This window comes from Carcharodon carcharias, chromosome 20 (genome assembly GCF_017639515.1).
Source record: "Carcharodon carcharias isolate sCarCar2 chromosome 20, sCarCar2.pri, whole genome shotgun sequence".
NCBI classification, from domain to species: Eukaryota; Metazoa; Chordata; class Chondrichthyes; order Lamniformes; family Lamnidae; genus Carcharodon; species Carcharodon carcharias.
The window spans coordinates 87,992,965-88,120,368 of NC_054486.1; the positions used below are offsets into that span (position 1 = coordinate 87,992,965).

Sequence of the window (127,404 nt, forward strand, 5' to 3'; positions counted from 1 at the left end):
TGCATGAACAAGTAGTTTTAAAAACTACACTCAAAATCTTGTCTACTTTCCTGACAGACATTCAAATCAGATTCTATTCCAGTCTGACAGGGTGCAGTGGAATTTTATAATTCCCTACCAACTCAAAAAAGATAACAGCTTAGAAACAACTTTGTCCGGTCCATAGTTTTTCAAGCCTCAAGCAATGCACCTCACAAAAATATCCAGCTTTGCTTATTTAATGGATCTGTAGCAAACCTGGATTGCCAGCTGTCAAGAGTAAATCCTGGCAGATTTAACAGTTGACATGAATATTCATTCATCTTTTCTTGAGGTTAAAGGGCCCCCTGCTGAAAGGTTTCCCAGGACCTGGTAAGCTCTTGCTCGAAACGTCAAACTGTATTAGCTTGCCTCTATCATCATAAGGACTTTTGTCCATGTTTCACGTCCTGCTCGAACTTAGGCTATAACAAATTTAGTTATCATTTATAGTATGGTTTAAATATCATAGCGTTCATCATGGCAAAAAAACACAGGCACTCTTAACATCACCCAGAACTTCGAGATCTCTCCCATATTTATGTTACTGTGTATCAAAATATCCTGACTAGCATACACTGTTCTTCAAACTAGGTTCTATGGATTGAAACTTTTTTGTCCCCACAGCCCTCCACTATTCTCAAAAATCTCACTAGCTGGCATTCATTTAATCAGTGCCAGGTATTGAACTTCCTTACGTATCCAATAAACTAATACGATCTTCGAAAAAAAGAGCAAAACTACATGATGACTTCAGGTATAACAGCTGCACCATCATGTATCATGCTGGAAGCAAATAAAACAATAGCCACACATCCTAATGATCAGCCTAAAAAATAGACTGAGTGACAGATACCCTAATATCTACATGAAAGTGCTCAATAAAATGAACTGCAAAGATTAGAACATTTTATGGAATTGAAAATGCTCCCAAAAAAAAAAAAAACAGCGAGGCATTTTACAGTAAAGGTGCTGTACTAATACAAGTTGCTAGTGGTTGATTGGACCCAGGTTTACAGTAGCTTTATTTAAACTTAAGCAACACTGATGAAGTTCAAGAGTTATTTATGATTTCATGGATTCTTACGCCAAGTGTACAGCTCCGGTAGGATAAAGCAGGATACGCACATCGATAAAACAACCCATCATCAGGCTGAGCAGTATACAGAAGATCTGCCTCAGAGTATGTCTGCTGACCCCATCTAGGATGAGATCAGTACAATAATGAGAAATGATCAAAATGTAGAATCAGTTTTGGTGGAGATAAATAGCAAAAGAAAGAAGCCACTGGTGAGAGCCGTTTATTGGCCTATCAACAGTAGCTACAGTATACATCATGAAACAGTGGGGGCTTGTAAGAAAAGTACTGCAATACTCATGGGAGATTAAAATCTTCATATAGATTGGATGAATCAAATTGGCAAAAGTAGCTTAGAGGATGTGCTCATAGAATGTATTCAGGACAGTTTCTTAAGAACAAAACATTCTGAAACCAAGCAGGGAACAGGCTATTTTAGAACTGGTAATGTGTAATGAGACAAGATTAATTAATGACCTCATAGTAAAGGATTCTCTGGTCAAGAGTGATCATAACATGATAGAATTTCACATTCAGTTTTAGAGCGAGAAACGTGGGTCCATGACTAATGTTCTAAACTTAACTAAAATGTTAATGGTATATGAAGATGGAGTTGACTAAAGTGGAATGGGAAAATAGATTAAAAGGAACAACACTACAGCACAGAAAACAGGCCATTCAGCCCTTCTAGTCTGTGCCGAAATATTATTCCACTAGTCCCATTGACTTACACCTAGTCCATAACCCTCCAGACTGCTCCCATCCATGTATCTATGCAATTTATTCTTAAAACTTAACAGTGAGTCCGCATTTACCACGTCAGATGGTAGCTCATTCCACACTCTCACCATTCTGAGTGAAGAAGTTCCCCCTAATGTCCCCCCTAAACCTTTCCCCTTTCACCCTAAAGCCATGTCCTCTCATGTTTATCTCTCCTAATCTAAGTGGAAAGAGCCTACTCGCATTTACTCTGTCTATACCCCTCAATTTTGTAAACTTCTATCAAATCTCCCCTCATTCTTCTACACTCCAAGGAATAAAGTCCTAACCTATTTAATCTTTCCCTGTAACTCAACTCTTTTAGACCCAGCAACATGCTAGTAAATCTTCTCTGCACTCAATCTTACCGATATCCTTCCTGTAGTTAGGCGACCAGAACTGCACACAATACTCCAAAGTTGGCCTCACCAATGTCCTACACAACCTCACCATAACATTCCGACTCCTATATTCAATACTTTGGAACTACTAGGAAGACAGTGGAGAAAGTGGCAGATGTTTAAAGGAGATATCTCATAATGCACAAAGATATATTCCATTGAGAAAGAAAGATGCTATGAAAAGAATGCACCATCCATACCTAAAGAAAGTTAAAGATGGTATCAAATTGAAAAAAAATGTACAATGCTACAAAGATTGGTATAGCCCAGAAAATAAGGACAATTTTAGAAACCAGCAAAGGATGGCAAAAAATAAAAAGAGAGAGATAGTACGAGAGAAAATTAGCAAATATACTTTTTTTAAACTCAAACAGTAAAAGCTTCTACTAGTATATAAAAAGGAAGAGGGTAGCTAAAGTAGGTGTTAGTCCCTTTGAGAGGGTGATACTGGGGAATTAATAATGGCAGAGATTTTGAACAAGTGTTTTGAATGTCTTTACAGTAGAAGACACAGAAAGCATCCCAAAAATAGTAGAAAATCAACAATCAAAAGGTAGGGAGGAACTTAAAGAATCATTATCACTAGAGAAAGAGTACTAGGAAAACTGACAAGCCCCCTGGTCTTGATAGTCTGCATTATAGGGTCTTAAAATAAGTTGCTGCAGAGATAGTGGATGCATTGGTTGTAATCTCTCAATCTAGATGAAGGAACTGAGGGCATCCTGGCTAAGTTTGCAGATGATACAAAGATAGGTGGAGGGACAGGTAGTATTGAGGAGGCGGGGAGGCTGCAGAAGGATTTGGACAGGTTAGGAGAATGGGCAAAGAAGTGGCAGATGGAATACGACGTGGGGAAGTGTGAGGTCATGCACTCTGGTAGGAAGAATAGAGGCATAGACTATTTTCTAAATGGGGAGAGAATTCAGAAATGTGGAGTGCAAAGGGACTTGGGAGTCCTAGTCCAGGGTTCCCTTAAGGTTAACTTGCAGGTTGAGTCGGTAGTTAGGAAGGCAAATGCAATGTTGGCATTTATTTCTAGAGGACTAGAATATAAAAGCAGGGATGTGCTGCTGAGGCTTTATAAGGCTCTGGTCAGACCACATTTAGAATAATGAGAGCAATTTTGAGCCCCTTATCTCAGGAAGGATGTGCTGGCCCTGGAGAGGGTCCAGAGGAGGTTCACGAGAATGATCCCAGGAATGAAAGGTTTAACATATGGAGGAACGTTTGAGGACTCTGGGTCTATACTCAATGGAGTTTAGAAGGATGAGGGGGGATCTGATTGAAACTTGCAGAATACTGAAAGGCCTGGATAGAGAGTGGACATGGGGAAGATGTTTCCATTAGTAGGAGAGACTAGGACCCAAGGGCACAGCTTCAGAGTAAAGGGAAGACCTTTTAGAACAGAGATGAGGAGAAACTTCTTTAGCCAGAGAGTGGCGAATCTATGGAGTTCATTGCCACAGAAGGCTGTGGAGGCCAGGTCATTGAGTGTATTTAAAACCGAGATAGATAGGTTCTTGATTAGTAAGGAGATCAAAGGTTACGGGGAGAAGGAGGGAGAATGGGGTTGAGAAACTTATCAACCATGATTGAATGACAGAGCAGACTCGATGGGCCGAATTACCCAATTTCTGCTCCTATGTCTTATGGTCTAAAATGCCCCAGATTCTGTAAAGATACCATTGGACTGGAAAATGTAACACCATTCAAGTAAGGAGGGAGACCGAAAGCAGGAAACTATAGGCCAGGTAATCTAACATGATTTTGGGAAAACGACAGAATCCATTATTAAGGAAGTAACAGCAGGACACTTAGAAAATCAGAGTACAATCAGGCTGAGTCAACATGGATTTGTGAAAGGGAAACCATCTTTGACAAATTTATTGGTGTTCTTGGAGAATGTAACAGGCGTGGTGTATTTGGATTTCCAAAAGGCATTCGATAAAGTGCCACGTAAAAAGGTTACCACACAAGATTTGACTCTTGGTGTTGGGGGTGATATTTCAGAATGGATAGAGGATTGGCTAACAAACAGGAAACAGCTGTCAAAATAAATTGGTCATTTTCAGATTGGTGAACTATAACTTGTGGATTACCATAAGGTGCTGGGTGTCAATGTCTTATCAATTACATTGTTAAGGTTTGTTACTGACAATTACATTGTTAAAGGAAACAGGTGATGGGTATTTGAACACAAATAGGGAATAGCTAGGACACTGGGTCAGGGTGAGGAATGTTAATATTGAACAAAGTCAATAAGCTCTCAGCAAGCAAAGGCTCCGAATCTTAGTTTTGACCACCAACCAGTGTGGATCCTGTTAACACTGAAGCCTCAACTTTTAATGATTTATATTAATGACTTTGATGAAGTGACACTGTATTGTAGCCAAATTTGCTGACAACACGAAGATAGGAAGTTGTGAGAAAGACATCTGCAGAGGAATATGGATAGGTTAAGTATATTAGCAAAGCTTTGGCAGATGGAGTATAATGTGGGAAAATGTAAGGTTGTCCATTTTTGCAGGAAGAACAGAAAAGCAACAAATTATTTAAATGGAGAGGTAATGATGCAGTGCAGAGGGATCTGGGGATCCTTATACATGAATCACAAAAGATTAGCATACATGTACAACAAGTAATTAGAAAGGCAAATGGAATGTTGTCCTTTATTACAAGGGGAATGGAATATAAAAGGAGAGTCTTGCTGCAACTGCACATGCCATTGGCGAGACCACACCTAGAAGTGCTGTGTATAGTTTTAGTCACATTACTTAAGGAGGGACATACTTACATCAGAAATAGTTCAGAGGCAAATTCCTGGGATGAAAGGGTTGTCTTATAAAAAGAAAAGTTGAGCCTATACTCATTGGAGTTTAGAAGAGGTGATCTTATTAAAACACAAGATTCCGAGAGGTCTTCACAGGATAGATGCTGGGACAATGTTTCTTCTTGTGGGTGAATCTAGAACTAGGTTAACCCCTTAACCAAAATAAGGGGTCTCCCATTTAAGAAGTGGGTGAGGAGGAAATTCTTCTCTCAGAGTTAGTCTTTGGAATTCTCTTCCACAGAGCAGTAGAGGCTGGGTCATTGAATATAATCACGACTGAGTCAGACAGCTTTTGATTTACAAGAGAGTCAAGGATTGGGGGGGGGGGGGGCGGCGGACGGGGGTTGCAGGAAAGAAGTTAGGCCACAGCCATATCAGTAATAAATCTCATCAAATAGCTGAAGAGGCTTCAGGGGCCAAATAACCTACTCCTATTTATGATCTCCAAATGGATGAATGAAAACGTAGCGTTAACCACAATAGGTTAAACAAGAAGCCATTTCGAGGAGATCGCTTTGTCGCAGTACAGCCCCTCAAAAAAAATTAACCAAATTCACAGCAAAACAATAAACAGTAACTTAAAGAGTCGGCGTCCAAGACAGCAATACTACATGCTTTAACCGACATGGAGACCCCTGCGCCTCTAGCCAACAGCATCTCCAAGGCTCCCTGCCTGCAGTAACTTTAAGAGTCTATTTAAAAAAAAAGTACTCGACTATCGTCTCTGAAGGCTGCTCCAAGCAATCGACTCTCAGCTCCGCAACCTCGTGCAGTCCGAGATGCAGAACCACTTTCTCCATTCTTAAACTTTCCTCAAAGCCACCTTCCTCTTTCACCACCGTGCATTAGCAGCACTTTGCAAAAGACCAGACTGAAGAGGGAGAAGAGGGGGGGGGGGAAAGGAGGAATAATGCACTTAAAGTATCTGCAAATTAAAAAGAAAGTAGCAAAGCCTACAGATCTAATCATCAAATATCTTGTTCTTTAATATAATTCCATGAATAACCCCTCTCTTTAAACCGCTAAAATGAGTGATGGTGATTGTGCTGCACAGATCAATGCTTATTTCTGTCTCTCTCCCTCCCCCCTTTAGCTGGTGTACTGCTCGCTGTGAAGCGGGCTTGCACATGGATTGCTGTCTTAGATCAGCGCTATTTCCTGCTGCCAGTCCCTCAGCCCAACCACAATCGATTCATTCCTAAAAAGAGAGGGCGGGGGGGAAGGAAGAGGAGGAGGGTGGGTATTCTCAGTTTTACCTGCAAAGGTCCGCGAAGGCCTGGAAATTCAGCTTCTTGATCTTTTTCTCGCTCAGCCAGTATCCGACACGTTTGCCTTTTAGCCAAGTCTGCATCTTGAAGACGGAACAAGTGCGGAAGTGAAGTCTACACCGTGTGTCTCCCGTAGGTTAGCAAACCTGGAAATCAATGGTTAACCTTTTAAACCAGCCTAGCTGCACTTTATCTAACGCTTTGTATTTACATTTTCTTTACCATGCACAGGAACGAATACCGAAGAGATTACAAAAAAATATACACTAAAAGGGGGGGGGGGGGGAGAAAGAGGACACACATGAAAAGTGCATAAGACCTCTATCAATGCTGAGTGCCCGGCTCATCACAAATCCCTCTCTGCCCTGGTATTCGCGCCCGGGCTTTTGATCAGACGCCGCTGCTTTGAGGTCTCCCTCACCGCTAATCGTCTCTCAATGCAGCAAGTCCAGCTCCAAGTCCAGCCGACGCACCCCCAGGCTACTTTCAGCTGAGTCCGGCCACATAGACAGAGGGAGAGGCAGAGACCGAAAGCCGGCGGCCGCCTGCAGCCCGAATCCCCTCCTCCAAAAAAAAACCTCTCAGCTCATTGAAATCACACGGTCCCCGGCTCGCATTATAAATAAATAGCGGCAGCTGCGGATCGGGGACAACAGGGGGCGCTACCGAGCCGTTTCCCAACACAGTCATCTCCCCACCCCCGCGTCCCTTAAAGGTGTCCTGCCTTTTCCCAGAAAATAAAACATTCCAAACCCATTATTGATCTATTCTCCTGCACTCTTTACACCACCTCTGCAGTGCTATTTTTCAAAAGTCTCACGTATTGAATTGCGCACTATTTATAATGCTCCTGCATTAGGTTGTGCAACCTAAATTCATTATAAACTCGTGTGGGGTGGCGTTCATGCAGCTAACGTCCATCCGATATATGTCATCCCTATCGTATTCACCGTCTTTTGAAAACAAGAATTATTCTTCTAGAAATTAGTGTCGGTTCCCCTCAGTGGGCCATTAGTTTTAATCGCTTTATGACACTTGGTTAGTGAATATTTGTCTTTTCTATCTCTAAACTTGTTTGGAGTGTCTCTCCGTAGATAGCATGATTTTTTTAAAAATATGTTTATTATAGGACCTTCAGTGTCCTCAGGGCGTCCAAAACGCATCTTAACCAATGAATTACTTTGAAGGTAATCATTGTATTAAAAAGTTTCCGTTGTCACGCTTATTCACGTGGGCGTCATTGTATTCGACAATTATAAGTTACATCGGAACAAACATACCTCATGTCTCAAAGTGCGTGACATGAGAAAAGTTATTTTGATGTACAATTGTCGTGTCAAGCGAAAGAAAAATGCTGAAAATGCAGAGCAGGTCGAGCGATATTTTGTAAAGAGAACAACCAGCCTAACGTTTCATTTGTCAGAAGAGTTTCGACAACGGGCTACACCCAAAACATTAACTTCTGTGCTGGAGGCACGGACTCGGTCCTGGGCCACTTACAGCACGAATTGTGGGAGAGTCTGAGGCTGGTTAAGGTGCGAGAACAGCGCTCTTCAAGTCAAGTTGCAGGAGGAGCACCAGGGAGTCAGTGGAGTTTTCACAGAGAGGTGGCGCTTCCTGTAGGTGAATCGTTGATTTTCGAATGAGTTGCAATGCGGTGTGGAGGTTGAAGAGAGCGATAGGGAAGTTGAGGTTTAAGGTGAGGAAGGCCTGGAAGAGGGATTTGAGTGGCAGGTTGGAACGGGGAAATGTTATTGTGGTGGAGGAAAGTTGACAACATGAGATGCGTCAGCTTGGGGTGAAGCATTGTGCCATGTTTCTTCACCTCCTGACACTTGATATGTTTAAAACAATCCTCCTACTGTTATCTGTTATGAGGTTACTTAGATCTTTATACTTTAGATCAACCTCAGGAACATGTACCTTGTACGGTAGATCTTTGCTTTTTACCTCAGATTTCTGACATTGCTACAATATTAACTTCATAATTAATTGACGGCAGTCCTGTTAGTACATAAATTGTATCCCCAATGCATGTTTCAATATCTTTGTAACAGATTCGATAACAAAATGTCAAAAGGCTGGTGCTCTCATTCTTACTCGTGGGTGACGGAAAATAATTTAGTTAAGGGTTGTAGGTAAGATTACAGAGACATCCTCCCTTATTTCACATGAACTATTGGGCTCATCAAAGGACGTCAGTGTTATTTTTCTAGTTTTGTGCATCCAAGGTGGACACAACCACTCCCAGTTTAGATGTGGTACAAACTTAATGGAGAGAAAAGGGAAGTCATGGACAAGCTAATAATACGTAGAGACAATGTACTGAAAAGATTAGCATTACCGAAAGTTGGTAAATCACCTGGCTCTGATAGAATGCAGCCTAGGTTGCTCAGAAGCAAAGTTAGAAATAGCAGAGGCTTTGGTCACAATCCTCATTGGATATAGGAGTAGTGATGTGCTCTTTCTAAGACCTTTACATTTTTCATAAAGTGCAGTGCCCAGAATTGTCCACAATACCCTGACCAAGGCCTAAAGAGTGATTTTAAAATCCCTTTGTTTTTATATTATTTTCCTTCATTCATTCACAGGATATGGGCAGCACTGGCTAGGCCAGCATTTATTGGCTATCCTTAATTGCCCATGAGAAGGTGCTGGTGATAAAAACAAAATACTGCAGATGCTAGAAATTTGAAATAAAAACAGGAAATGCTGGAAAAACTCAGCAGGTCTGGCAGCATCTGTAGAGAGAGAAACGGAGTTAACGTTTCGAGTCCATATGACTTCTTCAGAGCTCTGAAGGTGGGGGCAGTGAGCTGCCTTCTTGAACCGCTGCACAGGGCTGTTAGGGAGGGAGTTCCAGGATTTTGACCCAGCAACAGTGAAGGAACGGTGCAATAGTTCCAGGTCAGAATGGTGTATGGTTTGCGGGGAAACTTTCAGGTGGTGGTGTTCCCATGCATTTGCTGTTCTTGTCCTCCTAGGTGATAGAGGTCATGGATTTGGAAGATGCTATGGAAGGAGCCTTGGCTAGTGCATCTTGTAAGTAATACACATTATGAGTTGGTGTGGAGGAAGTGAATGTTTGTGGAAGGGATGCCAATTGGGCATGCTGCTTTGTCTTGAATGATGTCGAGCTTCTTGAGTGTTGTTGGAGCTGTACTCATCCAAGCAAGTGGAGAGTATTCCATCAATCGCCTGACTTGTGCCTTGTAGATGGTGGATAGACTTTGGGGAACCACAGCATTTAAATGTCTGGTCCGGTTTAGCTTCTGATCAGTGGGAGCCCCCAGAATATCCTGCACCACTCCAGCATACCCTGCACCACATTAATCAACCTTCTCTGGTACCCCATCAAAGCATTCAATCAAGTTAGTCAGATAAGCTGATGCTGACTAGCCTTAATTAACTCATGCTTTTCCAAGTAAGAGTTTATTTTGTCCTTGATAATGGTTTCCAATAACTTCCCACCACTGATATTAGGATGACTGGTCATTGGTTTCCTGGTTTCTCCCTCTCTTTTCTTGAGTTATGGTACTAGCAACTATCTGCTTCTTCGGCACTTCGGTTTAGCAGGATGTTACCAGAGATTAGGGACTTCAGTTATGAGGAGAAGTTTGAAAACTTAGTACCGTCCTCCTTGGAATAGAAAAGGCTAAGAAGGAATGACCTAATAGAGATTTTCAAGATGATGATCAATTTTGATAAAACAAATAGAGAAAAAGTATTCCCTCTGGTGAGTGGACCAATAATCAGAGGTCATGGGTGAGGGAAGTTGCAGTGAATTTTTTTCACCCGTAGAGTTGGCAGGATTGAGAATGCTATAGCTGAAAATTTGGTATGAAACTGGTTTCTTAAGTAATTTTAATAGAGCTACTTGAGTATAAGGAACTTACAGGTTATAGACAAAAAACAGGGAAGTCAGGCTAAACACAGCTGCTCTTTCAAAGAGCCAGTCCAGGCATGACAGGTCGAATGGCCTCCTTCTGTGCTGTAAGTATCTTTATTCTATGGTCCTAAAAGATGTTGAATATTTGGAATGCATTACTCTGGGAAATGATCAAGGCCGACTAACATCAGCTGATGTGGTGTATATAGATTTTCAAAAGGCATTTGATGCAATGACACACATTAGACTTGTCAGCAAAATTCTAGGTCGTGGAATAAAAGGGAAAGTAGGCATTTGGATAAGAAATTGGCTGAGTGACAGGAAACAGAGAGTGATAGATGGTTGTTTTTCAGATTGGAGGAGGGTTTGTAGTAGAGTTCCCCAGGGGTCAGTGTTGAGACCCTTACTTTTCCTGATGTATATTAATGACCTAGATTGTGGTGTGCAGGGAATGATTTCAAAAATTGCAGATGATGCAAAGATTGGAAATGTTGTCAGCTGTGATGAGGATAGTCTTGAACTTCAAAAGGACATAGACATGTTGGTAGATTGGATATTTGAGTGGCAGATGAAGTTCAATGCAGAGAAGTGTGAGATGATCCATTTTGGAAGCAAGAATATGGTGAGACGGTATAAAACAAAGGGAGAGACTCTAAAGGAGGTGCAGAAACAGAGGGACTTTGGTGCATATGTACCTAGTTCATTGAAGATGGCAGGGCATGTTGTGAGAGCAGTTAATAAAGCATATAGTATCTTAGGCTTTATTAATAGGGGCATTGAGTACAAGAGTAAAGAGGTCATGTTGAACTTGTACAAAACACTACTTCAGCCTCATCTGGAATATTGCATCCAGTTTTGGGCACTGAGGAAACTTTTTTTCACCCAAATGGCGGGGGGTATCTAGAACTCACTTGCTGAAAGGGCAGTAGAAGCAGGAATGTTCACAATATTTAAGAAGTATTTAGATGAACACTTGCCATAGCATACAAGGTTACAGGCCAAGTGCTAGAAAATGGGATTAGAGTAGATAGGGGCTTGATGACCGGCACAGATGCAATGGGCCAAAGGGCCTCTTTCCGCGTTGTAAAACTCTATGACTCTATAACTTTATGACACTGATCCCTGTGGCACACCACTCATTATATCCCGCCAAACAGAAAAAGGCCCATTTATGGCTACCCTCTGTTTCCTGTTAGCTAACCAATCTTCTATCCATACCAATATGTTACCCCCTGCAGCATAAGTTTTTATTTTCTACAATAACCTTTGATGTGGCACTTTATCAAATGCCTTCTGGAAATCTATATACAGTACATCCACTGGTTCCCCTTTATCCACAGCACATGTGACTCCTTCAACAAACTCCAATAAATTGGTTAAACATGATTTCCCTTTCACAAAATCATGCTGACTCTGCCTAATTGCTTTAAACCTTTCTAAGCACTCTGCTATAACATTTTTAATAATAGTTTCCAACATTTTCCCTATGACAAATGTGAAGCTAACCGGCCTGTAGTTTCCTGTTTTCTGTTTCCCTCCCTTTTGACAAAGGAGTTACATTTATTATTTTCCAATCTAATCTTCTGACTCACAGGCACAAGTGCTACAAACTGTAAATTCCTATGTTTCCCTCTCAGGTAGAAAAGAGAGAACAGCCTTTATATGTACCCGTCCACTGTGTCTCCTGACAATGCAAGATGGCCACACAAGATGGCCACCAATACCAATCTGTACATGCACACTTGTTCACACATGTGCAGAAAACCAATGACAGCATTTTCTGGAGACACAGTGCCAGCAAAAACCCAACTGTGATCCCTACCCCTGCAATCTTTAAAATGTCAACTTGCCTCTTTTATTTCACACACCAGGCGCTTGTAATGTTCAAGCAATTTTGTTAAATTATTCATTTATTTCAAAGTAATCATTGGCTCTGTACTCTTCTGGGACTTGAGGTTAACGGACGCAAGTTTAAGAGCTGTATTTTTCTTCCCTGTACTATTAATGCCAGGGAATTATATGGGCTACTTGTATCAGTAAATGACACTGAGTACTGAGCTTTCAGATTGGTAAAGCACATACGTGTTCAGTTGGTGTTGTGTTAACATGCAAGGCCTAAGATGAGGATTCAGTGTTCTCTGGTGATTCCAAGTCAGTGTGACATTGTAGTCAGCCATACTACACATTCGCCCTGGTGCTGAATGGATGGAAGGAAACCATTGAGGAAAAGGTAAGGCTTTAATAACTGTTTGATAAGCGTCTCTGCTCTTGGCCGCTGCCTACTCTGTCACTCGCAATGGCATCTTGGAGTAAAACAGTAAACTGCGCATGCATGGCGTTGGCAGCAAACGCAGCCTTATACCTCAGCCACCATCACTGAAACATGTCACCTGGGCATTATCACATTGCTCTTTGTGGGATCTTGGGCAAATTGGTTGCTGTGTTTCCTACATTAAAACAGTGACCATACATCAAAAGCGCTTAACTGGCTGCAAAAGCTTTAGGACATCCTGAGGCCGTGAAAGGTGCTTTATACATTAAAATCTTTCTGTTCTACCAGCTTGGGCTGGATTTAAACGCAGAACCTAGAGGTAAAACTTCTCCCACAGTATCTGCGTAGGAGGTCGCCTTGAAGGCATGGAGAGGTCAACTCAATAGTCCTCAACTACTATAGTCGACATTGTACAATATACATTCAAGTACAGCGTTAACTTCCTATATTTGTTTGATGTTAGCAAATATTGCAATTTTGCGCTCCAAAATATTAACTAAATCAACATGACCCATACACAACAGTGATTAAAGTATTAGTTAATAAATATCAATATTACCTGCCGATTAGAGTTCCTAAAATCAGAATGCGAACAAGTTGACTTATCAATACTTAATACCATGTAAATTAAATGTATCATTTTTTTATCACAGCCTACGCGCGAAGCACTCACACTGGGACATCTCGTCACTGCAATAGTACCATCGCGAAAAGGACAGTGCCTTCAATATTGTATTAGCCGCGGAATACAGGCTGGGTTTAACGAGTGAACATAAAGTCAAGCAGTGCAGTCAAACCAATTGCTTTTGGTAATGGACTCTGGTTCTCATTCCGCACCCCAGCCACAATCCCGGAGAGTGTTTCTTTCTCACCAAATGGGCGGCTGAATGCTCGCAAAACCCCCAACCGATCATCGGATTCAGAGTGTGCCTATGGAGATGCCCCGACATCACAACAGCGACTGCACTTCAAAAAAGGGGTACCTCGCCGACTCTAAAACGCTTTGGGACGTCCCGAGGCCGTGAAAGGCGCTATATAAATGCAAGTCTTTTGTTGGATCAGGCTTCAGCTTGACCACAGTTCCCATGAAGTCTGAAGTCCCAAATCTTTTTTTTTGAAAGTTACAAATGTTTTTTTTTAACCGCTAGGTTAATAATTCTCTAATGCCACGTTTCATGTTAGATTTCTTTTTACCAGCCTGGACAGCCACCTTATTTTTGTTGTTGTTGACATGCGTGAATCGACCTGACATGTAGGGCTAGGGGGCCAGCGCTCTAGTTCCACGTTGATCAAATTGGTTGTTATGGAAGACAACTTATTATTACAAGAATTTCGGGCAAGGGTCACTCAGTCTGAGTTGTTTTTTTTTTAATGAAAATGTGGAGAGTTTGTCAATAAAAACTAGCCTACGCCCGGTTTATATAAAATGGGTTGCATAGGTACATGTGGCCAAACAAACCGCGTAAAGCTGCAAAAATAATTTTCTAAAGCTTGTGATTTGCCGTCTATTCCCAGACAGCCCCGCTTTAAATTTAAGGGAGTGTTGGATTCGCGTTCCTCAAATGATAATTACGCACCGCAAATTATATACTTATTATTTTAAATATCTGTGAAAAAAATTGGTTTGCATTTTAACTCAGTGGTTGAGAACCTTGCAATTAAAGGCATTGGGAAAATGTGGTTTTGGTGATAGCTGTGAACTACAGTTATGTGCCACAGATAGAAATGCTTCCAGAAAAAAAATGCTAATTTCTAGCTCCCGACGTAAAATAGTTGGGTAATATTCCAAACTTCCATCCTCTGAGGAATAGCTGCTAAGAGCAATTGTGATCTTTGAATAAATGTCATTCAAATTACCTCCAAAAGTGAGCGTCACCTTCAGTTTTTTTAATAAACAGATCATTTATAAAGATTAGTTATTAAATTAAATCCTTTTACTGGCTATTCCTATTGATCTTGTGGAGTTCAGAAGTGTTACCATCCCATCACCAAAATTGTTTACTCATTCCTACATCTCAGTCGCCCATGTCGGCGATTCCCTAATTCCCCATGTTGGTGAAACTATTGATTACATGTTTGTCACCTCCTGACCCGACTTTTCAAAATGCTCCTTGTCAATTGCCTTAGCTTCACTCCAGACAAACTGCAATTTATTCAAAGCTCCCCACGGTGCTGATATTCAGCCGCCCTCTTTTTTTTTTATCTTCATTGCCCATCCCGAGTCGCCCTAAGCGGACACAAATGCATGGCTCACCTAGTTACTTCACAAGGCAATTAAGGGTGAACCACATCAGAATGGGACTAGAGTCACCTATAGGCCAGACCGGGTAAGGACAGCAGACTGCTTTCTCTGGGGTTTTAATGACAATCCAAAAACCTGTTTGACAGATAAATTGAATTCAGATTCTTAAATCGCCAAAGTGGGATGTGAACCCACATTCTCTGGATTATTAATCCAGTCTAGTAACCTAACTAGCCCAATACCATGTGTGTGATATTCCATTACCCTGCTGAATTCAATTGGTCCTTGATTACAAATCCCTCCAATGCCTTGCTTCATCTGCCCTCTTAACCATCTTCAACCCTATTTCCCAGCTCATGCACTTTGATTCTTTTTCAGTGCACCCTCTCTATGTATGCTTACCCTTTGTCAGCAGACATTATATTCCAGCCATCACAACCCTATTCTCCCAAAGTCCTACTTGCTCCATCCTCACCTTTAATAGTCTCCTGGAAACCTATCTTTCTCATGGTATTTGTGGTCATCTGTCCTACTACTGCTGAGTCTCTGTCCTCTGTGAAGCATCTTGGAACACTAAGTAGGAGTTTTATGTATGCAAGTTGTTGTTAGTACGAAGTAGCACCAAGCACATTTGAAATGACACAATGCCCAAAGTACACTGAGTTTCTAACAATGTTTGCTCAAATTATTCAGTCCAGGTTCCTCATACTGTAAGGCTCAGCTGACTCCTCTCCTGAAAGCACTGGCTCCTGCTGGAGTGTGACTTCACATATGCACACACAGCCATTACCCATCCATTATGTATGACCTAAAGTGCCAGCAAGTTATACGGATGGGGGAACAAAGTGGAACAAAACCAACTGTGTTCTCATCTAACATCAGCATGCACACACTTACCAACAGGCTTCATTATTTTTCTCCCTTACTGGCCCAAAGTCACTGACCACAATGTTTGCACCTCATCTGTTGTCCCAGATGAGAACTCATTCTTAGCATACCCTGAAGAACTCTTTACATTTCTGTGGTTTTTATGCCATGGTCTGTATTTACCTGCTAAGCCACTGGGAAAGAAACTGTTTATACATTTCAATTGATAGTTAACCAGTGTTGTACCAACCAAGTAGAAAGAAGTAAGCTCTGTAGAAGAGTCATACGGACTCAAAACATTAACTCTGTTTCTCTCTCCACAGTGCTGCCAGACCTGATGAGTTTTTCCAGCATTTTCTATTTTTATATTAGAAAGAAGTAATGTGTCTATCTGCAAGAAGGAGACAAAGTCAACTCCTTATTGGATTACAATGAGTATATCTCCTGTTAATTGCATTAAAGTTCACAGAAATATCTGTCGAAAAGTAACTCTCAGTCAAAACGTTTCAGAATGTACATTAGCATTAAAATAAACTGACTGATTTGCAACTTTTAGTCATATGGTTTTTCTTTCAATATTCAACATCAAGTTAAAACTGTAGCTAACATTTTCCTTTTTGGACAATTTTCTGCCCACCCTTTCTAAAGACAGGTATTCCAGGTATCCCTAAACAGGAAAATGAGGTTATCATTCCACTGGAGCCCTTCAGTCTCAGGTATAAGACTCACATTCTCGACACAAAATACTTGACAATGAATACCGTTCATCAGGGGGAGCTCCACAGCCCAGATCACACAGGCCCTCCCCCAATATTCATGCATACACACTACCAGAAGTTGTCACTGAATAGTTATCAAGAGTGGGATTCCTGGATGATTTTTTCCTCAAATATACCAAAATCTTTTGATTTCTTGACTGAGATCAGATAACTCAGCACAAACTGGGGCTGAAACCTGGGACTTTCCTACTGTACTTGGCCCACTAGATAGAAATCGCAATAGATTATGGTATTCTGACCTCATTTATAAAGCCAACCTGTGTTGAAAAGTAACCCCATTAGTGTACTGAAGCATCATGTTACAATAAATAAATAGACTTTCATCTTCCTACTGGAACTGCATTGTTTCTTGTCTTCAACAAAGATCTGGTGGATATTATTTTTAAAAAGACATTGGGAGAAAAATTAGCATCAAGTACAAAGTTATGTCAAGTAGCATTGTATCCATGCAGGGAAGTATATTGTCCTTTCATCTCTGACACCTAAATTCAAAAAAGTGATTTGACAGTGACTGCATTTGACATCAAGGCAGCATTTGACTGAGTGTGGCATCAAGGAGCCCTAGCAAAACTGGAGTCAATGAGAATCAGGGGGGGAAACTCTCTGCTGGTTAGTGTCATACCTAGCACAAAGGAAGATGGTTGTGGTTGTTGGAGGTCAATCATCTCAGTTCCAGGACATCCCTGCAGGAGTTCCTCAGAGTAGTGTTCCAAGCCCAAGCTCAGCTCCTTCATCAATGAATTCCTTCCATAATAAGATCAAAGGTGGGGATGTTCACTGATGATTGCATAATGTTCAGCACCATTCGCGACTCCTCAGATATTGAAGCAGTCCATGTTCGAATGCAGCGAGACCTGGACAATATCCAGGCTTGGGCTGACAAGTGGCAAGTAACAGTCATGCCACACAAGTGCCAGGCAATGACCATCTCCAACAAGAGAGAATCTCACAAGGGCAGCAGATACACAGCAAGCTTCCACAAACAGCAATTAGACAATGAATAACCAGGTAATTTATTTTTGTGATATTAATTGAGGGATAAATGTTAGCCGGGCCACCAAGGATAACTCTCCTGCTCTTTTTCAAAATAATGGCATGGAATCTTTTCCATCCACCTGAAATGGCAGATGGAGCTTTGGGTTAACATCTCACCTGAATGATAGACCCTCTGACACTGCAGCACTCCTTCAGTACTACAAGAACAAGAGAATTAGGAGCAGGAGTAGGTCATTTGGCTCCTCGCACCTTCATCGCCATAAGATAACGGCTGATCTGCACTGGAGTGTCGGCTTTGTTTTTTTGTACTCAGGTCCTGGAATGGTACTTACATCCAAAACCTTATGATCCAGAGGTAAGAGTGCTACCAACTGAGTCATGCTGACATCAACACAGGTGTTTATTTCTCATGGGTGAGACATATTATGAAGGCAGAGTAAATTGAATAATGCTTTATCTGAGGGATAAATAGGTTATTCTCTTTCCTGATTTTACCACAGAATAATCAGTCCCCTCAACTGAAAAGAAACAAGCAGTGATATTACATGCAGCTGCTATAGATAGGATGGAAAGTAAATGGGATGAACAGCACTTTAGTGTGACCCAGACCTCCCTGTCACTTGCCATTTTAACACTCCACCCTGCTCTCGTGCCTACATGTCCGTCCTTGGCCTGCAGCATTGTTCCAGTGAAACTCATTGCAAACTGGAGGAACAGCATCTCATCTTCCAACTAGGCACTTTACAGCCTTCCGGACTGAATATTGAGTTCAACAATTTTAGATCATGAACTCTCTCCTCCATCCCCACCCCCTTTCCGACCTCCCCCCCTTTTTTCCCAATAATTTATTTAGATTTTTCTTTTCCCACTTATTTCCATTATTTTTAAATGAATTTCCATCCATTGTTTTATCTCTACCTTTTAGCCTATTTCGATCCCTTCCCTTCACCCCACCTCCACTAGGGCTATCTGTACCTTGCTTGTCCTGCTTTCTACCCTTAATGTCACCTATTAGCACATTCCTGAGATAATATTAGCACATTCCTCAGATATCACCACCTTCAACACCTCTTTTTCCTTTTGTCTGTGACATCTTTTGGTTATCTCCAACTATCACTGGCCCTCTATCCAGCTCTACTTGTCCCAACCCCCAACCCCCCCCCCCCCTTAAACCAGCTTATATTTCACCTCTTCTATTTTTCTTTAGTTCTGTTGAAGAGTCATACGGACTCGAAACGTTAACTGTATTCCTCTCCGCAGATGCTGTCAGACCTGCTGAGTTTTTCCAGGTATTTTTGTTTTGGATTTCCAGCATCCGCAGTTTTTTGCTTTTAGCACTTTAATGTAAATAAGATTGGAGCTTTGTGGACAAAGACAAACATTCCTCTAAAAAAAATGTTAATACGAAGGTAAGAAACGAAGAACAAGGATCGTAAGTCTGATACCGAAAGGCAGACGATTTATAAAAGAGTGGCTGAAACTTGGTGGTGGAAATGCACTGCACCGGTGGGCAGATGTGAGGAGAAGCGAGGTCCTCCCGACGCTAGAGGCGCCAGAGAATGACACAGCCCAGCGGCGGCGATATGAGTTCCCTCTTGTCTCCCTCTAGTGCTCGACGCCCCCCTTGCCCCACCTCCCCCCCCCCCCCGCCCCCAGCAACAGCCCGGATACAGTTGGTGAGAATACGGAAGCGGATCCGTTTGTGACTCGTCAGCCGGCGGAGGCCGCGGTGTGGAGCAGAAGCCCAGAGAAAAGGCGATGGATTAAATCGGGGGAAGCGCTGGTCCGGCTTCGTCCCTCCCTTCCCCTCCCTCCCTTCCTTCCTTCCCCGGCCACAACTGCCTTTCCTTTTCTTGCATGGTGAGTATTGTGAGCGCGAGCCGGGCCGCCCGGGGGGGCCCCGGCGTTGACAGGGTGAAGCTATACCCGGGAAGGGCCGGCTCACCCAGCGGCCTTTCTGCCTCTGAACGAGCCTCGCCTCGCCTCGCCTCGCCTCACCTTTGAGTCAGAGGCGGCTCCGGGGCTCACGTCCCGCTCCAGTGCCATCATCTGAGCTGACACTGCCCAGGGCAGTACTGAGCGGCTGCTGCACTGTCAGAGGTGCCGTCTTTCGGACGAGACCTTAAACTGTTCCCTCTCGGGTGGTCGTAAAAGGTCCCATGGCACTGTTTTGAAAGAGAGCAGCGAAGCTCCGCGGGGTGTTGTGACCGATATTTATCCCTCAACCAACATTCTTGAAAAAATGTATTATCTGGACGTTGTCACATTGCTGTATGTGGGGACTTTGTGCAGCTTTCCTGCCACATTTCACTGCGTTTTAAGTCAACTTCCAAAGCACCGGAGATAAAAGCAAAGTACTGGGGATGCTGGAAATCTGAAATTAAAACAAAATGCTTGAAAAACTCAGCAGTTCTGACAGCATCTGTGGAGAGAGAGAGTTAATGTTTCAAGTCCATATGACTTCTTCATAGCTCTGAACAAGTCATACAGACTCGAATTGTTAACTGTTTCTCTCTGCACAGATGCTGTCAGACCTGCTGAGTTTTTCCAGCATTTTTGGTATTCATTCCAAAGTGCCTAATTGACTGCAAAGGCATATCAAATCCCCAGGTCATGACATGTGCTCTATAAATGCAAATCTGTTTTTGTTATAGGCTTTGGTCAGGGCTCACCTTGATTACCATTTTGTCACTGAGTGAGAAGATCTTGAGCAGATAATCTTGGTTCACACTGCAGTGCAGAACTGGGGGAGCGCTGCCCTGTCGGAAGTGCATCCTTCTGATAGCTCTTCTGCTTGCTTACATGCATGAAAGATCTTGTGGAGTTCATAAGAGAATAGGAAGTTTACCAGGATTACTTACATCTGTCTCTGAACTACACCAAAAGACTAATATGAGACCATACATGTTTATCCATGTAACAACAGTAACTGCACAATATCTATTCTATGAGAAGCAATTTGGAATGTTTCTGTAAGATACACAGGAATATAGGATTTAAGAACATTCAGCCTTTCAAACCAGCTCTGCCATTCAATAAGATCATGGCTGATCTGGTTGCGTCTCAGCTCCACTTTCCTGTCTGCCCTCAAGAACACACCACCACTTTCTCGAGGGCAATTATGGATGGGATGGGAAATTAGGGATGGTCTAGCTAGTGACGCCCATATCCTGTGAAAGAATTTTTAAAATTCTCCTAAACCCCAGGGAATACATGAGTGAGACTCCCTTGTCTATCAAAAATCTCTCTGCCTTGAATAAATTCAATGACTCAGCTCCTCTGCCTTCTGTGGAAGAGAATTCCACATACTCACGATGCTCAGAGTAAAAAATTCTCCTCCTCTACCTTAAAAGGGAGACCTCATTATTATACTATGTACCCCTCATTCTAGACTCCCCCACAAGTGGAAATATCCTCCCATTATCTACCCTATCAAGTCCCCTCAAGACCTTCTATGTTTCAATAAGATCATCTCTCAATTCTTCTAAACTCCAATGGATACAGGCCCAACCTGTTCAATCTTTATTCATAGGCTAAGTCCCTCATCCCAAGAATGAGTTGAGTGAGCCTTCTTTCAATTGCTTCAAACACAATTATATCTTTTTTCAAATAAGGAGACCAAAACTGTACACTCTGCTCTAGATGTGATCTCACCATTGCCCTGTACAGCTGCAGTAAAACATCCCTACTTTCACTGTTTAAGATGTGAGGAGGTGTTCCATAAGTACATTATTTATTAACTATTGGCTCGATTTAATTCTGAATACCATTACTGGATTTCATATCCCTTGAGAATGATTTTGGCTTTGCATTCTAAGACCTTTCACAAAGGAAATGCAATTGTGATCTGTAACTCATTTAATATAATTGTGTTGCCGACTTATATCAGTGACGATATTTATTTTTAAGTTGGTGCTAGAGCAGAGTGTCGTTTTGTTGCAATGCCAGTTTTGTTGGGACCCATTGGTAAAGGAAATGCCTGATTGTACATGGAACTGAGCCTGTTTGAATGCTTCTCAATTTTCCTGTAGATTTTTCTTTGTTGAGGGCCTGTGCCTATTCCTTTCCCTTTGACTGTAGATGCACAGGTCTTGCATTGCTGTGTTCCCTGGAGTTTAGGGGAATTATTTTTATTCTTTCACAGGATGTGGGCATCACTGGCTAGGCCATCCCTAATTGCCCATCCATAATTGCTCTTGAGAAGTTGGTGGTGAGCCACCTTCTTGAATTGCTCTTGTCCATGTGGTTAGGTACACCCATGGTGCTGTTTGGGGGTGGGGAGGTGAGTTCCAGGATTTTGACCCAGCACCAATGAAGGAACAGCAATATTGTTCCAAGTCAGGATGGTGTGTGGCTTGGACAGGAGTTTGCAGGTGCTGGTGTTTGCATGCATCTCTTGTCCTTGTCCTACTAGTTGAGAGGTCGTGGGTTTGGAAAGTGCTGAAAAAAAGGAATGTGATCTAGTTGAAACATATTTGACAGGTTCGATGCTAAGAAAATCTTTTTCTGGCTGGGAAATCTAGAACACGGGGTTACAGACTCAAAATAAGGAATTGACTATTTGGGACTGAAATGTGGAACAATTTCTTCACTGATCTGTGAATCTTTCAAATTCTCTGCTCCAGAGGACTGCGGATGCTCCTTTCTTGTGCATATTCAAGACACAGGCTGATAGATTTTTGGGTGATAAAGGAATTACAGGATGTGGGGATAGTGCAGGAAGGTAAAGTTGAGGGCAAAGATCAGCCATGATCTTATTGATTGGTGGAGCAGGCGTGAAAGGCCAAATGGCCTACTCCACCCAGCTCTTATTTCTTACGTACTGACCAAATTCTCTTCCACAAACAAATTAATTTCCAAATAGTTCACTGTAGAAGAAACCCTCAGTTTTTGTGGCTGTCTCAATGCACCATTGAATTGGTGACATTTTTCTGTGGCCTACTTTTCATGGCATATTTTGATGATTGTAAGTTTATTAGTTTTGTGGACAGGTACATGAATTGATAGCACTACAACATCTAGACTAATTCATCCTACAGCAGTTATCATGTCTGCTCTGAAGTCAACACCTTGGTCAGCAAAATTAACCACAGTGGTTCTCAAGTAACATTTCAGGCCAGTTTGTACCAGTTTTTCTATTGGGTTAAAGCTGTTTTTTTAATCATGTGCTTTGCAAGCTGCAGGAAAGACTAATCATTAGGAGTAATCTAACAAAAAAAGCCTATGCATTGGTCTCAGGAGTAACAAGACTGGATGTGCATCAACAGATCATATGTGTATCACACGTACTGTGATTAATGCAGATACTGCTGTCACATGTCTGAAATTATCAAGCATTTAAATGATTTACAAAGGCCTTATTTGGGTTACTGAAAGAGAAAAATGGTGAGTTGGGAAAAGTATGATAGGTGACCAACATCAATAGAGTCATACCTCACTTCGGAGCCAGCATCTTCAGGAGGAGAAGGGGAGAAAGGGAACAATGTATGTACTCTCACATATGAATGGAAATAGTATATAATGTTGTCCTCTCTCCCAGCACCTGTTCATTTGAGGGCATAGTAAAGGATTATTCTTAGCCGTGCTTCTATTTTGCACTATGGAGCACATCTTTACCTTCCCTTTAAAAAATACTGGAAAAACAAGGACTGTGTCTCTTTGACAGTTTTAGTCAAACCTCACACTTGAATTATTTTAGATAGAATGCATCTTTATCCTTGGGGGAACGTAACTGATCTGTTTGGTACTCTGAAGAATGCTTTTCATTGATGGACCAATATGGTCCATAAGGGAGTAACATGTTGTTTGGTCGGGGAAATTGTTCTGAAGCCATGGAGAAAGCTGATTTTGAATAAGCCCTTGGAATGGTTTTTTTTTCAAGCGTGTTTACAGCAAGCCCTTGAACATTCCAGGCACTAATGCTTGAAATGAGTACAGAGTAATTCACTACCATGTTTCAGTCTTTTCAAATCAAAGTATACATATTCTTCCCTTTTTATCTAAAAATGCTGTGTACAAATGGAAAACAATGGAAAGGCACAGAGACAAGAAGTTGTTGTCCTGAAGCATTTCTCACAAAGAAATGTCTCCAAATACTTCATAAGACAGCAGAAGATGATGCCAAGCAGGAAAGAGAAAGGGAGGATTGAGGACAAAAGCATGCTTGCCTTTTGAAGGCAGGGAGGTGGTAGAGGTGCAGGATGGGACAAGAGAGAGAGATCCAGTGAGTGGGGGTATGTTAGCTGAAGGCGTGCACCATCCCCTCACAGTTGTAGAATAGAGTTCAAAGTCCAGGTCAGTATCAGAGCAGAGGCTGTAATGATCAGCATCTGAAAAAGAAAAGATAGGTAGCTCTTCAACTGAAACATTAACCCAGCTTCTCCTTTCAGTTGCTGACTGTGTGTATTTACAAGTTCCTTCTTGGCTTAACCTCCATTATCCTGTGATATTCAGAAGGAGAACTGTTTCCAGTTTCTGGGTGACAGGGCAAATCATGTGCCAACAATTCCCTTCTAGATGAGTAAGAGCTTTTCATTTATTTTAACCCATCTTTTCTCCTTTTATATTGCAGAAAAAGTAGATTATGGAGAATGATGAACTTTCGCCAGCGAATGGGTTGGATTGGTGTAGGATTATATCTGCTAGCAAGTGCTGCAGCCTTTTATTATGTATTTGAAATAAATGAAACTTACAATAAACTGGCTTTGGAGCATATTCAGCGGAACTCTGAGGACCTGGGGAGTGGAGTCTCTTGGACACAGACAGTAACGGCACGCTTGTTTTCACTCCCATTCTGGCTGTGGGGTCTCCTGTTTTTGATTCCATATCTGCAAATCTTCTTATTCCTATACTCATGTACAAGAGCTAATCCCAAGACAGTTGGCTACTGTATTTTCCCAATCTATCTGGCCGTCGTCTGCAATCGCCACCAAGCTTTTGTCAAAGCCTCCAATCAGATCAACAGATTGAAAATAATTGACACATGAATGGACCTATCACTTTGGGTTACAATAGGGTAACCCCAAATCAAGATTCGAAGCATGGATGCCTAATTTGATGTAATCTGTAATGAAATGTCTGGCTGTATCTGAAATTTCATTACTGGGTTTTTTTTAAATAAAACTTTATTTGGGACCATACAGATCCAGCAGACAACTGTGTAAAATGACATTGTTCGGATTCTGTTGACGTTTCACTATCAATCACCATGAGTCACTCCATTAACTCTTCCCTACACGCATTTCAGGAATTTTCATTATTTTTCAATGGGAATTCCTAGCTCTTTTAGACCACTTTGGTGGGAAAGGGTTTCATTCTTCTTCCTTCCAGATGCTTAAACCTATATTTTTAGTTTTTGCACTTCAGTTTTAATCTCTAACTGAAAATAAGGTGCAGTAAATGTTTTCTATTTCTGGCAAAATGTCTATTTCGGTATATGCAAACAATGCAGATTACATTCACATCAACCACTTTTGGGAATGATGTGTTTTCAAAATGGCCTTGTGAATAAAGATTATTTGACCATCTACTAATGTCATTTACTGGCTTATTTTTTTTAAAAAGGCAAACCTTAACCTGTGTTCACAACCGTTTTCTTGCCATAGTGTAGCAAAGCAGGGTAATATGCTGTGATTCATGTATTCTTCAGTTAGTAAAGGGCTGTACCTATAACTAAAGGCATTTTTGATATGCTGAAAGAGCTGGTGATTGTGTTCAAGGTGTATGTGAATCTTTTTATTAAGTATTTGGAAATCACCAGTTTATGAATGTAATTCTTGACCTAGCTCACCAGCTACTACATGACTGTTATTTAGCTGACCAGTGTATCACTGTGACTCTTGGTTGGTAGTTCTATACCGAAGGATGGCTCAGTGATTCAGGATCAATTATTTTCATAATGATGGTACATGTTCTGTATAGACCATTTTTTAATACAAAATATAAACAGCATATCTCAGCTAAGCATTCACACCGGGCTGTGCATTGTTAGGGTCAAATAAGTATTAATCTGTACTATAGCTAGTAGCCATTTATCATGTGTTATAATAACCTGATCAAAAGTATACGTTGAAGGACAAATTTGGGTTTTAAATTATCATCACAAGTCCTTTGCAAAAGCAGTGATGGGGAAAGTAAGCTCTTCATGTGACCCAGCAGATGGTAGTGAAAGATGTACCTGCCATTAACATTGTACAGAAAGACACTGCGCACTCTAACGCTTTTATACAAATTCTAATGCAAATAGTTTTTATTTTTTTAAGTGAAGGGTACTTCAGTGATCATGACAAAATGAGAGATCTGACGTTTTAAAAGAAAGTAATTTTATATCAATCCTGATTTGAAAATTATTAATTTATTCCTGGAAATTTCAGTTTCTTTTAGGATAAATTTAATTCCTTGCAGTTTTCATCTCTCTTCTTGATGTAACTTGATTATTGGAATCAGAAGGGAAAATATATCTGTTACAAATTTAACACCACACAATTGTATAAAATGTATGGTAGGAGTCTGACGTTCAACAAGTGCTGAATAACCAACATAGGATTAGCATGAGTCTACAAGAAGGGCACTTCTGTTCCCTCTTTGCTCTCTGGAAATGTTAAAAACGAAATTTTGGGAAACCATTTGTTGTACAATGAGGCCAAATAGGGATTTGTTTGCAGTCCCTACATTCAAAAGTTGTTACAGAAATATTTCAAGGTGCTCCATATACAATGTCATCAAGCACTGCACGGATATGAGTCCTTTTGGTATTTGTTTGGTATGGTAGAAATAACTGATGCTGATCTGATCATGTCGAATGAATATCTGAGGAACAAGGGGTTGTTGAAGTGAGTTGAGGCAGTTGATGCTTCCTTCTCTCACACCTGGGGTATGAATTTGGATCAATCGGCTGAAAGGAAACAGCAGGGGATGCTGTTTGTTTACTTGTATGTGGCCAGTTGCTGCACATGAAATGAATTTAATGGTGTTGCCATAAACATAATATTGTAATAAGGTGCCAATAAGACAGCTGTGAATATTTCTCGTTTTTTTAAAAAAGCATATGTTAAAGCCATTTAGGCATTCAAGATCTGTGCTAGTGTTTGAAACCCTAGCTATCGTGCAGAATGCATATGCTTTTTAACTCTCGTATAGCCAATTGTAAGAAATACGGTGCAGAATTTGCTGCTGCTTCTACCATTTCAAAACTGTCTGCTAATAAAGTCTGGTCTTGTACTGTATATGACCGTTTTGGTTTAAACCAGTTTAAAAATATCCAGGATTATACAGATGGACTAGTGTCTTGCTATTCTCAATACCTGAGTGAAAAGAATTTATAGGCCTGGGGCTTTGTATGCATTAATGCTCATGGAACTAACTAAGCTGCCTTGCTCTACAGTAGTTTAACCAGAAAACTTATGATTGACTATTGTTCTGCTTTTTAAAATTTTCAATATTAAATTCTGGTTCTATACCTTTCATCTGCATTCTAAATTTAGTTTCTACATCTGCTGTGTCCTTCGTTACTGCTGCCAGGAATGTCATTTCACTGTCAGCAGAAAGAATCCACAAACTGCTATTGAACACAACTCTTCAGCACAAGTCCAAAGAAGCAAGTTTGTCAGGTTATTATGGTTCCCTGATTTTGGAGGTGAGATTTCTGAATGTGGTGGAATTGGAGTTGAACCATACTGTCAATAACCCTGTTTTCTTACAGGAAGAGCCATAAACAGCTGGCAGAAACTTTAAGGGCTTCTTTTAGGAAATAACTATAATGAACACAGTAAAAATGCTGTACTAGTTTGATATTGTATAGGATTACAAGCTTAGTTACTTGACTTTTGATTTAGCACTGGAAGGGTCAAGATAGGCATCTTTTTTTTAAAAAAAAACCTCATTGCCAGGTCACACAGCCTGTGTATGGGTGTGTGTGTGTGTGTGTAGTGCCAAAGTTTGGGTGGTCTGTCTCAGCTTACATTTTCCCAATTGTAAAACTTCTGTAATCTGGGAGTTTGGTTTCTAAATGTTTATTTAGGTCCTTGTATAAATGGTTTTGAGCAAAGAAAATACAAAACCATCCCTCACTCAATGGTAACTTGTCAATTGGGTTTGTTTTTTAACCATCAGTTTCCAATTTGTATTTTATATCACTCAATTCAAATGACTGGATAATTCATGTTATATTTAGCACAAAAGCTACTTTGAATTATCAGGAGTAGACCATGTGGAGGGCAGGGTATGGTTTGCATCTGTTTTCCTGCTTAGATAGTTCCTGATCTAAGTATCTCAGGGTAGAACCAACAGACTATCAACTAAAGCACTTGCTGTATTACAGGAGTTAGGTCATCTATCTCCTTGAGCTTTTGCTTAGAGAACTGTGTAGGGAATAAACAAGTACTGTATTTAAAATGAATTCCTAACAATTTGCAGCATTAATTGCCTCTGTGTGTACCTTATGCATACACCAGCCAAAAAAATAAATATAGTTTGTAAACAAGTTTGATGAAAGTACTCAAAACTAGCTTGTTTTTATGGCAATTAATTCCCTTGTGTGCCTTTTATCTATGTATACATGTTTTACTGAAACTGCTATGCAGCCTGGAGATTGTTCATTCAATCATTGTTCACCTGATACACTCCTTTTAAAAATCAATAGTCTACCCATTTTTTTCTCCCCCAATACTCTATCTTCTATTCAGCAATTTGTCTACATACCAGTTTTGGATCTGTGACCCTCAGCCATAGTAAATCAACAAGAGGAGTGGGGGTTGTGATATTTGAAAAGTTAGATATTCTTGATCTTCTGAATTCTTAATTTGCACAAGAGAGAAACCTAAAGTTAAGGAAATGTTTTCAACATACAAAATTCTGAAAGATACACAGTCTGTATCTTGAATGAACCAAACCCTTAACTAGTCCAGTAAACCCCCCCAAGCATTTACTTTAAAAAATACTTTATGATCTGAGGTATAGCTACTGGGTAGCACCTGGTGTATTTTGGACCAGAAGGTTAAATTCATGGTGTATATGGCATTTGCTGATGTCAGGCAGAGCAACAGTTGGAGCATTTACAATTGACTCCAGCATCCCATCACATTTCATAGTGTAGCAAAGTGACTGTATGTAGGTATTGAACAAAGAATCACATTTGTGATTACCTCAATGAACATCAAGAATGGCTACATTGGCTTGCCAGGGGGAAGGTGATTCAGGTCATTGTGTAAATATAACAAATTATATTTAATTGCAAGATTCTTGTGGTACTGTACAATGGTCTGGTGTTAGTAGGGAAGGCAAGGTGACATTGAGAGATAGCCAAAAGGTGATAATTTCATGGCTGACTACTAAATCTTCTTTTGTACGCCCATTACATCCAATGAATTGTTTACTGGTTTTCCCCAGAACAGGTATATTAACTACTGTAGAAGTATCTGCCAAACTTTCTGGTACAATAACTCTCTCTGGGTCACTATAAACTGAATCTTGAAGCTAATGTAACAGGATGTTTCTCAGCAAAAATACTTAATTTTGATGTGTGATGTCAAATAGATCTGTCCGCCTTCTAAGCACTATAAAGTCTGTTTCTATCATTGGTTGAGAATTACATAAAGACAAATAATGTTGTATACCATTATTTCAATGAATGTCCGTAGGGTCTTTTTGCTTTTTAAATATAATAAATGTTGCTTTTAGTACAGAATTGTTTTAAGTGATTTTTAACATTAATTAAAAAGAAACTGAACTGAAGTTATATCAATGATCCTGGGAGAAGTTAACTTGTGAGCGCTTACTCAATATTGCAAACAGACAAAAAAGAAAACTCAAACAGCCAACAATGCATGTACACAGATTATATGCAGCTTCAATCTGAGCTATCTACTGAAAAAGGGTAGGGAAAAGGTTTCGTTACAATACGGAGTTTGTACCATCTGCATAATATTTTAAAGGAACAGTAATGCTTCAGACTTCAAACTAATTTTACATGTGCTAAATCAGATATTGAAGAAGATCCAAGCCTATTCCAATTATAACAGGCAATCGAGATCCATGCTGCCACCTGTTCACTGACATTGCAGTCCAGAAATTCATTTTAAAACAATTTCATTAGCTTTTAAGTAATGGCAGCTTTCCCACTCCTTGCTAAGGAAGGATAAGCTTGTATAAAATACTGGCCCTCAACTGAAATCTAGTGTCCAATTCAAACACTACACTTTAGGAAAGGTGTAAAGGTATTAGCAGGTGCAGAAAAGATTCACAATAATTATTCCAAGGATGAGGAACATACAGTTACATGGATAGGCTGGAAAAGCTGAGGCCATTTTCCTGGAAGAGAGAGAGATTAAGGGGAGATTATCAGAGATATAGATAGGTAGGGAGAGTAGGTGAGGAGAAACTGTTCCTATCTGTGGAAAGATCCAGAACTAGGGGACACCAATTTAAGGTGACTGGCAAAGAAGCAATGGCAACATGAAGAAAATTATTTTTTATGCAGTGAGTGGTTATGATCTGGAATGTACTGCCCAAGAGTGTCATGGAGGCAGGTTCAAAAAGAGAACTGGATAATTATCTGAAGGGGGAAAAAAAAAAAACAGGGCTATGGGGAAAAAATGGAGTGGGACAAGGTGAGTTGTTCTTGCAGAGAGCTGGCACAGACAATGGGTTGAATAGCCTCCTATGCTGTAACCATTCTATAATTATAAGGGATCATTTCGCAACAGAGCATCAACAGTGGTTAGAAATAGTGTGGTTAGCTAATGTTACTGTGGTGTTTCATACATTTACGAGTAAACTTTTCAGACCTGGGCCTCTGCTAAAGTTGGAGTTGAGCCAACAGCTTCACAAAAGCATAAGATGAAAAACATTGGCCTCAAGTGTTGGCAATTAGGCTTAAGTCCCATTACCCTTTCTTCACGGCACAGCCAAATTAACAGCAATCCTCTAGGCCTCGCCTTATATGTTAATGATTCCCGATGGTAGTACATGGGTAAATTGCACGCTTAATCAATGCCTTAATGTCCAAAAAGACTGAAAATCTTTTAAATAATCACTGTCATTCCCATAGATGATTCTAAGGATGTAACTTCCAAAATTGAGAGATCTGTCCTTGTGCAGTAGGAGCTAATCTTAAATGTTTCACTTCCTTCTCCGCTCAGACAAAAATACCAAGAAAATTGTACAATTTCTTAACTTTTTATGGTTTCCATAAGAATTAAACATCAGGCTTTCAAAAACTTGTATGCTTTAAAAATTTCTTTAGGTCGTAGAAAAAATTGAACAGCCTTTTGAATGCATAAAAAAGTCTTAAACTGGCGCATGTGTTTTAGGAAGTCAGTCATTATTGCAGCACCTCAAACACGAGAGCAGGTAGACAGTTTCAGATGGTACATCAACATTGATTCCTCGTCCTTTTTGCTGGAGGGGCATCTCCATCTCCTTTGTTAGCTAGTTCATCTTCACTGTCGCCTTCATCTTCACCTGATTTTAAAAAAATGTAGCAAAGCACATTTTATATATGCACATCTAGCAATCTGGATTCAGCCTCCAACAAATCAGCACAAAAGCAAAATATTGTGGTTTTTGGAAATATGACATAACAGAGAATGCTGAAAATACTCAAGTTCAGTCAGCATCGGTGAAGAGAGAGAAACAGAGCTAATGTTTCAGACTGCTGACATTTTTATCAGAACTGGAAAATGTTTGAGAACAGATTTTAAATAAGTGCAGAGCACAGAAAAGGAGCAAAGGACAAAAAAGGAAAAGTCTGATAGGGCGGAAGGCAGGAGAGAGTGACAAAAAAAGGATGATGCTGTAAGCCAAAAGGGGGCAGTAGTGGGACAAGAAACAAAAGATGGGTCTAGACTAGAGGAGCTGTAAATATAGTTTTTTAAAAGCATAATCTGTAACTCAGTTCTGGTGAAAGATTATCAACCTGAAGTATTAACTCTTCCTCTTTCCATTAATGCTACCGGGCCTGTTTAGTATTTCCAGCATTTTTATTACCAACAAACTTTTTTTTATTCATTCATGGGATGTGGGCTTCGCTGGCTGGGCCAGCATTTATTGCCCATCCCTAGTTGCCCTTGAGAAGGTGGCGGTGAGCTGTCTTCTTGAACCGCTGCACTCCAAGTGGTGTAGACACACCCACAGTGCTGTTAGGGAGGGAGTTCCAGGATTTTGACCGAGCGACAGTGAAGGAACAGCGATATATTTCCAAACTGCAATTGATATCAGTTACAGGTAAAGTAATTATGGTACTAGATTGACAATTTAAGAAGTCCTAAATTGAGAAATTTAAGTCTAGCCATTTGTAGGTCAGCACCAAAAAGAGTGACTGAAAGCTGCAGGAGTGCCACAAATACACAACAAAGTCACCATGTCTTTCAGAAGCTGCAGGACTGACACAATCCATTCATTCGTTGAGCTCAAATTTGACATCTGAACTAAGCTGAAATGAGATTGACAAATAAACCTTGTGATAATCCATTAAACTCTTTATGCAAGCAATCGTCAAGTTTCAGATTGCCATTTATTTCCCCAGTCTGTGAGGAATTAGTAAATCCTAGCTGGGGTAGCAATTTGAGCCCCTTAGTTAAGGAAGTGAAAAATAGGACAGGGTTTTCCTTCCCTAACATCTAGGCTCATTGCAAAGGAGTATGGATTCAAGATGAGGAAAGGATTAAGCTCAATTGTGCTACCTCCCATCCCACCAACTCCCCAAAACTAGCCTGCCAACTACTTACTTTCACTCATCAAGAATGATCATCTGGGTGAGCAAGCTGCAGGTGACCAACCCCCATGGAATCATATGCCTGAAGATCATTAGATAAATATGAATGATGAAATCCATTTGGATCAACATAGTCTTTTTTTCCAGGAAGGCCCTGCATGGCAACCAGTAGTTTCCAAAATTATTTCAGGACTCGACTGCGATTGGTGAGGGTGAACATAGGCCCAGCCCCACAGAAAGAATCAGATTCTTCACCAACAGCAACAACCTCTTTTGTGTGTCTCAGCTAAACTAATTTCTAATAGGAAGAAGCAGGGGCCTATACCATATAGGGGGTAGAATGGAGTAGGGAGGCAATAGGAGCAACAGGCTATTAGGGGGCAAGGCATAGGGAAAGGGGAGCAGGAACATACAGCTGCAAAAGCAGACATCAGGAGCTGGAGCTCCACTCCCCATTTTACATTACTTTTCTGCTGCTGTCCTACAACCCACTCTCATAGCAAGTTTGCAAACCTAGGTGACACCCTAACATGGAAAACTGCTTGTATGGGTCATTCCCCTCAACGTTACCCATACCTCAGATCAAGGCAAGGAGAGGGACAATGGAACAGAGTGTGCCCTTTCAACAAAATAAAAATGGACAGACACAGCAGAGAGATGCTATGCCTCTGAATACATCTTTGGGGTGGGAAGAGGATCGAGTGGGTTATAAACATTGGCGTGAACCGGTTGTGCTAAATGGCCTGTTTCAGTGCTGTAAATGCTTTGGAATAATTTGTATGTTGCAACCTCCCTTGAGCAACACCCTGGTTGACCTACCTTATTTTTAAACAAAGTTGATCCATTGCCATCTATAAATATACTGAAGACAGTTGCCTCTACCTCAATTCCTTTCTTCCCAAAAGATCAATGTCTCCCTTTACCAAATCATCTTCACTTCTGGATTATCTAGTTTCTACTACTGACACTGCTGCTAAACCATGGAAGAAAAAGTCTATTAATCCCAACAGTAGAGCATTATACACTAAATGACACCTTGCATAGAGCTCAACTTTAGTCGGTTAAGAGCTTAATCCTGGATAGACAATGCATTGTCAGTTAAAACTAAGATCCCCACAATAAAATGCATCACTTGGCATTAAAAACATTTTCTTTGTCAATGGTGTTCATGTTACAGACACCGCTACATTTTCCTTAATGTAAAATCATGTTCACATCTGTTCAGTTGCTGCTGCCAGTAAATTGTACATTATTAGTGCAGTGTCCCTGCACAAAGTCACACGAAATGGGATCAAATCCAAATATAAAGTTTAGTGTTCTATTTATGGTGTAGAGGTTAATAAAATAAAAAGAGTTCACAATATTCATTTTCACTGCTCAAAAATGCAATGAAGATCACTCTACAAAGAATGGGAAAGGAATAATTGAATATAGAAAGGTGACAGAATTATGTGTAAACTGACCGGGAAAAAGTTTTGGATACAAAGCCTGAAATTAAAAAAAAACTTGCTGGAAATATTCTTCATTAAGTGAAGTGTTACACACTCAAAACATACAAAAATGCAAAGACTTACTGATCCATCTAGACAGTCCCACGCAGTTGTAGGCATTAAAACATTAACACTCCCCACCCACCCAAAGCCATGTCATCTCCTGGGAAAAGCAAACCAGATTTGAACATCCCAGGCCAATTAGGGGGAAATAAATTGGGACTAAAATAATTTATCCTGTGTCTTGACAAGTGCTGACTGGCCAACTATATATTTCCAGTATTTTCTGTTTATTTTATTCTGTTTGTTTATTTCCAGTATTTGCAACGGTCCTTTTTTACTTGACTGAATGTCTATCTCACAGTTAACAAGGTATAACAGTCAAGAATTTTGTTTTATAGAGGAGGATTTCTTTGAAGATGCAAAAAGTAATTATGTACCCTACTGTCATGAACAAAGGTTTTAACTAATCAAACATCTCAAAATATTAGCCACTAAGGTTTTACAGTACTGGCAAAAGGTTGCTCTGTTCTCTAGCCCCATTGTTTGGGTGTTATTAGACTAAATGAATCATGCTTTGAGTCAGCACCTAACAAAACTAAAACAGCCACTTCTGATATCCTGTAAATCCACTGGTTTCTGCTCAGTGTATTTAATCAGCGATTTTAAAAATGATGCTCAAATAGCAACTTATATTTCATGCTGGAATAGTGCCAACAGTGCACTCTTCTTAGATTCTCCCTTCTCCAGAAAGCCTGACTGTATGAACTTAACAAGCACTTTCTCTAGTGACATCAAAAAGGAAGGGAACTGCATGTTAACAATTAAAACCTCAAAGTGTAAACATCTGTGATATTTTGTAAAATGTACTGCTTCATAAAATACAAAGCATGACTTGTGAGTTGCTTTAAAAAGCTACAAATGATTTTCAGCAATTCATTCGGTTGAAAATGCCAAGAATATGTTTCACTCTTCTAAAACACAATTTTATTCTAGATGCAAAGTAACAAGAATTATTCGACTTTAACATCGTTCTTGCGATGATAGAGGGGCAGCAGCAGATTTGAAATGTACAATAAAGATGAAGCAAGAAGAAATGAGCTGGTTCCCCATGGGGAATGACTCAAGGGAGGCGTAAGAGAATGGAATCACTCCAGGTGTGTTTTGGAACAATTGCAAAGCACTGCTGACAGATTTCTGGGAGGATGGGTTCAAAAAACCTCAAACAGAAGAAAAAAAGAAAACACAACTTCAATCAAGATCAATATCAAAAATCTACTTAAGTAGGAATCCAAACCTAATTGTACAACAGGCTAACTAGAGAATATTTACAATAGGGAGGGAAGGGGAAGGAGGGCTTCCAAACCAAGTATATATCAGACCTGCTGAGCTTTTCCAGCATTTTCTGTTTTTATTTCAGATTTCCAGCATCCACACTATTTTGCTTTTATCCAAACTAATTAGTCTTGTTCTCTTGGTCAATCATTAAAAAGGGCCAATGGAAAATTCAGGATAAGTATTCAACAAACAGCTTCAAAAGGCTTTAACAGCATTCATCACAATAGCCAACATAGCAGTCAGATTATATTTTGTTTAAATCAACTAAAAGGCATTTCAAATACTGTAAATAGGTCAATACTTGCTGGTGGAGCATCTCATGTTCCCCACCTGGGCACCACACAGTCTTTGGATTTTGAAGTACATGTTTAAAAAATATTTTAACATTTAACAAAAATAGAAACTATTGAATATGGCAAAATAGTTAAGGTGAATGCCCAAGAGGATGGTTTAAATAATAAAATGCCTGTTGTTAATGCTACAATGCTATTTTAGTAAGGAACATGTCTAATGACAATGCTAACCTCAACTCCCAACCATTCACCCTAATGCTAACCCCGCCTCCTACTGACAAATTCCAACTTTGGTCCCAAATCACCAATTAACATTGTGCCAGTAGCACAATACAGGACAATAAAAGCAAAAAACTGCGGATGCTGGAAATCCAAAACAAAAACAAAAATATCTGGAAAAACTCAGCAGGTCTGGCAGCATCTGCAGAGAGGAACACAGTTAATGTTCTCATAACTAGTTCTGTTGAAGGGTCATTCGGACTCGAAACGTTAACTGTGTTCCTCTCTGCAGATGCTGCCAGACATGCTGAGTTTTTCCAGGTATTTTTGTTTTTGTTTTGGATTTCCAGCATCCGCAGCTGTGGGGCAAGGTTCTGATGAAGAGTTGTACGGACTTGAAACGTTAACTGTGTTCCTCTCCGCAGATGCTGCCAGACCTGCTGAGTTTTTCCAGGTACTTTTACACAATACAGGACCATCTGCAGTGTCAATAACCACTGTTGATGTAGTTTCTCTACATTGTCATAGCCACATCTCTTTCATTAAAAACACTCTCCTCTGCCTTTCTTCATTGTTACATTACACTTTGCTTCTTTCTCTTCTCTTCTCTTCTCTTTCTTTTTGGTATCTTTTAGTTCACCCCCCTCCCCACAGCGCCTGTGGCCCTCCACTTCATTCCTACCCCAGGCATCAGATGGGTTTAAAAAAAAGTGTCTCCTGCCAAAGCAAGATGGCCATTGATACCAGTCTGCGTACATGCAGAAAACCAATGATGTAGCTTGCAGGAGACAGTGCTGGTTGGGTCTTATTTGGCTCCTGAAGCCATTCACCCAGTGTCTGAGCCCCACCGCAGGCGGGTGGGCAGTCTGGGCACAGTTTCCAGGGATCAGGATGGGGATTGGGGGGAGGGGGGAAGACTTCTGATCCACCCGGTGACGGCCACAATTCCAGATTACCACCTTCATATCTCGAGTTTCCAGCTCTGCGGCTTCTTCCCGGTGACAGGCCTGGGTTAAGGGAAGGGGCAGGAGATTCAGAAACAGTGGGGAGACCACGCTCTGACCACCCACAGGGATCAGAAACCCGGAGAACAGCTTTAGGATCCAACTGGAAGAACCCCTCCCTCCTTACCCCAAACCCTGGCACCATTCTTCCCCTCCACCCCACCGACTCAGAGAAGGTGAGGCTTTTTTAATCATGGTCTTTAATAATTGTTTGATAAGCATCTCTGCTCCTGGCCGCTGCCTACTCTGTCGTTCGCAATGACAACACGGAGTAAAACAGTACAACTGCACTTGCACAGCATTGGAAGCAAATGCAGCCTTGACAAAAATGGCATTTAGTCTACTCATTCTTGATTCTGAATCACTACCTACAATAGACTAAAAGACAATTTGCTTTGAACTTCTATAAAGGTAGAAATATAGTTGAAGGGAGGCAGAGTATAAAAGAAGAGGCAGGTGGAGAGGTCAAATTGAGAGAGATGCCCATGAAATGAAGGGGAGAGCATATATGGGGTTGAGGAAAGGGGAAGAGGAAGAGGAGCCTTGGCTCAGCGGTAACACTCTTTCACCACAGTCAGAAAGTTGAAAGCTGTGGGGTCCAAAGTCAAGTCGAGAATCCTGAAATGCTGACATTTGAGTGTAATCCAAAGAAATGTTGCACTGTCAGAAGGTAACTTTTTGAATGAGACATTAAACTATAGTCAATCTAAAAGATTACATTTAAAAGGACAAGGGCAGTTATCATGGAGTCCTAGCCAATACTAATCACACAAACACCCAAAATGAATCATATGGTCTATGGAGAAGGTGAGGCTTTTTAAATCAGTTTGCGTTACCTTGCTGTACAAAAATTGGTTTCCATATTTTTTCTTTATTCTTTCATGGGATGTGGACATCGTTGGCAGGGCCAGCATTTGTTGCCCATCCCTAATTGCCCTTAAACAGAGTGGTTTGCTAGGCCATTTCAGAGGACAGTTAAGAGTCAACCTGCCAAATCTGTGGATGGCAGATTTCCACCCCTAAAGGACATTAGTGCTTTAACCAAAGGGTTTTTATGACAATGGCAGTAGTCATGGTCCTCATTACTGAGACTAGCTTTATGTTCCAGATTTTATTAATTGAATTTAAATAATCTAAATAGCTGCAAGGGTGGGATTGGAACCCACGTCTTCTGGGTATCATCCTAGGCCTCTGAATTACTAGACCAGTGACATTACCACTATGCCACTGCATCCCCTTGCCTACGTTACAAGAATCACTGCACTTCAGAAAGTACTGCACTGGCAGTGAAGCTATACAGAATGACAGAATAGTTACAGCACAGAAAGGGGCCATTTGCCCCATCATGTTTATGCTGGCTCTCCAAAGGAGCAACTTACCTTGTGCCACTCCTGCACCTTATCCCTGTAGCCCTGCACATTCTTCCTTCGCATCTAATAATCCAATTCTCTCTTGAATGCCTCGATTGAAGCTGCCTCCACCACACTGTCAGACAGCACATTACAGATCCTAATCACTCCCTGTGTGAAAATGTTTCTCCTCATTGCCTTCGCTTCATGGGCATCTCTCTCAATCAATCTCCCTCCACCGGCCTTTTCTTTTATACTCTCCCTTCCTTCAACTACATTTCTACCATATAAAAGTTTAAGGAAAATTGTATTTGTAGTCTATTCCAATTAACCTGAATACAGGCCCTGCTGTTCTCGATCCTTTTATTAAAGGCAACGGTTTTCCCCTATGAAGTCTGTCATACGGATGCATATTTTTTTCCTCGTTAGGGAGGGGAGAATACAGGGGCGGTGGGACAGGAATGGGACCAATTAATAGAGTCATAGAATTATACAGCACAGAAACAGGCCCTTCAGCCCATCATGTCTGTGCTGGCCATCAAGCACCTATCTATTCTAATCCCATTTTCTAACACTTGGCCCATAGCCCTCTATTCTATGGCATTTCAAGTGCTCATCTAAATATTTCTTAAATGTTGTGATGGTTCCTGTCTCTACCACCCCCTTAGGCAGTGCGTTCCAGATTTCAACCACCCTCTGGGTGAAAGAAATTTTCCTCAAATCCCTCTAAACCTCCTGCCCCTCACCTTAAATCTATGCCCCCTAGTTATTGACACCTCCGTTAAGGGGAAAAGTTTATTCCTAACTATGCCCCTCATAATTTTGTACACCTCAATCAGGTCCCCTCTCAGCCTTCTCTGTTCTAAGGAAAACAACCCCAGCCTATCCAGTTTCTCTTTATAGCTGAAACACTCCAGCCCAGGCAACATTCTGGTGAATCTCCTCTGCAATCACATCCTTCCTGTAGCATGGTGACCAGAACTGCACAGACTACTCCAGCTGTGGCCCAACTAGCATTTTATACAGCTCCAACATAACCTCCCTGCTCTTATATTCTTTGCCTTGGCTAATAAAGGCAAGTATCCCATATATGCAAGTATGCCAGACATGCTGAGTTTTTCCAGGTAATTCTGTTTTTGTTTTGAAGTATCCCATATGCCTTTTTAACCACCTTATCTACCTGTGCTGCTGCCTTCAGGGATCTATGGACATGTACACCAAGGGCCCTCTGATTCTCTATAATTCCTGGGGTCCTACGGTATCCCCTTGCTGTGTTAGTCCTCCCAAAATGCATCCCTCACACTTCTCAGGATTAAATTCCATTTGCCACTGCTCTGCCCATCTTACCAGCCCAGCTATAGAATCCTGTAATCTAAGGTGTTCCCCCTCACTACTTTTTTTCATGTCATCGGCAAACTTACTGATCATACCTCCTATATTCACATCTAAATCACAAATGTACACTACAAACAGCAAGGGTCTTCCAATCGCAAAAACAACCTTCAACAATCACCCTTTGCCTCCTGCCACTAAGCCGATTTTGGATGCAATTTGCCAAATTGCCCTGAGTCCCACAGGCTCTTACCTTCTTGACCATTCTCTCATGCGGCACCTTGTCAAAAGCCTTACTGGACTCCATGTAGACTACATCAACTACACTACCCTCATTTACACAACTCGTCACCTCGAAAAATTCAATCAAATTTGTTAGACATGATCTCCCACTGGCAAAGCCTTGCTGAATTCTGAATGGGACTTCTGGCAGGATGGGTTCAAAACATCTCTAGAAAAAAAGGGGGCGGAAAATAAAGAGAGCATAACTTGAATTAAGGGAGCAGGAGGAATGAAAGGAGGGAATGCATGCACAACTGGAGTGGACAGATTCCGTGCGAAGTCACCCAGGTTTCACCTTGAATTCCAGATACCCCAATCCTGGTTAGATCAATCTCTCCCTCAAACCCCAAAGGGGGGGGGGGGAAACTACAACGCCAACTAGGAAAAGGCCTGCAGACCTAAGCGGGGTTCCTTCCACCTTGGGAGAAAATGAGTTTAAAAAAAAAGAGCAGCAACATCAAGAATTAACGATTATAGCCTTGCAGAGAGGGGACATGATGTCTAAGCATTCGCCTTACCGGTACTTCACACGTTTTGCAGTATTTTCCGCCCCCTCCCCCTCCCCCTCCCTCTACGAGAGACTCACCAGCGCTGCTGGAGGCCGGGCTTTCAGCGCTGGGCTGCTGCTGTTGCTGCTTCTCCTGCAGGACGAGTTGGGTGAGGGGGCCGCTCAGCTGCTGCTGCAGGAGGCGGACTCCGCTCAGGAGGCCCTGGATGGTGCAGGGAGAGCGGACAGCGAAGCGCCGGCGCTCGCCGCTCCGGTAGCCCAGCTCCCCGCACAGCTCGGAGCCCGAGTCGGCCATCAGGCAGAGGCGCAAAGCCCCCGCACTCTGACCGCAAGGCAGCCCTCTCTCAGTTCAGCACCAGCAAATCACGCAGATCATGCAAGCTTGTAATGAACGTAACAATAAAAAGCCAGCAGCTTGTTGAGCCCAATGCAAGTCTGAATAACAATACAACATGCAGTTTATTTATTTTAACGGAGGGGAGGGGGGAGGAAGGGAGGGAGGTGGGTATTGCTGCTTCAAATAGCCCCCAACCCGGAAGTCTTTGTGCATTTCGAGATGGCGGCAAACGAAGGGAATCACAAGCGGCCGCTGGAGGAGGATCCCATCGTGTCTTTAGCCGACGTTCTGGAGGAGAATGAAGAGCTGGAGAACGAAGCCTGCGCCGTTTTAGGCGGTAGCGACTCCGATAGATGCTCGTATTCGGACGTGAGTCCGGGGGGGGGGGTGGGGGAGAGAGTATGTGCCCTTTGTCTGTCTCTGTGGATGGGGCTCCTTGGAATTGCGTACATTCCCAAACCAGACCCACAGTGCAAGATGAAGCGGGGGCTCGGTCGGGATCTTCATCGGGGGCAAAAGGGGAAACCGAGCAGAATTCACCACACAAAATAAAGACTTTTTTTTTGTTTGTTTGTGTATGTGTGTGTGTGTGTGTGTGTGTGTGGATCAGTTGGTCCCGATAGACCCCCCACCGTCCCCGTCCCCCCAGAACAAGACAGGAGCCAATTCATCCCACTGATCAGTTTCACATTTTAAAATGTGGATCAGTACATTTATGGAACGGTACATTTTTTTGTTTGTTTTTTTTAGATACGCTCATTGTTTGAGGATTTATTGTTGCTCAAGATTGGTCCCTGTGGGATAAGGGAGGTATTTGCAGGGAAGCAGCTGGTTTAAGAACAGATTTAGCCGCGTTAATTACATGTCAACATCACCCCCTCCCTCTCCCTGGTCACAGGAACCTTCCCCCCACCTCCGTCTGGCGCCTTTTTCATGTTACATATTTCGGCCTTTGTGATTGGCCCGAGCGGAGGCGGTTGGTTACATTTTGGAACGTTGATCATTATCCCGGGTCGGAGCCTGAAGGGGGTGGGGAGTGGGGGGGTCCCCACTGAGTGGGACCCAGGGATGGTTGTGGTGAAAGGGCAAGGGAGGGTCCTTGCACTGTGCCTACAGCAAGTGTTTTTTGAAGTTGTAGGTAAGAAAGAAGCCACTTGCATTTGTACAGCGCCCTACTATTTTCCTTTAGGTAGTTAGTAATTTCAAGGTACGACCTGGTCCTCGAGTGGGTCAATATTTGTAGAGAGCCTCTTGCAGAGTACCATTTTGAAAACCACTACCCTATAGGGATCCTGTTGCAGATAACCCAATGCACCTTCTACAGCTTGGGAAGCTCCTGAGTTTGATACTTTGGCTTGTGTTCAGTTTGATGATTTATAAGCACACTGTCCAAAATCAGCTAATTGGGCACAGACCAGCAATCAAAATTCTAAGATAAAAACAAAAAACTGTGGATGCTGGAAATCCAAAACAAAAATAGAAACACCTGGAAAAACTCAGCAGGTCTGGCAGCTTCGGCGGAGAAGAGCAAAGTTGACGTTTCGAGTCCTCGGGGCATGAGGACTCGAAACGTCAACTTTGCTCTTCTCTGCCGATGCTGCCAGACCTGCTGAGTTTTTCCAGGTATTTCTATTTTTGTATCAAAATTCTAAGGCCTCCCTCCCTCCCTGATCTGTATTGCTCAGTGGCACATCAGCTGGCTTGATACAGTGCATTGTACAGCCTATTTTCAAGTTAAATCCCATACTTGACTGACCTTTCCACTTTGGCCTCCTCTGAAGTTCCTTTAATCTCAAGATTAACCTCTTATGGATTTACTCCAGTAATTGCTGCATTAATGGTTGGAAGATTGTCGCAGCCTCACTTTGTAACCTCGTTCATTCTGAATTTGCTGTCTCCCTTGCAGGGCTATGTGAAGAGACAGGCATTGTATGCTTGCAATACTTGTACACCAAAGGGAGGACAGCCTGCTGGCGTCTGTCTAGCTTGTAGCTACAAGTGTCATGAAGGCCATGAGCTGTTTGAATTGTACACTAAAAGGTACGCTGTTACACTCCATAACCCTCCAAACTGAGCTAAGGTACTAAATTGGACAGTGAAGGTAAACCCCAGAACAACATATAAGGCACCAAGGCAAAGGTGCAAGAGGGCACAGCCTGAGGGTTGTGACAGATAGCACAATGTATTCTTTGCGCAGAGGGTGCTGAACAAATACAAGTTTGGTTAAGGCCAGGATTTTGGGCTCATTACTGATGGTGTTGGAGCCTGGTGGCATGTTCAAACTGCAGCCTGTGCCATGTGCAGTTGCCAAGCCCTGTTAATCTGCCCACAAGCTCACCCAACTTGTGCTTTTGTTTTGTGGCACTGGAAGGTTGTTCTTGGGGCTGACGCCTAATCCGCGGACTGAACTTAAATGGGGATCTGTTGCGACCAGTGACTGGGGATCTATGCAAATGAGATGATCTATGGAAATGGGAAGATTGATTTTAAAGTTTTATATGAGGCCCCTGAAGCTTCATGTGATTCCAGTGTGCATTCCACTGAACCAAAGATCTTGGCTGCCTCAAATGACAGAGGATGTTCTGGAAGGATGAAATCAAATGTATGGAAGGTTTGGGTGATGAAACCCCAATAACATATTGACTAAAACTTGATGAAATCTGTTGCAGATGCTTAAGTGAAAATGTATATTTAAACAGGAATGGTTTTATGACAGTAGGCAATGCTAGATATTTGTAATATTCTGTGAGTTAAATCAGTGGAACTTTGGTTAAAATTCACTAATATTTGATTTACTGAATGATATTAGGCTGTAAAAGAACGCAATGTGACAGAGTGCTGACTTTAACAGAGCATTAATCAAATTGTAAATGCTTGTTTTGGAGAATATTTTCTAATGCTAAAAGATGCCAGCTCATCGCTACCTTCTTGAATTGTTCTAGAAACTTTCGTTGTGATTGTGGGAACAGCAAGTTTAATAATCTGCAGTGCAAGTTTTTCTCGGTAAGTTTCTGTTGCTGTGGCCAATAAACTTTTAAATCCAAGTTAATTTTTAATGTGCTTTTTATTAGTAGTGCAGGAGCTGTTGAAAAGCCTGTCAGCAGGAGCTACGGGCCATGGGTGATTCTAGCATATTAAAGCATATGTTGCACTTCTCAGTGTTGGCTTTTGATGTAGACTGCCTGCTCCATGTACCAATGCTCCAATTGTGTGTCCTCTTCCACACTACTTTTTTTAAGTACTCTTATTCTTTTGCCTCTTCACTCCCTCCACCCCAACAATTTGCAAAAGCAAAATGCTGGCAAATCTGAACTTAAAAACAGAAAATACTGGAAATAATTCCAGGTCAGGCAGCCCCTGTAGAGAGCGAAAGAGAGTTAATGTTTCAGATCTGTGACCTTGCATCAGAACACATTATTACCTTTTTAGTAATTGACTTCATCAGCAAGTGGACCCAGTTTCCAAAATCCTATGATCTCTGTACCCTTTGTAAGATATCCAGTTCCAGAAGGTGCAAATTAAAATTGTATACAGTTAAGTCTGTAATTTAGAATAGGAACGATCATTGAAAACAAGATTTATTTCAACGAGTGTTAGTTAGAGGCCAAATTCCAAATGACAATACTTTCAACCACCAGCTTTCTCTGACAACAGTGAATAAAGGCCATTTGGAAATTGGTTTTACTTTTTATTTAACAATGATAGAATGGTTCTCTGATCAGACACAGTAACATTTGTAGAATAATGGTTAATAAATCCTAAACTGAATGTAAGTGCACCAGCATAATTCAGTACAGGGGGTGAGAGTGATAGAAAAGGCGCTTGCTGGATGCACTCTCTGCCTTAACAATCCTTTGGTATAAAGCTGAACATACAAAACTAACAGGCTGGAAAGACACACTGGTGCATCAAGCCTGCCTCACATCTTTACAACAGCTGGAGTATCATGACTGGACATTTCTTATCCAGCTCCTCTCTCCACAGCCATGTGTTCTTGCTGGGAAAGGCAAATCCCAGCAGATTGGGCTGGGAGAAAGGAAAATTCCTCTCCAACACCCTTATTATCTCGTGCAACAACCAGAAATAAAGTCAGGTGTTGCTTTCTGGAGTGGAGGTACTAGGTCTAGGAGTCAGAGAATCCATGTTGATCAGTATGTGTGGCTGGGAGAGGGAAATAAGGGAGAAAGTAAATAAGGAATGGGAGGGATGTAGAGGGGGAAAAAATGAGGACTGCCAGAATGTTGGGGTGAACTTGGGAAGAGGAAATGAGAAACCAGGCAGAGACATATTAAATGTTGAGGCTTTTTGTCATGTTTATTTTCTTTTTGGGCACCTCAATCTAGAATAGTAACATTGCACTTTGGACATGTACACATCCCAGGTTACACATTGTATTTACAATGTGCTGTTGTGGAGAAGGAATTGGTGATTCATCAATCTTTTTCTATTCTTTTCCAGTTGCATTTTCTGGAAGCTTTTACTTTGAATGGACCATTTCACATGTGTCTTAATTCATTTATTAATTATCACAGAGAGCCTGATGACCATTGTAGAATGTTATTCAACATATAAGTACTTCTGAGTTTCATTTTAATGGAGAGATGCAGTTTAATGTTTGCAGTTATTTTATTAACCAGAAAACAGGTTTTCACTGATTCTTCTGCAGTTTTGTTTTTTTCTTCTTAACAGGAAAAAGAAAAAGCAAATTATGGCAATAAATATAATGACAATTTCTTCGGACTGTACTGTATCTGCAAGAGGCCTTATCCGGATCCTGAGGATGAGGTAAGGTATTCAGAAACTGGTCTTGGTAGTGCTGCAAATTTTGGTTGCAAGGCATGACCACTGCCTCATGGAGCCTGTGTCCCCTTATTTTTCTAGACCCCTGATGAAATGATTCAATGTGTCGTCTGTGAAGACTGGTTCCATGGAAGGGTAAGGCAACTATTCATTCTTGAAGTCTAATGATCTTTCATTTTAGAACCATTGAGATTTATGGAACATAGTTCATCGTTTGTCAGTCCAAAGACAAATCCTCTGACCTCTCCCTGTAGCCTTGTGTTGTCCGTTTCAAATATTTATCCATTTTTTCCCTTCAAAATATGCAATAATCTCTGTCTCAACCGTGCCTTGTGGCAAAACATTCCATGTTCCATCAGCTCTTCATGGAGAAAGTAAAATAGATTGTTGTTACCTGTTTGTTAGACAATAAGACTGATTTGAAGTTTTTTTTAAATGATTGCTCTTCAGTTATTGCTAACAGCAGAAAAAGGAAAATAATTAATTTAAAAGTACGCAATGGATTGAAGTGATTTTTTTTTTCTTTTCTGTTATTACTATCCAAACTCTAAGAAATGTTGTACTAAATCTTCTGTTAAACCTACTTGGTATATGTGAGACTGTAGCCATCAGCTCTGTCTGACCAATAGTAGTATTACTTAAATGCATGTTGCACAGCTCAAAGCATGACACAGCAAGGTCTAGGCTATATGTTTATTGATGGCCAAAGATGATGGATTTAGCCTTCTCAATGTTTAGCTGGAGAAAAGGAAATAGACTTGTAGCTCATAATCTTGATGCTCCAAAGCATCTTATATAGGAACAGGAGTAGGTCGTTGAGTCCTTTTGAGCCTGTTCCATCTTTCAGAAAATCATAATTGATCTGCAACCAAACTCAATATACCTGCTTTTGTCCCATTATCCAAAATAACTTTTGTTAACAAAAATATATCAATCTCAGATGTTTAAAAATTTATTCTTTCATGGAATGTGGGTGTTGCTGGGAAGGTCAGCGTTTGTTGCCCATCCCTAATTGCCCTTGAGCTGAGTGGCTTGCTAGGCCATTGCAGAGGGCAGTTAAGAGTTAAGCACATTGCTGGGGGCCTGAAGTCATATGTAAGCCTGAACACGTAAGGGTGACAGATTTCCCGAAAGGACATTAGTGCTGGGTTTTAATGACAATCGATGATGGTTGTCATGGTCACCATTACTGAGACTAAGTTTTACTATTATTTTGTCACCCTTTGCTGTTCTTTGTGTATCTCCCGTTCTCTAGGATCTGTGTATTTTTGACAACGTTGAATTCTTTTATTTCTTACTGCTTTAGTCGCCCATGGCTGTTTATTTTTTTGACAAGTCGAACTCTTGCCTATTAGGTGTATAAGTTGGTTCTGTATCAAGTTAAATTCTACTTTTGGACACTTTTGAACCAATTTAACAGATTTGACCAATTTACTGTTAACTGTTCCTCATTGCATTGAAGTCATTCTTAGCTAAATCTAGAATCTTTAGTTGTTTTGCATTTCTCCCTTTTAAACACTGCGATTAACATAATCATATTATGATTGCTGTTGGATCACAGTTAACAACGGGGGTGTTAACTGAATCCACTTGTTACCAAGCTAATATGGCATGCCTCCTTGTTTGTTCTAGGACATTGTTACAGAAAACTATCTTGAACGCACACAAGAAGTTCACTACCTTTCTGACATGTGCTAGTCTATTTATCCCAATCTATGAAAGTTAAAATCCCTCATTAAAACAACCCTGCCTTATCTAATCCCTGCATTTGTACATTCGATCATTTTACAATTGCTAGCAGGGGGCCTATACACTACTGCCTCTTCTAGTCTTTAAGTCCTCTATTACTTCATTCTACCCATAAAGTCTCCAATACCTACTCAACTTTCATTATCTTATCATTGATGTGATTTCCATCCTTAATTACTAAGGCTACTCCTGCCTGCTGCCATTTCCCTATCTTTCCTGATATATTTAATTCCCAGCCCTGACCGCTTTGAAACCGTACTTCCATAATAACCACTGTAGCATACCCTCCATGTTGAAGTTGAACCTGCTATTCATTCACTCTGTTTCTTGTACTCCTTTTTGCCTTTGTATAAAATATGCCTTTGTTTGGGCCCTAATTTCTCCTTCTGCTGTAATATTTTACTCGCACGTTTCTTATTTTTTTTTTAATTACTCAACATCTTTTAGTTTCTATTTATCTCTACCTCTTGTGCATCTTGTGTTTGTTTTAAAACTATTATTTATGATTTTTTTCCAATGGGTGATGATTCTCATTGCCATTTACTAGTTTAAAGACCTACTGCCTGCCCTTTTTATCCTTTCTGCAAGGACCCTGGTCCCAGCCTGGTTCAGATGGACTCTATCCCAGTGGTACAGTTCCTTCATATACCAGTACTGGTACTAGTGTTCAGTGAACTGGAATCCCTTTTTCCCACAACACTCCTTCAGCCACATGTTCGCTGCCTCAATGTAGTTATCACTGTGCCAATTTGCACAAGGCTCAGGTGATAATGCAGACATTAACTCTTGAGGTTCTGTCCTTTTAATTTAGCTCCTATGTTCCTGGTACATTCTAAACAGGACCTCTTGCTGGGTCTTGCCTGTGTTGTTGGTCCCAACATGGACTGCAACAACTGAATCTTCTTTTTCCCTTTCAAAGTGGTTTGAGATGTCCTCCACCCTGCAACAAGTAGGCAACATACCATGTGAGACTCTCAATCCTACTTACAAAGGATGCAATCTGTCCCCATTATTGCTGAATCCCCTATAACTACCACATTATTCTCTTCCTCTTCTCCCTTTCAGACAGCTTCTACTCCAAAGCGCAGTGGTCTGCATTCCGGCTGTCCTTCTGACAGTCATTGTTCTCATTGTACCTCTTGGGTGAATCCGTTTCTGCAATCCTTGTTCTCCATCTCACCTGGGTTTTCTTTACTCTGTACACTATCGGTCACATCAACCTTGCCTGACCCTGTACCTCTTGACAAGGTCTGATCAATGTTTGGAGCAAACTGTCCAGATAATGCTCTCCCGCCCTTATAGGTTGGTATGTCTCCAATTTGCAGTCTAACTCAATGACTGTGAATCCAAGAGATTCGGGACAAATACATCAACTTTTTTTTTTCTCTCTCCTACTTTTTCATGGAATGTGGGTGTCATTGGTAAAGCCAGCATTTTTTTGCCCATCCCTAATTGCTCTTGCACTGAGTGACTTGCTAGGTCATTTCAGAGGGCAATTAAGAGTCAACCACATTGCTGTGGGTCTGGAGTCACATGTAGACCAAACCAGGTAAGGATGGCAGATTTCCTTCCCTAGAGTTTAAGGTTGAGGATAGTTTCATGGTCACCGTTACCATTACTGAGACTGGCTTTTAATTGCAGATTTTAAAAAATTATATATTAATTGAATTTAAATTCCACCAGCTTCTGTGGTGGGATTTGAACTCGTATCCCCATATCATTAGCTTGGCCCTCTGGATTACTAGTCCAATGAAATTACCACTACTCCACTGTCTCTTGCAGATGTGTTCATTCAGGACAGTCATTCTGCAGTCCAGCCACACAACTTGCTGTGCCATTTAGCCTAGGTCATTTATATCTGTTTAGATCTCTGAAGGCAAGTCATACAGACTCAAAACGTTAACTTTGTTTCTTTCTCCATAGATGCTGCCAGACCTGCTGAGTTTTTCCAGCATTTTTTGTTTTTCAGATTTCCAGAATCCACAGTATTTTGTTTTTATCCCATCTTTTACACTCTTTATGACTTACTCTGTTTACAATCACTCTCTGCATCAGCAGATACTGTTTACTTGTGTACACCTGTTTAGAGGCACACAAGTTGCAAATAGTTTCCTGCTCACAGTCATTGGCACCTATTTGGATGATGATTACAGCCGATTGGCACTGACGATCAGATTCTGTTCAAGAGTTTACAGTTCCTTTTATAGTTTTTTAAAATTCTAAATTAAATTTAAAACATTCACCACCAAATCCGAGAATTCCAATTCTCACCAAATCCCCAACTTCTAAATTTGGTTTATAATGCATCCATTTGCATCCACAATTTATAGCCAATGAAGTATTTTTTGAAATGTAGTCACTGTTGTAAGAAATACGACAATCCATGCTGTGTGATAAAGACCAACTTGGCTTTTTTTAAGTTATGTTGATGGAGGGTTAAATAGGGGATAACTCCCTGCCCTTGTTCAAAATAATGCTGTGGGATAGTTTGATCCACCTGAGATAGCTTAATGATTCATCTCAAAGGTGGTTACTCAGAACTGCACTGGAGTAGCAATGTAGATTTTTGTACTGCAGTCTCTGGAGCAGGACTTGAACCTTCTGACTCAGTCAAGAGTATTACCAACTAAGCCTTTGTTTACAATGAAATTGCAGCTTGTTGAAGACTCTGCAAGTTGGACAAGCAGTCTAACAACACAGCAGCAGTGGAGAGGTAGCAATTGGGTATCATCAGCATACATGCAGAAGCTAACCCCAGGTCTTCAGATAATGTCACTAAGGGTTGGGGGGATGGGTGGATCTTTGTGTGACTCTGGATGTAATGGCGCAGTGTCAGGAAGGGAAACCCTTGCTTAAAAATAACCTGGTTATGTTGAAATAAATGAGTGAAATTAAGCAAGGACAACATAGTAAAGTGGCATGTTTGCCCATGTCAAACGCTGCAGAAAAGTCAAATGAGACTCGGGAATTATCTCCAATGCCTATTTTCAGAAACTATTGACAAACTGTAGTTAGGATGTGAAACATGGGGTAGTCGAGCTGAATGCTTTCACTACTTTTTTTTAAAAGGAAGCCAGATTGGGGGAGATGGTGGCCTAGTGGTTACGCTGCTGGATGAGTAATCCAGGAGACCAGCAATCTGGGTGATTCTTAATTGCCCTCTGCAACGGCCTAGCAAGTCACTCAATTCAAGGGTAATTGGGGTTGGCAACAAATGCTGGCCTTACCAGTGACACCCACATCCCATGAAAGAGTGGCGTCAAATGAGGGACAACTAACCTAACCTTACCCTATCAGTGTAACTTCTATTTAACTAGAGTGGGAGAAAACTTATGTGGACCATAAACACCAGCACAAACCAGTCAGGCTGAAATACCTGTTTCTGTGCTGTAAATTCCATATAAGTCTGTTTTTTATAAGGATGGCAGATTTCCCTCCCTAAAGGGAACTCATTTTATTGTGCCAAACTGAACAATTCTGTTGGGCTTAACATCATTGAAGTAGATTGCATTAATTAGACTGCTTAAATCAATGGGTTTAAGCTGTCCTTTAGAAGTTTAACTAGTTTTTCTTTGTTCTGTAAGAATTTACCTTGTAAAATATTATCTTCTGGGAAACTTAACCACTTAATTAACCAGCTGTTTCTGTTGGCATTTGGATCAATAATAGCCATTGGCTGTATATGTATGTAATGTATATCAGTTTAGAAGCAATTTTATTATCTTTGCATTCTGTAAAAAAAAAAAAGTAGAAAACTGTATTCTTGATTGAAGAATCATTAAATTTAGGAAAACTTCATTTTTATTCAGAAGTAATGAAGTAGGCAAATGGATTAAATTACTTGAACTCCGATAAAGTGATTACTTGGTATCAATATTTCTAGTAGAGGAAGAGGTCAGCCTGCCAGACTAATATTGAATCGGGGACAAGAACGCACTAAAATTAACATCAGCATAGTAACAATAAAGCAAATAACGACATTAAAGAGTGACAAATCCCCAAGACTAGATGGTTGCCATGCCAAGTTTCAAAGGAAGTGGATGAGAACATTGCTGATGCCCGAACTGAAATCTTCTAAAATGTTCTGGAATCATTCCTTCAGATTGGAAAATTGTGCATGTCAGTCTAAGAAAGATGACAGACGGAAACAAGGCATTGAAAGACTAATTAGCCTAACATCTATTGTTGAAAATTACTGGAGTCAATAATTAAGCATAGGGTCACTGAACACCTCAAACTTTCAGCTAATTGAAAAAAGCCAGCATTGGGATCATAGGGTTCCTAGATCATGCTGACAAACTTGATTGAAATTTTGAAGCGGTGACTAAGGTAATAGATTGGGGAATGTCAATGCATGTTATTTATAGGGGCTTCCAGAAGGCATTTGATAAATCTAGCAAAACTTGAAGGCAAATTATTGATCTGATTTGGAAATTAGATGAGTGGCAGGAGATAGATTTTGGGATAGTGGACAGGTACCCTAACTGGCAGCGTGACCAGTGGTGTCCCGCAAGAATCTCTGTTGGAGCCTCAACTGTTAGGCGTATGTTTTAATGACTCAGTAGATGGGTTAGAAGGCCACATATTCATGTTTACTGATGACACAAAGATGAGCGACATTGTAAGGAGTACAGATGGAATCATAAAATTGCAAAGATATTAATTATGTTAATGGGCAAAACTATGTGACATGCATTTCAGTGTAGGCAAATGTGAGGACAGCCATTTTGGATCAAAAAAGGACAGAACTGGGCATTTCTAAATGGTGGGAACATTGGAGATTCAAAGAGCCCTGGGGTGCCAGGTACATAGATCACTAAAATGTCATGAACAGGTGCAGAAAATAATTAAAAAGAGTAATGTAATGTTTTGTATCTTGAGAATGCAAGAGGGTGAATGAGACAAAGATACACTTGAACTGTATGAAGCCCTTGTTAGATCATGTCTGGGTACTGTCAGCAGTTCTGGGTACCAGGCCTTAGGATAGGATATATTGGCCTCGGAAGGAGTGCAGCTTAGATTTACTATGATACCTGGACTGCAATGTTTAATTTACAAGGAGAAATTACACAAACTAGGGTTGTAATCTTGAGTTTAGGAAGTTAAGGGCTGGTTTGATCAAAGTTTTCAAGGTATTAGAGGAGAATAGATGAGGTAGACAGAGAGAACCTACTGATATTACAGTCTCTCTCTCTCTCTCTCTCTTTTTCCCCCCCCACCCCCAACAGGAGTCTTTGACCAGACTTTGTAGTCTTAAAAACTGGAGATGGCCCTTTCAGGAGTGAAATTAAGAAACACTTATACACAAAAAGGGTGGTACAAGTTTGGCCTACTCCTGTGCCTATTGGAAAAGGTACCAGTGAGGGGGAAAATTGTGATCTGGGTAGTCTGAGGTTCATCCTTCAGCCTGAATTGCTGCATAATAGTAAATCTGATCAGCCTGCTTTGATTTTTGTAGCCTGGATAACTCTTGGTTTAAACTGTTTTATGGAAGCACGTTACAAATTCCCCACAATCATATACGGCTTGACAGTTTTGGAGCAGATTATTAGGAACTGAGAGCACTGCACACTGAAAGTGGAGGTGGAGATGATGCTTGGAGCATTCTATGGGCCCCTCTGAATTTCTTATATCTCTTCCAATGTCAAAACTCTGTGCCATTTTCTTGTCCATTTTCTTCTAACCCTATCGATACTAAAGCATAGCCGGTGTTCTGTGCTACTTGACTGTCACTCCCGTTATTAACTGGAGGGATATTTGGAATCCGCTGTACAAAAGAGCTCTTCATATGGAATCTTTCAGTACAGAAGGAGGCCCATTTGACCCATTGTTCCTGTGGCAGCCATTGGAAAAAGCCATCCAATTAGTTTGAAAAATCTATCCAACTTTTCTCTCCTCATCACCCTGCAAATTGCAAAACCCTTCAATAGTAAAAGAGAGGGAATTGGATATACATGAGTTTTTTTTATTCAGTCAAGGGATGTGGGTGTCGCTGGCTAGGCCAGCATTTATTGCCCATCCCCAATTGCCCTTGAGAAGGTGGCGGTGAGTTGTCTTCTTGAACCGCTGCAGTCCATGTGGTGTAGGCACTGTGGGTGTTTATCCAGTTCCCCCTCTTACTATTGAATCTGCTTCCAATACCCTTTCAAGCAGCAGTATGTTTAGTACATATTACTTTCTGTATACCGTTAAGTTTATGAGCTCTGTTTAAATTGAAGCTGCTATTTACCATGAAGACATTTGACTGCCATTCGTATTCTTGACTGGCATTGGTGGAGGTCTGGCACTTGCATTAGGATCTGTAGTCTTAAGACTAAGGGATTGAATTGGGTTGGAGGATATTGGTAATGATTTCATTCATTGATGGGTGCTGTGTCCAAAGGCAGGTCCTTGGCTCATTGTCTGCTGATACTTCATCCTGAGCTGTTTTCTTGGCAGCTTTTTGTGGTGGTTTGCCATTGCCTTCCACTCTCGGGTAGGGCGAGGAGGCAGGCCCCAGGTCTACCTCAGCCAGAATATGAGAAAATATTCATGTGAAACTACTTTGATTGAGGATCTACTAAAATAACAGACTTGATTAGTAATATTGCACGATTCACCTTGATTCTGGCCGCGATCACAGTTTTAAACAATTAAACAGCGATTAATTTGTGACTGTTGTTTGATTTCTAGCATCTTGGCGCTGCTCTGCCAGATAATGAAGAGTATCAGGAAATGGTATGCCGGAGCTGTATGAAGAGATGTTCATTTCTTTGGGCCTATGCAACACATGTGGCAGGTAGGCAATCTTTGTCCTGCTCCAGTTGAGATTATTAACTGTTTTGTCTGAGAGCTGTTACTTTCAGTAAAATATCTTAATCAGGAGTTGTTTGAATGGAACAGTAAGCACCTTCACTGTCCAGCACTGCAGAGATGTTGCTTGCTACAGATTGCTTAACTGCGACAGCAGCCACAATGTCTGAATAGCACTGCAGTGGTAATGTTACCTGCTTTTAAGATGAACAAATATAGAGGAGCCATCTTTCACCTTGTCTTTTTTTTTGGTGTAGTTGGGAGGGGGTGGGGTGCGGTGCAGCTGTTCTCACAGATCTTGGGGAAATGTTGATTAAGGAGTCCAATGTAATTCGGGCGCAAGAAATAAAAACACAAAAAATCTGGAAATGCTGAGCAGGTCTGGCAACATCTGTGGAAGAGAAGCAAAGTTAATGTTTTAGGCCCAGTACCTTTCTTCAGAACAGTTTTGAACTGTTCTGTTCTGAAGAAAGGTCCTTGACCTGAAATGTTAAAACTCTGTGTACGTACGTGTGTTATGTCTGTCTCCCCACCCCCCCCAATTTCTCGCTCTCTCCAGATGTGCCAGACTGCTGCATGTTTCTAGCATTTTCTGTTTTCCTTTGAAAATCCACACCTTTTTTTTCTCTTTCGTAATTTGGGTCCTCCCAGGTTAGGTACACCAGTTTATTTTATAACATTATGACCATTGAGTAAGATTATCAAATGATGGCCAGATTTTCATTAGTAATTGACATCCAGTGGTGGTGTTCCTAAAAAGAATGCTGCTTTCCAGGGCTTTAACAAATGTGTCCTTCAGTTTGATGTGCTGCCAGATGTGAAAAGGCTGTTTGTGTAGGGAGAGGAAGAGAGAGAGAGGAGAACTGTCACTTTTGAAATTATTATTGAGTTCCAGCGGGTCATGGAAAACCTGGAAAAAAATCATAGAAATTTCCCAAAAAAAAGGTCCAAAGTCATGGAATTTTATTAAGACAGGGATGAGACTTTTCTGACTTTGGGCACAATTCCAACTTTTTCCAATGTTTTTCTGACGTCCACTTCTCCCTCTCCGTAATTGCTTCACTTCGCATTGTCTGGATTCCTGTACAGATTTTGTTCTCCTCCTGCCTGATCCTGCCCATTGCCACGGCTGATTGGCTGCCTTGGATACTCCAAGAACAACAACAATCATTGGCCGAGTAGTATGCACCAGATTCCCCAATCCCTCCTTTCTTGCTTGTCTTGTGTGAGAAGAGGCCTATTTGTTGCTGTGGAGGCAGAGAACTCAGTGAGTGCTTTCTTCAGAGCCAGAGCATGGTGTACAAGGTAAGGTAGAACAGGGACAAGCACCTGGTGGAAAAGACAACATTTAAAATGATGCTGCATCTCCACAGTTGAAACCCACACAAAAAATTCTTCACCAACGTGGAATTTTATTTTACTGTTATTGTGATGATGTCCATGTTTCCTTCCACAGATTGTTCATCAAGCAACCAATGAGATTGTTGACAAACGATGCCCTTGGGGCTAGTGAGCTACGTAGAAAGTGGTGTGGACAAACAAGCAACTGGCTCTAAACAATACTCTTTCGATTTTTTTTATTTTTGTAACAGATGTGCGCATGAGAATTGAGACCTCAGTGGAGGGAGACCAGCTAATGTCCAGACCTCTGACCATATAACCTGCCTATCAGCCAAGCTGACTCACTGACTTTTTCACTTCTGCAGGGAAGCAGCTAACCAGCCAAGATCTGACACTCATTGTATAAACTTGGCTGGAAACCTTCATAGCAGTAAATATGTTTCACACCTTCAACATTAACAAAAAAAAAGCCTTTCTGTCCTTGTGCCCTACATATTAACGAGGGGGGAACAATCATCATACTGCAGGAGTGAATGTTATTTTAGATTGGCTTTCAGTGATCCAAAGCCAAACTGACATTGTGTGTAATCTGCTGGAGATTATCCTCTAAGAAGATTGGTTTGACTGATTTCAATTTTTAAAGTACATTTTTAATTTTTTTTGGAGTGCTAAATCCAGTATTAAAACTACTGCAGATGTTACCATTGAATAATCACAATACCAAACCATGGTTAGGCAGTGCAGTGCAGTTGTCTCGAGGCAGTGGGCATGGTAGTGCCTTGCATTTATTAAAGACTTGCAGTATCTTTGACTAACTTGTGTTTTAACATATTGTGGTGATAATGCAATGGTGGTTGTGACTGAATACAGAGTGGGAGGGAAGTTAAGGGTAAGGCATATTGTTTGTTACCATTTGTCTATTTTATCTCCATGGAAGAGGAAGAAAATTAATAGTGGGAGGCAGGTCAAGTATCCTGCTGATTATCACTCCTAACTAGGGGAAAGAGTCTGACATCTAGTCATTAAAGTTCCTTTTTTGTACCCTCCTTCCAGTGACCAAAGCATCGGATGTTGGTAACAGTGGATCACTGACCAAAGTGGAGGATGGCATTGTTGATGTGTGTGCAATACATGAGAACGGAGATTCACATAACCAGAAGACAACAGCTTGTGCAATGAAATGTGACGACACTGCAGCCAAACACAACGAACCCTCTACAAGCTGCAAAGTTGAGGAGAAACCCAAGGTAACATTGATTTTTCGCCTGCTACTATAAGCTGTTTACTTTGGGTGAACAGAGTAGACTTTCGATGTTGCTCGAGTAGAAGCTTGAATGTGTTTATGTACACAGTTTATAACAATTCACCACACGCACTTCATTTTCTTGTAGTACATTCTGCCATGAAATCAGCCACTAAGTGGCGTAGTTGAGCACTTCACTCCCAACTAGGCAATGATCATAGATATTTACAGCACAGGAGGCTATTTCTGTCCATTGTACTTCTTCTAGCTCTCTAATCGACCTATCCACTAAGTCCCATCTCCTGTGGGGTTTTTTTCTGGTACCTATATAAGTCATTAGTTAGGCCACAGTTAGAATTTTGTGTTTAGTTTTCAGCAACTTGCATTTGCCATTATCTGGTGTTGTGGTTGTAGCTGCAAGGAGAGCTGAGTAACTTTCATTGGAACAAAGCAAGTTAAGAGGGGATATAAAAGCGATTTACAAAGTTGAAAAATTTCAATACGGTAAATAGAGGGAGACTACTTCCACTCGTAACGAGTCTGTAACTAGAAGTTATCATTTTAAATGTTTTTCCCATTACCCTGACTCAGCTGTTCAAGTTTCTCTGATTTTTAAATTGGCAAGTTTTAAGTCAGACTATTAAGTACAATTTCTAAATTTGCTGACAATGCCAAATTGGGGGATGTGCTTATTACAAAGGAAGATTATTACAAAAGGCAATACAAGAAATCACTAATAAACTTGCAGAATGGCTGAAATTCATCTGCCAATTAAAACTATAGTGAGGTGTGAAGTGATGCATTTTTGATCAGAAGAACAAGGAGGTCATATACTCTTTGGATAATGACTCAAACGCCAGAGGAGCAAAGGGATCTAGGGGGTAATAGACAAATGACAAAAGTACTGACAGGTTAATCAGGCCATATTACAAAAAGAAACAAAGCTCTGGGGTTTATTTCCAGAGGGATAGAATTAAAAAGCAGGAAAATAATTTTAAACTTGTATAGATCTTAATTTAGACCACATTTGGAGTACTGTGAATAGTTCTGGTCTCTATTATAAAAGGATATATACAGGCACTGGAGTACATGAAAAGACTGATTAACAAGAATGATATCAGTCCTGAGAGGGTATAACTTATCTGTGAAGAGTGGACAGGCGAGGATTTTTTTTCCCCTCTAGAAAAGAGAAGGCTGAGAGGTGACGTGATGGAGATATTTAAAATGAAGAGATTTGATAGGATAGACACACTTGTAGAAAATACAATAGCTAGGGGTAATAAATCCAATAGGGAATTTTTGGAGAAGCTTCTTGATCCAGAGAGTGGCAAGAATGTGGAATACACTAAGACAAGAGGTAATTGAGGTGCATAGCATTATATACATTTTAAGAGGAAGCTAGATTGGTACCTTGGAGTGAAAGGAGCAAAAGGGCCTGTTGATAAGGAGGCTCATGTGGATCATAAATGCTGGCATTAACCAGTTCAGTTAAATGGCCTGTTTTATGCTGTAGCCTCCAAGTGACTTGACGTACTCGGGCCTGCAGAAGGTGGTATCTTTCAGATCATTGATTTTTATTTTTGATCTACTCTACTCCCTACCCCCATAAAAACTTTTGAGTATTGCCACTGTACTGCCATAAAGTCCAGACTCTGTCACTTCTATCTTCCATTAAATGTTTTGAAGCATATCAAGTAATTGAAATGATCCTGCCCCCGAACCGTGCGTTAAATCAAATGCACCAATTTCTGACTTCTTATGCTGCACTTCTAAAGTCAATCAGCAATCACTCCTAACCCTTAGTTGCTTCTTTTCTTCACTTACAGGAAACCTGGAGGCAATTGTAATCAATTGTACTAATAAGTAATTTAATCTGTGATTTAATCGCTGCAACTGTAATCAATCCTTAAAGAATGATGTAGCCATACAAATACTGTGCTACAAGAGCAGGTCAGAGTCTGGGAATCCTGTGGCAAGTAATTCGCCTCCTGATTCCCCAAAGCCTGTCCACCATTCACAAGGCACAAGTCAGGAGTGTGATGGAATACTCTCCACTTGCCTGGATGAGTGCAATTCCAACAACACTCTAGACACTCATCGCCATCCAGGGCAAAGCAGCCCACTTGATTGGCACCCCATCCACAAAACATCCACTCCCTCCACCACTCCTGCAAAGTGGCAGCAGTGTGCACTATCCACAAGATGCACTGCAGGAACTCACCAAGGCCCCTTCAGCAGCATCTTTCAAACCTGTGACCTCTACCAACTCAAAGGACAAGGGCAACAGATGCATGGGAACACCACCACCGCCAAGTTCCCCAAGTCACACACTTAGAATCCTTCACTGTGGATGGGTCAAAAAGCACTGTGGGTGTACCTACACCACATGGACTGTAGCAGTGCAAGGCAGCTCACCACCATCTTCTTGAGGGCAATTGGGCTTGGGCAGAAAATGCTGGCCTAGCCAGCGACACCTACATCCCATGAACAAATAAATAAAAAATAATACTTAAAACCAAAATTCTGAACACCATTTTACTTTCAATTTCATTTGTGAATCCCTTCTTGCATTACGGGCTCTTAAGCATTATTTAATTCTCCTGGAACCAAACCAAGGTGTGTCACAGCTCCCAGGAATTTGCTCTGATTCCCAGTCTGGCAATTATTTCCAAAACTTTGAGAATTTCACTGCCGATCTCTTCTTCAAGCTTCACTAGGCAGATCTGGCAAACGTTAGTTTCTCATGAAGCTGGACTTTTCTTTTTCAACATGCGACCCACTCAATTCCTGTAGAAACATCCTGGTTTCTGTTGCTCATGTCCACAGCTCCTGGCAGACTCTCTGCCTTCTCCAAGCTGCTGACAGACACACTGCCTCACCGACTGTGAAAACAGCAAAGATACATTAAAAAGGAATCTTTCCCCTTATCCCATCTCCGTGGCAATGTGACACATATGGCCCATCTCCAGACAGAAATGCAAATTAAATCAACTAACTTTAAACCTCCCCTTTTGATCTGAAAAGTATATGGTACTTTTTAAAACCTTCCTTTGTTTACCAGATGCCTTCAAATCTTTTTTATCTGGGGAAATTACATGAATAATTTAACACCCCCCCCTTCCCCCCCCCAAAAAAAAACTAAGACACACATTACACCTTAACTTCAACCTCTCTCCTGAAATGCCTACAGGCAGCCAGCATCCTCAGTATTATTCAGAGGTGCCCATTATAATCCAATCCAGCAACACAATAGGACTTCTCCTTTGATCTGCAACGCCAGGTCTGATCAGCTATCCAGACCAAGTGTTTTTTCATCTATCCCACGTTTAAAATCAGTCTCCTGAACCAGAATAATATCTTGTAAACCGAAAGTTAAATTCTAAAACATATTCATCTCAATTATACGCTTGTACCAAGATTGTTTCATTTTTCTATCCCAGGCAGCCAATGGTGATGAAGCAAGTTGCAGCGTGAAGGAGGATACAGCTGCAGAGAACACTGGCTGTAAACTGCAGCAGGTGAAGAGAGGTGAATTGCAGAGAGACTGTGCCACTTACTGGCCTCTTAACTGGCGCAACAAGCTGTGTACCTGCCAGTCCTGCATGGTATGTTTGTCTGTTGCATGACTTTCTTCTTAATTTGTAATTTTGAAGGATGTTTTGCTTGTTTTAATTTATCTTTAAAACACTGGAATGTTTTCAAAAAAGAACAATCTCTTTACTGTAATTTATTTGAATCCAGTGATGATGGGGATAGACAATAGGCAATCTGCATCTGTAATGAAATAACAGCTAATCAGTATTTAAGGTATCCGGTTCTTCATTGGAATTCTGAAGGGTTCCACCTCAAAATGTCAACAAAGCTCCATTTTTGTATCTAGGAATATAAGTGCAAAGATGGGAAATTTGGCAGCATACCCCCTCTGAAAGCATAGTATTTAGAATGTTTGGATTCTAGGCAGCGCAGCGGTTGGCACTGCTGCCTTACAGTTCCAGGGACCCAGGTTCGATCCTGACCTCTGGTGTCTGTCTGTGGAGTTTGCATAGTCTCCCTGTGTCTGCGTGGGTTCCCTCTGGGTGCTCCGGTTTCCTCCCACTGTCCAAGGATGTGTTGATTAAGTGGATTGGCTACAGTAAATTGCCCGTGTGTGTGTGCGCCATGTGATGGACTGGCCTCCCATCCTGGGTGTACCTGTCCAGCACCCATTGGCTGTCAGGATAGGCTCCAACTCCCTGCAACCCTGAATTGGATGAAGCGGTTCTGGAGAAGTGTTTGGATTCTTGACAACATTGATGTTGCATTCCAACTAGTACATGCATCCTGCAGTATTATTCTTTAATTCTGCTGTAAGTGCTTTTATAGACAAGTGAGTTGCTAAGGAACACGGTCAACGCTCTTGGCTGAGAAGCCTCTGTTTCATTGACACAGGCGTGAGAAGATAGATTTGCTCCTTAAAGGAAAATTGAAGTCACTGGATCAACTTAATTCTGTAGTTATTTTAAATGGGAAACAAGGATCAGAGCTGTGTACACTGGAAGTTACACCAGTGTTTTAGTTGAGGAAATAATGTCTTTCCCTTTTTGCAATTCTATTTTTCATTCTTTCACTTGAGGGGAAAAATACTCGTCAATTTTATGTCAAAGAAAAAGAATCTTATTGATGGCATGTTGCTACAAAATCTCATGGCTAGATCAATTTGTATTCACATGGAAGAATTGGTGCTTCTTTTCAGAACCTGTATAAAGAACTAGAAATCACCTTTCTGTTGGACGAGTTTGATACGGTGCTGGCTTATGAGAATAAAGGCAAAACTGTTGAAGAGACTGATGGGGAGAAATGTGATCCATTAATGACTGCCCTGAGCAACATGAATAGAATCCAGCAAGTTGAACTCATTTATGGTAAACTGGTCCTTTAAGTTAGAGTTGAATTAACTTTTTCTGAAGTAAATTAATTTGAACACCTACATTGAGTCACCTATTATAAAGCTTATTGCACAATGTAATTGGAAATAATTTAACAACCCCTGTGAAGCAAGATCACAAGTTGGGTCTCTAGTGTAATGTGCTAAGTTGCTAATTGGCCAAGCACCATTTTAACTTCTGTACTGAAAAATTGTACAGAACCTCTGATTGCAAGACAATGGAGAGAGTAAAATCTTTTCATATTAGTGATTTTTTAAAATTATGTTCCGGATGGGAGAAGTTTCAATATCACTGATTTACTTCCCTTTCTACTAGACCCCTCAAAGCTTGTCTTTTTCCCCCTCATGGCAGATTTACTAAGACTATTTGATAGAAATGTGCAAATATTTTGTATAAAAGCAAAAAAGAAACAATTTGGTACTGTACATGGAGGCTTTTATTGGAGAAAAATTAGATTAAGCCCAGTCTAAAACCTCATGAGCAATGAATTCTCCAGTAGGTTTTTTTTGGAGGAAAGTGAAAATGAGCCTCTAAAAATGGCACCAAAGCAAATGGCTTGAGTCCTCAATCGACAAAATCCATTGTGTTTACTGAAAATGCTAGTGCATGTGAAGTGTTGCTTGATGCCAACAAACTTCTCATTACTGAATAGAATGGTAGAGACCATAGAGTAATTACATTCACTCAGAATATGGGCTGGTTTAGTGAGCTGTTGTTTTTTTTCTCCCCCCAACCCTTATCTAGAATACAATGATTTAAAGTCTGAACTGAAGGATTATCTGAAGAGGTTTGCAGATGAAGGAAAGGTAAGGACGGGTCAGTGTCTGATTCTCTGAAGTTTGTTGTACAACTTCAGAACTTGAGGGTCTAAATTAAACACCTAGTGTAGAATTGAACCAAATAGACTGGATTCAATACTTTGCTAAGTTTATTGATCTTAACTGGGTTAACAGCAGGAGCACTGCCATTGGCTTCAGTAGTGAGGGAGGAAGAAGAATCAGCCCAGCTTCCTCCTCTTGACCACAACTCTATTGGCTCACTGGGAAGTGTGTATGTATATATGATTGGGTGTGATTGCTTCCCCTCCAACATGATCTTCAGGCTTGTTTGTGAAAATTTAGGTATTGGGTAAACTAGCACATGAGGCTGGCATCTTTTGGGAACCATCCCTCAGTAGGATACTGTGCCAGCAGGAGGCAGGTAGGTGTGGTGGAAAAGGAAAACACTACGTTAGTTAAGGTGTGAAGCACCCTAGATTCCTGCCAAATTCCGACTCTTCAAGACTGGAAGTGATCTAATCTAATTCCAAGCTTTAGGTCTTTCTGCACCAGTACCTCAAATTTAAAATCTCTTCATGCCCTTGTCATTCTGACAACAAACTCCCATCTCTCCATTCCTGCAGTTGTCCTCTTCTGTACTCACCATCAGCAACTGTACTTTGTAAAAACCTGCCTGACCAAATTTTTTGGTTAATTCTTTATCTTGGCATCCACTGTTACCTTGTTGTCTCAGGATGTTTTTAAAAATTAGATACTATATAAGTACATGGTGTGTTGACAGACTTCGTTCATTTCATTTGCAAAAAGGCCTGCTGGAAATGCTGTTTTCATTTAGCTTGCTTCAAGTGCGTTTATTATACTGCAGTACATGAACATTTCACAGCCCAGCAACTTGTGCATTTATAGCTTGAATGCAGCTCCTGTTTGGTGTGAGGGGGGGAAAATGGTTTAAGCTTGAGCTTCCCTTAAGCTTCAAATGATTTCAACCAAGATGCTATTGTTACTAGGCATTATTTATGTTGAAGCCAGAATAATCTTGGCAGAGCAAACTATGCCCAATCCTTCTGTAATTAAAAAAAATGATTGGAATAGACTTGGACAATAGTTCTCTCTGTATCCATATAATGCTTGGTTTATTCTAGGCAAGTCAGACTCGAAGGCTACCTATACCAGATCTGTGGTCGTATGAACTAAACCCTGTGTTGGTAGTTTATGGCTGCATCAACCTGTTGCTGATGTGGTACAGTCATGGCAAAGCATATCCCTCCACCCTTTTGTGTAGGGATAAACTAGTGAATTCAATGTGGGATGGCTTGAAGTTTGGGTGTAGACAGTTAGAAAACCTGAACTACAACAGCAGTGGGAATGCATGCCACCATTCATAGACAGACTATCTCATTGCCATTGTAATGCTCTGAATTAGAAATAGCATTAATTAATGTAACAGCAAAAATACAATTAAGTAAATTCTTCATAAGAAATATAATAGTCCTCATTCCCAGCAGATGTGATTTACCAATTAGTTGTTCAAGAGCTACTTTAACCACAGTTGGAGATATTCCATATGTGAAGGGTCCAAACAACTGGATGTCATTTGTGCCAATTAACCCAAATCTGTTACCAAGAAGCACAAAGCAATTAATAACTACCAGTCTCCAACAGAATTTTACTTCTGTTAAAAGGCCTTGGAAATAATGAACATTGTTGCTTTCCTCTGTGGGGTGCATCGCAACAATGGGTTGCAAGTGCCCTTTCGGTAGTAACTGCTAATCTTTATTTGCATTTATAGACCATTATCTAAACAACAGTGAAGGCAGTGGCTTGTATTAATTACTGACTGTGGGAGCTAGAGTAACATTAGGCTTAATACTATTTCTTTTTGAACCTAGCCAAGCTTTCTATTCTTTAGAATTAAAGTTCCCTCTGACATCATATTTTTGATCCCCCAACCAACAATGCATTAGTGATCGTAAACATAGGCAAGGTTTTACAAGTTGCTACATAATTGGCCGCAATGGTCTTGGGTTAGGAACGGAAAGAGCAGTCTGAATTGCTACACATCACCTCCTGCTGGAAGTGCATCTAAACAGGATTAGTCTGAGTAGCGATGGAGAAACCACTACCTAGAGGTGAAAGGAGTAGCTGAGTTAAATGAACTTTCTGGATTCCTAGATTGTTGCAGGTATAATTTCCGCTCAATAGTGGAAGTGAAAACATTCATGCTGTACTAAAGTTGAAACCCTTTTGTTTTAAAAACAATTGCATCCTCATTGAGTCATTAGTGCTATTTTTATATCCAACAGGTGGTTACAAGTGAAGATATACAGCACTTTTTTGAAGAGCTTCAGTCAAAGAAGCGGCGGCGTGTGGATGGAATGCAGTACTTTTGCAGTTAAAGCATAGACTAAAGTACAGATTACAGCCCCGAATAGAAACCATTGATTGCTCAGATCTAAAGAAGAAGAAATGGGTTCTCAATAATAGCAATTTAAAATTAACTAGTTGGCCTTTTCTTTTTGCCTCTGTTTCGTATAAAGTTCACTTCTACAGCAGCAGAGAAAATTGTTTGTGCAGGAGCATTAGTAGAGAATTTAAAATACTGGTACATGTTTTATATAGTGAGGATAAAATACCCAAAGAGATGTAGAACTGAGTTTAATAATGGAAATGAGTGGCTTGTATGATATGCACATTGTGATTTTAAACTGCTTTTAAACAATCTTGTCTGTAATAAACTTTGCTCAAATAGGACATGGACAGTTCTATCTCAGTTAGCATGACTGGGACATTCCTTGGGCTATCACATTGCACTCCCTCCCAAAGCATAACTTATCTTGGTAACTCCGGTAAGCTTTGACAGCTGCAGTGTGGCAGATATTGAACATCAAACTATGTACCAGCAGAAAATTAAAATTTTTGTCCAACTACCTATTTAAAACTACTACCACCAAGCGGAGGGATAGTTCAGTAAACTAAATGTGCATTTAGAAATTGTAAATGAAGATTTATGTTAATAGTGGATTGGACCCCTTTGGATATGGTGGTGATGCAAGCAGATCTGGCAACCAACAGCTTGTTTACTGTGAACCAGACACTTACAGAACTGCTACTTCTGGTTTAGGACTGCAGTAAATGCATTAATGTAAAAGGAATGCTTGGTACAGAAAATGTTTCTTTTAAAATAAACTAGAAACTGGTATCCCATTCTACATGTGCTTTGTCAATGTAAGGGCAGTGTCTACTTATAGTACTATGTTACCTGCAAACATTTAAATCCAACGTTGATGTCAGGTAGAAATCCTGTATCTTCCAAATTTGGTCATCACCTGAGCAATTCTGTATTTAAGCTGAAACTATGTTCTATAAATTACTTTCTCAGTTAAATGTATTTTGTTTCCACAGCCTGTACAGGTTATAACAAACATGGTATTGGTTTTTGCATTGTCTAATGGCTTTGCTTCATTAAATTCTGTTTAAATATTTTAATGCAGCTTCTTCAACTTTGAATCTGTAAAGTTGACTGTAATGTCTTAGCTGATCTACTTCGTTACTAATGCTCACTAGAGAAAGATGGGAACAGCAAATAAAAACTTTGGTTACTTTGCTACTGAGTGATTACTTTAAAGCCCCCTCCTCACCCATTGTAATTAGAATTTTTGAATTATTTTATCAACCATGCTTGAACTATACAGTTTGAGTGGCTTGATATGGAAGTAACTTAACTAATTTATATGGCATCCTTGGAAGTCGGTGGGGGGGGGGGGGGGGGGGGGTGTGTGTATTTGAACTTCAAGGTATAAGAAAACACTACCAAAGAGTCAATAGAAAGTCAGGGTGACCAAAAACTTGGTTACAGTCTGTTTTAAGGGGGGTGCAGAAGAGATGTGCTTCTTAGAGGACATAGCGGAATGTAGAATTTGTTACATGCTTTTTCTTCCCAGAAACAAAGATAGATCAGAGATTCTGTACAACTGCTATGGTACTTGATAGGGAGCTACACCTTACTGAGCAGTAACAATCACATTAAGATGCAAAAGTAAAAATAATCTCTTTTACAGTGAAGCATAATAGAATCTACAAGGAAGGGGAAAAAATGGAGTGTAAATATGAATACTCAATGGTATACACTGGCCTCTTTATCCCACCAAAGTTGAAAGTTATGCCAAAAGGGAACAGGACAGAAGAGTTAGGTGGGTCAAGTTTTTGATCACAATGACTTTAAATTTATGGAAGCAAATGTTATAGTTGAGCTGGGATTAGTAGTAGCTGTATGATTTACTTTACATTTTTCTGCACACGTCAGTGATACAGAAACCCAAATCTATAAGTCATCACTGGTGCCTGAGTGGTTGTGATCACAAGAAGCCCAGGGATCAGGATGCCATATCTGATTCAGTTCAATGCTTAATGATTTTTCTGCAGGTCTTGGAGCACTCTCCTGGTAGCAGCTTTGCATGACTAGGATATTTGAAAGATTATACACTGCAGTACACTGGTTCCATTTTTTTTAAAATCTGGAAATAGGAAATTTTACAATTTTAAAAATGAATGCGACACATTCTATAGGCCATTTATTTGAAACACCACTTATATGGCAATGTAGAATTAGTTACATGCGTTTTTTTCCCCAGAAACAGTAGAAAAATAGATCAGAGATTCTGTACAACTGCCATGGTACTTGATAGTGAGATGCATCTTACTGAGCAATAACAATCCCATTAAGATGCTAAAATAAAAAATAGTCTCTTTAAAAACATTATATACATTGAAGCATAGTAGAATCTACAAAGATGGTTATGCAGTTTGTAGAAATCACTTGCATAGGACATTTGATCTAAATTACTGATATTTGAGCCTTTAGCATGGAAGGCACTTTACTGTATCCCAGTAACAGCTTAGATCAGAAGAATCCAAAACAAATCATGAAAGGATTAATACCAACAATGCAAGTTTTAGAAATCTTTTGCTACTAAACACCAAAAACTCATCTTTAAACAGATTCCGATATTTTATATAAGTTTTAACATTCAACCAAAATGAAATTGGTAAATAACTGCAATTTAAGAGCATGCAATCAGCGGCTGGGGGTGAAGGGGAGAAAATACATAGCTACAGTCAGGACACTATAAAAGTAGCAGCAGGTCAGGCAGCTTTGAAATGCTGTGCTGTATACTAGGACAGTTTCCACAAAGGTTGATTATCCTATATTGTATTTGAAAGGGTGAGACAATTATCTATCAGTTTAGACAGATTCCAGGCATAAACATTTAAAATTTTGTAAAGAAACCTGCACACTGCAGAAAACAAGCACCATTTAATTTATGTAGCTCCTGCTCAGCATTTTCTTTTAGAGCCTTAATTTTGCTGATTTTCAATCATTTGCTAAAAACTCCAATAAAATCTCAGTAAAATTAAGATATACCTGGAAACAATACACCATACCCAATATATAAAGCTTCCTGCTGTAATTTGAGACAGGCAAGATTTCATCCTTTTTCTCTGAGAACATTTCCATTCACCTTAGGTAATGCGCACAGCAAGGTTCCACAAACAACAGTGCAATATTGACTGGCTGATTTGCTTTCAGTGATGCTAATTGGGGAATAAATATTAGCCAGGACCAGGATTCAAAATGCACTGGGGCTGGAGGCAAATTCGCCCTCGAAAGCCCTGGAAAAACAAATCATGGAGGTGACCAATGAAAAAGTTACCCCCATAGTTGGAAATGACAGAATCTGAGGAGCTGCTCATCAAAGTACAGGCTGTTTCCCCCTTACAAACGGAGAGAAAAGGCCTGTGCTTGGAGGAGGAGTGTGGCAACACATCAGCCTAAGCACACCAGACAGTGACAGAGAGATGCTGTGAAGGGAAAAACAGTTATATCTGTCAACAAAGTAATACTCAGCTAATGAGTCAGAAAAACTTGCAAGGAATCTCTGTGAATTTAAGGCTCCATCAGTTCAGGAGCTACTGTAGGGAAAAAATGTGGTGTATGCTATTGTAATGAATACTGTAAACTGGATAATTTAATACTGAATAGTTTTATTTTACAAAAAGATATGCCTTTGTGTTATCACATCCCAAAGCATTTCACATGCTGTGAATTACTTGAGGTGCAGTGACTGTGTTAGAGACAAACATGCAACCATTTTACATATACTAAGATCCCAAACATAATGAACACTTTACATTTTATAGTGCTTTTTATGACCATATGACACCCCAAAGTGCTTTAGTCAATTGAATACTTTGGAAGTGTAGTTACTGTTGTAGTGAGGTATATGATCAATTGATTTAGTGGAGTCTAAGGCTAGGGAGCATCATCTAAAAACCAGAACCCGATCTTTCCAGCGCGAAATTAGGAAACCCTTCTACACCCAAAGGGTAGCAGAAGTTTAGAACTCTTTTCCACAAACAACAATTGATGCTAGATCAATTGTTAGATTTAAATCTAAGATGCAGTAAAAAGATAGTAACTGCCTGGTTAAAAATTTCCAGCTTTGTGCCTATGCAATAAAAATGTATTAGCTGTGACCTTGCAGGTCAGCGGAAGGTGTGTTAGGGTGATGACATTTTGTGGGTAGAAGTGTGTCAGTTAAATTGAAAAAAAAACTTTTCTAACTTATGCCCGTTGTCTTGTGCCAGTTTTAATATGATGGTGTCTAGGAAATTAATGCTTTTCTTGTGTGTTATGGCTTTAAGTTTAATGGAGGGGGTGATGATTATTGAGGATGTTGATGAATTCCTCCAAATCTATTTCTATGCGAGTCCAAAGACCCCATATGTCAACACAAATACAGAATGGAATGTTACTATATGACTACATCACTAAATAACAGAATTAGTGAGGATGGAAAAGGAGCCCTGAAAACCAAAAAAGTAGCTCCCAAAAATAAAAATTAGCCTTCAAAAAAAAAAAATTGACCTCTGGCCAGGACACTAGGAAGAACTCCCCTACAGCTTATCAAAATAGTGCCTTGGGATCTTTTATGTCCACCTGAGAAAACAAACAAGGCCCCTGTTTAATGTCTCATCCAGAACTCTTCAGCACTGCAGTGGAGCATTAGCTTAGATTTGAATGCTCAAGTCTTGAGTGGAAATTGAACCCACACCTTCTGACTCAGAGGCGAGAGTTCTGGCACAGCTAAAGTACACTTAAAGTAGCTCATCAGCTGGAACAAGCTCATGAGAATAGGTTTCTGGATGCAATTTTGGAATCATGATTACATTCCAGCTCTTAATTTTTAAACTACTACTAGATAATTTTGATTCAAGTACCGTTGTAAAGACAAGATGAAATTGCATAGTAGCAGTGATTAGATCAGTTTTTCTATCACCAGTGCTTTGCATTAAAAATTGGCACTCAATCCTTTGCATTCTCCTGTCTCCTCCCATTTTACTTCTAATCCTGATCATCCATACAAATGAAAAACAAATACTGAACAGGAAGGACAAGAAAATAAAAAAACATCTGTGCACAACTGTCACTCCAGTTTTGTACTATGGATCAGAAGTAATAAAATTTAAAAGATACCACAATCAAATTACAACTAATACACTTTAAGTAGCTCATTAGCTGCAACAAGCTCAAGAGAATTAAAGTTTCTGTACGCAATTTTTTTTGAATCTGCACATTTGCTACAACAGTTACAATCTAAAACCCCTACATACTTTTACCCTGTCTCCAGGGTTCGTGTAACAGCATTATCCCCTTCAAACTGATTACATAAGTCTGTGAAAGTTGAAAACAACATAGGATCTTACTCTCACCTAGGAATTGAGCTCAAAGCTCACTCCATACTGAGCAAGAAAGTCCCTCAGTTAAGGGAGCGATAAAGCCTAAAAATGTGCAATATGCAAGTCCACTTGGATGCAGCAAGGGAAAATACAAGAATTTAAAAATCATACCATACAGCTCCCATTCTAGCTTTTCCATCAAATGTAGCTGATTGTTTCCAATACTTAACACCATTTCAGAATCCAACATTTGTCAACCCATCCAGAAATATGAGAAGCTGCTAACTAACCAAATGATAGAGGAAAAAGGCCAAAAAGGTTTCACATATCCCACCACAGATCAATAACCAAGCAAAAGACATATCAGTAGCTCTGGATGGCACTCCAGCTACTATATGTGTTGCTAGTATTTCTGCCTTTGGGATTCAGCTTCTCACCATATATTAAAACATTAATCTTATAAACCGATTGTCACAGCAATCTGATTGTCCTAAGATTAAGACTACTGATTCAGATTGACTAGGATCTGTGCTCTCTCTCAATGCAGGCAGTTGGGCCTGTAGAATACAGACATTCTTCTCTTGCACATATATTCCAATGCCAAGAATATACTTTAAAAGAATACTGTCCATTCTATTAAGACTATATACTTTCTCAAAAATGAGAAAATATAGCAATGCATATCAGAATACTTTTCAGGTGTACAGCTCACCATTAAACATCATACAGCCTTAATTCAATACGCAAAAGACATTGATTTTTTTCAAACAAACCTGTAAAAAGGAGGCAACAGATCAAGCATTTCTTTTCAAAATGGTAAACTCGATTAAGCAGACTATTTAAACATTAGAAAGAATGGCAATACTGGTGCAAGACCTGGTCTCCCAAGATATCACAAAAGTCATAGAAAACAATCTAAAAAGTTCAGTTTAAGGTAGAAACGTTATGTACAAAACATTATGAAAGCAGAGTTAATAATGGAGTTATCTACTTTTTCAGCAGACCAGATTACTGTTGTCACTAAAGGGCAGATTTTTTGTATGGCAGATCAGGTCGGCTTGGTGACCTCCTTTCACGGCTTAATGTCTCTTCCCGGTTGTTCTGAACGTTTCTGTGCAGCTGAGCACTGACCCCAGGCTCCAGCATGTCACCATCGGATGACCTTCTGTTGCAACTGGCCTCACGATTCTCAGAGTTGCAGGGCACACCCATAACTCGGCTGGCCGTTAGGCCATAAGTCAGATCTGCCTCCATTAAGCCCCTACTTCTAGTATGGAGAGAACCTCCACTAGACTCCTGTAGCAATGCCAAGTCCAACCTGTGCGGGGGCTGCTCCAAGAAATCAAAATATGGTGGATCACTGGGTCTTGGCTGGTGAACTTCAGGAGGCAGTAAATATTCTCTCCTTGGTTCGTCTCGTTTATTTGGTTCACTGCAAAGTGAGGTCATCTTGAAGCCTCCTGCTGCTGGCCTACTGTGACTGTACAAATCTGGGCCCAAGTATGTTCCCTGTGAAGGAGCAGGTGTACGCCTGCTGGTTCCTGGAGTGCATGATCGATAAGCTGTATTGGAAGAGAAGTCATACAGATCTGGGTACTCCAGGAGGCCTTCCTGAGATTCCAGTTTCAGTTCACCAGGTTTCCTCCTTGTACTGTGTACATGTCTATTGTGTATATACGGAGCAGGCCGTGGAAATGATGCAGAATCTGAAGCCATTTGGTTTACTTCAGCATTTAAAGTTAGCTCTGGGAACCTTCTATCCTTCAGTGATAGATTACTCAAGGATGTCACACCCATTGCAATATCTGGCATTAGCTCATTTAAGGTACCTTCAGTATTCTAGGAGAATTAAAAAAAGACACATAAAATGGTACAAACTTAAGATTTTCCAGCTCCCCGGCTTTTTAAACCAGACAACAAAGCCTACCGTGTTGAGCATAATTTGTTACACATTTACCTAGAGATACAATTTTAAATAAATTAGATTAAATATGAAATCTTAGTAAAAACCTTGTCTTTTTTTCAGCTGATAAAGGCAAGAGCAAAGGACAACTAAAAATTCTCAGCTAATCATTAGCAGGAAGTCCTTATGGACAACATTCCCGTTTTTTCCTACTCTCGCAATCAAAATTTACGGCCGGACTGGCATAACATCAGTTTTCTCTACCATGAGAAAAAAAAATTCTCTCAAAGAGAGCAGCCATTCAGATTTAAACCATAATTTTTTTTTATGTTTTAAAAGAAATTCATTATGCCCAATTCTACAGTGGAGGTGGGGGGGGGGGGGGGAAGAGATCTTTTCCATAATTAAAGCTCATAAGTTATCTTGATGTCCAATGCATTTTCTCAATGGCATCAGAAAATTTAAGTTTGCCCTCAGCACAAGAATATAAGAAAAAGTTTTTTTTAAAAAAAGGTTGATCAAACAGGACCATGCACCTGGTAGGCAGCTTCATAGGAGCATAGGATGAACAATCTGTACAGAAGTCAATAAACCCAATTTGCGGTATTACTGAATTTAGATAAAATAACAGAATTGGCACCAGACTGAAACGCTCATTCCCATAGAGAAGCACTCTATGTTGGGGCCCTAGGCATTTCAAAAGCAGCTCTAAATTTACTTGATATTCAAATTATGAAAAATTAACAATTTGGCAGTAAGCATTGTGAAATGAAATTAATTGTACTGTAATGTATAAGAGTAAACTACAAAACACACAAACATTTAGTTTTCCTAGCTCAGAATCCTCAAGTTACAAAGACTGGTCCTATCTAGCACCAAAGTTTGAAAAAAATACCATATGCTATTTGATCTCATTGATTGCTTGTCAATGACTCAATTAACATGAAACAGTAGGAATACCAAGTTCTCCATTTTAGATCCTAAAACAAATCAAGGCCAAAAACAATTAGGAAAGGCATACACTTCCTTTTTAAAATCTTGTTACTGATCTAATATTTGGAAGTCAAAACTTACCCCTAGTTCTGGTGTTATCCGGACCAATCCAGCAGAATTGGTGCAATCAGGAGGCATTACTTTACCACCAGATGGATAAACAGGCCTGGAAGCTAGTGCAGGATAAAGCAAAGAACGGTTACAAGGATATGACAAGGAGCGGGATGACAGATGGCCAGGTAACCGCTGCCTCCAGTCTGCTTTGTGCTTCTCATGAGTTGGTGGAGCAGGAGGGTGGTATGGTGGTGGAGGTGGTGGTAAAGCTGGGTGGAATGCTGCACAAGGCTCAATATCACCATAATCTCCAGCTGATGAGCTGTTTATTCTACAGTGGCCATGCTGTCGAATAGCCAGCACTGGACTCTCATCACCAAATCGTTCATGCGGAAAGAATTTATGAGGATTCTGTGGGGGGTAAAAAAGCAATTCATTAGCAGGGCTATCCTGCTGTGAACACACCTTCATTTATTAAAGTTCCATTTAGAAATACAAACTTATGTTCTAAAAAATGAACTAGCTCTGTGGAGTGTTAGCAGGAAGAAAAATTTATAATATGCAGATTAGTCATGTTCTTTGCAACACAAGCAATTCACTTGGAAAATCTTGAATGACTAGAGTACTGGCCAAAGCAGTACCTAACTATGCAAGACATTGTTCAATAGTTTTAAGAGCTCATTCGCACCACTTTCGAATATAAAATTCTACTTTTAAGAGTTTTAGTTTAGATTAGCCAATTGTAATATTTTATAGCATCAGTCACATTTCGCATACCTGAAGCAGCTCAACAGCAGCATCGGGGAGGTTAAATTCCCTCAACACCCGAATTTGAATTTCATAGCTTACGGTTGCTCCTTCTCCACAGTTCAATGCGTATGCACGCTGGACCTGATCAGTGTGTCTAAGTTCCTGTAGGCGCCTGATCATATCTTTCACCATATTCAATGGGGGGACTGTAAAGTAATATTTATTTAGTAAATACTTTGCAAGAACTCCTGCATTATAACCATTTTATAAGAGGGGGAAAATATGGGGGGTTGGGGGGAGATAAAAGGAGGCACGAATTTGTTTTGCCTTCAGGTTCTAGAAAAGTGTACCTCACCTAAGTGGTCACTATTATGTATGAGCTCTGTAGCTAGTGCATTGAGAGGCTACACAACTATTAAAAATTTAGGTCTGTCATCAGTACCTTCATTGGTTCAATGGCATCAGTTTCTCCTCTAATATTTTGAGAATTCCCTCCCACTGCTTTAAATCCAATTGTATGATATCAGGACTCAAGTGAAGCCCTGTGATCCAAACTGGATATCTGTGCCTAACTGTTAATATACAGAGGCAAAAAACCCCACATAAACCACAGAAAAAAAGCCAGCTTGAGTCACTTTTCAGTAAAGTTAATACACAAATTTATAAACTTGTATCATCCAAACAGATAAATAATGAAAGCAAAAGATAATGACTTGGTCCTCCAGGACTCCAAATCAACACAGTAAGTACAACAGTTATAATCCAATGGACCAACAACACAAGCTAAAGATTTTACCTTCAATGCTTCCTGATTTATGCTGCAGTCATGTTAGGTATCTGAAAAAGCTCCTTATGCATGAAATTACAAGATAGTGATAATGATAATCAATTTCCTAATATGCAGAAGCAAGTGGTTGTTAATATTCCATATTTCTCAACTGCTGTGCAATCATATTTTTTCTTATTTGTTCATGGGATGTGGGCGTCATTGGCTAGGCCAGCATTTATTGCCCATCCCTAATTGCCCTTGTTTTTTTTGAGGACATTTAAGAGTCACATGTAGGCCAGGCCATAAGGACGGCAGATTTCTCTTCCTCAATAGTGAACCAGGTGGGTTTTTACAACATGGGCATGATCATAAATCAAATTTCACCATCTGGCATGATGGTATTTGAACCCAGGTCCCCAGAGCATTACCCCAGGTCTCTGGAATACTAGTCCAGTAACAATACCACTATGCCACTGCCCATAGGTGATTTGGCTGGGGTAGGATTGGTAGAAGAGAAGGAAAAGTTAATTTTGGCCATGGTAATCATCAAAGGTCAAAACAAATTGTAATTAAACCACCAGACATCCACACACTCACCAGGTATTTCATTGGCAATGATTGAAGGAGTATTGGATGGTGTACCTAACGGCTGGTGGCTCATTAGATGACAACACTGTGGCACTGCACTGTTCACCATGTACAGTGTGTCTGGTACATTGGACATGCGAACCATGCGCAGTCTCACAAGATCAGTCTGTTCTACCATCATTTCATCCAAAACAGCCTGAGAACAAAAATTCATATATCAATCATCACAAAAGGACAGTGATTGGATAACTTAATAAAAAAAAGTCCACTTTTTGTAACTAAATTGCAGAGCAAATAAAATTAAAGGATGAATTATAATTAAACCATATTATTGTTAATTAGTTTTGAAATCTTTCCACTATAGGTTTCAGTCTGGCAATTTAATGCAAACATGAGCAATTCAAATGTCACAGCAAAACTTAAAAGGCATCATTTATTTTCAGATGAGTCTATAATTAACCTTACTGTTAAGCAAAATTAATAATCTCAACACAAAGCTCATGAATTAAAGACTGTCTGGGAGATGAGCAACATTCTATTCCCTGTACAGCTCCAAGACCCCTCCTGCCACATACCGTTCCCGATCTGAGAGGAACAGGCAGTTGTACCAGGGAGTGTAGAACAGTACACAGCTGACTATTAATATTTCCTAAACTAGCTGAAGTATTTTGCATATTGTTAGAACAAACTAGTAGTATGTGGAGAATTGGCAACACAGATCTACTTGCTACCATTCCAAACTGCAGCAATTTACAACCATACAAGATATAGGAGCAAGAGTAGGCTATTCGGCCTATGAAGCCTGTTCTGCCATTCAACAAGATCTTGGTATATAAATTACACTTGTCAAAACTTTCACTTCATAACACATGCTACCAGGCACATGTAAAACAACCAAAGGATGCTTGCACACTGCTGGAATACTTAGTACAAAGATGTCTGAAAACTAACATTCCATACAATAAAACTGTCACACACATTATCTTGACAGTGCAAAATTAAAATTGTCCAACATCGAATCAGGAAAAATATTGTAAATTAAACAACTGCAAGATAAAACCATCAAGAGAAAAATCAGAGGGCATCACTGGCAAGGAATGTGGGCAGGGACAAGCCCTTCCTTGAACTGCCCTCAGTGTGTTGTGGGTCTGGAATTACGAGTCACAATCAATAAGGACATCAGATTTCCTTCCCTAAAGGACATATGTTAACTAGCTGGGTTGTTACAATAATTGATGATAGTTGTCATGTTCACCATTACAGAGACCAGCTTTACATCCATGTTGTTTAGTTCATATTTTATCAATTGAATTTAAATTCCACCACAGTGGGATTTGAACCCATGTCCCCAGATCATTAGCCTAGACCTCTGGATTACTTGTCCAGTGACATTATCACTACACCACTGTTTGCTACTTCTTATTGACATTAAATGAATTAAATTGACAAAAAATGAATAGAACCAAACAAAACCTGCAGACAGGAGCCAACTAAACTGAACAGTATATACAAAAAAGACAAACTTAAAAAATGGAATTTAAGAGTTCAAATCTGATGTAGGAGATAGCATACCAAAGTATTAATTGACATTTGTGCCAAACTGAAAAAGGTTACCATTAAATACTTATAATGCATTATTTGAATTAAATATAGACTCAGTCCTTCAGTCACTTGCACATTTATCCTATCACTTATTTAGACTTTCCATTTTTAAGTGTGAGATAAATGAAACAGTCAGTATTATAAATCATAAATTTATAATGAAAACTGATGCATCAAAATTAAAACCCAAATTGGCATTTTAAAACTTAAATTCAAACCTCAAACTTGTGTAATTTCAGATGTTACTATAATTTCTGCTTCATACTCACTTTGGAGGCATTTCTTTCTCTCTATGTTACCCTCATCAGATCTCCCAATGCCAGATCAGGCAGTTAATCTAGTTGGCTGCCTAGTACACAATAGGGGATTCCAGAAAGACTGACTGTTTCATGCCATCTTACAATTGGATGGATAGAGCATGTGCCACTGCGCCAAATATTTGAGCTGAAAAGTTATCAGTAAGCCAAGCCTGGACAAGCTGAAGCACTTCTTGGAGTGTATTCTAAATCTACTACTGCACTTGGTAGTACTCTAGTCAAATGCTATAAAGAATAAAACATAAAATAGTTTATGACTAATATTAGTTAATACTGGAGATAGCAAATTGCAACGTACAATACAATGTGATTTACTTTTGTAAAAGTGTACCTTTGCCTCCTCCACATATGGTGCAAATAAACGAGGCTTCACATATATTCCAGCGTTCTTCTGACGTATCCAAGCATGAGATTTTCCACCTTCAGCTGTTGGTAGCATATCTGATGGTGGTGTGCTAATCAGTCCTCTCTTTATCTAAAGAGCAAAAATGCTATTGTTGAATGGTACCAATGTTTCAACTGGTTTACAACTCCTGGTTTTACTATGTAAACCTCACCAAATGGAACAGATTTTGAAAGAAGGTGTGTTATTATATTATCCTATTGTATTTAAAGTATTCCCTTGGGAGAACAGCATATATAGTTCTACTTAGTGAAGCAAGGATTGTGATAGAATGATGTTTCCCCCACCTAGACAAAAAGTTATTATTGCCTTAGCAGAGCAGTTCCAAACAAAAAGATACATGCTCTACAATAATTAAATTCATTCCCCATCCATAGTCCAGCTTCCACTACCTAGTTTTGTGTTGCCAGATGGTAATATTTTGAATTAAAGCACGGGAGAGCAACAAAAATTGAGGCAGGGAGAAGTACAGTCAGAGTGCCACCAATGGCCAGAAGCTCCACTTGCTTATATGCAGCAGCCAGTTACAGCGAAACACTTCAGGGAGCATTGGGCAAGAGGCTTCCTAGATCTCTCACCCACAGAAATCAGATAACATGACAGATCTTAAAAGTGAGCTATAGAATTAAGACCCTTTGAATTCACACATCACATTTTCTTTTTTTAAAAAAAGAAAAAAACTAAAACCTACAGCATCATTGAGAACCTCGCTGTTTGGGGGTAGGATGTGATCTATGCGAATATGAGGCAGTAGTGGGGATAAGATCTCTTTTAGTTCCTCGAGATCAAGATCACGTCGCTTTACACCTCGCTTGTTTACACTGTGTGCAGTTCCACTCAGCAAGTTTGGCTCTAAACCAAAAACAAAACATTAGTGGAAAACATTGCAATATTTTGCATTCTATCTGCAGACAAAAGAAAGCTTTACATTATCATTAACTTGCATTTATATAGCATGCCCCACAGCACTTCATAGGAGTGTCAACCAATATTTGACACCAAGAAACATGAGATATTAGGGCAGGTGACCAAAAGCTTCATTGAAGAATTAGGTTTTAAGGGCTGTCTTAAAGGAGGAAAAAGAGCTGGAAGCACAGAGGAGTTTAGGAAGGGAACTCCAGACCTTGAGGCCTAGACAGCCAAAGACATGGCTGACAACAGAAGAGCAAATAAAACTGAGGATATGCAAGAGGAAAGAATTGGAGGAGCACAGAGATCTAAGGGCTGAATAGGGTTACAGAGAAAGGGAGGTGCAAGGTCATGGAGGGATGTGAACACAAGGATGAGAATTTTAAAATCAAATATTGTCGAACCAGGAGCCAACACAGGTCAAGGAGCATATGTGCAAACTGGACTTGTTGCGCTGGAATTCAGGCATTGTTTTGAACGAGTTCAAGTTTATATAGACTTTATTCACTATTCAAAAGATTTGACAAGCTTTGACAAGCTGAATATCATTTATTCAAAATGCACAGCAATCATTACGTGCTTTACCAACAAATTCGCTAGTCCACCTCGTTCATAATCCTTGACCAAATTAGTTGTTAAATTACATGATGTTGAGAGTTTATGGAAGGAGATTCATTGAAGATTAAAAAAATATATCCCAAGTTTTTAAAAGTGAGGGGAATCCACAGCAAATTTGGAGAGGGGCATTTTGTGCAAGGCTAGGATACGAGATCCAGGTTGCGCATAAAATTGAATTGAAGGGAATTGCCTCTGCATGCTCACAGTCACTTTGCAAAACAGATGAGAAACTAATGCAGCAAAAAAAAAAAACTAGCTCAATTGGAGCATTCAAAAGGGAACTGGGTCCATTTCAGATTGAACAAGATGTTGGAGATATATAGATCTTAAGAGTACAAAGTTAAAAAGCAGCAGCAAAAGTTACTGTAACAGAATCAAATGATGCAGCATGCTGATGCACTTCCTTTATTCCTCACAATTCCTTGTTCTGAAACTAATCACATATAAAGCCAGGAAGGACTAAATTAAAACAAAGACTCACCCAATCAATAATTTACTTTGAATACGATTAATATAATTGTTTTGAAAGAAAAAATCTCCAGTACTTCTAGATCTTACATATTTTAATTATCTAGAAAATAGCAACAGGATGTGTATTTGTTTTTTTTTAAAAGCTGAATAACCACACAATATTAGAATTTGACTTGTGATTCTCAGATTATGCTTCCTACAAGTAATTTGTGTAACACATGCAACAATGCATACACCAACATTCTCGTATTTAAAAACAAAAACAATGTACTTTTTCCAGAAACATACATTTCCAGGTCACATTACAGAACTTTAATTTATGTGGGCTTAGATCTAAAATTCATGTTCCTTCAAACTACATTCTGAACCACATTACTTTCCAGAATTGACTCAATGGGTTCAGGGTTGTACTGTTTCATTCAAAGTGAGATACAAATGACAATCACCACAATGATCAAAAGTAAACTCGACAAAAAAAAGTTCATTTGAATTTAATCTAGATTAGTTTTATGTAAATCATCTGTATAAATCAAGGGCATTAAGAAAAGACACTGAATAAAATCTGCTTCAGTAATCACATCATCTCGAAACAAGCACAGACACTTTGAAATAATTACAAGGAGACAGACTGGATTCTTTCTTTACATCAAAAGACTTGAAATAATGTCCATCTTCAAGGTTTTCATTTTGCAAAATAACTTCTGGAAGTCGAACTCATGCACTCTAGTTAACCAGAGATAAAGAAAATGCTTTAAAATTCATAAATACTATCTCACCTCTTTCTGCCATTTGTTTGATGAGCTGGTGTTCTCCCCATTTATTCATGTACTTTAGGATATCTTGCTCACTAGCCTTAAAGAAAAATGTATTGTTAATTTTAAAAATAAAATGTCTAGCATCAGGGAAGAGAAGCTGGTATCATACTGGATATTCTGAACTAATTTGTTCCTAATCCTGTACTGTTTTAATAAAATGCACATTTGGCATCTGCTTATACCTGAATCATTGATAACCCCTTAACATGTCCCTCCATAAAAGGGAAATAAATCAATCCATAAGTATAATTTAAAGCTTGAAATTGTGCTAAAAATGTCTTTATAAAAGCTGATCTATATATGCGTACATCATTTAAAAATTATATAAGGATATCTGACTTAACACAAAAAATGCTAAAAAAATGTCTTTTGCAGCACAAAACAGAATTTGCAAAGCTCAGTTTAAATTCTGAAATGTCTCAACTGCAACAATTTGTAGTTTTATAGCACCTTTAACATAATAAAACATCCCAAGGTGCTTCATTGAGGCATTATCAAATAAAATATGACACTGAGCCACATAAGGAGATAATAGGGCAGCTGACCAAAAGTTTGATCAAAGATGATCTTAAAGGAGGAAAGGTAGAGGGACAGGCAGGGAAGAAATTCCAGACCCTAGGGCCCAGAGAGTTGAAGGCACAGCCACCATTGATGGAGCAATTAAAATCAGGAATGATCAAGAGGCTAGAATTAGATGGGTGCAGAAATCTCAGAGGGTTGTAGGGTTGGAGGTTATAAACATAAGACCATGGAGGGATTTGAAAATAAGGATGAGAAATTCAACATTAAGGTGTTACTTAACCAGAAGCCAGTATAGATCAGTGAGCACAGGGGTGATGGGTAAATGGGATTTGGTGCAAATTAGAACAGGGGCAGTAGTGGCTTGGATGGGCTCAAGTTGGCGGATGGTAGAATGTGGGAGACCAGTCAGGAGTGTGGTAGAATAGCGAAGTCTGGAAGAATCAGAGGCACCAAGGATGCAACCTTCCAGAGGCAGGGAAGGAATTGGGCCATTTTAAGGAAGTGCAAATAGACAGTCTTAGTGACAGTGCAGATATGTGTTGAAGGCTCATCTTGGGGTCAAATATGATACCAAGGTTGCAAAAACAGTCTGGTTTAGCCTCAGACAGCTATAAGGAAGAGCAATGAAGCAAGAGAGCAGAGTTTGTAATGGGGACCAAGGACAACAGCTTCAGTCTTCCCAACATTTAATTAGGAGAAATTTCTGCTCATTCAGTACTGGATATCAGACAATTTAGAGAAAGTGAAAAGGTCAAGAAAGGTGGTGGTGAGCGAAAGCTGAGTGCTGTCAACATACAATGAAAACTGATGTTGTGCTTTCGCATGATGTCATCAAGCAACAGCATGTAGATGAGAAATAAGAGGGGGCCAAGGATAGATCCTTGGAGGACACCAAAGTTAACTGTGCAAGAATGGGAGGAGATGTCATTGATGGTGATTCTCACCCAACTGGTGATAGTGGAGACAGTCAAGGAAAATGATGTGGTCAACTGTGTCAAAGACTGCAGAGAGGTCCAAGGATGAGGAGGGTGGATAGCCTGCCTTTGTCATAGTCACATAGGATGTCATTTGTGACTAAGAACTGCCTCAGTCCTACAGAAACTTGATTGGAGAGATTTAAACATAGAGGTGACAACACATTCAAGGACTGGAGAGGAAAGGGAGGTTGGAGACAGATTGGTAGTTTGCAAGGATTGAGGGGTCAAGGGATATGTCTTGAGGGGAGGGCTGATGACAACAGGTTTAAAGGAGAGAGGGACATAACCTGAGCAGAGATAACCATTAACAATATCAGCTAACATGGGAGCCAGGAATGGAAGTTAGGCAGTTACTGGGAATAGGGTCATGAAAGCAGGAGGTGGGTCTCATGGACAAGATGAGCTTGGAGAGGGCACATACAGAATAGGAGAGAAACCAAAGAAACATACAAATTCAAGGCTAGTACGGGATGGAACCTTAGAGGAAATTTTACCCACTGGGTTAGGGGAAAGGAGGGCAGAGGTAGCTGATCAATTGGTTTCATTTTAGTAACAAAGAAGCCTATGAGATCTTTTCCCTTGTTAGAGGTGAGGGTGGAGGAGACAGAGGAGAGGGGTTTAAGAAGGTGGTTTTCAGCAGAGAAAAGAAGCCGGGGTTACCTTTGCATTCCAGGATGAACCCGGGATAGAAAGCAGCTTTCTCAGACAAGAGCAGGATCTGATGGTGCTTTATGTGATCCAACCAGATCTGGTGGTGAATGGATAAACAGTTGTTTGCTATGTCCATTCAAGTCTGCATAACTTGGACTTAAGGAAACAGAGATAAGGGATGTACCAGGGAATGGCCAGGGTGAGACAGAGTAATGGTTTAATGGGGATAGGGCATCTAAAGGTGCAGATGGGGGCACAGTTGAGCAGATTGGTAGCTGCAGAAAAGTTGTGATGAATAGAGGGCCAAAAGTTAGACACTTGGGATTTTGAGAGTGCAGATGGAATTGAGTTGTAGTCAAGGTCTGCAACCACTAATTTTTGCAATTTTGCATTTTAGGGAGCTGTCTCAAACAATTTGGGGTTGTTTTACCATTTTGGGGAGCTATTGTGAACAGACCAATTTGGGGTTAACACAATAAAGATGTCTTTCTTCCTCTATTTTTCCTTCTTCCTTTCTTTTTAACAAAGTTATCTTTCTTTCCTTTTCTTTCAATCATTAATAATTGTTTAATAAAGATTGTTGCTTTCACACAGTATTTGACATTGAGCCATTCATTCCTGTTCATCCAAAGTACAGCTCCGAACCTAAGTGAGACTCGACAAGGGACTCTCATGCGCTTACAAGTTATTTTTCCAGGGGTAAATACAGAAGGAAGTAGGGTTTGGAGAGGGAAGCCAGATGAGGGTGGACAATGATACAATATAGCGACTAGGGATAGCCTTATCTATGATTGAAACTATGGGAGTAGCAAGGCTACATGAGATTGCAAGGCCTTAAATATGGGTTGGGGAATTTAGATGAAGAGCGAGATTAAGGGAAGATAGGAAGGCAGTGAACCCGAGACGAGAGAGAGAACATGATGAATTTAGATTGAAGTTGAAATCGCCAAGGATGAGAAGCCATTCAGTGTAGAGGGTGAGGGAAGTGAAGGGTGCTCATTGAGAAAACTGGTATGGTGGTTGAGTGGGCAATAGTGGGCGAAGATTTTGAATGAGAGGTCAAAAGTTACCCTCTTGAAACTACTTCCCACTCTAAACACGCTGTAACAGTAAAGGCAGAATTTGAAAAAATGACATAGGCCTTTATTCCCTTTATTCCCACTTATTCCTGATAGAAATTAAAGGGTCCTGCATTGATGCCTATATGCCACAAAACTGCATACCATAATCAGAATATTAGCAATTCTGCACAGTTACTTAAGTAATGGTCTGTTGTCTAAACTTATTTCCATAAAGAGATTCTGACTAAGACGACAAACATTTTTATCCAAAAACAGAAGGTCTCTCTTGCCCCCAGTAGGAGCTTTAATTTAAAAAAAGTAAAGGAGAGAGAAAAGGAGGAACAGGAAATAGGTCAGGAATAAGTTAAATTCTGAACCAGTATCACTCATGTAAGAGAATGGTGCCTTTGTCAAGAGATGGTACATCAAACCTATAGATATGATCCGTTTACTGGTAGTGGTATGCTACCATCTAGGAAGTTTCTCCTCTGCATTATGAAGAAACTCCTTGTATTTTTTGTAGTTCAAATGAACTTCTTTCCACTATATGATTATCCCAAACTGCAGTTTGCAGGAATCGGATGGAATTGCATGCCACTGTACACTCACAAATGTGAATTGCAGCCTTTTAAATATGAAATACTAGACATTTTTCAAATCGGAATTCTCAAATGTACAAAGAGTATGAATGAATCACATTTGAAGGATGTGTCCATACAGTTAAATATAAATGTATTTACAGTTAAATATAAATGTATTCTCCTTAATAGCACTAATTAAGTGCTGAAAATCATTTAAAGTTTTATTTTGAAACATTATTCAATTCTGCTGCAAAATGAACATTAATGTTTACATTATGACTGGTTCAGTGCAGTTAGGACAAAGGCTTCAGTCATCTCTAATCCTAACTCTCTGTAATAATTGAATACAGCCTGTATGAAGTCACAGTGCATGCTTGAGGGATAGGCCTTATATAAACAGTTCTCCTTTTGTGTTTACAGGAAGCTAACATGATATAATGAATAAATGGATTTTCAAGCCAATCCTTCAGCATTCTCAGTTTGGAAACTAACCTAAATTGAAATTAAAATGCAAAGGCAATTGCCAATTTTGTGCTGCAATAGGAAGGTACACTCCAGTAGCCTTTTTTCAGTTAAAATGTTACATCTACTTTAAATATTACATGCGCTTAAAGGCATGTTGAGTATATGAAACGTTTTAACAATCAAAAACAAACATTCTTGAAAATATTTTGAACAGGTTTTTAAGCCGATTTGGGTGAATTGTTGTGCTCAAGGTGCATCAGTTTTAACTTGTTAAACTTAAGTTTCATATTTGACAATGAATAAACAAGCAGCCCATTTCCTGTGATGGTCATCTTTTGAGCGTGTGCAATTGCCAAATCAGGGGCAATTAAGCACTTGAACCCAACTCCACTAAGAAATCTCAAAGCTTGTGTATATGTATGTATATATTATATATATATATATATATATATATATCTATATATATAGGGCTAATAGCTTTGTCAAATATAAATTCACTTGATGTTTGGATTTTCTCAAGCTAGGTCAGATGAAAAACATAATTCAATACCTGCAAATAGTCTGACTGAAGGACAGTCGGCAAGTGGTCCTTGCTGAGTTCAAAGAATACATCTGAGATCATGACTGAAGTGAACTCCTCACATAAGAAGTTAAGTGCCTGTCGATAAACCCATTTAGAACCATAAGGCTGTGAACTCCATTTCAGAATGGAAATCAAGGTGTCCAGGGAGATGCTCTCCATCACAATATCTTCGCAGCCTGTGAAAATGCAATTTAAACATTATTTCCAAAATGACAGAAAGCATATGATTCTTTTGATAAAGGTGTGGCTACCCAAAGGAAATTTAATTTAAAATCTTTTTATATGTCTCTTTTAGAGAAACATAGGGCAGGGTTTTCCCCCTCAGCAGGTGGGCAGGCCCAGGAACGGTTGCGAAATGGATTTCACATTGGCAGGCCAATTAAGGCCCACTCAACGTGAAACACGGCTCCACACTGACCGGGAAGGGCCAAGCAGGGCAGAGGCCTGTTGGCTGCGGGGTCCAAAAGCGGCCCAGGCAGCCCCCAGGAAGCTGCCACGGAGGACATCCCTGAACCTTCGTGATGGACCCGAGTTGTAGCTGGACACAGCAGGCAGGAGGGCAGGTCGGATGGGCACTCAGCCCACCGCTTTCCTGATGAGTGCCTCGCCTTGCTCCTGGAGGTGGCGGCTGCCAGGAGGGACGCCGTTGTCCCCAGGGATGGGAAAAGGAGGCCAGCGCACCTTACCATGAAGGCATGGAAGAAGGTGGCAGCAATGGTGAGTAGACATGATGTGGTGCAGTGCCATAAGTGCTTCAATGACCTGGTGCACTCCGGAAGTACAAATACCATGTTGGCGTGGGTCAGTGTGCAGATGTATTAAGGTCTGGCAGTCCCCCACTGTGGACCTCAGAGGTGCTAGAGCCTGAGTACCAACTGTCCATCACACTAGAGCTGGCCAAGGGGGTGAGCCCTGGCTGCTTGGACTAAGGGCCTTGCGGCTCAAGGGCCAAGACTTGGAGGTGCTCTGCCAGGTGCTCCTCAGGTGGCCAGGCTGCAATGGTGCTGCAGGCATAGAGTGGACTAATCAATGCTCCTCTGTTGTTTCAGGAGAAGACGACCCACAACAAAATAAGTCATGGAGCATCGGAGGCCCCACTAGCCTCCTAATCGTCTCAAGGTAAGAGCAAGATGCTCTGGAGCTCAACAGCCAGCACACGCAACTAGGTGTGGAGAGGCGGGCGTGCCAGACGAAGTTAAGTGTGCAGCGCACAGAGGTGAGGCTTTTGGCTTGTGCAACCATTCTAGTGTAGTCTCTTCATTGATGTGAGCCTCGAACCTGGAGTCCCAATTGATCATTGGAAGACGATGGCACCGTGATGCAGATCTCCATGGTCTCACGAGGGTACCTGGCATGCACAGTGAGAGTGTGATGACTTTAACTAATGACATGTCCTTGTTCTCCCTTTTAGGTTCGGCAGCAGGCGTTTGCGCTCCAGATCCTTCTGCCACTAGAAACAGTTTCTCCTTATTACCTCTATCAAAAGCCTTCATGAATTTGGCCTTTTAAACCTATTCTGCTCTGAAAATCCCAGCTCTTCCAGTCTCTCCACATAACTGAAACCCTTCATCGTTCATTTTAAGTTTGTCGATTTTTTTGCCTTCCCTAAGGCCATTTGTTCAGTTCTGAGCACAATACTCCAACTCAGGACTAAACAATTTTCTAAAAGGTCTTCATGGATATGATAACATTGATCAATGATGTATATAAGCCCAGTGCAATGTCCAATGTATAATCTGCAGCAAATGATTTTGTAAGGAATGACCAATTGAAATTGGCCAAGGAGATGAGCTGCATAACATCTGGAGAAATACTAAACAGGCTATGTAATAGCAACACCGCTACACTGTACTGAAACCTGATTAAGTACAGAAAAGAAACGGGAAACTTGAGATTTCAAATGTTAGGATCAGATTGACAGAAAATGACAAACAAAGCAGTCAGGGAAAGAGCAAGGAAACAACCAGTAAAACAAACTTATGAAGCAAAGGTACACCCAGTTATCTTTCTCATGTGGACATCATGAAAAAAATCAAGACCAAGCACTGATGAACAGCTGAATAAGATGTTCAGCTTGGCAAAGCAATGTAGAAAAGGACTTGTGAGAAGCATTGATTATGTGGGAGAGCAGCTAGCGATATGCAGAGTGAAGGAGGAACTGGTAATAGCTTTATGTGGCTACAGCAACTACAGTGCCCCAAGCTAACCATGGTTCACACACAGACTGGAGCTACAAGTATTTTACTGAAATAAGTTATGTTCTTTATTCATCTAAATTGGCTTCATGTTGATAATTTCAAAAAGGTCAATAACATTTAATGTACAGAAATGAGATGCAAGAAATCGGGGCGGGGCAGGGGAGGAAACAGTAAAACTTTTAAAAGGACACAGAAGCAGAGACATTCTTGTTCAGATACAACAATCTCAAAAAGTGGGAACATGCAAATAAAGCAGTTTAAACAAGAAAGGGAAATACTACATAAGCATCGAGTACAAGCCCAAATTGTTAATGCAAACCCTATATCAATCATTGGTTGGACCACATTTAGAATGTTCTATCTAGCTTAGGATGTCAAAGCAGTTGAAAGTACAGAGGAAATCTAAGATGATTCCAGAAATGAAGCGCTTACTACTACTATTAGGCATTCCAAAAGCAAAGATAGAGACCGCACATTACACAGGGCAGCTTTTTGGAAGTCCAATGAGGAGTAGGGGTTAAGATGAAAAATGTACAGTATCAATGCAAGTCAACTTCAGGGACAAAGTGCACAGACCACATAACTTGCAAATCATTTTTTTGTTGCATGAACAGAAGTGATCCAAGAATGTGTTGAAGATAGGACCCTCATTAGTACTTGATTCTACTGCAAATATTGCAGCAGTGTATTCAGTTTTAGTCACTATCACTGATCTGCCAGTGCTTCCTTTGAACAAGTTTCAAACTTATATACACAAATAGTTTTGAAAGTCTAAACCGTAAACATTCTCAGTCTTAAATCTATGCCGATCAAATGTATTCATTTTGTGCCTAGTCATTAAAAAATACCAAAGTTCAACTAAAAAAAAGCTCCTTCACATCAAAAAGACTTATTAGCAAGATTCATTTTTAACAAAGCAATGTGAGAATAAGACGACACTACTGAATGAGAGCATATATAATTCCTTAAAGAGTATTGCAATAAAAAAAAAGCTGAACATACAGAAGTTTGGTTGTGTAAAAAGAAGCCCTGTCCTCAAAATGATAATGATCTCACATCTCCCTGGCTATTTTTACTCCAAGAATGCAATAAACACTCCAGTGGGCAAGTTGGAATTGGTTGTAACCAATCATCCATGACACAGACACATGGATTGCATTAGGTCTTTTCTCATTTTTCAGGTTTCATTATTGCAAGGATAGGACACAATCAACACTTGATTGTGGACAGAAAGACTTTTAGGTTGCATAATGGTACATCTCAAAATCTAACTAATCAGTCATCACTTTTTCATGGAAATTTCCCAAACTTGATTAACAGTATTGCTACCACATGGGGAAACCATTTTTTTTATACTTTGCAAACAATTTTAGAAAAACCATTAGTTGAATTTAGGGATTTTCTATAAATCCAATGAGGTTCTAGACCAGAAAATATAGTCTCAGCAGCTTTTATGATATAACCCTCAAAACTCCAGTTATAACTAGAGAATACAACTGAAATCTTACTTTTCAGCCACCCACACAATCTTTCTTTTCATGGACAAAATAACATTAGCATCATGTAGGCTGAGCATAAGGAAGAGAACACATATCAATATGCAATTCCAAAACAAAACTTGTGTGTGCCCTCTGGTGAAAAGTAGCTTGAAGAATTATTGAGTTTGTTCAGGCTGAATGTAAATTTCCTTCCCTTTTTGCATTAATTTAGGCTCAGAAATATTATTTATATTGTTTAGGCTAAGTATTAAAATTGAGGGATTACTAACCTTTCCCAGACACCCTCCTTCATATACATACAAAACGCACAAAGTGCTCATGGCCTCTAACCTCCAGCTTAAAATTGAGAAGCAGATTCCCATAATTCCTGGATCAACAATGAAACACTGCATGACCTCAGCCTGGGTTTCTTAACAATCTGACTTTCATAGCTTAAAGGGACTCAGATCTGCTTCAACAAAATGCCATGCAATGCACAGACTTACTGTGAGCAACAACACAAGTCACCTGGCATTGTTGATGGAATTCTTTGAAGCAATTTTCAAAAAGTGGTTAAGGATTTTTTTTTTAATTCAATGGGCTTTCATGTTCCAAAAACAAATATAACAGACCCAATAATGCAATTTTTAAAACTGCATCTCAGAAAATTCAATATATCAAGGCACATTTGTGTTTACACATTTATATGAATAAAACACAAATTTGTTCAGTGCAGTAAATATACCAAAGCTGTCCTTTGACCAAGATATTATTGTGGAGACCAAGTCAAAGTGTAAATGGGATAAAGGACCCATCTTATGAATGATAGAATATGCAACAGAATTAGCAAACTAAACCCTATTCATCCCAAGATCTTCTATCTCAGTCTCCGCACTACATGGCTCCTCAGGCTCAATTACAATCCCAAGTTCAGCTCTTTTTCTTAAACTTCATCCATGAAATTTGGGCCTCGCTGGAAGTTAGCATTTATTGTCTATCCCTATTGCTTTTGAGATGGGTGGTGGTGAGTCACCTTCTTAAAGCGTTGCAGTCCTTGTGGTATAGGTACACACACACAGTGGTGTTAGTAGGGTGGTCCAGGATTTTGACCCAGCAACAATGAAGTGGCAACATATTTCCAAGGTCAGAATGCTATGTGAATTCACTGACCACCAAACATTTCCCCTCCATATAAAAATTCCCCTACTCAGATTCGCAGCCATCCCCTAGACTGTTGCAGCCCTTTGACTCCTGTGACGTCAATTCTTAATAAAACTCTGACCACATCCTCGAACCCTCATCCCCCAAGCATCCTCCCCTGCAAGTCCTCCTTCACTCCCAACTTCCTGCTGCACCACCGCTTGTCCAACATCCAGTCTTAAATAAGCAATTGCCCCAGCTAAACATTAAAAAATCCAAAGTCAGTGTCTTTGCTTCCTGCCCCAATCACCAATTCCATCCCTCTTAGGTAACTATTAAAACCCTCATGCATGCCTCTGTCATCTCTAAACGCTGGCTATTCCGAAGTGATCTATTTGGCATACCATCCATACCATGCTATATGAAATATTTGTGACTTTTGTGCTTCTTGCTGAAATTTACCAGTATGAGTTACCACACCTGTTCCTTTTCTTCCACAAAAACAAATCATTGCCACGTTGCCATTTGTGGGAGTTTGCAGTGCGCAAATTGGCTGCAGCATTTCCTACAATACAACACTACTTCAGTGGCTGTAAAGTGCTTTGAGATGTTCAGTGATCGTGAAAAGCTCCCCTATAAATGCAAGTATTTTTTTCTTCCCTGAGCCCATTGACTTTTTCCTCCTGTGTATACGTAGGATGCAAAGGAAACCGTAATGACTACAAGGAGAGGGCCTAGAATTATTAGCCCATAAACATTTCCTCAGTTTCAAGTGCACCCAATTTAGATTACTGTACATGTGAATGGAATTTCACCACTGTTGGGTCACAGAAGCACCGGAACAGGGGATTTGCTTTACAGCTAGCATGAACCAAGAAGCAGATGGATCAGAAACATCTCCAGTCCCTTGCCCCCGGATGCTTCTCTTCTCCTCACCCCCACTCCATAAGTTCCAGAAAGTTAGCTTACACTAGCGTGTATCTGGATCCAAGATATAGTATGGTGACTTGGAAACATCAGAAGTCATCATGAAGAATGCTGCAGTTATTCAAAAGGTCACTAGCTGACCTTTGGGAAATAGCTGGTCTATTTTGAAGATCTCTTGCACTTCATGCCAGCTTCTGACTTTACTTAGGTGATGCTTCCCGGAGTTTAATTACATCAGACTGGAGAGATGGGAACGACAGGGTGAGAAATACATTCAGTAAAGCACTTGCCTCCAGCCTGTCAATCAGACTCCCTGCTGGATTCTGCAGCTTGAAATAGGAAAGTATATCAGGCAAACCTATTCAGTTTAAAAGAAAAAATCAATATACCCTGCTATTTATTACTGATGAACTTGATGCATTTCACAACCAAGATTTTTACACTTTATTTTTTCATTCGCCTTTTGGTTAACATGCAGCACACTTGCAGCTTTAAGAAAAATTATTTACTGAATCAGTGCTATCCAAGGTTGATAGGATAAAAGCAATATTTTGATCCCATTGTCAATTTTTTAATGTTTTATTCCACACAATGTCCTAACTTTATCAAAAAGTTCAGAAAATCAACTCTTGTAAAGCTCTAATCTTTTGCATTTCACAAGTTCTTAAATACACAAACTACACTTCTGCTTTTAATGTAAAAGCATACCACAAGCATTTACTTTGACTGTTAGTTGTAATTAGACCTGTTTACCAATATTGGTGAAAATAAAAGATATACATGTTTCTGCACATGACTTTTAGGCCCATTTCAAATGATCATAAACCCACCTTGAGCAAGCATGTTGAACTCCAGAAAAAGAGCTATGTGGTAAAGTTCCATTGCTTCTTCAGCTCTTGACATGTTACATTTCCCTGCAACCATCGCTTGGACTTCACTCAGGCTCCCTACAGATGGATTGCAATGTAGTACCAGAGACAAATCCACTAGATCTGTATACATACAATGTAAAATTACTTTTGCATATTTTTTTGGAATGATGGACTCATCTAGTACAATTCTAGTTGGAGTCTGCAGAGTTCGATCTGTAATTTCTTCACCAGTCCTTATTCGTCGTTGGAGAAGATTTCTAAAAAATGGAGACCGTGCAGATAGGACAGCCTTATGCCCACAGAGTTCTTCATCTAAACAACTCTGAGTTCCTCCAAATGCTTCCTCCAATTCAGAATCAGATGAAAAGCTCAGAATAGCATCATAATAACACATACTATCAAAAAGTTCTCGCATATCAACATCCAGTGAATTTGGGGTTCCAAACTCTTCAGTAAGTTGTACCAGGATGTCAACATTTTGGAACCTGGAGTCCTCTATCCCAAACTCTCCTGTATATAGATAATGTAATAGTGCTGAAAACATAGGCAAATCTATGCCAGCTGTGTTTATATCCATCATAATTTCAGCACCATATTCAGGTGAGGATGAAAGCAAAGTCTTAAAAAAGGGACATCTTGCTGCCAGAATGGCACGATGTACAGGAAAGCAAGTATCTTGGAAAATTAAATCAACATCAGTGCAGTACTTGTACTCATAAAGATCTGCTAAATCCCTTTGCAAGGTCCGTGCATCTGGTCGCGCCAAATTACCCTGCAATGAAAGCTCCTTCAAAGCTGCAGTGCCTTCATATTCTTCTACTAATGCATTTACATCCCTTACATCCCATCCAGAAAGTAGCTCACGCATCTGCTTAGCATGATCAGCAGACCGATTAGATTTACGTCTTTTTATAAATCTCTTTTTCAGAGTTGCAAGACCAGAACTCTTTTTCTTTTTGTCTTGTGGTTTCTCATGGCTGTGTTCAAGGCTATATAATTTTGATTCGCATCCATATCCTTGATGTAAATAGGAGGATGTTCCTGTGCAATAAAAACAAAAATTTATACTGTGCCATATGTCAAACATCTGCTCCTTCAATACAAGTAACAGGTTTGCTTTTAAATCTGCTAAAGCTATCAGGTACAAGAGAATGACAGTAATGAAGAGTTGTTGGATAATTTTTATGTTAAATGCAAGTCAATTTTACCAAATCCTTCCTTACTGTTGACAATCACTTCAGTTAACAGTATGTCAGCATTATGCATGCAGTTTAACCCAGGTCACCCCACCTTCTATTCCTGAAAGTCCTTCTGTGAGGCATACAGGTGTCATCACTTTCAAGTACCTCACCAAGTGCCACTTTTGAGGCTATGTGTGGATAGAGTGTTGGCAGGTTTTTCAACCATAGTGAAACGTTGTGCACCCAAATCCAATCCTGTACTCAAAATGTTCACACAGATGTCCTTCAAGGAAGGTCAACCGATATTGATCAAGAGCGAGAACCCTCCTCGTTCTTTCCCTCCCCCAAAATCTGCTAAACTGCAGCACTGTGGGAAAAATTACCCAATTTAACAAAGCCCAGGGATAGAACCAGAGACCATTCTGCTTTCTACCATTGTTGTTTTGAAAATCATGGCCATGTATCGCTTTACTAAAATTCCCCGACTTGCATTATTGTAGGGATACTATCGCCACAAGAACAGCAGCAATTCAAGGAGAAGACCCAAAGCTACCTTCTCAGGGCAAGTAGGAATGGACAGTAAACGCATTTTTGCCAGAATTACTCTCATCCTCAGGACAAATAAAATTACAAAAAATTAATCACCAAATAATTCAAAGTCATCATGAGATGATATAACCAGAGCATCAAGGAAACTACTAGAGCTATATCCTAAACTTGCCTTAAAATCCAAGAGTTTCACAAAACATTGTCTGGGATAAATAGAACACAACATACCTATAAACGTTTGTTGAGCCTGTGAATTTCCTCCTACCCTCTGGGAGAAAGACTGAGGGTAGTTAGATGCATTAACACCCATTTTCTCAGGTCAAACAATGCAGCATTCTGGCCGCCAATTCCTCAGCTACAAATTCCAGAAGTGAATATATGTTATCAGATGCAGATGTGTCTCAGCAGTTTGTTCAGCCATTTCTGGAAAATGCAAAACAAAAATCAGTGGCAGTTTAAAGCAAACACAATGAAGAGACTAGGAAGCACCGAAGCAAAGTGTACAAATAATCAGAACAAAATCTGGAAACATGCAACCTAAAGCAAAAGTGCTGAACTGCACAGATCCATCAGCATCTGTACAAAGACAAATTACTATTTCAGATGTGCAAACTTTAACTGATGCTGAATGTGGGAAATATACAACCTGGTCAGCATGTTTCTATTTCAAGTAATTTTTATGCTTTCAAAACAACTGAAATAAAATGCTTGAAGGATTGACCTCAAGTCAACTCAGGGCAAACAGCCAACTTTAGCATGGAACCAGTCAACTCAGAAGTTAAGCAGGCTTAAAATCAAATTTTACAGCTATAAGCATGAAACAGTAGTGCAATATTAAAGGTCAATTTTCTTGTTGTGCTTACAATCCTAGTTTCCAATCTTAGTGTTTACTAGTAGTTAGTTCATGGTCAACTATGTGCTCGTCCACTGCTTTAGATTGCACGTTGAAGACAAGAGATATGACAATGCACCATAACGCCAGCTGTGAACTCTCGAATCTTCCTAATGCAGTTCTAATAGTTTGTCAAGCTTCTACTTCCTTATAGTCAAAACCTCAAAATGCTTTCAATCATTTATCTGAAAGTAGAAACAGCTCATAATTCAAGTTGATAAGCTGCGTGCCACTAAATTTAGAGAAATTAGCAGATGGTCTAGTCAACAACTTGCACTTGTTTTTAAAACAGAACATTTTAAATACGTTAAAAAATTAAATCTAGAGATTTCCTTTGTTTGGAAGAAAAAGTTAACAGCCTTCAACTTCAAGTTACCATTTACTAGCCTTCAACTTCAAGATGCACTACAACAACTGCCAAGGCTTCTTCAAACCTGTGATCCTTACTGCCAATAAAACAAGGGCAGAAGGAAAATGGAAACGCCATCACCTCCAAGTTCACCTCAGAGCCATACAACATCCTGACTTGGAAATTTATCACCATTGCTGGGTAAAAATCATGGAATTCCCTACATAACAGTACTGCGGGTGTACCTACGCCACACTAAATGCAGCAATTCAAGCCAGTTCTGTTGAGAAGTCATCAATTGGAAATGTTAATTTGGTTTCTCTCTCCACAGGTACTGCCTGACCTTCTGAGTATTTCCAGCATTTTCGGTTTTAATTTCAGATTTCCAACATCTGTAGTACTTTGCTTTCATACCATTACTTGATGATTGTGCTGGTATCAGATGCCATACATCTTCTATAGATGGGACCAGTTTAAAAGTCACAACTGAATTGTGGAAAAGAGATGCTATGGAGCCTGCTAAATGATTGTGGGCAGCGGTGAGTGCTGCCCCTTTGCTGCTGATCACAATATCCAGGCTATTCTTAACTTCCTGTGAGGCAATTTTAGTGTATGGATAAAGAAGTGTGGGCTAGTGTATGTCCTCAAGGGCAGCAGACTGCCTGGAGCTTTCAGAACCCTAATCAGAATCTACGCATTTCATATACTTATTAACCTGCCTCTCAAAACCTGCAAGAAGATTCATTTCACCTTGAAGAAATTTAACTAACTTTACAATGAGCAGGAGGGTGAAAGATTCTGATTTTAAGTAAAACTTGTAAAATATCTGAAATTGCATCTAAATAAAATTGCTTTATGACCCGATGTCTCAATTTACAGTTGCAAATATACATTATATGTACACAAACAAGCATTATATGAATATTGCAACAGCACAACATTAAATCACTTGTTTGGTGTTGTATAATGGACAGAGCAGTGCAAGAAACGCACAAACGCTTTCCTGAAAAGCGGCCTGACATTGTTATTACAAAACAAGTCTGGAGACTTTGAAAGGTGGGAGAGAGTAGAAACCAAGAAAGATTTTTCCATGACCACATACACACAAGTAACATGGACAGGTTTTTTTTCTACATGTAGTTATCTTGAAAACAATTTACTAGCAAGTGTTAGGCTGAATAGCTTAACAACAAATGAGTCAGGCTCCATCAGAGTCACTGCTCCAGACTTCATCACGGCCTAGATCCAGGCTGAATTTCACAGGAGAGTTCAGTGTGTAACTGCCGTCAGTATCAAGGCGCCACTCAATCAAATACATCATCAAGGAGTCTCAGCAAAACTGAAGCAACTGGGAGTCAGAGGAAAAGCCCTCAAAAGGCTCAAGTCACACCCGATACAAAGTAAGATGGCTGGAATCCAACCACCACAGGGCTAGTACTGCATTGCAAACATACTGACAGTCATCTCCTAGGACTTGCCACTTTGTATCACCTGTTTCCATGGTCACAGTGACAAGGTCATCTCTGACCAATTCTTTGAATCCCTCACCACCCACACCTTCCGAACGTTTGTTCTGTGTCCACTTCTGAAGATTAAAACTCTTCCAAAATGACTTATAATTGCACTTTTAAACTCTCAACAGATTAAACCTTTGTTCTTCCATTCAAATGACATTTTTAGCAACCATGGATTTGCTCAACCACTCCCCTCAAATACAACTTTTTTTTGTTTATTTGTTCACAAGATGTGGGCATCACTAGTTATTTATTGCCCATCCAAAATTGGCCTCAAGAAGGTAGTGATGAGCTGCCTTCTTGAACCACCGCAGTCTATGTGATGCACGTATACCCACAGTGCTGTGAGGAAGAGAATTCCAGGATTTTGACCCAGCGACAGTGAAAGAATGGCAATATACTTCCAAATGAGGATGGTGTGGGGCTTGGAGGGGAGCCTGCAGGTGGTGTTCCCATACATCTGCTGTCCTTATCCTTCAAATGGTAGCAGTCGCGCGTTGGAAGGTGCTGTCAAAGGAGCCTTGTTGAGTTGCTGCAGATGGTACACACTGCTGTCACTGCATCACTGGTGGAGGAGGGAGTGAATATTTAAGGTGGGGGATGGGGTGCCAATCAAGCGGACTGTTTTGTCCTGGATGGTGTCAAGCTTAAGTGTTAGCGGAGTTACACTCATCCAGGCAAGTGGAGAGCATTCCATCACACTCCTAACTTATGCCTTGTAGATGGTGAACATAGTTTTGGGGAGTCAGGAGGCGAGTTACTCATGCAGAATTCCCAGCCTCTGGCATGCTCTTGAAGCCACAGTTTTCCTGGTAAATATTACTCTCCAGGATGTCGTTAGTGGGGGGATTCAGCGATGGTAGTGCCATTGAGTGTCAAGGGGACCTGCTTATATTCTCTCTTGCTGGAGATGGTAATTGCCTAGCATTTGTGTAGCACAAATGTTACTTTCTATTTATCAGCCCAAGCCTGAATGTTGTCCAGGTCTTGCTGCATATGGACACAGACTAGTTCTGCATCTGGAAAGTCACATATAGTGCTGAACATTGTGCAATCATCAGGGAACACCCCCACTGAGAAACTCATTGATAAAGCAGCTAAAAATAGTTGGGCCTGAGGAGCAGTGATGTGCCAAGACGATTGGCTTCCAATAACCACAATCATCTTGCTTTGTGCTCAAACATTGGTGAAGATTTTCAGCAGGGGCAACACGTTGACATCTTGCCTTGGTAAAGCTGGAGGGAAAGGGCATGCCAAGGCCAAGACTTGCTCCTCCAGAGCTAGTCTCCAGTTTCCAGTCGGCCACATCCACCAGCTGCTACATAAGAGTCACTATGACGAGCGTGTTGGGACCAGAGCCCCTGTCTACTTGGCCACCTTCCACAAGTACCTGACAGCTAAGATCCTCGAGTTGGCTGGCAATGCACCCAGGGACATCAAGACGACCCACATCATCCCCCGCCACCTGCAGCTCGCCATCCGCAATGACGAGGAGCTCAAAAAGCTGCTGGGAGGGGTCACCACAGCCCAGGGTGGGGTCCTACCCAACATCCAGGCTGTGCTGCTGCCAAAGAAAACCAGCCACCCCAGCAAGGTTTACGCCTGAAGGGGCATGATCATAAAAAGATCCAACCAGAGAGTTCCACCTCTCCCGATTCCCATGGACTTCAGTTTTGTCCATGTTTGGATCAAGGCTACAATAAGGTCAGGAGCTGAGTGGCCCTGGTGAAACCCAAACTGAGCATCAGTGAGCAAGTTATTGCTTAGTAAGTGCCACTTGATAGCATTGTCAACAACCACTTCATCAATTGGCCCCAGCAAAATGGTTATTATTTCTATTCCAAGAGGTGCAAGACTTAAGCATATCTAGCCACAACTAGCTTAATCATCAGCCACCATGCCTGGTAGGCATCAATAATTACATCACACAAACTATGTACTCCAGCATTAGTCTGGTGAACAAAGATAAATCATTCTATAATCATCTCCTTTAAACCAGTTCCCCTCCCACCCCCCCCTGTCACAAAGACTGAGACCATCTGTTCAGCTGCCTCTGCTGTTTCCCCTTTCCCAAACAAACCACTCCCAGATTGCCCCCTAGCCCTACCCATGAAGCCACATCTTTCCATTTCTCATCAATCTCTCATAAAGCTGAGTTGGTCCACGGGGCCCACCTTCTACTCTCTTGGAAACATTTCCACCAAACTGCTAACAATCCAATTTCTCATCCCTGCACTCATCCTAACTGACATTAGAAATTGGTCCTTCTCGACTATTATCCTCCCTCCCATTCTCAGCCAGGAGCAAAAACCACCTTAAAAACAACTATCACCCCATTTCCAAATCCATCCTTTCCACAACTCCACATCTGAAACTCCTCAATGAGGTTTCCACCCTTCCACAGCACTGAATGGCCCAAAGCAAAGTTACAAATGATATTTTCTCTGGTGCATTACCTCTCCTTGACCTCTAAGCTTTGACAGTTGACCACACCATCATCCCACAATGACTCGCCTCATTACCCAGCTAAGTGGGACAGCCATCACCTGATTCCACTCCTACTTATCCAATGACAGCGAGAGCACCTTGAGCAATGAATTGCTGTCACTATCTCTGGAGTCCCCCAAATACCTACAGGTGGTCTCATCAATATCCTGCCCACAGACAAGGGGTGTGCATCCATATGTACACTGATAACACTCAGCTCTACTTCACTGCTTCTCTTGAACCTCTGTTGTCAGACTACTCGTGTAACATCAAGTCTTGAATGAGCTACAATTTCTTCCAGCTGAACACTGGGAAGATCCACGCATCGCTTTTAGCCTCCACCACATACTCCGTACATTTGGCAAAGGGGAGTCGGTGGCATAGTGGTAATGTCACTGGACTCATAATCCAGAGGCCCAGGTCTATGGCAGCTGGTGGAATTTAAATTTTGTTAATCTGGAAATGAAAACTAGTCTCAGTAATGGTGACTCATGAAATTATCATCGATTGCCATTAAAAAAACTATCTGGTTCACCAATGTCCTTCAGGGAAGGAAATCTGCCATCCTTACCAGGTCTGACCTTCATGTGACACAGACCCACAACAATGTAGTTGAATCTTAACTGCCCCCTGAAATTGCCTAGCAAGCCACTCATTTGTAGCAAAATGCTACTGTAAAGTCATACCAGATGGACTGCAATGGTTCAAGAAGCAGCTCACCACCACCTTCTCAAGGGAAATTAGGGATGGAGAGCAAATGCTGTGACACCCACAGCCCATGAAAGAATATAAAAAAAAATTCATCCACCTCTCTGGGCACCATCTCACACTGAACCAAACTGTTTGAAGCCTTGGTATCTTAATTAATGCTGAGCTGAGTTTCTGACTACAAATATCCTTCATAACAAAGACCGCCCATTTCCACCACATAACACTGCCAGTCTCCACTCTTCCTCAACAGATGATTGAGGTGTGATACACACTATCTTTATATCCAGATTCCAATGTTTCACTGTCCACTCCCATCCTCCTCCCTCCGTTAATATTCAAAAATATTTTGTTCCTGCATCCAATTATGCACCAAGGCCTGCTCATTCATGTCTTCTATCTTCAGTGGCCTACAATGACTTCCAGTTCACCAATGGCTTCAATTTGAAATTTTCATCCTATTGTTTAAATCTACCTAGCACAGCCATCACAAGGTCAAATGTGAAGCTGTTTGTTGACAATTCTACCATAGTTACCACCATTCACAACTCTGCAGGTAGCTCCCATCAAAACTAATTCTCAAGTTTGTCATCATTCACATCCACCTTCAGTGGTTTTTAAACCAACACTGTCAATAACTGCACTGTGTACTAAAATAGGAGTGACTGAACATTGGATATACTCACGGCCAAGCTTATGAGAAATCAGTTTCCCATTCCACTCAATCTTTCTTGCTTTGTCTCTAACTTTTTCAGTCTGTCAGTTTTTTTGAGGTATCAGTTTTTTCTAGTCTTCTAGGATGGCACAATATGTAAATATCATTCATATTGATGGAAACGATAACAAATTTATGCAATGCTAAAAGAATGAAAGTTCATATAGATGTAAAAAATACTTTATGCAAAGGTGTATTCAGTTTACAGGCTTGTTAAAATGTGGGCCTTTCAGGCTTATAGAATTTTCTCTTAAAGAATTAACTGAGCAGAGTTTTGTACTACATCCTCCGTCCTATTGGGATTTAGAATTTTGCACAGTTGTATCAAGTGAAGTAAATTAGAGAGTGTACACATCAATACTGTCAGACTCTGAAACTCCATAGTTTAGTTAAATTTGGTGATAATATTAAACTAGGAGGTACAGTGGAATCAAAGGAAGCAACAAGTACAGAATTGGATAACCAAAATATGCAAATAGACCAAAAAATGCCAGATGAAGTTTAAGGAATACAATTGTGAAATACTGAACATAGGATGAAAAAAAAAGGGCAACACACGTACTTCATGAATACAGTTGAAATAGCCAAGGATGAATCTTAAATGGATCCAAGCGCTAGTAGGCTGAACATGTTCAGCTGATGCAGGGTGGCAATTAACAAAACTAACAATGTTGAATATCATGGTCAAAATAGCAGAATACAAGTCATGGTAAATGCCAATACATTGTAAAATTGAGGTGATAGTGACTGCCCTTGACATCAAGGTAGCATTTGACCAAATGTGGCATCAAGGAGCCCTAGTAAAATTGGAATCAATGGGAATCAGGGAGAAAACGCTCCAGTGGTTGGAGTCAAAACTAGCACAAAAGGAAGATGGTCATGGTTATTGGAAGTCAATCATCTCAGTTCCAGGACATCACTGCAGGAGTTCCTCAGGGTAGTGTCCTCAGCCCAACCATCCTCAGCTGCTTCATCAATGACCTTTTTTCCATAATATCAGAAGTGGGGATGCTCACTGATGGCTGCACAATGCTCAGCACCATTCATGACTCTTCAGATACTAAAGCAGTCCATGTCCAAATACAGCAAGACCTGGACAATATTCAGGTTTGGGCTGACAAGTGGAAAGTAACATTCGCATCACATAAGTGCCAGGCAAAGATCATTTCCAACAAGAGAGAATCTAATCATTCCCCCTCGACATTCAGTGGCATTACCATCGCTGAATCCCCCACTATCAACATCCTGGGGGTCACCATTGACCAGAAACTGGACTAGCCATAAAAATACTGTGGCTGCAAGAGCAGACCAGGGACTCCCCAAAGCCTGTCCACTATCTACAAGGCACAAGTCTGGATCAGTGAGGCTCCAAAAACACTCAAGAAGCTCAACACCATCAAGGACAAAGCAGCCCGCTTGATAGGTACCATTCCACAAGCGTTCACTCCCTCCGCCACCAAGGCACAGAGGCAGTGTGTACCACGTACAAGGTGGACTGCAGAAACTCACCGAGGCTCCTTGGACAGCACATTTGAAACCCACAACTGCTGCCATCTAGGAGGACAAGGGCAGCAGATGCATGGGAACACCACCACCTGGAAGTTCTCCTCCAAGCCACACACCATCCTGACTTGGAAATATATCACCATTCCTTCACTGAATGGATCAAAATCCTGGAACTCCCTAACAGCACTGAGGGTGGACCTACACCACATGGACTGCAGCAATATAAGACGGCAGCTCACCGACACATTCTCAAGGGCAATTAGGGATGGGCAATAAATGTTGGCCTGGTGAGCGATGCCCTCATCCTGTCAATTAACAAAAAAAATTACACTTCTCTGGTCAGACCACACCTGAAGTAGCGTGACCAGTCCTGGCAGCTGAGAAACAAATGAAACAGTCAAGCATTGAAAATAGCAGAAGCATGAGGTTGATCCCATGGCAGGGGTATGAACAGTGGAAAAGCTGGAGACATTAAAAAATTTCAGCTTGGAATGAACTCAATGGTTTGGGAGAAGGTTAAATCAGGAATACCATAATATATAAAATTATGGAAGTAGGATAAAGGAACTTGGGTACAAAGGATTGACTTTTGCAGAAGAATAAGGAAACCAATGTTTTACGTTGTTAAATTCTCAAACATTTCCAGTTTAATCCTTGCCTTATATATGTGAATTTTACAACCAAACACAGCTCTTATACAAATTACACTGTTTGCATACATTCCAGTATGTATAAAAAATTTTAAAAGTATACATAGAAAATAACTATCTTTCATGTTCTCTCTACAAACAAATCACATACTATGTTAAAGAATGCAGTTGCTTGAATTATACATTTATTTTTGAATATTGCATTTTTAAAATTTAAAATAATTCTAGAGTTAGAAGAGTAAATGAATTAAATAAAATATCCAAATTTGTTCAAATTCCCAGACTTTTACATTCATGCTTGTTCCTGTTGGCTACTCTGCAGATTATAATAAAAACTGCTTTAATTGTTCATAATAGCAAAAAATACCTGCCTAGCATTATGACTGTACACATCTGATATGGCATCTTCAGCACTAAGATTTCTTAATATCCACACATCTTGGCTGAATAGAAAGTTGCCATTTTACCACAGCCAAATCTCAAGGAAAGGATATAGTCTCGATCACTGACCTGAGTTATTACTGGCAGAACAAAACAAGAGAATAATATATATACTCAAAGAGAAACTTCTGAAGACCTGACTATTTTTAAACCTTTCATCTTTCATTTTAATAACTTACAAAGAACTACAATATCCAGTTAAGGTGGGGTAGAGATGGGAATCAATTTACTCTTTCAGGGAAATAATCATTTAAAAGAAACAAAAGTAACACAGAAATAGGTCTTTCTAAAGAACCCCTACCCAAACCCCATGTTGCAATTATGACAAACCTGCTACCATACTATTTCACTGGGGAAGAATTGTATTAGCCCTCTGCATTGGCAACTTGAGAAATTTGTGACCCAACAATCTCCCAACCCAGCACAGCCCACTTCTATCTCCTTCCCAAAATCCACAAACAGAAGTCTTGATAGATCAATCATGTCAGCCCCACAGAACTCATTTCTTCCTATCTTAACTCCATTCTCACTTCCCTTCTCCAACCTCTTCCCATCTACAGTCGTGATTCCTCTGAAGTCCTACATCATATCAACAACTTCCAGTTTCCTGGCACTAACCACCTTCTCTTCACTATGAATGTCCAGGCCCCCTACACCTCCATTCCCCAGCAGGATGGTCTGAGGGCTCTCCATTTCTTCCTTGAACAGAGGCCTGAACATTCCCCACCCATTAACACTCTCCTCTGCCTGACTGAACTTGTTCCCTCACTGAACAATTTCTCCTTTAAATTGTCTCACTTCCTCCAAAAATGGTGTGGCTATGGGTACCCACATGGGCCCCAGTTATGCCAGTCTTTTTGTGGGGAATGTGGAACATTCCTTGTTCCAATCTTACTAAAGCCCCTCCCACAACTCTCTTTTTGATACATCGATGACTATCAGTGCTGCATCATGCTCTCGTCTGGACCTGGAATAATTTATCGATTTGGTTTCCAATTTTCACCCCTCTCTCACCTTTACATGGTCCATCTCTGACATTTCCCTTCCCTTCCTTGATCTGTGTCTCCATTTCTGGTGATAGACCGTCTACCAATATTCATTACAAGTCTACCAACTCCCACAGCTACCTCAACTACAGCTCCTCACACTCTGCTTCCTGTAAGGACTCCACCCATTCTTCCAGTTCCTCCACCTCCGTCACAGCTGTTCCAATGATGCTACCTTCCAAAATGGCACTCTGACATGTCTTCCTTTTTCCTTGACCTTCTTTAGTATTTAACACTACCATTAACCCTTCCTTTGTCGTGTCCATGACATCTTTGTCAATATCTCCTGAGCTCCCACCTATCCCCGACTTTCTATTTTTCCCCACCTGCTCCACCCCTCTCAAACAGTATAAAATCAATCACATTTCTGCCCCTCTTTAGCTCAAAGAAGTCATGCGGACTTGAAACGTTAACTGTTTCTCTCTCCAAAGATGCTGCCAGACCTGAGTTTTTCCAGCATTTTCTGTTTTTAATCCAGTGAAGGGGTCAGTTTCATTCCAAAGTTTTCATTTTGCACAATATTTTAAATAGGCAAATTCTCAAACATTTCCAGCATAATCCTTGCTTTTGAATTTTACAATCAAACATGCCTCTTACACAAATTACACAGCAAACATTCCAGCGTAGAAATTAAGTGTATAGAAAACAAAGCTTTTCACGTTCTGTCTCAGAATACTTCTGCTACTTCACTTTATTTGTTTCTCAAATAGCTTAGAGCCTATCAAACCTATGAAACTTCAATATGCTGGTTACTTTCAGTAGTTTGCAACAGGTACAGAAATTTAGGGAACAGGAGGAAAAATATTTACAGTACAATTTTAAAAATACTCATCTATTTGTACATCTGGCAAGGTGAACTCATATGTAATTTCACTACCCTAAATATCTTTTGGCTGTAATGGGGGGAATAAATTATTCTGTGTTTCTTTTCCGTCAGTAATAATGAAACAAAGTTCAATATTTTAAAATAACTTAATCCATAGTACAAAAAAAAACCCTGAGCCACTACACCATGGTTTAGTAAAATATCAAAGGCCACAAACACACTTTCTGGCTTAAAATTATTTTCATTAGAAAAATTCTGATAAGGTTTTTGCATAACCATTAGTGAATTATGTAGAACTGTTATAAAACTATTAAAAGGGTCTCAGAGGATGTCATATTGTCAGCAAAGCTTTAAGCATGATCACTGGAGCCACAAGGTATTGCTGCCTCGAAACATCCCAAAAATTATTGGAAATATATATCTATAGATCGCACTAACAAAATCTGCTGGATGGCAATAAAATTGATCTTGGCAATTCTTAACACAGAAGAAGAATGAATTTTACACAACTTTCCTGCCTCCAAGTTTTGTCAGGTTTCAAAACAGAGAACATAGCCAGTTGACTGCACTGGGAATTAGAGACATGCTGCAGAATGTAAGCAGGGAAGAGGCAGCTGGAGAGCAACCAGTTTTATTTCATACACGCATTGGGTCAAATTCACACACTCAATAGAATGTGGTAGACGCCATGGTTTCATGGATCATTCGCTCTTCATGGATTTAAAAGTTTTTTTAAAATAAGCTACAGTTTAATTGCCTCATCACCTGGACTATTTTGGTTTTGCTGTACTTACAGAATCAGATCCATACACATAGTTATTTTGATACTGCAGGGTGTTATCAGAAAAGTAAACAACGCTAAATATAAGCTATGAGTCATCCTACCTATTTTTTCTAACACAAACTTGAGGATTGCTATAATTCCCGGTTACTCTAATGGGACTGTACCAAAACACTTCTGCGCAACTGTTTCTTCAATTAAACTAACTTGCTTGCCTGATACGTGTCATAGTCAGCATCAAAACACTGATAAATTTGACCCTACCAGTAATCTTTCATCTGTAAACATTTATGAATAATTGCTGCAAATGATCAGATTTCAGCACTAGTCAGATAAATAGTTGCTGGGGCTCTGGACCAGATTGTGTGGACGCTATAATCAATTATCTGGACATTTTGTTGATTTCTTCTCCTTCACCCCAAGGTTCCAGAAGATTTATATGGAGGAGAATCTGTCAACATAAGCCATTAATAATATAATTGCAAAATCTAAATTATTTCAAGACTTCACAGCTACTCGCAAACAAAGATACATGAAGAATATTCAGGAATTCATTAGAATCTTTCAACTAAAACACAATGGCACATTTATTCATAGGTTTTTAAAGTCAACAAATGCAATATATTGAAAGAAGACATCGTTTATCCAATATCACTAAATTGTTACACAGGTGTTGCCATTTGGCCTGTCATTTCTGTGCCAACTCTCCACAGAGCAACTCACCTAGTCCCACTCCCCCACCTTTTCCCCATAACGCTGCAAATTTTCCCTCTTCCAATAATTATCCAATTCTCTATTGAAGGCCATAATCCACCATAATCTCAGGCAGTGCAATTCAGATCCCAACCTGCTGTGAAAAAGGTTTTTTCTCATGTTGTCGCTGATTTAAAGTGGCTGGCAAAAGCAGCATATCCTCTGGTTTTCGACGCTTCTGCCTATGTACTCTGTCCAGACCCCTCATGATTTTGAATACATCCATCAAATCTCCAAGGAGAAGAGCCCCAGCTTCTCCAATCTATCCACATAACTGATGTTCCTCATTCCTGGAACCATTCTTATGCATCTTTTCTGCAACCTCTCCAAAGCTTTCACATATAATCCTACAAATCGCCACTGAAAATGTACAGAACATAACAGAAACTATGTATATTTGATGCTAAATAGCTAATTTTAAGAAGAATTTTCATCGCCTTTAAATCTTAAAAAAAAAGAGCACACTACAGTCAACCCATTTACCAAAATTCAGACTGCATCATACATTCAGACTTGTGTAATGATAGTAAATGCAGTATCATTTAGGGCTAGCAAAGCTGAGTAAAATTCAAGTTGTCTGCAATTTTGCTTATGTTACCATCCAGTCAGGGACCATTAACTTTTGAAGAGAAATCCGAACATCCAGTAATTTAACCAACAGAACTGCGCCACAAGATTTCATATTTTTAAACAAAACACAAAAACTTTATTGTATATGGAACAAATTAAAAAAAGCAAATATAATTTAAATTAACACAAAATCTTGTACCCACATGCCATGCCCTTAGGTTTACTTCTTACTTCCCTCAATAATTATTTTATACGTTACAATACCTTATTCTATTACTGTAGGGTCCACTACAAAGCCACTTTAGTTCTCTCCAGTTCCAGTTATTCGGAGGCAAAACTTTTATTTTCCATCTTTTGACAGTGGATACCTCAGTCCCTTGTTCTGATTACCTTCTCAAAGCTTCCAAGCTAATTTGCTTGCTTTCTTTTGCCACATGACTGTGTGAGGGCCACTGTAGATTTTTCCACAAACTGCAAGCTATCAAATCTTCCAGCTTCTTTTCTCCCATGAAATCCAAACCAAGATTAAGCCTTACCAGCATTCCATGCAGCAAATGAAGAACCTGGCCTTTTCTCTGCTTAATTGTCGTTTACTTTGGCTGCATGACACAAAATATGAGCTGCATCTAAAGCTCCCAGCAAACACCCAGATAAATTGAAGCCAGAGAATCTTCCTAAACTCCTTCCATCTCCAGAACGATGTGGCATGATCTGGGGTATCTTTAAACAGACCTTTAGGTTAAGCATTCCTCATTTAAAATTCTTTCTTTGATCTGAAGAAGAAATGGATTTTACAACCCTTCAGGGTTTACTGAATGCTTTCAAACTAATTTAGCTCTAACTCCAAAAACAAAAACATCTCTCTGGATTGCTCTTACTGCAAGGATTGAGATGTCATGTCTCCACCCAAAGGCCCACAGATTATTCAAAACAAAAACAGAATTACCGGGAAAAACTCAGCAGGTCTGGCAGCTTCGGCGGAGAAGAAAAGAGTTGATGTTTCGAGTCCTCATGACCCTTCGACAGAACTTGAGTTCGAGTCCAAGAAAGAGTTGAAATATAAGCTGGTTTAAGGTGTGTGTGTGGGGGGGCGGAGAGAGAGAGAGAGAGAGAGAGAGAGAGAGGTGGAGTGGGGGTGTGGTTGTAGGGACAAACAAGCAGTGATAGAAGCAGATCATCAAAAGATGTCAACAACAATAATACAAAAGAACACATAGGTGTTAAAGTTAAAGTTGGTGATATTATCTAAACGAATGTGCTAATTAAGAATGGATGGTAGGGCACTCAAGGTATAGCTCTAGTGGGGGTGGGGAGAGCATAAAAGATGTAAAAAAAATAAATAAATAAAATAAACAAATAAATATTTTTTTTTCTTTTTCTCTTTTTATAATGGAAATAGGTGGGAAAAGGAAAATCTATATAATTTATTGGAAAAAAAAGAAAAGGAAGGGGGAAACAGAAAGGGGGTGGGGATGGGGGAGGGAGCTCATGACCTAAAGTTGTTGAATTCAATATTCAGTCCGGATGGCTGTAAAGTGCCTAGTCGGAAGATGAGGCGCTGCTCCCCCAGCCTGCGCTGGGCTTCACTGGAACAATGCAGCAAGCCAAGGACAGACGTGGGCAAGAGAGCAGGGTGGAGTGTTAAAATGGCAAGCGACAGGGAGGTTTGGGTCATTCTTGCGGACAGACCGCAGGTGTTCTGCAAAGCAGTCGCCCAGTTTACGTTTGGTCTCTCCAATGTAGAGGAGACCACATTGGGAGTAACGAATGCAGTAGACTAAGTTGGGGGAAATGCAAGTGAAATGCTGCTTCACTTGAAAGGAGTGTTTGGGTCCTTGGACGGTGAGGAGAGAGGAAGTGAAGGGGCAGGTATTGCATCTTTTGCGTGGGCATGGGGTGGTGCCATAGGAGGGGGTTGAGGAGTAGGGGGTGATGGACGAGTGGACCAGGGTGTCCTGGAGGGAGCGATCCCTACGGAATGCCGATAGGGGGGGTGAAGGGAAGATGTGTTTGGTAGTGGCATCATGCTGGAGTTGGCGGAAATGGCGGAGGATGATCCTTTGAATGTGGAGGCTGGTGGGGTGATAAGTGAGGACAAGGGGGACCCTATCATGTTTCTGGGAGGGAGGAGAAGGCGTGAGGGCGGATGCGCGGGAGATGGGCCGGACACGGTTGAGGGCCCTGTCAACGACCGTGGGTGGAAAACCTCGGTTAAGGAAGAAGGAGCTCGTGTCAGAGGAACTGTTTTTGAAGGTAGCATCATCGGAACAGATGCGACGGAGGCGAAGGAACTGAGAGAATGGGATGGAGTCCTTACAGGAAGCGGGGTGTGAGGAGCTGTAGTCGAGATAGCTGTGGGAGTCGGTGGGTTTGTAATGGATATTGGTGGACAGTCTATCACCAGAGATTGAGACAGAAAGGTCAAGGAAGGGAAGGGAAGGGAAGTGTCAGAGATGGACCACGTGATAATGATGGAGGGGTGGAGATTGGAAGCAAAATTAATAAATTTTTCCAAGTCCCGACGAGAGCATGAAGCGGCACCGAAGTAATCATCGATGTACCGGAGAAAGAGTTGTGGAAGGGGGCCGGAGTAGGACTGCAACAAGGAATGTTCCACATACCCCATAAAGAGACAGGCATAGCTGGGGCCCATGCGGGTACCCATAGCCACACCTTTTATTTGGAGGAAGTGAGAGGAGTTGAAGGAGAAATTGTTCAGCGTGAGAACAAGTTCAGCCAGACGGAGGAGAGCACTGGTGGATGGGGATTGTTTGAGCCTCTGTTCGAGGAAGAAGCTAAGGGCCCTCAGACCATCCTGGTGGGGGATGGAGGTGTAGAGGGATTGGACGTCCATGGTGAAGAGGAAGAGGTTGGGGCCAGGGAACTGGAAATTGTTGATGTGACGTAAGGTGTCAGAGGAATCACGGATGTAGGTGGGAAGGGACTGGACAAGGGGAGAGAGAAGGAAGTCAAGATAACGAGAAATGAGTTCTGTGGGGCAGGAGCAAGCTGAGACGATCGGTCTACCGGGGCAGTTCTGTTTGTGGATTTTGGGTAGGAGATAGAAGCGGGCCGTCCGAGGTTGGGCGACTATCAGGTTGGAAGCTGTGGGAGGGAGATCCCCAGAGGAGATGAGGTCAGTGACAGTCCTGGAAACAATGGCTTGATGTTCAGTGGTGGGGTCATGGTCCAGGGAGAGGTAGGAGGAAGTGTCTGCGAGTTGACGCTCAGCCTCCGCGAGGTAGAGGTCAGTGCGCCAGACAACAGCACCACCCTTGTCAGCGGGTTTGATGACAATGTCAGGGTTGGACTTGAGAGAATGGAGTGCAGTAAGTTCAGAGAGAGACAGGTTAGAATGGGTGAGAGGAGCAGAGAAATTGAGACGACTAATGTCGCGCCGACAGTTCTCAATGAAAAGATCAAGAGAAGGTAAGAATCCAGAGGGAGGGGTCCAGGTGGAGGGAGAATATTGGAGATAGGTAAAAGGATCCGTTGAACTGGGAGAGGACTCCTGCCCAAAGAAGTGAACCCGGAGACCAAGATGGCGGAAGAAGAGTTCAGCATCATGTCGAGCCCGAAATTCATTGAGGTGAGGGCGTAAGGGTATGAAAATAAGTCCGTTGCTGAGCACTGAACGTTCAGCATCGGAGAGGGGAAGGTCAGGGGGTATAGTGAATACACGGCTGGGGTTGGGATTGGAAGATGGGGTGGGGACGGAGGGACAGGCCGGGTTGGAGGGTCCTAGATGGGTGTTGGTGTTGATGAGTTGTTGGAGCTTGCGTTCCTTAGCACTTGAGAGAAAGAGAAAAAGTTTCTTGTTGAGGCGTCGGATGAGCTGAAGGATAAAATGAAACTGGGGGCACGGGCAGCTTTGAAAAAGGGTACGGCGGTGCTGCTGGAGGGAGAGGTCGAGTGTGTTCATATGGCGGCGCATGGCACTGAGTGTGGATTTCAAAATGTGACGGGAACAGCAGTCCGAGAAACGTTTTATGTCCCGGAGATACCTGTAATCCTGGGTGGGTTCGAAACATGAGGGGTGGAATTTCAGTTGAAATCCACGTGGGGTAAGTCGGAGATGGAGACAGTCACTGAGAAAGGAGATGTGGCTGTGAAAGCGGGTTTTAGTAAACACCTTGTCAAACACCAGGAGGGAAATGGAAAGCAAGGAAGGTGAGCAGGGCAAAAGAGAGATACGGAAATCTTGTCGCAGAGAGGAACAGAACTTCTTCAAGGAGGTAGGCATTTCTTGAAGAGCAGTGGCAGTCAATTAAACACAGAGATAAAAACAAAAAAACTGCGGATGCTGGAAATCCAAAACAAAAACAAAAACAGAATTACCTGGAAAAACTCAGCAGGTCTGGCAGCATCGGCGGAGAAAAAAAGAGTTGACGTTTCGAGTCCTCATGACCCTTCGACAGAACTTGAGTTCGAGTTCGAGATTATTCAATTGTTTACGTGTTGCCACCTGCTGTTTTATGACTCTTCTCCTTCTAACCTCTTAAATCAACATGGTCCCAACCTTTTAAGTGTAATAAACTCCAAGCTTATTTGGATTGCATCTACCCCAAGTTGCTTACCAGCCTCTCAATCAGATGCACCCATTTTCTACAATCAAACTTGAATACCTAAAACCACAAGTTATTTCTAAAACATATGAATTATGAACCAGATATTCACAGCACTCATGATTCAGAAACTAGTTCTGACCTTGGTTCAGAAAATGAAAAGTCTACACTAATCCTTAACTGAAACACTCTTTGTTTTCAGAATCTGATCTTTCATCCGGTTTAAACATTCTAACCTTGCGCTATAAAATTGATATTCCATGATTTAAAATAATGCTGATACCTCTTCCCTCCTATCCTCTTAAAATACATCACTCATGCTTCCAATGAAAGCAGTTTTTGTTCCTTCCTCTTCTCTTACCCTTGGCCACCATTTAGCATCTCTCCAAAATGAGGCCCAGTATCAAAAATAGTGTAGTGATTTATTATGTCATATCTCCCTGCTGTATTTTCTCTCTTTGGGTCCATCTTCAGCAGTCACAGCAGGCACTATACTTTTTAAAAACATGCTGCCATGGGAACAGTCAAAGACAGACATGACATTTTGGTCTTTTCCACAGGCTCATTTCCAACATCTCCAGTAGGTGGCTTTTGATACACTTTAATCAGTGATTGACTCAGCAAAAACGGTGATTGGAATAATACGGATGCATCATTCTTGTAACTTTTCCATCCCCCCCCCCACTTTTCAGGTCTCATACAGAGTTCAGACATGCAACTTTTAATGTCAACAGTGATCAAGACAGCTACTAAAGTGTAGAACAGCAGCTAGAGATCTGAGCTTTCCACCATGATTGAGAAACCATGGGTGTAAAAAGTCAACACTGAAGAGGACTGCAACAAATTATACGAGGACATTAGCAGAATGGGCAAATAATTGGCAAAATGATGTTCAAAACAGATAAATGTGAGTATACATATTTTAGTAAAAACAGAATAGGGAGGTCACTTATTACTTGGAAGGTCCAAGTCTAGGTGTGGTAGAGAAACAAAAGGATACCAGGAATACACGAGTGTACATATCAGGAAGGGATTGACAAGCTGGGTTGCTTTCCTATTGAAAAAAAGACGGCTGAGGAGTGACCCAATAGAACTATTTAAAATCATGAAAGATTTCGATAGAGTGGACACAAAGGGAACATTTCTTCTTGTGGGGAAGAGCAATACTAAAGGCCATCATTATAAGATAGTCACCAAGAAATTCAATTGGGTAAAGAGGTTTCTTCTAAATTTCCTAAGTGGTGAGAGCATGGAACTCTCTACCACAGAGTGGCTGAAGCAAGCAGTTTTTTAATTCTTTCATGGGATATGGACATCGCTGGCAAGGCCAGCATTTGTTGCCCATCCATAATTGTCCTTGAGCTGCTGCAGTCTATCTAGCGCAAGTACTCTCCCACAATGCTGTTAGGAACGTAGTTCCAGGATTTTGGGCCAGCAACAGTGAAGGAACAGCAATATGGTTCCAAGCCAGGAAGGTGTCGCTTGGAGGGGAACTCACAGGTGGGTGCTGTTCTAATGTGGCTGCTGTCTAAGGTGGTAGAGGTCACAGGTTTGGAAGATGCTGCCAAAGTAGTTGCTGCAGTGCATCCTGTATTTAGTACACAATGTTGCCACTGTGCTTCGGTGGTGGAGGGAGTGAATGTTTGATGGACGGGGTGCTGATCAAACTGACTTGTCCTGGATGATGTTGAACTTGAGTGTTGTTGGAACTACACTCATCCAGACAAGTGGAGAGTATTCCATCATACTCCTGACTTGTAGATGGTGGACAGGCTTTGGGGAGTCACAAAGGGAGATGCTCGCCTCAGAATTCCCAGTCTCGGACCTAGGCTATTTTGTATGGGGAAAGGCATTGCGACACAATGGGAAGTTGATAGTGGCCATTGAGTTTTGATCTTCCCTTTTGTCCAGTATGAAACATGGAGGCAGGAAACTCGATAGTCTTTCGGTGTTGGCCCAATCTTAAACAATGAGGTGGGTGAACTCCACAGTTGGCTGAGAGGTCCATAATTAGGTATTCACCAGTGACTTGATACTGTCTGTCCTAAAACCAGTAGTCATATGATTTTCAGCAGCCAACTTAACAGCTTGTTTGTGTCCAATTTTAAAAGTATTGACCGAAAGTTCATAACATGACATGCCTGTACCAGGCATGACACTTGCCACTTATCAGCACAAGCCCAAATGTTGTCTAGATCTTGCTGCATTTGGACACACACACTTCAGTATCCAAGGAGTTGTGAATGATAGGGAATATAGTGGAAACATCAGCAAATATCCCCACTGCTGACCTTATGATAGAGGGAAGGTGAAGATGGTTGGGCCTAGGACATGCAGTTAGATGCATTTAAGGGGAAGCTAGGCAAGCATATGAGGGAAAAGGGAATGACTGAAGATGGTTGCAAATGCTTCAGCCCTGTCTTTTGCATTGATGTGCTGGGTTCCCCCATTGTTGAGAATAGGGATATTTGTGGACCCCACTCTGGTTAGTTGTCTAATTGTCCACCACCATTCACAAATAGATGTGACAGGACTGCAGGGTTTAGATCTGATCCATTGGTTGTGGGATTGCTTAGCTGTCTATCACATGCTGTTACCACTGTTTGGCATGCAAGTAGTCATGTGCTGAAGCTTCACCAGATTGACACTTCATTTTTAGGTATGCCTGGTGCTGCTCCTGGCATGTCCTGCAGCATTCCTCCTTGAACAGTATAATACTTTCTGCAAGGTTATCTAAGAGAAAGCATTCTGATTTAAGTGTATGATTCCCATCAATAAATTATTTGTTGGATGTGCATTGCTTAGAACCATCTTCGGCCAATGGGAATCCAGGGGAAAACTCTCCACTGGTTGGAGTCATACCTAGCACAAAGGAAGATGGCTGTGGTTGTTGGAGGTCAGCCACCTCAGCTCCAGGATATTGTTGCAGGAGTTCCTCAGGGTAGTGTCCTAGGCCCATCTATTTTCAGCTGCTCCATCAATGCCTTTCCTTCCATCATATGGTCAGGAATGGGGATGATTGTTGATAATTGCACTATGTTCAGCACCATTTGCGACTCCTCAAGCATTGAAGCAGTCCGTGTCCAAATTGAGTAAGACCTGAACAATATTCAGGCTTGGGCTTCTAAGTGGCAAGTAATGTTCACACCACACAAGTGCCAGGCAGTGCCAGGCAATTATCATTCCCAATAAGAGAGAATCTAACCATCTTCTATTGACATTCAGTGGCATTACCATTGCTGAATCCCCTACCATCAACATCCTGGGGGTTACTATTGACCAGAAACTGAACTGGACCAGCCACATAAATACTGTGGCTACAAGAACAGTTCAGAACTTAGGAATACTGTGGCAGGTAACTCACCTCCTGATTCCCCAAAGCCTGTCCACCATCTAAAAGGCACAAGTCAGGAATGTAATGGAACACTCTCCACTTGTCTGGATGAGTGCAGCTCTAACAACACTCAAGAAGCTTGACACCATCCAGGAGAAAGCAGCCTGCTTGATTGGCACCCATCCAACACCTTGAACATTCACTCCCTCCACCAATGACACACAGTGGCAGCAGTGTGTACCATCTACAAGGTGCACTGCAACAACTCACCAAGGTTCCTTTGACAACACCTTTCAAATCCGTGACCTCTAACACCTAGTAGGACAAGGCCAGCTGATGCATGGGAACACCACCTGCAAGTTCCCCTCCAAGTCACACACCATCCTGATGGAACTACATCGCTATTCCTTCACTGTCTCTGGGTCAAAATCCTGGAACTCCCTTCCTAACAGAACCGTGGGTGCACCTACCATTTGGACTGCAGCGGTTCAAGGCAGTGGCTCATCAGCAAGTTTTTGAAGGGCAGTTTGGGATGGGCAATAAATGCTGGCCTAGTCAGTGATGCCTACATCCCATGAATGAATACATTAAAAACTCTCTCCAAAATCAGTGTATCCCTACGAAATGAGATCAGATGGAAATTCTTCCCGACCCATGATGGAATGTCAGATCAGTTAGGATCAAAAAAAACTTTGCACGCATCATCTCAACTGATGGATGCTACACTGGGTTGACTTCCGGTGATCAATAAAGGAAGACAGCAACAAAAAGGCAATCCAAAAGAGGGAGGAGTGAAACAGTATTGTCACATATTCTCTTATATTATCCTATATTCCATTTACAATACAAGGCATTGACAAGATACTAGATATTTTAAACACTGCAATTGAACCACAATAAAGTTTTTAAAAGGTAATTGTCGTTCATGGTTTCAGATAAATTGTTAACAGAGCACACAGGAAAGCATTTAATCAGAAAGCATGCCCCCAGCTGGGATTTTGCACAAGTGGAAATAAAATCTAATGTTATCATTGAATGCAACATTCAATTTCAAATTTAAAAGATGGGAAATAAACAATGAAATTAAGCCCTGGCAATAATCCTCAAACATTATGCAGTATATACACATGCATAAACAATGTTTGTATTCTATCGGTTATGTGCTCTTGAACAGGAAACCAATGTAAAGGCATCTGATCATGAAAAAGCAGTTCCACTAGAGTTCTTGTCATCATAAATCAAACTTTTTAATGAATATTTTTTGAATACCTAGGGAAGTTTTTAAATGCTGTCTTAAGGTTTAAAATGTTATTAAGGGTAGAATAAAGCCAATGTTTCTGTTCAAGTACAGAAAAGAATTATGCACAAGAGCATTAAAGACAGTAACTGCTGAATTACAATCTCTTCTTGGGAGTTATAATTCTAGTGGCAAAATATGAGAAAATTGGGAAGGGAAATCAGACCTCAAAATCCCAGGAATATTTGTAATAACACTAAGACTCAGTAAATCAAACAGAGGACAAAATAAAAAAAGGACAAAAGGAATAGTGGAAGATAAAAGGCAATCTGCCTTATATAATTTTTCTGTGTACTATTCCATGGTTCTATTATCCTCCCATATCTGAACAAAGGCATTGTTGTGGGCACAATAAATGATGATCGAGTGAGAAATCGAGGGGGCTCCATTAACAGTAGAGACTCATTGTATGGAAGGTGCACCACAAAGTAGAGAAACGGGGAGGAGCGGTCTTAAACTGCAGGACAGGCAGGAAATAGATGGGAGTTAAGTTCTTAAAAATAGAAAACCCAACCCTAACTAGTTGTAAACACACCTTCCATTTAAACCAGGGTAATACTGTAGTTAGATGAGTAACCTACTATCAGAGTTGGGCATTTCAAATTTGGATTTAACAGCTGCGGGCCAGATTCTTAAGGTTCAGGAAATCCAGCAACTAAAAAGAGAGGTGAGAACTACTGGTTGAAGCAGGCAGTTGCTTTTCCACCACCACTTATGGGCCAGGAGGAGGAGTGCTTAACAGCCCCAGCCCCTCATGCAAACCTATCACAATCCATAACAACTGCACACTGACTCCCAGTCTTTGCATTGCCAGAGACTGTTGTGCCCCCACTTCCCAACCCACCAACTGGCCATCTGCTGGGCAGCAAACAGAGTGATAAAGTTTAACTGAGGTCCTGCCATTAAATTTGGCAGCACTCCACGTTTCTAAAGTTCTGGGTTTTCCCACCAATAACAGTCGCCCCACCCCTTCCACGCAAATATGTGGCCAATATACTTGGAGAGGTGTTACATACATACGCCCACTGATACTACAAACAGTAAATTTGTACTATTTGGAAGACAAACACCTTAACAGGGCCAAGGGTAGGTTATGCTGCAAGATTTGATTCCCAAAACATCTCAAAATTAGATGGTATGTCAATTGTCATAACAGTACAGATTAACAATTAGTACTGAAAGCTATAGTTTAACTTTAAAAATATATTTAATCTTATCTAAAGCTAAATACTCATGTTTCCATTTTGAAAGCATGTGTTGCATGAGTATTAGCTCCAACAATGCACCATGGCTACAATATATACCATCTACAAAACGTATTGCAGCAACTCCACAAGGCTCCTTCGGCAGCACTTTAAGAAATCCGCAACCTCGACCACATTGGACAACGGCAGCAGGGAAGACCACCATTTGCAAGCTTGCCAAGTTACGTGCTACTCTGACTTGGAAATATATCACCATTCCTTCATCAGCACTAGGTCAAAATCCTGGAACTCCAAATCTAACCATACTGTGGGTGCACCTACAGCACATGGGCCGTAGTCATTCAAAACGGCAACCCATTCCCACCTTCTCAAAAGACAATTAGGGATGGATAAGAAATTTTGGCCTTGCCAGCAATGTGCCCTCTAAGCTGCATGGCAACTCGAAAATTCCATGCACAAGTTGGACTCTAGGTTACTATATGCGAGTGGCCGCACAAAAAAAAGTGAAGGGCCCGTGCACTTAAACAAATCATTTGCGCATTACAAGAAAATAAGTACGTACATTGCTTGCCAGTGACACTCACACCTCATGAGAAAAAAAAATCTGATTCTCACTAACATATTTAAGAGATGAAAAAAAAAGACTCACTGTAACAGACAGGCATACCTTGACCACAATCAGATTTCATTCCAACAGGAAGCACAAGTTCTCAAAGTAAAAATTGGATGGAAATTTGGAATACCCCAAATTTAGACTCCTTTTCCATTTATCATTTAAAATAAATCAAATAATTTAAGGAAAGCATACACTCAGGTTACTACAGGCGTGTTTTATATTTCCAGACACTTAGTTTTATACTTTTAACTTTTAAATATTAATTGTAACCTGCTTAAATGAGCTTTACACTAAATGTGTTTGTAATAAACAATTTAACTAACAGATTATTTTAATCTCAGCGGCATCATGGGAACAGGTAACGAATGAGCCTGAGTTAGCAAATTGTCCACGTTAGCCTGTGTAGTTCTGGGCTTAAAATTTCTACAGTCAGCACAATAATGAGGTTGTTTATATACTGTCATCCAAGAAAAAGCCAACCCTTTTACAATTCAAATTAAAGAGCTTGAATTTAGAAAATTAGGGACCGTAAAATAACCTAATTAGTTTACACCTTTCATGACCATGATTTAATGGGTGTTCAAAATCATGAATGATTTGACCAAGTGGCTAAGGAGAAACTATATCCAGTGGCAGAAGGGTTGATGCCAGAGGACACTAAATAAAGAGAGGCGAGATGAAGAGAAATTATTTTATGCCGCAAGTTTTGATGATCTGGAATGCACTGCTTGACATGATGGTGGAAGCAGATCGAATAATAATTTTCCAAAAGGGAACAGGATAAGTTCCTAAAGGGAAAAAAAATTGCAGAGCTACGGGAACAATCAGTGGAATGGGGCAAATTGCAGAGCTCTTTCAAAGAGCCGGCAGAGGTACGATGGGCTAATGTTCCCCTTTCTTTGTTGCAAAGCCACCTAATGGCCAGAGTATATAATGACAAAAGCATGACTAAATTGTAAAAGGTTTGCGAACAGAAAGTAACACACACTCATAAGTGTACACAGTGCTGCCTCCTGAGAATTATTCGCACAAGAAACTCCTAATCGCCATCATGCATTCATTGCTCTGTCAGCAAAAAGCAAAAAGTGGGTGGTAGTGAGTCATCTCAGAATACTCTCACATTAAGGGTTCTACAAATCGGCAAAAGCTGATACCTGAGAAATGCTTGACTACACACACTCATGACAGAGAATTGCATATGACTTGAGGTTTAATTTTTTTAAAAATCATCCCAAATTCTTGAATAAATGCATGGCTTAACGTAGCATTGAGGCATACAAACCAAAAAGATCCCAGTTAAGCACTAAATTATCTCAACTTGGTCAGTTCTATGTTTGGCCCAAGTACTACTCAGGTGCTTCCATTCCTGATCACTATCCTACAGACCCTTGATGAAAAACAGACTGAAATAGGTGGCAGGTGATCACAGGAAAAGAACTCGACTGTTGTCATGCAGTCAATTAACTTAGCGACTACTTAAGCTAATACATGATGGATGACTAATTGAGTGCTATAACTCAATACAGGATACAGCAGTCCTGGAACCTTCAGTTTGATAGGCACTTCAAATATTTATTCTAACAGTTTGATGTTGCTCTGGCTCTTCATTTGGAAGACTACATCTACTATAAATTGAAAAAGAGGGCAAGCAAGCATTAAACTATTTTACAAATGATAAACTGTACGAACACCTTGAGGAATCACAAAGGCCCACCTTCAGACCACCAGTCCTGATTTAGACATTCCAACTATTGAACGGTCACTTTTTGTAAACTACTGGATTTATATATAATTGAGTAATAAAGCCCATGCAAGATCATTAACCGTTGGCACAAGCATAGTACTATTAATAACCCCCAGGACCTAAAGGCCGTTTATAAATTTAAGCAAACTCCAAATTAAAAAAAAAACAAATAAATCCAACAGAATATCAGCATAATTGCTTTTTTTTTAATTTCCAAAACAAATCATTCGATCAATTGCATGATCTCATCCGCTGCATTCTCTAGCGATTCTATCAACATGAATACTTGTCCTGTGCCCAAGAAAACAGATATCACCGCTTTAGATGAAGGTGGGCGATGGGAGTTGGAAGAAATTAGGGGAGGAGAGAGGATATCACAAGAAATAACGTCCATATTGACATAACTCACCCAATGAAAAATGACTAATGCTTATTACTCAGTTTGCACCCTTGCTGCAGCCTACATGCTACACTAACAGTGACAAATATATGCAGTGTGCGCGCCTTGGGGGGTGGGGGCAGAGGGTGGTTGTGGAGGGGAATAAAAGACATGGTCAGCGACCAGTTGAATATTCCATTCTGTCTTGAACTGTCGGCTTTCTTTCCCCTTTAACCTTATAAAGGAAAGTGAACGTATCCGGTGAAATGTCGGGAGCGCCGACCTCCCCAGAAACTAGCGTTCAGGAGGAGAGCTCCACGGAATTTGAAAGTGTTTCTACTCCCCCGCCCCACATTCCGAGCACCGCAAATAATTAGAAACGCCCCCCAACACAGAGAGTATGCAACCCGTAGCGGGAGCTGTCCATCACCGAGGACCACCTCCCCTGCTCCCCCCCAACCCCCCCTCCCCGCCCCCATCATCATCCCCCGGGCCCTGTCTCCCTCTTCAGCCGGCGCGGCCGCTTTTACCTGAACTTTCGTCGCCGCTCCTTCCAGCCAAGTTTTGTCGGGTTCAGCCGCAGACCTTTGCCCTTCCAGCTCCCTCCCCCCGTCCCCCCGTCCCCCCTCCCTCCCCTCCTCAGTCACTCACCCCGCAGTCCGCCCAGCCTCCCTCTCTCCGCCTCAAGCCAGGCCCGGACCCTTCTTCAAACCGGCACCCTCCTCAGCACCAACCCAATCCGATTATCTCTTCGGCCCCCACTCCCTTCCCCCCCTCCCACCCCCGTCCCTTCATCTTTCTCTCTCTCTCTCCTCCCCAACACACTGCCGTCCAAACCGCCACCCCGTTGGACGCCGTTCTTGAATCATCCAACCAATCGGAAACGCCGTTGCTGAGGGACCGCGTCTTTGTCTCTGCCTCGCTCACTCTCTCGCCACTCACCCAACACCTCCCCCTTCGCTTCTTGATCAAGAAGAGCCACCCGAAGCTCCAAATGCTGGGACGCTAGCGACATCGCCATCACTCGGCCCCCGGGTGAAGCTGCAGCACCAACCAAGCAGCGCTGCAACTGCTACTGTTTCCGTTTCTGTAGCTAAGCAACTTGACAATCGGAGAGAATGAAACCTTTGTCCCTTAAACAGGTTAAAGTTTGAGCTGGTTGCAAGGGGCCTGAACGATGACATTAAATGGAAAGAAGAATATTAGAGTTGGCTGTGATCATTACTTGAACTCTGAGTTAAAAAAAACATCTCCAGTTAAAAAGATACTTTCGCGTTTTAAACTGAGATTTTTGCTTCTGAAAGTTATCCTGTCCTTATGTTTCTTTTAAGTGAGAACAGATCTGCGGTGTGTTTCCAACATTTTCTGGTTTTATTTATATGCATTTGCACTGTGTATTTTGTAACCCCTACTCTAAGATTGGCTTACAACCTTCAACTCACTCCCACATAATTACTCAGGCTTACAGCCTTCGCTCACTCCCACATAATTATACATTAGTTTAAAACGCATTTTAATAATACACTTTTTTCTTAATATTGCAGAGAGTGTATTTCTCCCAGCTCCAAAAACTGAATCTGAGTGATATACAACAAAGAATGTTGTAGCCAGCTGAGCTGTTTGTGACTTTTGCCATTAGGTTGTAAACATGTCAGATATGCATTAGTATTTATGTTTAAAGAATGTTTATATTTAATGACAGAAAAAATAAAGAACCAAGAACTAAGTTGGGGCACATTAAAATTACAAAACATTATGCATACGGTAATCAAAATAAAGGAAAAATCGATTAGATAGAAGTTGTAGTGGACAGCCTTTAGAGTTCTTGAAGATGTGATTGATTGGATAGATAAAGGAAATTTAGTCGCCATAAATCAAATAGGTTTTCAGAAGTTCCTCAGTGAGGTGTCCCAGAGGAGGCTTGATACAAAGTTCAGGTATGAAAGGAAATGTAGCAGCGTGAATAGAAACTTGGCTGATGGATAGAAACAAAGGGTTAATGAGTTTTGCTCAGATTAGAAAAAAAGTTGTACCATAGGAGTCACTGCTCAGCCCACTTTAATTCTTGATAGATGATTTGGACTTTACCTCAGGGAGCACAATATCAAAGTTTGCTGACAGCATAAAACTAAGAACAAAGCAAGGAAGACTGTAAGAAAAACTTCAGAAGGACATAAAACGGGTTAGGCGAAAGAGCTGAAGGAGGCAGCTGTAAGTTAATGCAGAAAATATGAGGTCATGAAGTTGAGAGAAAAAAACAATGAAAAGGAGTACAAAACAAAAACAGAATTACCTGGAAAAACTCAGCAGGTCCGGCAGCATCGGCGGAGAAGAAAAGAGTTGACGTTTCGAGTCCTCATGACCCTTCGACAGAACTAGGTCTGTCGAAGGGTCATGAGGACTCGAAACGTCAACTCTTTTCTTCTCCGCCGATGCTGCCGGACCTGCTGAGTTTTTCCAGGTAATTCTGTTTTTGTTTTGGATTTGCAGCATCCGCAGTTTTTTTGTTTTTATCTTAATGAAAAGGAGTACACGTTTAAGGAAAGATGCTGACAGTTGAGACTGAAACAGCTATGGGTTCAAATGCATAATTATTTTACTGCAAGCAGACTGTGTTTAAAAATGAGCAATACCATTTGGGGTTTTAATAATAGGAAAGAACACTAGAACAAGGAGGCTTTGATAACTTTGTATAAAGTAATTATTAGTTTACAGTTAGAATATGGTTTAATTTTTGGTCTTCCATGATAGACTCCACGTGCCACTTTCTTAAATATTTACATATTCCACCAATAACGCACTGTGGTTACAGTGTGTGCAATCTACAAGATGCACCGCAGCAATTCTATCCTTCTCACCAAGTGAACAACCCTATGTTTTCCACATTATACTGCATCTGCCAAATTATTGCCCACTCACTTAATCTATCTGTAGCCCTTTGTAGACTCTTTGTGTCCTCCTCACAACTTGCATTCCTATTTTTAAATCATCAGCAAATTTGGCTACAATACACTGGGACCCTTAAAGCATGTTATTAAAATAGATTGTAAACACTCAAGAAGCTTGACACCATCCAGGACAAAGCAACCCACTTGATTAGCAACACATCCGCAAACATTCACTCCCTCCACCACCGACACACAGTAGCAGCAGTGTGCACCTTCTACAAGATGCACTGCAGGAATTTACTAAGGTTCCTCAGACAGTACCATCCAAATCTATGACCACTACCATCTAGAAGGACAAGGGCAACAGATGGATGATACCACTACCAACTGGAAGTTCCCCTCCAAGTCACTATACTGACTTGGAAATATATCGCTGTTCCTTCACTGCCATGGGTCAAAATTCTGGAACTCACTCCCTAACAGATCTGTGGGTGTACCTACACCACATGGACTGCAGCTCACCACCACCTTCTCAAGGGCAATTAGGGATGGGTAATAAATGCTGGCCTAGCCAGCAAAGCCCACATGCCATGAATGAATAAAAAAAATTGAGGCCCTAGAACTGATCCCTGTGGCACTCCACTAGTTACAGTTTGCCAACCTGATACTGAAGCAGTCCAAATCCTTATACAGTAAGGCATCAACAACGTAAGGCTTGGGTAGATCAGCAGCAAGTAACATTCATTTCACACAAGTGTCAGACAATGGTCATCTCCAATAAGAGAGAATCTAGCCACCTCCCTTTGATTTTCAGTGACATTACCACCACCGAGACCCCAACATCAACATCCTGAGGATTATTATTGACCAGAAACTTAGCTGAACGAGCCATATAAATACAATGGCTATAAGAGTAGGTTAGAGGATAGAAATTCTGTGGAAGGTAACACACCTTCCGACTCCCTAATGCCTGTCCACCATCTACAATGCATAAGTCAGAAGTATGGTGGAAAACTCTTCAATTGCCTCGATTAGTGTAGCTCCAAAAGCACACAAGAAGGTCAACACCATCCAGGACAAATTAGCCCACTTGATCAACACCCCATACACCACCTTAAACATTCACTCCCACCACCATCGACACACCTTCTAAAATCATGATCTCTACCACCTAGAGGGACAAAGACAGCAGATGCATGGGAAGACCAATACCTGCAAGTTCCCCTCTAATCCATACACCATCCTGGCTTGGAACTAAGTCACTGTACCTTCACTATCCGTGACTTCTGGAACTCCCTTCCTAACAGCACTGTGGATGTACTTTTGCAATTGCATCATATGTCCGTGGAGCTTATTGAGAGATGGACTTTTTACTTTTAAAAAGCAACATGAAATATGGACACTGTACCTTCACAAAATGAATTCTAAAATGTCAGGTGACTTTTTCTATCGTTTCTGTACAGACAGAGACAGGCATGACCACATACCTCTGGGAAGTTACCTAAAATGCATATAACCTTCCCAGGTGTTAATTGACCACCCCTCACCATCTCAATGGAAAAGATTTAAAATGACAATGGCTGCTAAACTTAATGGCCCCATGAAGATTGGCTTTCAAATAATATCATTCTGTGAGGATGATCAAAGCTGGAATGTTGATGGGATATCAAACATTTTCCCATTGTGTGCCAATTTCATTGGCTTCAACCCAATGTGTGGACAATGGAATACATCAATACTGTCATCGCATGCCTGAAACTGGCTGGAAAGAGAGTTGATACCATATTAATCCACAAGGACTGCCCAGCAATGCAGCCTAGGAGCAGCATCCAAGAGGGAGAGATCTCACCCAGCAGAAGGAAAGTACCCTGCCTTAAAAAGAAAGTCATCTCCGGCAGTGCAGAGGAGTAATTCATTGTACTACAAGATTTTAGTTCTTCACAACAGATGTCAGCTGAAAAGTTAGAAATTTCCAACCTCTATTTTCTTCAAGGAACCAGGAAAGAATCCTTCGGGCCTGTAGAGTTTTCAACCACCATTCCAAGGACTGTAAAGAAGTGATCTGTTTCTGTTTTACCCTTCTAGTAATCCAAGCGCATGTTACATCACTAGGAATCATTGTTTCTTACGCGTGGGTGTCTGTGTGTTTGGGGAGTGGGTGCTTGTTGTGGTTACATCGACAGGGTGTTGTGGAAATAAACATTTATCCTTTCTTTTGTTTTAAACTTATTCTTTAAAGTCATAGCACTCAAGGGATTAAAACACTCCTTCTCTAAAAATATATATTGTTGCAGTCAGCCGAGAGGTGAAAAAAGTGGAAAAATTATCTCACATCTCTCCCCATCCATAGTGTGTATCTATGCCAGATGGCCTGCAGCAGCTCAAGAAGTCATCTCACCACCACCTTCTCAACAAATGCTTGCCTTCCCAGCGACACTCACATCCCATAAAAAAGTAAGACATAAACGAATAAATAAATAAACCTGGCTTTACCCCATACTGGAATTAATTTCTGCACTCGTCTCAAATTAGCAGGAAACTGCTTCAGGAGTTACTTTAACACTGCTGAGCATTCAAGGCTTAGACTGGAGGATAATTTGTGTTGTGGCAAAGCAGTCTTGGTGTCACATTGATGAAAGAGACAGATCTAACCACAACTTTCAGAACAAAACACATGAATCTGAATACTTGCTACATTCTTTGCAGTAAAACCATAATTTCTAAAGCACATTTTCAAATGCTCCTTATACCTTTTGGAAATTGGCCACAAGTGCCATTTTGATTTATAATTCATGTTGATTTTAAAATTCTGGGTGGGTTTGGATTTTTATTTTGAGCAATAGCTAGGAATACAGGAGGAGGGACAACTTGAATATAATTCTTTTTGTACATCTATATATATAAAATCAGGGGACTTTGGGAAGATACCATTACACATTATACATTGTTCATTTAATAAGTACAGCTCTGGTCATTAATAGAATACACTGGAAAAATAAAGGGCGGAATTCTCTGTTCCGGAGACTTAGTGCAGTGACGGTGGGAAAATTGGTGTGGTTCCCATGGGTTGCTGCACAAGAATGTCTGCTTTTCACTTCATTATGTATGCATAAACAAGGAACTCATCGTATCTCATAGCGGGACAGGCTGGGATTTGTCCGCCCCACCATTACCTCATTGAGTCGTATTTCTGGGTGCCATATTTAAACGGCACACAATTTGCCCTCTGCAGCTCCTTGCTTGTTTTGGGGCCCAAGGAGAGCCAAACCATCTTTTATGCATTAATGGGATGTGGTGTCGCTGGCTAGGCCAGAATTTATTGCCGATTCCTAATTGCCCTTGAGAAGGTGATGGTGAGCTGCCTTCTTGAACCGCTGCAGTCCCTGTGATGTAGGTACGCTAACAGTGCTGTTAGAGAGCAAGTTCCAGGATTTTGACCCAGCGACAGTGAAGGAACGGCGATATATTTCCAAGTCAGGATGGTGAATGACTTGGAGGGGAGCTTTCAGGTGGTGGTGGTCCCATGTATTTGCTGCCCTTGCCCTTCTAGATGGTAGTGGTCATGGGTTTGGAAGGTGCAGCCTAAGGAGTCTTGGTGAATTCCTGCAGTGCATCTTGTAGATGGCACACTCTGCTGCCACTATGTGTCAGTGGTAGAGGGAGCAAATGTTTGTGGAATGGGTGCCAAACAAGCGGGCTGCTTTATCCTGAATGGTGTCAAGTTTCTTGAGTGATGTTGGAGCTGCACTCATCCAGGCAAGTGGGGAGTATTCCATCACACTGCTGACTTGTGCCTTGTAGATGGTGGACAGGCTTTGGGAAATCAGGAGGTGAGTTACTCGCCACAGGATTCCTAGCCTCTGACCAGCTCTTGTAGCCACAGTATTTTTATGGTTCGTCCAGTTCAGTTCCTGTCAATGGTAAAACCCTGGATATTGATAGTGGGGGATTCAGCGATGGTAATGCCGTTGAATGTCAAGGGGGCCATGGTTAGATTCTCTGTTGTTGGAGATGGTCATTGGCCTGGCACTTGTTGACACAAATGTTACTTGCCACCTATCAGCTCAAGGTCTTGTTGTATTTGGTCATGGACTGCTTCAGTATCTGAGGAGTTGATAATGGTGCTGAACATTGTGCAATCATCAGCGAACATCCCCACTTTTGACCTTCTGATGGAAGGAAGGTCAATGATGAAGCAGCTGAAGATGGTTGGACCGAGGACACTACCCTGAGGATCTCTTGCAGTGATGTCCTGGAACTGAGATGATTGACCTCCAACAACCACAACCATCTTCCTTTGTGCTAAGTATGACTCCAACCAGCAGAGAGTTTCCCCCGGATTCCCATTGACTCCAATTCTGCTAGGGCTTCTTGATGCCACACTCAGTCAGAAGCTGCCTTGATGTCAAGGGCAGTCACTCTGATCTCACCTCTGGAATTCAGCTGTTTTTTGTGTGTTTGAACCAAGGCTGTACTGAGGTCAGAAGCTGAATGACCCTGGCAGAACCCAAACTGGGCATCAGTGAGCAGGATATTGCTAAGCCAGTGCCGCTTGATAGCACTCTTGATGACCCTTCTATCACTTTACTGATGATCAAGAGTAGACTGATGGGGCGGTAATTGGCTGGGTTGGATTTTTCCTGCTTTTCATGTACAGGACATACCTGGATAATTTTCCACATTGCTGGGTAGATGCCTATGTTGTAGCTGTACTGGAACAGCATTGCTAGGGGCGCAGCAAGTTCTGGAGCACATCTTCAGTACTATTGCTGGAATATTGTCATGGCCCATAGCCTTTGCAGCATCCAGTGCCTTCAGCTGTTTCTTGATATCACATGGAGTTAAGTGAATTGGCTGAAGACTGGCATCTGTCGAGTATGTTTATGTGGTAATCAGCAGGAGGTTTCCTTGCCCATATTTGACCTGATGCCATGAGACTTCTGTCCTGCTGGTGAGACAGGACATACCCAGGAATGGTGATGGTGGTGTCTGGGACATTGACTGTAATGTATGATTCCATGAGGATGACTATGTCAGGCTATTGCTTAACTAGTCTGTGAGACAGTTCTCCCAATTTTGGCACAAACCCCCAGATGTTAGTAAGGACGACTTTGCAGAGTCGACAGGGCTGGGT

General features: G+C 40.8%; 4 protein-coding genes and 1 long non-coding RNA gene across 11 annotated transcripts in view; 3 read left to right on the plus strand and 2 right to left on the minus strand.

The window, feature by feature from the left end:
• Positions 1 to 6,943, minus strand: part of LOC121292530 (inositol-tetrakisphosphate 1-kinase-like) — a 214,734-nt gene extending 207,791 nt beyond the window's left edge. Inside the window, exons 1-2 of one of the 2 annotated variants that reach the window (XM_041214623.1) lie at positions 6,674 to 6,943; positions 6,343 to 6,500 (exon numbers count right to left, since the gene is read on the minus strand). In XM_041214623.1, coding sequence (XP_041070557.1) covers positions 6,343 to 6,437 — 95 coding nt within the window. In that variant the 5' untranslated portion in view covers positions 6,438 to 6,500; positions 6,674 to 6,943. The remainder of the gene's footprint in view (positions 1 to 6,342; positions 6,501 to 6,673) is intronic. The other variant, XM_041214624.1, reaches the window with a different exon arrangement.
• Positions 6,944 to 7,592: 649 nt separating this feature from the next.
• On the plus strand, positions 7,593 to 16,173 carry LOC121292531. 2 transcript variants are annotated; one of them, XR_005946284.1, is made up of 3 exons: positions 7,593 to 7,973; positions 9,339 to 9,396; positions 13,169 to 16,173. It is a non-coding gene; the product is annotated as an uncharacterized LOC121292531 (long non-coding RNA). The 2 variants fall into 2 exon arrangements; XR_005946283.1 differs by lacking the exon at positions 9,339 to 9,396 and having other exon boundaries at positions 7,593 to 8,053.
• A 2,885-nt stretch (positions 16,174 to 19,058) lies between these two features.
• On the plus strand, positions 19,059 to 24,927 carry tmem251 (transmembrane protein 251). Its single transcript, XM_041214652.1, has 2 exons — positions 19,059 to 19,259; positions 23,971 to 24,927. The coding sequence occupies exon 2, from the start codon at positions 23,990 to 23,992 to the stop codon at positions 24,383 to 24,385; it is 396 nt and encodes a 131-aa protein (XP_041070586.1). The 5' UTR covers positions 19,059 to 19,259; positions 23,971 to 23,989; the 3' UTR covers positions 24,386 to 24,927.
• A 15,515-nt stretch (positions 24,928 to 40,442) lies between these two features.
• On the plus strand, positions 40,443 to 65,494 carry ubr7 (ubiquitin protein ligase E3 component n-recognin 7). The gene is made up of 11 exons (XM_041214829.1): positions 40,443 to 40,630; positions 42,168 to 42,301; positions 43,204 to 43,264; positions 44,951 to 45,046; positions 45,143 to 45,196; positions 53,483 to 53,588; positions 55,997 to 56,190; positions 59,627 to 59,791; positions 60,919 to 61,087; positions 61,856 to 61,917; positions 64,194 to 65,494. Exons 1-11 carry the CDS (start codon positions 40,481 to 40,483, stop codon positions 64,284 to 64,286), a joined length of 1,284 nt encoding a protein of 427 aa, XP_041070763.1. The 5' UTR covers positions 40,443 to 40,480; the 3' UTR covers positions 64,287 to 65,494.
• On the minus strand, positions 54,354 to 120,103 carry btbd7 (BTB (POZ) domain containing 7). Of its 5 annotated transcripts, none has more exons than XM_041214827.1 (11): positions 119,913 to 119,991; positions 93,233 to 93,427; positions 91,233 to 92,315; positions 84,627 to 84,835; positions 79,781 to 79,856; positions 77,698 to 77,858; positions 76,935 to 77,078; positions 74,694 to 74,880; positions 73,355 to 73,533; positions 72,605 to 72,988; positions 54,354 to 54,931 (listed from the first exon to the last, which is right to left on the minus strand). In XM_041214827.1, the coding sequence occupies exons 2-11, from the start codon at positions 93,312 to 93,314 to the stop codon at positions 54,770 to 54,772; spliced, it is 2,667 nt and encodes an 888-aa protein (XP_041070761.1). In that variant the 5' UTR covers positions 93,315 to 93,427; positions 119,913 to 119,991; the 3' UTR covers positions 54,354 to 54,769. The 5 variants fall into 5 exon arrangements, with proteins under 5 accessions (XP_041070761.1, XP_041070762.1, XP_041070759.1 ...); XM_041214828.1 differs by lacking the exon at positions 54,354 to 54,931 and adding an exon at positions 58,772 to 59,068; XM_041214825.1 differs by lacking the exons at positions 54,354 to 54,931; positions 119,913 to 119,991 and adding exons at positions 66,449 to 71,466; positions 120,034 to 120,103.
• Between the last annotated feature and the right edge of the window lie 7,301 nt (positions 120,104 to 127,404).

Coding starts and splice junctions, on each gene's coding strand:
- tmem251 (XM_041214652.1), top strand. CDS start 23,990: ATGATGAACTTTCGCCAGCGAATGGGTTGGATTGGTGTAGGATTATAT.
- ubr7 (XM_041214829.1), top strand. CDS start 40,481: ATGGCGGCAAACGAAGGGAATCACAAGCGGCCGCTGGAGGAGGATCCC. Junction 53,589..55,996: donor CTATGCAACACATGTGGCAG/GTAGGCAATCTT, acceptor CCCTCCTTCCAG/TGACCAAAGCATCGGATGTT. Junction 61,918..64,193: donor GGTTTGCAGATGAAGGAAAG/GTAAGGACGGGT, acceptor TATATCCAACAG/GTGGTTACAAGTGAAGATAT.
- btbd7 (XM_041214825.1), bottom strand. CDS start 93,314: ATGGGTGTTAATGCATCTAACTACCCTCAGTCTTTCTCCCAGAGGGTA. Junction 79,857..84,626: donor TTCAGTCAGACTATTTGCAG/GTATTGAATTAT, acceptor TTTTTCTTTAAG/GCTAGTGAGCAAGATATCCT. Junction 71,467..72,604: donor GGATAACACCAGAACTAGGG/GTAAGTTTTGAC, acceptor TAATTCTCCTAG/AATACTGAAGGTACCTTAAA.